General features: G+C 47.6%; 10 protein-coding genes and 4 long non-coding RNA genes across 31 annotated transcripts; 10 read left to right on the top strand and 4 right to left on the bottom strand.

Annotated features, from left to right (window-relative positions):
* Positions 1–230: 230 nt before the first annotated feature.
* LOC140001592 (uncharacterized) lies at positions 231–4,384 on the bottom strand. The gene is made up of 2 exons (XR_011806963.1): positions 3,986–4,384; positions 231–1,817 (listed from the first exon to the last, which is right to left on the bottom strand). It is a non-coding gene; the product is annotated as an uncharacterized lncRNA (long non-coding RNA).
* Positions 4,385–8,353: 3,969 nt separating this feature from the next.
* On the bottom strand, positions 8,354–10,565 carry LOC110353166 (uncharacterized). 2 transcript variants are annotated; one of them, XR_002403333.4, is made up of 2 exons: positions 10,426–10,565; positions 8,354–10,184 (listed from the first exon to the last, which is right to left on the bottom strand). It is a non-coding gene; the product is annotated as an uncharacterized lncRNA (long non-coding RNA). The 2 variants fall into 2 exon arrangements; XR_011806961.1 differs by lacking the exon at positions 10,426–10,565 and adding an exon at positions 10,304–10,424.
* Positions 10,180–14,386, top strand: HOXA11 (homeobox A11). The gene is made up of 2 exons (XM_005022069.6): positions 10,180–10,904; positions 12,364–14,386. The coding sequence occupies exons 1-2, from the start codon at positions 10,241–10,243 to the stop codon at positions 12,594–12,596; spliced, it is 897 nt and encodes a 298-aa protein (XP_005022126.3). The 5' UTR covers positions 10,180–10,240; the 3' UTR covers positions 12,597–14,386.
* A 598-nt stretch (positions 14,387–14,984) lies between these two features.
* On the top strand, positions 14,985–25,719 carry HOXA10 (homeobox A10). Of its 2 annotated transcripts, XM_072033524.1 has the most exons (5): positions 14,985–15,640; positions 15,833–15,940; positions 16,120–20,441; positions 20,988–22,808; positions 24,212–25,719. In XM_072033524.1, exons 4-5 carry the CDS (start codon positions 21,989–21,991, stop codon positions 24,484–24,486), a joined length of 1,095 nt encoding a protein of 364 aa, XP_071889625.1. In that variant the 5' UTR covers positions 14,985–15,640; positions 15,833–15,940; positions 16,120–20,441; positions 20,988–21,988; the 3' UTR covers positions 24,487–25,719. The 2 variants fall into 2 exon arrangements, with proteins under 2 accessions (XP_071889625.1, XP_071889624.1); XM_072033523.1 differs by lacking the exons at positions 14,985–15,640; positions 15,833–15,940 and having other exon boundaries at positions 15,947–20,441.
* Positions 25,720–30,600: 4,881 nt separating this feature from the next.
* Positions 30,601–34,011, top strand: HOXA9 (homeobox A9). The gene is made up of 2 exons (XM_027450974.3): positions 30,601–31,497; positions 32,602–34,011. The coding sequence occupies exons 1-2, from the start codon at positions 30,924–30,926 to the stop codon at positions 32,838–32,840; spliced, it is 813 nt and encodes a 270-aa protein (XP_027306775.2). The 5' UTR covers positions 30,601–30,923; the 3' UTR covers positions 32,841–34,011.
* Positions 34,012–39,674: 5,663 nt separating this feature from the next.
* On the top strand, positions 39,675–43,120 carry HOXA7 (homeobox A7). The gene is made up of 2 exons (XM_021274202.4): positions 39,675–40,194; positions 41,302–43,120. The coding sequence occupies exons 1-2, from the start codon at positions 39,819–39,821 to the stop codon at positions 41,583–41,585; spliced, it is 660 nt and encodes a 219-aa protein (XP_021129877.1). The 5' UTR covers positions 39,675–39,818; the 3' UTR covers positions 41,586–43,120.
* Positions 43,121–43,920: 800 nt separating this feature from the next.
* LOC106017878 (uncharacterized) lies at positions 43,921–62,242 on the bottom strand. Its single transcript, XR_011806962.1, has 3 exons — positions 61,948–62,242; positions 60,000–60,105; positions 43,921–44,364 (listed from the first exon to the last, which is right to left on the bottom strand). It is a non-coding gene; the product is annotated as an uncharacterized lncRNA (long non-coding RNA).
* HOXA3 (homeobox A3) lies at positions 44,231–88,563 on the top strand. Of its 15 annotated transcripts, none has more exons than XM_038175520.2 (6): positions 44,231–44,371; positions 55,995–56,098; positions 69,835–70,026; positions 73,613–73,696; positions 84,847–85,438; positions 86,882–88,563. In XM_038175520.2, the coding sequence occupies exons 5-6, from the start codon at positions 84,964–84,966 to the stop codon at positions 87,649–87,651; spliced, it is 1,245 nt and encodes a 414-aa protein (XP_038031448.1). In that variant the 5' UTR covers positions 44,231–44,371; positions 55,995–56,098; positions 69,835–70,026; positions 73,613–73,696; positions 84,847–84,963; the 3' UTR covers positions 87,652–88,563. The 15 variants fall into 15 exon arrangements, with proteins under 15 accessions (XP_038031448.1, XP_027306771.2, XP_038031453.1 ...); XM_038175521.2 differs by lacking the exon at positions 44,231–44,371 and adding an exon at positions 48,741–48,880; XM_027450970.3 differs by lacking the exon at positions 69,835–70,026.
* On the top strand, positions 48,296–50,526 carry HOXA6 (homeobox A6). The gene is made up of 2 exons (XM_005022081.6): positions 48,296–48,880; positions 50,231–50,526. Exons 1-2 carry the CDS (start codon positions 48,445–48,447, stop codon positions 50,488–50,490), a joined length of 696 nt encoding a protein of 231 aa, XP_005022138.1. The 5' UTR covers positions 48,296–48,444; the 3' UTR covers positions 50,491–50,526.
* HOXA5 (homeobox A5) lies at positions 52,325–55,148 on the top strand. The gene is made up of 2 exons (XM_005022080.5): positions 52,325–53,106; positions 54,079–55,148. Exons 1-2 carry the CDS (start codon positions 52,545–52,547, stop codon positions 54,327–54,329), a joined length of 813 nt encoding a protein of 270 aa, XP_005022137.1. The 5' UTR covers positions 52,325–52,544; the 3' UTR covers positions 54,330–55,148.
* On the top strand, positions 65,926–68,380 carry HOXA4 (homeobox A4). Its single transcript, XM_027450971.3, has 2 exons — positions 65,926–66,706; positions 67,206–68,380. The coding sequence occupies exons 1-2, from the start codon at positions 66,094–66,096 to the stop codon at positions 67,532–67,534; spliced, it is 942 nt and encodes a 313-aa protein (XP_027306772.2). The 5' UTR covers positions 65,926–66,093; the 3' UTR covers positions 67,535–68,380.
* A 218-nt stretch (positions 88,564–88,781) lies between the features above and the next one.
* Positions 88,782–95,195, top strand: HOXA2 (homeobox A2). Its single transcript, XM_027450968.3, has 2 exons — positions 88,782–93,382; positions 94,099–95,195. Exons 1-2 carry the CDS (start codon positions 93,001–93,003, stop codon positions 94,842–94,844), a joined length of 1,128 nt encoding a protein of 375 aa, XP_027306769.1. The 5' UTR covers positions 88,782–93,000; the 3' UTR covers positions 94,845–95,195.
* A 189-nt stretch (positions 95,196–95,384) lies between these two features.
* Positions 95,385–99,259, bottom strand: LOC110353167 (uncharacterized). 2 transcript variants are annotated; one of them, XR_005263837.2, is made up of 3 exons: positions 98,970–99,239; positions 95,892–96,364; positions 95,385–95,802 (listed from the first exon to the last, which is right to left on the bottom strand). It is a non-coding gene; the product is annotated as an uncharacterized lncRNA (long non-coding RNA). The 2 variants fall into 2 exon arrangements; XR_003495270.3 differs by lacking the exon at positions 95,892–96,364 and having other exon boundaries at positions 98,970–99,259.
* A 99-nt stretch (positions 99,260–99,358) lies between these two features.
* On the top strand, positions 99,359–102,334 carry HOXA1 (homeobox A1). Its single transcript, XM_027450969.3, has 2 exons — positions 99,359–99,990; positions 100,377–102,334. The coding sequence occupies exons 1-2, from the start codon at positions 99,378–99,380 to the stop codon at positions 100,730–100,732; spliced, it is 969 nt and encodes a 322-aa protein (XP_027306770.2). The 5' UTR covers positions 99,359–99,377; the 3' UTR covers positions 100,733–102,334.
* Positions 102,335–138,556: the final 36,222 nt, after the last annotated feature.

Raw genomic sequence — 138,556 nt, forward strand, 5'->3', positions numbered from 1 at the left:
TGCCTGCCTTGTTTTGTGGAGTTATACGTGCGAGGACTTTTATTTGGAGACATGAAGAAAAAAATGCCCTGGAAGCAGGATTCGGAAACAAAACAAACACAAAATTAAAAAACGAACCGTGAGCAAACAAAATAGTCTCTATATTTTCAGCTCCCCTAGAAATAAAAACGCTGCGTATAGTAGTGGATGTGTGGAGGGACGCAGGGGACAGAGGGAGCATGTTACTACTGTATATTTAACGTATTTATTGAAACATTAATGTCAGAGCAATATTTCATTCCCGGTGTAAAATGCAAAGCATAATTAAAGATTTAAAAAATCACTTCAGTTTCACTTCAAATAATTGTTGCAAGATTCAACGGCGTATACTTTAATTTCGAGTGTCTGGATATATTGGTTTATAATCACCTAATCCTCGGCGTCCTTGGTCCCTGCAATTTGCAATTCCCATGGACAAAAAGTGGGTTTACGTTTTGGATGCGGACGGAAGGGCAGAGCAAATGTTTTGTATTTTTTCCCACCAAGAGAATAATCCGGTATTTAATCTATCCGCGCCTCGAGCTCTTGGCAGTAGCAAAGGTGGTTTGCTATGGGAAATAAACCTTGACAGGAGCATATTTCCGAAAAAGAATGATAAGTCGAACTGCAAAGCTGTATCTTTTTTCGCCTTCTTTTTCTCAGAAAGACTTCCGCTTAAAAATGCTAGCTAGCTGAGAAGTCCTTCTGAAGCGAAGGGAAAAAAATATGGTGTTCAATACTGAAATACTCGGGGAAAAAAAATAATAAGAAAAAATGAAAAAATAAAAAATAAAAACGCCCCGCGTTTCCAGAGCAGCGACTTTATTTTGTATTCGTCAGAACGAAACGGGTAAGCATCTCGGCCTTTAGCCTATAAATTAAAGTTTAGGAAAAAAAAAAAAAAAAAAAAGAACTGGCTAATGCTTAAATAAAACCCCACTCCTCGTGCATTTCAGCATTCTCCGTGGGCAGGGTTAGCAATAAAATCAAGACAGCGTTTAATACAAAAAAAATATTGGCAGGCGCTAAAAGGCCGGTTGTTGCCATTCATAACTTTTAGATGCGTTTTAATGCACTTTAATGATGATTTGAAGAGATGGCCCTGCGCGTCCTCGGCCGGTAAAGGAGTCCAAGGAGAAGGGGGGGACTCGGGGGCGGCTGTCCCTCGTGGCCCGGCGGGGCCGTGGGGGCCGGGCCGGGCCGCGGGTGTTTTAACCACGCTGCCCCCTGCCTCACTGCCCCGGGCCCCCTCCCCCTTGAATGCAGTTGATTCATGAACTAGGCTACGAAATGCAAATGTTCATTAAGTCTTTCCTCCTCCCTCCGGCCTCCCTCTCGTCTCCCACCCACAGCCCCCCCCCAAAAAAAAAAAAAAAAAGATTTTTTTTTTCCAGTGAATAGCTTCAACATGGCGTGCTGAAAGGCAGAAGCTTTGCCCGTTCCTAGATCTGAATTGTGATTAAACATCCCCAAAGAGAGCATCTCCCTTCCTCCCGCCGCTCCCCCCTCCCTCCCCTCCCCGTAGCGCGGAGGAAAGCGCCCTCTTCTACGTAGGAAAGGTCAAGTCCTACAACGCACAACCCACGGTCATTACTGTACTGTGACCCGGGGTGTACTGGGGAGGAACGGCCGGGTGTCCCGTGATCAAAAACACTTGGACTTCTTTTTTTTTTTCTTCTTCTTCTTTTTTTTTTTTTTTTTCTTTCCCCTCCTTCTCGTGCGATGGGAATCCGAGGAATTAGACAGCGTTTTAGCCTCCTGCAATCACCTTGTTTGTGTGCAAATCGCCATCGGAATTCCTAGGGGACCGGGAGAGACAGAGAGAGAGGAAAAAAATAAACAGCAATAATAGCAGTCATAATAACAGCAATAATAATAATTAGCCTGTGATATTGCTGCATTTTGTAGACAGCCTGGAGCTGGTAGGAAGGACGATGTGCCCTAGTGGCTACATTTCTCTCCGTTCAAAGGCAGACAACCGAGAATTAGAGCAGAAAACAAATAAAAACCCAAATCAACAGCAACCCAAGTCAATGGGAGAAGAGAAGGAATGTTTTGTGGACCGGGTATGTTTAAGCTGTAGGGAAGGAAACCAAAAACTGTGCACTCCATCCTCATTGATCTGGAGGTCTCCAGCCCAGCGCGGGATCCTAGCTGTCAGTCTCCGTGGGGATATATTTTTGCACGGGCGAGAGACGTCTGGATGCTGGGGTAAGATTTGCGTGCTCTTCCTGGAAGCGGCTGAATGTTTGTCCTCTCCCCGTGCTCGGTGGTGAATTAAGCAAAGAAGCCAACAACAAACACCCACCCGCAAAGCCCCGTGCATGGCTGGGGCAAAGTCCTTCGGAAGGCCTTTGTGGAGGGTTTCCCAGGCCCCCGGTCCTCCCCGAGCCCACCCACCCACCCGGCTCCCTCTCTCCCACGCTGTATGAGCAGTGGGACCGCTGCTGCCGCGGGGACCTGGAAGAGAGAGGAGGAAGGCTGTCTGGGGTGATGCTATTTGGGACGAGGAGTCCGCTTAGAAAAGTAAGACTGCTTCTCCTAGCCTGGCTCAACCTTTCCCAGCGATGCTGTTTCCCAGCCCAGCATAGGTGGGAAGCAAAGAAGCCTCTTGGCAGGCAAGTGGGCCAGGAGAGGCTGGGGTGAGCGCCCAAGATGCGGGCAGACTTGCAGATAGAGCTGCTGCTTGCTTGGTTTTGTGCTTTGTGTTGTGCTGGTTCGCCTTGCAAAGTTGGGTCGGGCTGCATTGGAAATTTATCCCGGATTTTATTCCTGGCCGTCTGTGCGTGGTCGCCTCCGAAATGATTTTACTCTTTCGTGAGACGGGGAGGAGGGTCTGTGTGGAAGCGGGGGAAGGATGTGTTCCCTTGGAGAGGCTATTTAACCTGCCTGCTGTTGTGCGTGTGTGTATCCAGAGGGAAAAAATGCCAGCCGGGCGGTGTAACCTGCCAGTTTGAATTAATCCGAGCCGCGTCGTAATCGCCTCGATTCCGCATCCAGCAAAGTGCTTTTATTTATTCCTGACCGTATAAATCGGCCTCTACAGTCGGTTTGGGTTAGGAGTAATGGAAAAGCAGGGTGTTTTTAGGCACTCTGGTTTTAGGCTTCGACGTGCGTTCGGATAGACATAAAAAATGTTAGATTTTAATACAAAGAGATCTTGCTCCGTCTCCAGCTAGCGACTGGCTAAAGCTTAAATACACCCGGTTTTGCAAAATGCAAACCCCGTGCTCTCTGGGCACTCGAAGGGAAAACAAAAACGAAAGAGAAAGGAGGATTGAGCCGCACACTGCGCCGGATCGGCCTCGGGTGGCGGTGCCAAGCCTCCGCCGCCGCTGTCCGGGGACCGGTGGCGGTACCACCCGGAGCGGTGGCGGTATCTTAACGGGGAAGGCGAGCACCGCTGCCCCGAGCCTGTGCGCACCCCGGCACGGCCGAGAGCAGCCATGTTAGGCTTAGAGGGAGAGCTCTTTGGATGGGTATCTTTGCGGGACATATCACAAACTAGGCGACGAGCAGCTCTCCCAGGGCTCCGTGCATCGCGTTGCGAATCGCCTCGCATGTTTTCAGCTCGTGTTAGACAAATACATCCCTGTAAAGGTTACCCACGTACAGGTAACTTCGTTACAATGCACTTCGGAAAGTCTATCAAAATATGAAGTAGGGGCTTTGAAGTCGTTGATTTGACAGCCCCGGCACAGTGATACTTCCTGTACCCGCCCCCGGGAACTATCCTGATGGAGAAACCTCTTTACCTCGGTGGGTTTCACGATATGGGAAAAGGGCTCTCCTATAAAGTTAGCGGTGTGGTACAGTAAAATCCGATGTGTTTCGTGGCGAGTTGGGCAAAATAAAATAAAAATAAAAAATAAAAAGCCTTTATAAATCACTGTTAACATTCAGTGTGCGTTAGCGAGAACATTATATCCTATAAAATTCAATTAAGCTGAGAATCCCGGTCGATTACCTTGACTCGAATTTCTGTACCGAGTGCGGCAAACTCTGGAGCCTGGCATCACAGGAACACCCTAACTACAACAAGCTTGTCTCGGCGTTGGGGCAGTTCGCTTTCTGTAGCTTTCTGCCCTTAATGCAGAGGGCACGTCATATATCTCATAACCCGCCTGCGTTGTTTGCATCCTGAGCTTGGAGGCAGAAGAATCCCCGTTTGTCAGAGGCAACGCGATTGGAGCTCTTTTTTTTTTTTTTTTCCCTAACTGAATATATTTCCTGGATTAACAAATCTAAGGTCAAGTTCAAGGCATCAGTTGTAGCAATACTTTTAAATGTAAGTCGACATGGGAATGTTTGGGCGGGCTTTTCTTCTTTTTTTTCTTCTTCTTCTTTTTTTTTCATTTCTTTTTTTTTTTTTTTTTTTTTTTAATGTGTAAAGCGGCATTCCGGGCTGCGGGTGAACTTTGCGTGGGAACATCGCCCGAGATGTTGCCGGCCGCAGGGATAACCTCATTGTTTAATAGCACCGCACTTTCAAGGAATCGCTGGGGATGTTCCCTCCACCGCTCGGAGTAATCCCACATAAAATACTGGGACATGAAAGGTGACTGGAACCTGCTTCCTGCCACCGACGCTAATGACCTAGATCCCAGTGGGTCTGGGTGGGAATCGGTAGGAAGGGGCTGGTTTTCGGTATCGGGAGGCGATAACCAGGGAAATTGGCTCTCGCACCCGTTTTAGAGCCCGCCGCTGGGTCCAGACACCCCTCTCCCGCACCCTGGCTTTGTCAGAAGTCTCCTGCACCTGTATCTGGGTACATGGGAAAAAAAAAAGAAACGAATGAGTGCGCACTTTCACGTGTCGGGAAAGCCTCGCAGAGCATTCATGTGCAGAAAAAGAGACATTTATGGCAGCATCGCCAGTCGGTCAATTTCTGAAATATTTGACCGTCTACGATAATAATTCCTTACGCCCCCTTTACTGACAAATCTGCCTCTATTGTCTTCCAGCAGCAAGCTACGAGCAGTAAATACAAACTAAATTTTAGAAGGGCTTCAGCGAAGCAGAACGGGGGGGATCAGAGTGCTGGAGGGTTTTAGGACACACAGCGTTATGAGAAACCCTCCGCGCTTGTAAAGATGCTGAGAGTGTGTTAGAACAACAAATAGTTTGGCTGCTAAAGGGCAAGAAAATAGTGCTCGAGAAAGAGAAGCTATCTTGCTGGAATAAGCTTCCTGTTTTGAAAAACTCCCCCAATATTTTTGCTTGTTGCAACTACAGGAGTCGGAGTCTGACTGTAGATGGACCGGTCCATCGTTGCAAAGGGATGCAAATTACCGTGGGTTATCTCCAGACCAGGGTAGATTTCTTTCTTTCGGTCCGAAGCCATTTTATTCTAATGTTCAAACTAAATGGGAGGATTGGGGGCTGAAAAAAATCAACACCCACCTAAACCTTACCCACCTCTGCGACTAAAAAGCGAGGTGACAGAGTAAATAAAGGGTTTTGGTAATTGATATTAAAAAACAATCTAAAATTTTCTGCTCCTAGATGACCACAGCCTTTCGAGAGAAGTTCAAGTCTTTGAAATAACGCAATCAGATTAAATCCAACAAAAAAGTCAGAATAACCTTGCCTTGGATTCTGTTTAAATCTGCCCTTTCTCTTTACTCGTATTCTGCAGTTTCCTAGCAAAATAACAACCATATTGCTTCAGGTTTGGGACAATACATAGCCTGTTCCGTATCACAGCACAAGGGTTCCCCCTTGCCGTTATCAAAAATCACTTCAAATTATGAGGTAAATTAATATTTGAAAAATCGTAGATAGCTATTGTTCCACTTCCTTCTATTACGGTGCTGAAGGAAACGTATTTAGATTTTTTTTTCTAATAGATGGATTCGTATAGCTCCTTTCCATAACAGGAAAAATCATATTAAAAAAATATAAAAAGCGCACAGAAAAGAACAAACGTCGGTGAAGACCTTCAGAGCACGAAATATTTTAAATCCAAACAATCACCGTGCGTTTCTGAAGCTACATTCCTGGCAAATTTTGAGAAGAATTATCGCCTTATGGCCTTATTTTCATTGGAAAAAAAGGGGAGGGGACGTGCCTTTCGTAGGCAAAAACGCTGTGAAGTCCCTCGTATTACACTTTTCCTTTAATTCTTTGTACACTGTAATCGTCCCGTAAGTTTACAAAACGCTGTCCTAATTCCTGAGATACTTTCCCGTGGTTGACTCGCAGCAATCCTCGCCGTGCCTACGCGAAGGGAGAGTAAGAAAGTTAAAGCAGTGGTCGGGCAATATTTTAATTAGCTCTTCTTGACACAAATTCCTTTTAGCACACGTTTCCCCTGTTAATTACAGGCACTCACCCTATAGGCACGGTAAACGGTGGGCTGAAAATGTTTAAAACAAAATGCAGTACGAAAAAAAAAAAAAAAAAAGACAACAATTTGGATACTATAGAACTTGACCTTTTGGAGAACAGCGGTAGTAAGTTAAACAGTTCCCTTTGCACGCGATCTGTATATATAAAAGCTGGGCTATCGAGGCGTCCAAGCTCTGTTTATATTCCTCCAAAGGAGAGATGTAGCTTTTTCCTCGCTTTGTTTAGCTTAGCTAAATGGGTAAATGTGCTCACAGCCTCCCCACCTCTTGGCCACGTTCGTCCTGCGCAAAATGTGCTGCAGCGGAGCTGCAAAATTCATAGCGTTTTTAGCCACGTTACCCTCTCTAATCCGGCCGAAATACTCGGGAAGGCGTAACGAATGCATTTTGCTTCTCAAAACGAAATGCCTCCCTTTGTTGATGTTGTTTTCACTGAGGTTAGGAAGGGGAAGGCTCGATTTTCCCCCCTTCCTCAACGCGGAAGTCCCAATTACTGTATTAAAAGAGCAATTCAACATTAGACCAAATAATCAACATTGATAATTGTGCTGAACACAGCAACTTAACAGCAGGCTCCCTGCAATTACCCACACATTCCGGGGCTTTAAGCGTACATTATCTCTGTTTCACTTAACAGCAAATAAAGCAGAGAAGTCTGTGTGCCTTGGGTGTCTACTCGCTCCCAGACGCGCTGCGCCCCTCGCAGCCTTCCCCATCACCCTCCCTGATTTCTGGGGTCCCCTCGCGTTGCAAGCAGGATCGAGTAAATACGTTGCTTGGGGTGGTTGTCCTTTTTTTTTTTTCCCTTTTTTTTGGGGGGGGGGGAGGGTGCAGCCCGAGAGCAACACAAAAGCAGGCATCGGGGCTGCACGTGTGCAGGCTGTGCAAGCACACATATGCCCACACACTCTCCCACACACGCCTGGTCTCGCAGGAGGGTGGCCGGTCTGCTGGTGCCTCCTCGCCCCTCTTGCCTTAATTTCCCTTTGTTTCCCGGAGGCAGCCCCGACCTCTGGCACGGCCGAGCCCCGCACGGCTCGGCAGCCCCGGCCGCAGGGAGGTGCAGGAAAGAGCCGCATACAAACCTGTGCCAGCTTTTTGCTCCCCACTCCTAGCCCTAAAATTTATTTAGTGCAAGAGGGGGGCTGCAGTGAGTCCAAGTAGGTGGCGTCCCGCGATTAAGCGCCGGGCAGCTCTGTCATGTCTGCTCTGACACAAGCTGAAGTTGACTGCCAAAGTGCTATAAAACCGCAGGTCAGTCTAGAACTGTTTTCGGTTCTCCTAGACGCGCCGTGTTCAATTATAGCCTTAAAAGCCCTAATACAAGTGCAAGAATTTGTTTGCCATCACACAGAGGCGGGGCGAGGCTCTGCAATGGTGGCGCCTTTGTTATCTCAAAGTCACTGAAATCCTTATACATTCCTTTTTGTTTCGGGGAGGGGGGTGTCTGTGTGAGAGCAGGGTGTGGGGGGAGATTTCTTCGTGGACAGAGTCGGAGGGTGGGGGGACAGAGGAAAAATAAACAGCGCTCGGGTACCAAAAGAGGACTCCCACCCACCCCACCCCCCGACAAAAGCTGGGGGAGAAATGAGATGCGAGCAGAAGTATAGCGTTAAGGAAAAAGCCAACCAGAGATCTTGCACCCCCCCACAAGCCCAAGTTGTGTGGGGAGGGAGGGGGGAGAGAGAGAGAGAGAGAGAGAGAGGGAGGGAAAATCCCCAAACGCTTTTACAATCCCTAAACGACAATGCAGTCTTCTGCTGGCGGTTTTGACGACATGCAATCTCTTTCCATCCACTTTCTAGCAAATATGTCAAGCTTGAAGATTAATTCATTAATTTCAAGTTCAGCTCGCAGACATGCAGCAAGCATGAGAAGTTCTTGCAGCAAACCAAAATAAAGAGTTCATTACGGGGATACGTCCAGAGCATTTGATTTGTGAATGGTAACCCTTGTAAAATAAGAAAAAGGCATATAAACATTAATGCTAATAAATTAGTTTACTCCACTACAAAGTAATTACTTGATAATATTGAATTTACAGCTTGAATTCAAATGTAATAGTTAACTATAATGTAGGGAAAATACATAATGAGAATATTTTTTCTGTGCACAACATGATTAGATTTGTTATTGAGTCAGTTACGATAAGCTAAGCAATAAATAAACAAATCGATGTTGACATTTAAATACCGAAGATCTCCAGAATTTACTATAGAACTTTCTCCGGATATATAAATACTTCCACAGCACTGCAGAGGAAGAGGGGGGGGAAAATCCAAATATTATTTCCCTAGCATTTTAGCTTCCCTTCCATTAGCCTCCCAAGCCCACGGGGGGACAGATCTCGAAGCACGTCTAATTTCATAAGAGCACCGACTTCACAATAGCCTTCTGCCGTTCTGTTTTTCTATTTTGATTAAATCCAGCCGGAACCCAAATATTTCTTTTCTGAAATCGAGCATCAGACTAGCAAAAAAATATTTTTTTCCAACAGCCGAGGGATGTCCATGCCTGAAAAGGTGCTGTATTCTTTGGCGTATTTCTCTGTTTTCTTTGGCTCTGCTCATTCGGTGGGGTGTGCATTTTTATTGGCAGAGAAGTGCTTTTTAGTCTCTGCCCTGTACAATCCGCTTTCTATATCATCCCTTTCATGCAACAATAGTAAAAGTTTAACCACGTTTTTAAAATAGGTCTCCCTGGGTCTCAGCCTTTAGCGACGGTACGAGGCAAAAAGGAAAGTATCTCGGTACGGCGAGTTTGTTCCTAGGGGTTAATAGTATGTCAAATCATTTTAACTAGGCTTCTGGCAATTAAACCCCGAATATTTGTCAAAGCGGGGCAGCCCAACATCCCCTGGTTTCCCAAGTATTTAGCAGCAGCGCGGAGGCGAAGAGATCAGCAAACACTTTCGAGCTCAGCGGTCTGCAGTTTAAAGGGCTTGCTGGCGTCGCACGTAGGCGAGCGAGGGCTTGGGGGGGCGAGGGAAGGGAACCTGCGATCGGGGAGTGAAATCTCGGCAGCTACCTCTAGTAAAGCTGGGATGAAGCCGCGCGGGGTATTTGAGGTTAATATGTAAGTAAGGGAAGGAAGACACTAAGCGCTTCGGAAGTGAACATGAATGCAAGCATGTAATCTATTCACCATGAAAATCAGTACAGACTTGACCCTGGCACATTCTTCCTAGTAACGTTTCCAGCAAAACCCTGCGGGGCGAGGGCTTTTTTTTTTTTTTTTTTTTTTTTCCCTCTTTTTCCCTTGGGTCGGTGGGCAGGCAAAGCGAACCGAGGCGAGCTAAAAAAAGAAAAAAAAAAAGAAAAAAAAAAAAAAAAGCCACGGCCGCTCCTTGAGGAGCTTCCTGCTAGCCAGCAGCCTCCTCGAAGGGCTCTGCGCTGAATTCCTCCTGCTCGCTCCCTGCTTTTTCTTCTTTTTTTTCCAGCCCGGCGAGCAAACAAACAAACAGAGAGCTCTCACCTAGCCCTGCGGGCATGGCTAAGCCGCTCCGCCGGGGAACCGGGCGGCCGGGGGGGTGCCGTACCCTTCGGGGGGGCATCCCCCGGAGCGGGGGGCGATGCCCCGGAGGGGGGCTGTGCGTTACCCCGAGGCGGGGGGGGGGGTGGGGAGGGGGAGCCCGGCGCCGTGCCGATCTGTTGCATCCCCCGAGCCGGCTCCGAAGGGGCGAGGGCCCGGAGCCGCCGCTTGTCAATTTGGCGTGGCGTCACGTGACCGCACCTCCCTGCCGGGCTGGGGCGAGCTCTCCACGTCAGCCGACGTCTCCCAATTTTCCTCCTTCACGGATCCGCTTCAAAGGGGCAGCTGCGTTAGAGAATCATGTTAAGCTCAGCTAATGCGGAGAAGCCGAGGTAGCCCTAATGATGGATTTTGATGAGCGTGTTCCTTGTTCCTCTAACATGTATTTGCCAAGTTGTACTTACTACGTCTCGGGTCCTGATTTTTCCAGCCTCCCTTCTTTTTTGCCCCAGACCCCGTCTTCTCGCCCTATGACATACTCCTACTCTTCCAACCTGCCCCAGGTCCAACCTGTGAGAGAAGTTACCTTCAGGGAATATGCCATTGATCCCTCCAGTAAATGGCACCCCAGGAACAATCTGCCCCACTGCTACTCCGCAGAGGAGATCATGCACAGAGACTGCTTGCCTTCCACCACCACTGCTAGCATGGGCGAGATGTTCGGCAAAAACACAGCTAACGTCTACCACCCCAGCGCCAACGTCTCCTCCAATTTCTATAGCACGGTGGGCAGGAACGGGGTCCTGCCCCAGGCTTTCGACCAGTTTTTCGAGACGGCTTACGGCACCGCGGATAACCTGTCCTCAGCGGACTATTCGCTGGACAAGAGCGGCGACAAAGCGCCCGCGGCCGCCGGGGCGACGGCGGCAACTTCAAGTTCGGAGGGCGGCTGCGGCAGGGCGGCGGCGGCGGTGGCCGCGGAGAAGGAGAGGAGGAGGCGGCCGGAGAGCAGCAGCAGCCCCGAGTCATCTTCCGGCAACAATGAGGAGAAATCCGGCAGCTCCAGTACGTATAAAGGCAGCGCCCGAGCGCTTTAGGAAAGGGAGGTTGAAATCTAGCGCACCGCCGCTGTTAAATTTTTATATGCTGTTTTATAAGCATATAAGGTTTATGAAGGGCCTTTAGATTTCCCCCAACAAAACTTTGTTATAAAAGGCGAGATCACGTGTTTAGTGCTGAAATTGGCCGTGAAATACCCACCGGGCAATGGATGCCTTTAAAAAAAATTTCTTTCTCCTTCCTCTTTTCTTTTTAATAAGAAGAAAGAGGGGCTCTGCGGTCAGCTCTCGAAAATATAATAACGGACGTTCGGTGCCTGTAAATGCGGCGAAAAGGGGGGATCCCGACTCCTTTGATATCGATGTAATCCAGTGATTTTATAAAAGCCATGTGTTGCACCAGGAGTCTAGTTAGGAGCCGAATTCAAAGCCATCGCCGTTTTAACGATTGCGCTAGAATAGCGTTTAACAGATAAAGTAGCCGCCTGAACTGTAGCAATATATTAAAAGAAACAAATTAACCTAAAGCTGGCCTTTTTGTCTAAAGGAAGCCATTTTACTAAGGCGCTGTGGCAATTACGTGTTGCCTTCTGTCCAACAGTTTGTTACTTACAATTGTTATTCAATCTGTCAAAGTCTGATTTTTTTATGTGGGCTTTTTAAAAGGCAAAGCTAGTATACGGCTGGGGGAAAAAATACCTCGACAATGAACTGTACCAGAAAAGGAAGTTTTTAAAGGGATAGCGGCTGCGTTTCATGTAAAGAGCTCCTGAACCCTGAAACCTTTTATATTCCGCTTAATGAACTTTAAAACCGTGCTGGCTAATCGCGACGAGGAGACCTCGGCAGAGCCGAGACTGTGCTTCGCGGCGGCGGGCTGGGGGGAGCGGGCGGCGCTCAGCTGCAGCCCCGGGGCTCCGGGGCTGTGTCTGGGCTGGGGCCGGGCGGCAGGGCTCGGGCTCCGAGCTAGGAGCAGCGGGGAGCCGGCAGGGCTGGCGGCGGGGGCCCGGTGCCCCCGGGCCGCTGCTGGAGGCAGCCAGGTGGAGGCTGCTCCGGGGAGCCTCCGTGAGCCTGGCGCCCGCCGAGGCCGCCTACAAAGGCTCGCTCCCGGCTCTGCCGAGCAGCGGCCGCCGTCCCCTCGACCCTTTTGCCCCTTCCTCCCGCCGAGCGAGGCCGCAGCCCCGCTTCCCGGCGGGGGTCGCGCCCTGCCCGGTGCCGGGGGCCGCGGCGCTGCGGGAGCCGGCGAGTCCCGGAGGGTCCCGGAGGGTCCCGGACCCGGGCCCCCCCGCAGCCGCCCAGGCGGAGGACCGGCCGAGGGCGGCCTCGGAGCGGGCAAAACGCGTCTTTTCCATATGAACGTGTTTTGTCCCGGTGTCCCGGTCCCCCTAACCCCTCCCCGGCCCTCCTCGGCCCCCACCAGCGGCAGCGCCGAGTGACAAACCCTTCTGCCTTTTCTCGCTCCACAGGTGGACAACGTACACGTAAAAAGAGATGCCCATACACCAAATACCAGATTAGAGAGTTAGAAAGGGAATTCTTCTTCAGTGTCTACATAAACAAAGAGAAACGCCTGCAGCTCTCCCGAATGCTCAATCTGACCGACCGCCAAGTAAAAATATGGTTTCAAAACAGAAGAATGAAAGAAAAAAAAATTAACAGGGACCGATTACAATATTACTCAGCTAATCCACTACTTTAAAACTCATAGGGTTTTTCAAGACGAGATTAAATTCCGATTTCGCCCTTGACAAGGTCAAGCCACGGGGTTACACGGAGGAAGGAGGTGTGTATCTGACGGGACTAGAAGAATCCGAGGTTTTACATACATGTAAATCCGCTCTGGGACTTCCACGACGATTTCTTTTATATATATATAGATATATTTACATATCAACTGGAATCGGTTTGATTTTGACACACATGGCATCCATTTCTAACGTGCACGTCACCTCTGAGCGCCAAGCCCATACCTCTTACCTTCCCAGGCACCGCTCCCCATCCTGCTCCCGATTTCGGCAGCCGCGGGCGGGGACGGCGCCCCCGGCCCCCTACCCCAAACCCTCGGTGCCCAACATGTGCGGGGACACCGTCGGGCCCTGCTCCCGCAACCAGGACCGCTGCAGGAGGCAAACTTTCCGAAATAATCTCCTGCCCTTCCTGGCGGCGATTTTCTATCTCGCAGGCTACTCTCCACCATCGCCCGTGGGGTTGAGACGGGAATTGAAGGGGGGGAAGAGAAAATTAAAGGGGGGTGACAAGCCTACACCTTCACGAGGCCAACCATGAGCAGTTGTAATACGGATGTAGTGATGGGTATAATAGTGTTTCCTTTGGGGGGGTGGGAGCAAGGGGGGAGGGGGAAGAAAGAAAACTAAGTGAAAGAATTATTTACTAAAAAAAAAAAAAAAGAAGAAGAAGAAAAAAATCAGGTATAAATTTGCCATATATCGTAAAGAAACAATCACTGAAAAAAAAAAGAGCGCAAAGATTTAGCAAATTTTAACTAGCTCTCGTTTTATTTATGACAACTGACCACGCGTTGCCATCTTTCTGGAGACAAATCATATTTAAATGCTAAAAATAAAGTCACACGGCAAAAAAAGTGTGAATTTCAGCGTTTTAGAAGAAAAAAATACATAAAGGAAACTAACCTTCTGGCTTCTGGCTCACAAACTTTCTTCAGGAAATACCTGTGGAGAACGACAGTTTAGCAAATACCACACAACACTTAATTGAAACTTGGAGTTGTGCAATGCACTCACATTGGATCATTAAAATAGCTCAATCGCCTGTTCTTTTAAAGGTGGCTAGTGAGGAGTTTAATCAGAAGCCAAACAATGTAAATATGGTAATTTTGTTGTTGTCTACTCTAAATGTCACGAGCTCGACTTTGTCGCCCAGTCGACATATGCAAAGAATGGAGAGTTGTTTGGAGTTATTTTAAATATCTATAAATATATATATTTCCCTGCAGGAACCAAAGCGTGAAAAAAAATGCAATTTAAAAAAAAAAAAAAAAGAAGAAAGAAAAAGAAAAAAAGGAAAATATTTAAAATTCTATATCAGTTTACAAAGGATACGGTGTTCTATCGTTAAGGTAATTTGCTGTTGAGAATATCTGAATGTATATTTCATACAGGAACGGTGTTTTACAAGACTTGTAAATAATAAAAAAAGAACCCATGACCTATTTTGTTCGAATGCTTTTTTTTTTTTTCCTGATTTTTTTTTCCTTTGGGGCTAGAGGGTGTGGGATTTCTTTACATGTGCAACAAAGTGGTGATAAGAATGTTTTTTGATTAATAAATTTACTGAATGGATGTAATTTCTTTGACACGGTTCACAAAATGCAGTATCTTTATATGACATCACTGTTTTCAATATGTATCGACTATATGTATATACAGTTTTCTTTTAATATGCGAAAGTACTTGGTTGCATGTATACAGTGGAACAGCGCACAAGGAAAATAAAAAAATGGAAACTTTATATTTTTCATTCTGGTGTTACGTTACTGCAACGTTATTTTGCCTGATGGAGCTTTGGGACCCGAAACTCCTCCTGACCTTGGTCAGTCGTTTCGGGAGAGATGCTTATCCTTTTGTGAACCCTCGCTGCTAAATCTTCTGCCCTAGCGTAAACAAGGGAACCTGGGCTTGCTTGTTCGAGCACCGTGCCGGCTCAGGAATGGAAAATGAAGCATGGTCATAGCTGGCTACGTGCTAGGCCCTTTCCTTGTCCTGCCAGTGCCGGTAGGGCAAGGTCTTGTGTGGAGGGCTTGCTGTGACATTGTTGTTTGCTCCCCAGCACCCTCAGCCAGGAGGGCTGCTCTGGAAGTGGTCGCGGTGTTTGGGGAGCTTGGGGCATATTTCATGCGCCCAGCACCAAAGGGAAGGTCCGGGCCAGCCGATGGATGTGCTGAGGAGCGTGAGAGCCCTAAGAAAACTGTTGTCTTTGAAAAAAAAATTCCGCATGGCAGTGTGGTGGAAATGGCCTGTTTGAAATTGTCCTTGATCTCCAAGGCAAGGAGGGGGTGGGCTGAGGCGGGCGGGGGGAGGGAGAAAGTAAGGAGGGGGGGAAAACCAAAGCAAAACAATAGCTGAGATGGGAATGTGTTTGGGGAAGAGGGCTAGGATCTTTAATGTTGACCCTATTCCTAATCGCGAGAAGAAAGTACATTCCGTTTTCGCATTGTTTACTGGCTTTGAACTTCTGTATTGCTTGGACATCACCCATAACCTTGAGGTGAAGGACTTACTGACTTGGGGCCTCTGCTGACAACCGCCACCCAGCCAGGCGACGTCCCGTCGAAGGAAACGTTAGGAGAGAGAGGGGGGAAAAGGAGACTTTGTTTGTTTGTTTGTTTGTTTGTCCAGCGTGCTGGGGGAAAGGCGAGCTCAAAAGCGACGGATGGACAGACGGACGTGGACAGGCGGCGGGAGAGAGACAGAGGGACGGATGGAGAGCTGAAGGGCAATGAAAGTTTAGCGAGAGAGCTTCCTTTCCCGGTTAAAAATTAACTGGCATTCATGGCCAATCCCAGAGACAGTTAAACCATGGCGTTTCTCTGCTCGGGGTTTGATTTCCTAGCCCAATAAAATCGCATCCTCTGTGCCGCTGTGACAATGCGGCCATAAAAAGTGTCCGTGACTTGTCCGCTCGCACAGGCGGAATGCCCCGCTATAAAGGCCGGCGGTTCGGCGGCTGTTCCTGCTCCTGCGGATCAGAGGGAGGCGAGGGGAGGTGAGCGGCCGCTGCCCGGCGCCCCGCGCCGCCACCCGACGGCTTGCAGCCGGGGCCGCCCGCGGCGGCGGCGGCGGCGGCGGCGGCGTCGGGGCCGCTTTGCCACAAGATGGCGATCTTCAGATCAATGTCAAAGCCGCCCGGGGCGAGGGGAGCAGCCCTGCGAAATCTTGGCCTTTGTTCACTTTGCAGCCGCACGTTCAATTCTTTGCACTTTCCGGGCTCCGCGTTGCGAAAGTCAAGGGGAGGAAGAGGTGGAGAGGTAGAGCCGCTGGGCTGTGGGTTGGGAAATGCGCGAAGGTAAGTGCTCGCCGGGTGCCCTGCGAGGCGTGTGCTGTTGTCACCGGGGTGTCACCAGGGCGCCGGGGTGGCCCCTGCCCCGACCTGGCTCCGTCAGGCATCTTGGAGGAGAACCGCGGGCAGGGGGAGTGAGGCAAAAAAAAAACCTCAGGGCTTAAACCCGGGCAATAATATTTCAGGGACTTTCGAAGTCGCAGCTGACCTTTTTCTGTCTCTTCATAAAGTTTTGGCCAGCGGCGTGGAAAATCCAGGGGATCTGGAAATATTTTTCAGAGAAACTTGTAGATTTCTTCCAGTTATAAAAAATTGTAGCGGTGGAAATATTATGAAACTTGACATTTATGTGTGGAACAGTAGGTGTCTTCAATCAACTAGATCTATGGCAACCCAGACTGCAAATGACAGACAATTCTGACGATCTTATTGGACTTGAACTGTAGTTTGGTTAGGGTCGTTTGGTAACTTAAAAGGATAGCCTGCTTCCTCGCAGCTGGACACAGCCTGTGGTAAACAAGTTTTGACACATTTGTGCTAAAAACTACGCATGCGGTTGCACGTTAAGTCAATGCTCGTGCAGGACCAGATTTGGGTATCTATCTACCCATCTATCCATCCGAACTAGACCATGTGCTGTAAACAAACAACAGTCACACATTCTCATGTACTCAGGGTTGCTCGGGGTTGTAGCTTTGAAACTCTATCCTCGCTACGAGTATCCCTAACTCCAGGTTGCTTTTCTCGCCCATAAAAGTTTCACATGTTTTTGTTATGTCTCCATTTGAGAAGGGGGGAGGAGGAAAGGTGGTATTGTATGGAGATACTGGTTTGGCTACATATTTTAATCCGCTTGTTTCCTATGAGAGGGTATGCCGTATTTAATTATCAGAGGGAAAAAAAAAATAATCATTTTGTCCTTGCTCTCCAAGGAGTCTTCGTATGTAAACTAATGCAACTCGCCTGCAGTATTCTTAAAAGAGCGCCCTTTAAAATTGTGCTCCTGGGGAACTGTTGCAAGCGTAGTTAAAAGCACATGTTCAGTCGGCAGAGAGCATTTTTCAGATGATTATCGGAACCTATCGATTTCATCAAAGATGCTCCATTAAAAGCTCGGGCACGCTGATCTCTTTTGACCTCCCCTCGGAAACGCCAGGACGTAAGAAGTCACGTCTCGAGAAGGAGCAGGGCAATTGCCGAGGGTCCCTTTGCAACATTTTATTTTACACCAGTCGAGTTAAACTCAGCATATTTGATCAAATATTTATTTTTCCCCTTGTTGTTTCCCTGCCCCATTCAATACTCCACTGAATAAATCAAAGGGACCCCAGCAGCAGTTAAAGCGCCCTCTGGTTACGAATTGTTTACTGACGGCCGCGGTCATAGGATAATATTTTAAAAAAACAAGCTTGTTTCTTACAATAACTGTTTATTATTTCACATGATTTGGGTTTGCATGTTTTGGAGGGAAGAGGCGAGGCCAACTCAGTGTCTACACTGTGTTTAATTAATCGTGTACTCAACTTCAGTTCACATACCACATCCAAACCCCTGGGAGGCTTTTTCATAAGCTCTTTGGGTTTGTGTTTTGTTGTCTTTTTTTTTTTTTTTTTTTTTTTTTTTTTTTGTCACAATCTTTTCATTAAATGCTCTGAAATCGAAACTTCAAGCCAACGTGTGTGTCTGAGAGCCAAGCTATACCGCAACCAAAAAAATATATTTGTATTTGCATCCAGATATTAAAGAAAAGAGGGCTACAAAAAGGGGAGAGGGGATACAGTTTCAAACGTTTAATACAGCTGTGCGGCCCATCTCTCTCGACAAAAAGGGTACACTTAAAAGACAGATTTGTATATTTAAGATTTTACCGATAGAGATATAACCCGATACCGCTGTTGCTTCTGCACGGTGTTTGGGGCTCTCCAGACAATAGAAAGCACCGTTCTCCTTACCAGTGCCGGAGGAATGGCGAGGAGATAAAGCCTTCATTAATTGGTCGGGGTGTATTTTGTTCTGCCGCATACTAGAATTCGGAGCTCGTCAAAATTACTTGCAAAATATGTTCCTAATCCAAATGAGTAAACTGATACACAGACAGTCTGAAATATAGTTAGGAGAACAAGCCTCCGGATGGCTGGAATAAAATTAAATCTCAGCCTAATTTTTAACAGGATAATCCGCCACAACAAGCCAGTTCCCCTTCACCCCCCCTCCACCCCCCCCCAGCGTGAAAGAATTTCTAGTAAAGATAAAATTAGTGGGGCCGTCATTTGTCACCTAACTTGGCACGAACGCAGTTCCTAAACCTCCTGTTTGAAATCCGCCTTCTTTGGAGCAAATCCAGAAAAAGGAAAAAAAATGAAAGAAAGAAAAGAAGGAATCTGGCACACATGCATGTTCCTGACAACTGACAGTTCCAATATTAAATAACGATACCCTGATTGCATTAATTTTTCGAGATGTATAAAATGTAATCTGCAGCTATATTCTCAGATAGGCGGCGCATGCACTCCTGCAACAAACTGCAAGGCCATTTACATTTTCGCAAATTGCAGTTTGCCCCTGTCTACAAATAAAAGCATATTTTAATTAGCTTACAAAATGGGTCTCTGGATTAACAGTGCTGATCTTTTGGTTTATACGGGCTAATAATAAAAAGATAAATCACGGTTTAACATGATGCGTTTTGAAATTTCCAGTCAGAGTTTGCTTAGGCTGAGCTGTCGGTTTTTATTTATTCCCTTTTTGTTTTTAATTTTAGTCCAACCAATAAAACGGCTTAACGACGCTATTAATGCATCTATTATATTTTTCTTAGATCAATAAAGTTTTATTTTGATAGTGTTGTCTATGTACGCCGCGAATTTAGATTCTGCGCGAAATCACCTACTCGCTGCTTTTGATATTTATCAGAATTTTATTTGCTCGGTTTTATAGACCCTGGGATAGCTTTCCTTACGGGAGCAGAATTAAAAAGAAAGCATTTCTCGTCCCCTGGCGTCCACAATATTCTTTAAAATTTCTTTTAAATGGGGGGTAAGCTCCAAGGGACACATTGTTAAGCGCTGGAAATGCGGTAGCAACACCCAATGCATGCCAAATTAGTTCAGTTTAGGCAGAATTGACCATTATCTTTTATAGTTAAGAATCAAGTGAACGTTATTAGTTTTACTCCACTGGCTTTGATGATGCTGGTTACTATTTGCCTTGGCCTTGTTAGCGATTAAAGAAAGCGGGGAGAATGCAACGGCGAGCGGAGTTCATGATCCAGGCGGAGTGCCTTGACCATCAAGCCGGCACCAGGCGTTATTTTAAGCACAACGACCGGCGGCACCGACCGGCGGTTCCTGCCGGTCCTGTGCGTTCCCCTCGCTCATAGCGACCGAGGGCTGAACCCCAGCCCCTGCATCGCCAGACCTTTGGCTACGAAACCCGCGGGGGCCTGGCCGGGGAGCGAAGGGAAAGTTACTCTAAAACCTGGTTCTCTTCTTCCGAGCTGTCCCCGGCCTCTGCGCCTTTTGTCTGATTTTGCCTGCATTCGCCTTCCGAGGAGGAGAAGCAGCCGGCTCGTGTTTGTTGCGATGCATTTTGAGTCCTTTTTATTCAGGCTGACGAGGATCGTAACGTGCTTTTATAGGCCTTTCCCCCCTTTAATCCAATTTTTAAAAGGGAGCTGCTTATTTTAAAAACAGCTTTGGAAGGATTTCAAGTGTTACTCCTCGATTCCGTATGGCTTTTGGGTTTGCAATCCATTTCTATTTAATTTGGCAAATGCAAAATAAACATACCGCAAGAGCGGACTTCCCCGGAGTAATTTTTATACCTGCCTCGTGTAGAGAAATGTATTGGGAACGAGGAGTCGGGGCTCACGTTTCATTTTATTTAGATCTGCATTTATAACGCTAAGCCTATTGATAATGGCCTTCCTGTATACTGGCCAATAAAACGGTCCCTTATATGGTATTAATTTTGTTAGCAGCGATACGGCCCTCATAGGAATCTGATAAGGGTTTGTCCATCACACATTAACACATCGTGGGCTTAGCCGACTTTGGGAAACACAAACAGTATTCCAGGAGGAAATGCGGGGAAAAACTCGGAGGGTTTCTATAGGCTGTCGGACCGGCTCCTATCACCCCATCCGACAGCGCTCAGAAAGGAGCGGTGCCTTGGTGCTCACTCGAGAAGGCTGGAAAAATAAGACGCCTTTCCATCAAGGTTTTATGGGTCCTGCAAAGTTGTAACAACCTCTCCCTGCCCCAGCTGACGAAGGACGGAGCCCCGGGAGGGCCCCAGCAGCTTAACTCGCCTGCGGAAGCTGACAGGCACGTCCCGCTGCCTCCAGCACGGAGCGACTCGTCCGGGCCAATGTCAAAATGTGGCAAACAAGAATTTCCCCCTGGCAAGGCAAAGGCTCGCGGGGGCGACCACGTGAGGCGTGACAGAGCCGCGGGGCGGAGGGCAGAGCCTGCCCCGGGCCGCCTGCGGGGCGCTGCGAAAGCCAAGGGTAGGGGCCGGGGGCTGGGGACCGAGGAGCCGGGGGATCGAGGGGCTGGGGGACCGAGGGACCGGGGGCTGAGGACCGCAGAGCCAGGAGCCGGGGGCCGGTGCCCGGGCCCGGTGGCTCCGCCCGGGGCAACGCTGAGGCCCCGCGGGTGCTGGCGCTGCCCCCGCTCCCCCAGCCGGCCGGGAGCGGGGAGCCGGCCGCCTCCGCTTCCCCGGGCTGCCGAGGGGGAGAGGAGCGAGGCCGGCTCCTCCGGGGTGGGCAGCGAGCGCTGGAAAAGCCCTGAGAGCCCCAGGCTCCGCTTAGGCTGAAGGAGGCTTAATTCCTCGGGGCAGGCTGTTAGGCGACTTCCAAATGGCATAAGCGAGAGATGATGGAAGTGAAAGCAAGCGATCATTAAGCGATTCATTAGAAAATCTATCTGTCTCTCTGTCTGCGTGCCTGTCTGTCTGCTATCTGTCTGCTCCCTCTGCCACAATTACATATTGGCTGGACAGAGCTGTCTAGTATCTCAGGATTCATCTACTTATCCTTCTTTCTATTATTTAGTACGGTGCTTGTGACAGAGACGGTGCTTTTGAAGAGGCGAAAAGTGAATGACCCAAATGGAGGGAGGGAGGGAGAAATCAAAACGACGGCCCAAATATAAACACGTCAATAAACAGGGTGCGCAGCATCATGCGAGAATCCATTTGAACTGCTCGCGTCTGGATTCTTTCTGTGGCATATGTCTGGCTTTAGATTTTAAATGGCAATCAGACCTCGGGAAGAATCCAGCGTTAACTACAGCATTAGAAGCTGCAACCGCACAATTAATCCTCCCGGAGTGGCATTGCTCCCTCTGAGATCCCCGAGCGCAGCAGCGAGCGTTTTATCTCTAGGAAATTTAAGCCCAGCCTGGCGTCGTGGTGGTGATGCTGGGCTGGAAGCAGCCCCTTCCCCGGCACTTTAACGCAAGAGACACCAGGCCCCTTTACGGTTCCCAATGATCCGTGATAAACAATAACACGTCTTTTATTCCTTAAAAAACGAGACAATCAAATAAAACGAGCAGAGCCCGGCCATAAAACCCGCGGCTTTATTAATTTCGCGACACACGCGGGCTGCGCGGGGAGGTGAGCGCGCATCGCTTCCGGCAAGCCCAACCGCGGGGAGAGGAGCGCTAATAAAAACTTCATCTGGATGCAGCCTCAGCCTAGGTACAATAAACATCGGGGCGGCCGGGGCTGTTTTATCGCTGTGCGGGCCATAGCAGGGGAGCGCGGCTCGGGGTGGGTGCCCCCCAGCCCTGCTCCTGCCCCTTCCCCGGCGCGCAGCTCCCGCACGGGCGCAGGCGCTCGCCCATGTGCGCCGCGCGTGCGGGTGGAAATCCATCTCCCGCATTAATATACATCCATATCCCAAATTCAGAGGTCGACCTGAGAGCAGCTCGGTGCATACGAAACCAGACGGGGAGGGGTTGCTGGGGAGGCCCGGGCTTCCATTGGCTGCAAGCGTCCGCCGTGGTGCGGGGGTATCTCTAATCATATTCAGCATGTTTTGCACAAGAAATGTCAGCCAGAAAGGGCTATCTGCTCCCTTCGCCAAATTATTCCACAACAATGTCATGCTCAGAGAGCCCGGCCGCAAACTCTTTTTTGGTAGACTCCTTGATCAGCTCGGGCAGAGGGGAAGCGGCGGGAGCAGGAGGCGGAGGCGGAGGCGGAGGCGGCTACTATCCCAACAGTGGGATCTACCTGCCACAAGCGTCCGATCTGTCCTACGGGCTGCAAAGCTGCGGACTTTTCCCCGTTTTGAGCAAACGCAATGAAGGTACTTCTCAAAGCATGGTCCCCACCTCGCACCCCTACGTGTCAGGGATGGAAGTGTGGCTAGACCCCCCCCGGTCCTGTCGCATGGAAGAGCCGGAGAGCCAGCAGGCCACCTCGTGCTCCTTCGCTCAAAACATTAAGGAGGAGAGCTCCTACTGCCTCTATGACTCAGAGAAATGCCCCAAAGGCTCGGCCGCCACCGACCTCGCTCCCTTCCCGAGGCTGAGCGCCGAGGTCAGCCCCGCAAGCAACGGCACCGGGGTTCCCGTCCCGGGCTATTTCCGCCTCTCCCAGGCTTATGGCACCTCCAAGAGCTACGGCGCGGGGCCGCCCGGGGCTGCCCCCTTTCCTCCGCAGCCCCCCGGCCGCTTCCAGACGCCTCCATCTCTGCCTCCCGTCCCGGACGCGGGGAGGAAGGAGGACGAGGAGCGCTCCCCCAGCCCCTTGGCGTGCGGCTCCCAGCGGGAGGACGAGACCCAGGCTTCGTCTTCCACCGCCGAGGAGCTCTCCCCAGCCCCGTCGGAGAGCAGCAAAGCCTCTCCCGAGAAAGAGCCCGTAGGTAAGCAAATAACGGTGACGGTGGCGGTGAGGCTTAAGGAATGGTAGCGGTGGTAATGAGAAAGGAAAAGCGGCCGAGGAGCGTGGCAAGGCGAAAGGAGGATCCCAGCAGCCCTGCGGGGCTGCCAAGAAGCGCTGCTCACACTGACCTTGTGAACTTTGTAATATTCGGGCATGGGGTTGCCGTAAAAATTAATGTCCGTCCTATAGTTTAAAACCCTTAGAGCCTCCGCTCTGGGCAACTTTAGCCTGCATGCAGCTTAAACGTATAGCAAAGCGAGATCAATCTTTCCCCTGCGATGCGAAGGTGCCTACCAGATAACAGAGATGTTTGTAAAGCATCCAAAATAAGCAATAGGCAGTGCCAATAAATAAACCTATTAACGCGGTAAGTTATATTTTACGATCCAGAATGCTTTTCGGAATAACAGCCGCGCTGAAATGTGCCATCTATGAACTGCTATCAAATTAGACTGATGAATGCACCGCGAATATCCTTCAGCGTCTACACTAGATAACAGGCTTGTTATTTATTCATTTGCTTATTTATTTCCCTTTCTGGTCCCCATGGCAAAAAAATAACTCCCTTTCCCTGGGCTGCAGGCTTTTCAGGCGCTACCCTCTGGCTGCATTTCAGACGCCCTGTTATTCCTTCAGGCGCCCCGTTGGAAAATAATAGGATTAAAACAAAAAGCAAGGAAAAAAAAAAACTCCTAGAGAGTCGCCCCCACAACAACGAAACACTCCGAGCCACCGAGGGATCGGTTTTATCTCTTTCCCAGCCGCTTCCAGCGATAGGAATAAACACCCTGCAACGGGTGATTTTTTTTTCTCTTTTATTTTTATTGTATTATTCTCCCAAATCTTTGGAGAAGAGAGGGCCATGGCGAAGCTTCCTGGGACGGCAGGGGCAGGACGCAGGGAGGCTCCTGCTCTGCAGCTCACCTTGTTTTCAGCCTCCAGAGCACATTTACAAAGTTCAGATCTGCAGGTTTTGTTGTTTTTTTTTGAGGGGAAACAGGTGTCTCGGGAGGGTGAAAAAAAGACCCCAGGACATCCACTAAGTCGCCTTCCAGCAGCAATGGGGTCGGAGCGGGTAAAAGCCTATTTTGGGGGTTTGGAGACGAGCTGCCCAGCGGGCCACGCTCCCCGCCGAGCATCCCAGCAGAGGCAAGGCTGTTCCCGGCCAGCTCCAGGGCCTTTAGGAAACCGCTTTGAAGCTCTCGGAAGCGAGGTCCCACCCGGGGCTCCCCACATCTCAGCTATGCCCTGAGGCCGCAGCTGCAGGAGCGAGCCCCTGTGCGCACAACCGCACACACACACGCACACTTTTCCCCCTCTCTCTCCCCAGCTCGTTGCCTCCTACCCGCTGGTAACGTCCCTCTTTTACTTTCTCAAAACTAGGCAATTCAAAAGGAGAAAATGCAGCAAACTGGCTAACCGCAAAAAGTGGCCGAAAGAAACGGTGCCCCTATACCAAGCATCAAACTCTCGAGCTGGAAAAGGAGTTTCTGTTCAATATGTACCTGACTCGTGAGCGTCGCCTAGAGATCAGCCGCACAGTCCACCTCACAGACAGACAAGTTAAAATCTGGTTTCAGAACCGCAGAATGAAACTGAAGAAAATGAACAGAGAGAATAGGATTCGGGAGCTCACAGCCAACTTTAATTTCTCTTGATGAACCTATAAACACATCTTTATGGTTTAAAGAGCCAGTATCATTTTCCTAGGCTGTAGTCATCTGCACCTGTATGGATTAACGATTTTAGACGTTCTCAATATGTCCTTAACCTCTTAATAGCTACTTTGGGGTGCCGGGGGGGCGAAAGAAAGCCATGCTAATGCACAAAATGCCATGTGTGAACCTCCCTGGTTCCTGCAGGCTTCCCCGGGCCCGAATTCTTCTTTCAAGCTTTGAAACCCAGAAATATGATTTCAGGAGCTGCAAATATCTTTCCCCTTCATATCTCTCCGAAAAGTAAACGAGCTCGGTTAAAGGCGCATTCTTTTAAATTATAGGCGGTGTAACTTGGACTGTATGTAGCTTCAGAATGAATAATTTAAGCCTTGCCATATTTCTATATATTGGGAGCTCAGCTTTTCCCCCCTCTGTTTTCCTTTCCTTTTCTCCCCCCTCCCCCCCTTTTTCCTTCGAAAAGCAGGACTTACAATAATGAAATGCAGGCATCCTTTAAAAGGGCTTCATGGGAACTGGCGTTAAGAGCGATTTTTTTCCCCCTTTACCTTGAAAGTCAACATTACAGCTTTAAAATTGGCCAGGAAAATGAAATCTCTTCTCTTTAAAGGTATAAAAGAGTTCGTGTTGCTCATGGACTAAATTATGACACTTACCTCTGAATTTCTCTCTCTCTTTCTGGTTGTAGATATTTACTTAATGTAGTTTTGCTTAAATATGTGGAATTAGTGATTTCTTTTGGTCTATAAATAACGTTACCGTTGGTAACACAGGACAAGCACAGAACAATTGCCCCTTGAGAAAAAAATAGTCACTTTTTCCTCACTAATTTCACTGCAAAGTGTATATCCTGAACATCAGAAGGACTTTCTGAGCCAGAGTCTAAGATAGCGAGGGAGAATATGTTCGTCTTCCTTTATACTGTGAAGTTACATGCATCAAAGGGTCAAGCATATAGGTGAAAAAAAAATAATAAAAAAAGATTAAAAAAAAGAAAGAAGGGGAAAAACTATAAATGCAGATATGTATAAATGTCTATTATTATTAAAATGCCGATACTGTTTTAAGCAAATGCATTCTATCGTTATTATAAATGTTAGTTCTAGCTATATCTAGTTCTTACCTTAAATCGGAATAAATTAATATTGTAATGCTGCTGTGCGTGAAAAAGACGATGTTTATGTTCTCATAGAAGAATAAAAAAAGTGGAATGAATCCTTTTAATTTTACCTCTTTTTGTGACTGTTTATCCTCAGGTTCTACTTTATGTCTTCAAGAACTTTTACAACAGGAATAGTTGCCTAAACCCCCTGCAATTACTTTAGGAATCTATTTAAATATTACCTAGACGGTCGTAATTTGTCTGGGCCATATAGCGATGGTGCTCTAAGGTTTGTCGGCTTTTGTTCAGTTTTATGACTTGCTAGTATATCTGGATTGTTGCTGTCTTGAACGAGTGGTTTCAGTTGACTGAGGAGCTGCATAGACTGAGGAAGCAAATTACTATTTCTTGAGGGTCGGGAACGGATTTTTTTTTTTTTAATCAAGCACCTACGAGTGTGCGGAGATCTTTTAGCTCCAGAGGACGGTGACAAAACCTAGCTTTATCTCAGGGCTCAGAAGAAACCGTAAAGGTGAGCGCATGGGGAGGAGGGGGGGGGGACGGGGGACATGAGAGTCGCCTTCGTGCCACCGGGCCGCTTCCACCCCCCCTTAGACAAGGCTGTTCCCTACCTGGCTGCATGCGGGAGAGCTTACTTCACCCGGGCTGCTTTTTGCATCCTCCCTTCTTTTGCTGCATGCTTAGCTAGCAGAGTCTTGCACAAAGGAAAGGCAAAACGAGGGCTGGGAGAAGAGCGACAGCTAATGCTTTCTTCTCGGGTATGTGTATGCTGGGAGGAGGGGGGGGGGTAGACTTTGAACCCGGGCTTAGTGGGAGCCGTTAGCTTTTTATGATGTAACATTGTCGTGCACGGCCTTTTCTTCCCGTTTGCATCTGCATGGAGAGGAGAGAGCTGCCCGGAGGGGAGGTTATGATGATATTTCTCTCTCGTTTTCATTAACCCACCCGAGTCTGGCCGGGGGGCGCGGAGGGGGCGCCGGCGGGGTGTGCGGGCGGGCGGGCGGGTGAGAGGGATGCTGTAGTCACGTCTCTGGTTTTATTTTCGTAGCGGGATCCTTGCGTTAAAGACCACGGCTATGGGGAAAGTAATAATTAGCGCCTGAGAACTGCTCTGTGGTTTAGGTAGTTTCATGTTGTTGGGGCTCCACCTTTCTCTCTACAGCACGAAACTGCCTTAATTACTTCAGTTGATATCATCACCAGGTATGCTTGGTGCGAGGGTCCTTTGTGCCCGAAGAAATCTTAACGCTGAAGTTATCTGTAGGCGTCAAGTCCCAATGCCATTGTTCCCCATCTGCAACGGAGGCTCCTTTGATTCCTCAGATAAACACGGCAGCCGAGGGGGGAAGCTTGACAAGTTCTTCAAGGTTAGCTAGCTCCTAAGCGAGTCCCTGCCTGCTTGCGGGATTTTAATATGTCTCGTAGGCTGCATTCAAGGTCAGGTGCGTTTTTGCGTTCTGCTCGGCCCGGGTCGAGCTCGGGAGGGGGACAGGAGGGGGGGCTGCTTTTCTTTTGCTGTCCGGATTTATCAAAACTCAGCCAGCAGAAAGCTCTCGGCCGCCCGGGGGAGGGGAGAGCCCGGCTCTGCCTGCTCCGCTCCGCTCCGCACCGCTCCGCGCACCAACGCCGGCAAGGCCCACGCGTGCCAGGGGCTGCCGGCCCCTCCGGCGGCTCTCCCCCACGCAGCCCCCCCGGGCTGGCCGCTGGTTCCCTCGGGAACCCTGGCGGAAAGGCTCCGAAACCCTGCTCCGCCGTCGGGGCCGCTCCCCCGGGGCTCTCCGCGGGCTGGGCGCCCGGGGGCGGCGGCTGCCCCGCGGCCCACAAGGCCTCGGTTACGATCACGATTGCGGCGAGCCCGGGGCCGCTCTTCCGCGGCGGCGGAACGGGCAACAGCGACCTCTCCGGGCCCTCCGCCGCCGCCGCCGCCTTTTGTGTCCGCCTCCCGGCCGCTCCTCCGGGCCCGCTGCCTGCCGCCCGCCCGGGGGGCAGCCCCACCACCGGGGTGCCCGGGAGAGCGGAAAGGCTGATGCAGGAAAGGGCAGAAAAAGTCACGCGTCTGGGTCTTGTTGTCTTTTTTTTTTTTTTTTTCTTTCTTTTTTAACTAATAACTTTGATTATTTTTGCTGTTGGAAAAAAAAAAAAAAAAACTTTTTCGAAAGTCCGAACTGGGCTGCAGGCACTCGGAGTAGTTAGAGAGCGGATTTTAGCCAGACCTACCCTAGCTGGATCTTCGCAGGAGACGCCTCGGCTGGGTCAGCAGCAGATGTCTACGCTGCAGTCCAATATAAGTGTTTGTGTCTGCCTCTATACACACTGCGCGTCTGTCTTGGCTCTGTGTACATACGCGGGTGTATTTACAGGGCACATGTGTGTGCGTGCGTGCCTCTCCAGCCTTTACACACAGGTTCGCCTCTGTCCACTTGAATCGCATCACTCTGATTTTTTGGACCGCTTCCCCCAAACTCTGAATCATTTTTTCTGCCCGCCGTGCCAAAATACCTCTGCGCGCTGGTAGCACCGGCAGGAAAAGGCGATCCTGAACTTCCCGTTCAGCGGAGATCGCAAACGGCCGCGCAATCCTGCGCCGGGGCTCCGCGGTGCGCTGCTGCTGGAGCTGTGCGCACCGATGCCCCCAGCCTAAAAATCCCGGGGTCCTCCTTCCTCTCGGAGCTGGGGCTCACTGCTAACGGCGTGGGAGCTCCACTAGTTTGATCACGCCGGGATGGAGCTCAGGGAGCGTTTGGGTTCAGCCGCGAGAGGTACAGCAGGGCTTCGTTCCTGGAAAGTGCGATTTGGTATTGCGATTTGATGGGAAGGGCGATTTCTGGGCTGCTTGGGGTGTGCTGCGCCCAAGCGTGCAAAGTGGCCAAAATGCCGAAATAATTCGCAACGCAAAGGGTACGAAGCCCGTGGTACCCCCCACGAGCTGTGGTGGCTCGTATGCAAAATGTACTTTGGGGAAAACTGGGTCTAAAAGAATGAAAAAGGAGGCGAATGCTCCAGTGTTATTATCTGCAACATGACCGCGTGAAAAATGTCTGTAATTATTTGCCGTCTTTTAACTCTTGCTTTCTGTACTCCCTCTCCCGCCGCTTGGCTGCTGGCAGTGAACAAATTCAGAATTTTACAGGGAAATAAAAATACAGGCGCGTTCTTTAAGACGTTATTGTTATTGTTATTCATTTGCTATTAGTTTTGGTGAGGAACCAAAAAAATGAAACCCGCTGCAAGTTGAGAACCCAAATTCGAATATAAACATCCAGGACTCCTGCAGCTAAGATTATTTTTTTCTGAATGGAAAAAGGAAGTTCTACAATCACATTTCACCACAGCTGACTCCGTACTAATAAATACAAATGACGTCGAGTTCCGTCTTTCCAGGAAAGAAATACAATTATTTTTTTCTATTACGGCGTGTCTATACAATGGCCACAAAAAATAACAGAGGCGATCTTTATTTGCATTTTTTAAATGGTTAGAAAATAACGGGCTCCCTGTTTGCGGAGATCTTGTAACTGTTCTGTAATTTTCTAACTCTAATATGGGATAATAGTTTCATTATGGGCCTTTGTAATCCTGAATGGAGAGAGGGCGTTGTTAAAATAGGATCTCCGTAAGATTTCTGATTAAACCGTTGGGAAGACATGAAAAGAAAAAGCGAGAAAGAGAGAGGGGAGAGAGGGAGAGGGAGAGGGGAAGAGGCAGCCCACATAGCGATGTAAAACTAATTAGAACCACACTTTTGCACGCACAATATTTACACGTGATTTTAATTATTGCCTCAGCCTTCCCTGCGATTCGCGAGGCTCTAATAAATATATTTCGACTAAATCGAGAGGAGATTTTTCTCGTGCCCCCCAGCTGGATCTCGCAGGCTTCTTGGCCAGCCCCGGGGAGAAGCGGGCTGCGTGGCCGCCGGAGAGAAGCCCGGACCCGCGGGCACGTTTGCGAGCAGCTCAGCCCCTGCTTTAATTCCTAACACTGGACTTGGATCTGGCCGCGGCTTTACTTTCCCCCCGCTCGCCCTCCCCTCCTTCCGCGGGGGGACCGCAGCCCGGTGCCTAGGGGCTGGTGCTGCTCGCGTGTGCCCTGCAGCAAATAAATAACTATATTCGCACATAAATATTTTGGGGTCGGCAGAATGCGGTGCGAGCGAATGCAAGCGCCCCTTTTATAGCCGCCCCGGCAAGCAGGGTGCCTTTCGGCAGCGGGGAAGACAGGGCTTTTTCTCCCCTTTCCCCCCGCTGCTTCGCTGCATATTGAAGGATTAATCGTGGCGAGAAAGCCCGGCCAGCCCCGCGGCCCCTCTCCCCGAGGGGGTCCAAGGGCAGGACGGGGAGGACGAGGAGGGTGTTTCGGTCTTGAGGATGAGGAGGGGGCTTCGGTGATGAGGATGAGGAGTGGGTTCGGTCACTGCTGCCCTCGGTGAGCCCGGCGAGGGGGCGAGCCCACAGCCGGCCGCCCCGGTCCTCCTCCGGCCTCGGCAAGGGGATGCGTTGAATTTGACTTTTCTCTGCTTAGCCCGGGACTGAACGGAACGGGATTATTTACAGTGAGCTCCCAAACTAAACACAATGGTATAATTTAACCTTTCCGAGCACTCGTAAATTTTTACTGCTGTGAAACACAGCGATGCAAATGAGCGCGCTCATAGTTACTGACTTAATAACAACCCCGTGGCTCCCGAAACAATAACTCCTTATGAAATATAATAAATATATATTTAAATACAGTATACCGCAACTGCTATTTTCCTTTTTTTTATTGCTTCAATTATTGTATAATTTTATGTGAAGGTCTCCGATCGGGAGGGGTTTTGTTTTGTGATTTTTATTTTTTTTTCGCAGGGAACACGACCCACTGATGGGATGATTAATTGTGATATAAAATAGTCCGCTTAAACGAAAAAAAAAAAATAAAATAAAAGGGGGGGGGGGAGGGAGGAGGGAAAGAAAAAGGGGGAGAGGCCGTGAGGCGGAATCTGATCTTTTAATCTCAGTTGGCCGCAATTAAAACAAACTCCGCCGTATAACTCGCGTATCCCTTTGCATAAAAACATATGGCCTCGCTATAAAAATGATGGCTGGAGAACACTGCCCCGTTAATAGCCCGCGGACTGATTTATACTTTATTGTTCTGCTCCCCCCCGCCACGTGACCGGGGCAGCCAATGGGCGCCGGGGCTGCCCCCAACTTATTACTGACTCTACTTCTCCGCCGGCACCGAGTTGGTGCGGGGAAGCCCCGCAGCCCCGAATTGCGGCGGGTCCGGCGCCCCCGCCGCGCCGAGCCGCGCCATGTCGGCCCCCGGGACCCTCAGCAACTACTACGTGGACTCCTTCCTGGTGCCGGAGGGGGACGAGCTGGCGGCGCCCCGCTACGCCCCCCCGCCGCTGGGGCCGCCGCCGCCTCCTCCTCCTCCTCCTCCTCCTCCGAGGCCGGCGGCGCTGGGCGAGCACCCCGAGCTGGCCCCCTGCAGCTTCCAGCCCAAGGCGCCCGTCTTCGGCCCCCCCTGGAGCCCCGCGCACCCCGGCGGCGCCAGCGGCGTCCCCGCCGTCTACCACCCCTACGCGCACCACCAGGCGCCCGTGGCACCGCCCGACGGCAGGTACATGCGTTCGTGGCTTGAGCCTGTGCCGGGCTCCTTGTCCTTCCCCGGGTTACCTACCAGCAGGCATTACGGCATTAAACCTGAACCGCTGGCGGCCAGAAGGGGTGACTGTACCACGTTTGACACTCACACTTTGTCTCTGTCTGATTATGCTTGTGGTTCTCCTCCAGTTGATAGGGATAAGCAAAGCCACGAAGGCGCATTCTCTGAAAGCAATGGAGAAAGTGAGGCAAACGGAGAGAAACCCCAGATCGATCCAAGTAAGTGGCACCGCGAAGGGCAATGGACTTCATTCAGGGCGCCGCGCCGGCCGCGGGGAGGTGTCGAGGTGCCGGGGCTAATGACGTGCCGAGCACCGGCTGCTGCAGCTGGGAGCCACCCGAGAAAGGCAGCGCTGCCTTTCGTGGGCTCTGCTGGCATCCAGGACGGCTCCAGCTTCCCAATCTGCAAGGGGAACAAAAACCCCACCCTGCAACTTAAAAGGGAAAAAAAAAAAATAAAGCCCCCCCTCATCCCCAGCCCAGCACCCGAGCAAACTCCGCGGGACGGGCTCGCATCCTCCTGCTGCGCCGAGCTCACGGGCGTGAGCAAGGGACGGGAAGAGGGTGCCTGGGAAGCATTGGATGTGAATCTGATCTTTTTGTGACCTGGGGGGCGGGGGGGGGAAGGATTATCGCGGGGCTGGCAGCAGAAACCTCGCCGTTGACTCGGTGCCTTCCTCCCCCCCCCCTCCGTCTCCTCGGTGGAAAATGCTGGGCCGGGTGATCCCAGAGCTGCGGGAGCGGTAGCAGGGCACCTCGGAATTGCTACTGCTAACAACGCTATGCAAATAAAGCTCTGAAGCAGCCCAGGCTTTAATTGTGCCGGCCGCAGACTGGCTCGCCAGCTCCTTGCATCTTGCCAGTGATGACACGGGAGAAGGTCGAAAATTAAAAAGAGAAACAATTTCGACGACACGCTGCTCTGGCTGGGCACTCCCCGGGCTGGCCGTTTGAGGGGGGGGGGGAGTGTGTGGGGAGGACAGGAAGGAGGGAGGGAGCTAGCAGGGAGAGGAGGCGAAAGAGGATTTTAAAATTGCATCCTCCTAACAATAAAAAAGGGCGAGAGGAGGCGGGGGCGGCGGGGCTGTGCTGCGTGTGGTTCTGTGTGACCTCTCTCTGCTTTGAGCCCATTGTGCCCCACCGTCCCGCATGTCTGGGGCAACGAGGGCCACGTCGTAAACCCCCAAATCAGGACACCTAGGCGGGACCCTAAAAAAGTCAGGGCACCCCTCGGTGGTCCTGCGTGCTGTTCTCTCGCCAGCCCCCTCTCGCCCCCCCCCCCCCCCCCAGAAGCCTGAACTTCTCCCGCTGTTTCCCTTGCAGATAACCCCGCTGCAAACTGGCTCCACGCAAGGTCCACCAGGAAAAAGAGATGCCCTTACACCAAGCATCAGACGCTGGAACTGGAAAAGGAGTTTCTGTTCAATATGTATCTCACTAGGGACCGTAGATACGAGGTGGCCAGACTCCTCAATTTAACTGAGAGACAAGTGAAAATCTGGTTTCAGAACAGGAGGATGAAAATGAAGAAAATCAACAAAGACCGAGCGAAGGACGAATGATGGTGATACGCGGGTTACACTGAAAATACGTACAGTAAAACAAAAACAAAGTTAAAAACAACAACAACAAAAAATCCTCCCCTCGAGCCCTGCCATGCAATGCGTCTGGGTCCAGGCCTCATTTTTTTCCATGGCATATTCTGCTTATGATTGTACCTTGGTTGTCACTGTAGCATGGAGAGGCCAGTTTGCCAGGAGAGGTACAGTAAGACTTTTAATTTTCTAATAGGAAAGAAAAAGGGGGCATTAGCACGAAAAGGCTGTCTAGCTGGCTTGTATAAATCTACCTGTTTCTTCACTTATGAAAAAAGAAAAAAAAAAAAGAACAGAAAAAACTACCTTTTCATAATGCACAACTATTTACGGACTGTATAGTTTAGTCTACGTAGTTAATTTTATTCGCTCTTTGCGCGGCAGAGAGATCTCTGCTTTAATACTTGAACACTGTGTTTTATTGTGGTAATTATGTTTGTGACTCAATTTATGTGCTTGGGTGCTGTACCGGATGTAATTGTGTAAGCTAGAATTCAATTTGAACTCAGGTTGTTTATTATAAAAATTGCATAGAGTATAGCTCTGTAGTGTATTAAGTCTTTTCTGTATAATTAGACAGTTAACCTTTGATTGTAAAATATATATATTATATATATCCCAATTTAAACACAAAAAAAAAAAGTAGAAAAGAAGTTTGTCCGGGATGTCTGGGAATTACGGTTCTCAAAATATTTCGAAGCAAGTCGTTTTAGTATGCACAGTTGATATATATATAGTACTGTCTTTGTCAGTTGTATATATAATCTATATATTAAAAAATAAATAAACAGACTAGCTTAAATATTGTTTTTGCACCAGTGAGCAGTTATCAGATTTCGGAGCTATACGTATATGTGAAAAGGGTAACTACCTATGGTTTACGTTTTAATTTTAATCGAATAATTTGATGGTTATTGTAATGAAGGTTAATTTTATTGATAATAAATTATACGCTATAAAAACCTACATTTGGTTATTGTAAATTTGTATCGCTTAGAAAAAAATAAATCTGGGGAGTGATGTCGATGCAGAACGTACACTGTCTATTTTGAAATGGTTACCTCATGGCCTACTGACCAAATCGTTGTGTTGAAATGATATTTAACTTTTTGCCAAATAAAATATATTGATTCTTTTATATTTTGTGATGTTTTAAGATTATTAAGAAGGGGTTCTTCCATGTCCCACCGAAAATCACCAGCAGACGTGGCAAGGCTGCGGAGGCGAGGCGAGCGTTTTCGTTAAGCCTCAGCCAAGGCAAATTTACCGCCCTATAAACGCAGCTCGGGAAAATATGGGACTTATTTTGGTCCTAAACGGGCCGATGTGGGTCCTAAACGCCTTCCCTTCATGGAGAGGAGACATAACTCCACGCTCCCGGATACAATTTCGTAAGCTGGCGTTTAGCGATGTAAAAAGGAAGCGCTGGCAGATAGGAGCGGGGGCATAGGCTGAAGTTAACGCGTTTTTAATAAATTCCTCTGGCAGGGCGGGGGGGGGGCTCGGATCAAACCAAAATACCCAACTTCCTAGAGTGCGGACAGTAGTGTAAATCCGATTAGGCAGCGACATTTAAACCGAGATGGTTAATTAGTCTCCGAGAAAATGTCCAGAACTAAGTGTTCTTCAGTAAGCTTTGCGAAAGGCTCGCCTTGCCCGTGCGCTCATTTAAAATTCCCTTCTAGACATAATTGCCCATGCAAAATATGCTATTTAAAACGCCACCCATTTTTTTCCTTCCCTTGCCTTCACGTTTGGGATTTTTTTTTTCCTTTTAAATGTCCCGTGGCAAATAAAAACAACCCGTTGCATTTTACTAGCGCCTCAGATTATATATGTATGTATATAGATATAGGTACAGATAATTTTTTTCTGACAATTATGGTGGAATTTATGGTGTCAATATTACTCGGTGATTTAGCCGACAGAAAGAGTAGGGCTGGCAGCCGTCGAGAGCGGAGAAGGCAAAATAGGATTTTTTATATATATATATATTTTTAATTTTTTAACCAGAAGGAAGGTTTCTTCGGAGCGGAAGATTTCCACACACACCCCCATTGCACCCACCCCTCCCCCGCCGCCCCAAGCCAAACCAAGCTCAGCAACAAAAGAAAATAGCGAAGTCTGTGAGCTTGCTGAAATTTTCCCTTGTTTTGGGCAGACATCTTACTGCTCGGGGTGAATGTCCTCCATAATCTGATCCCCAGCGCGCTCCTGCGCCACGCCGCCCCGTGTTTGCAAATATGTCGAATAACAATAAAAGCCGCCTGGGTTTACGGACGTCCACTTACCTATGTATGTATTTAAAGCAAAATAAGACGGAACACACTTATGGTCTTGGCAGAAGTTGTTGTTAGGAAAATTCAGAGCCATACAGTGCAATAAAAGAAAATGACTGCTGTAACCGTTTATGGGGTGTAAAACGCTGCAGGGCTCAAGACAAAACTTAGGGAACCGGCAAGAAGTTTACAGATGTGCAGAACTGCGGGGGGAAAAAAATGCTTTCGGCTTCACCTTAAAAAAAAAAAAAAATAAAAGAAATCCGGGCTAAGATTTGATGAGTTCTAATTAGTGAAAGGGAGCTCGTTCTGGTGTGCACACACACAAAAAGCCCCTAATTGATCCCTGAGCCAGTATTTGGGGATGCTGGGACGCCCTCTGTTGTTGCAGACAGAGGCAACTTCAAAGAATCAGCATTAAGAGTGTGTAATAAATGACGGGTCTGCAAACTGTCTGGAATTCGGCTCTTAATGAGTTTACAACTGTCCAGCCACAATTAAGATTTTCCACAAAAGCCTTTTCATTTGTTTTGTCTGGCTGTTTTAGATAAAGCGGGCGAGCGGAAATAACAACCTTTTATTGGCCTTCCCCTGCTTAAATCCAGCCCGGGCGGCGGACATTTATCTTGCCGGGCGCTGGCGGGGCCGGGGCGCGGGGCCGGGCGGCGGCGGCGGGGCTGCGGCGGCGGCGGGGCGGCGGCAGGTGGCGCTCCGAGCCCGCGGAACGGGCCCGCCGCCCGCCATCAAGCGCTCGGCCGCCTCCCCGACAGCTCCTAAAATGTCGACTTTGCGGGAGCATAACTCGGGCTGAACACGCTCATTTCTTCCCCACTAAGGCCGATAATTGCTTTTCTTTTTCCTTTTTTTTTTTTTTTTTTCCCCCCACTTTTTTTTTTTTTCCCTCCCTTATTCCCCGCTTATTATGGCACGGGTGGGATGGCATCACTCGGTGCAGCAACAGCAAAGGTAAAAACTTGCTCTGCACCACGGCCGTATCCTGCGTTTTTTATTCTCAAAGCCCCCCAAGCGTCATCTACTAGTTCATAGAGCCGCATGGAGCCCTGTCACACAAGTGCCAGCTCACCTTCCCCTGTCCTCAAACCTTCGCCCTTCCCTGGCAAAGCTTTGAGCCTGCCAACAGTGTGTCCTGAAGGGCTGGTTGAAAAAGGAAATATTGGAAAACTGAGGGAAATCGAAGGTTTGGGGCACGACGGAAAGAAAATCACGGCTTCACGGTGCTTCTTGGGTCTGCCTGGATCAGCCCAGGAGGAGAGGGGACGAGGAGGGAGCCTTGCCCGCAGAGAGGGTCGCAAGGCGAAGGGGTTTCGAGAGAAACCCGCCCGGCGTGCCTGGAGACGCAGCCGTGCGGGGAGGCGGCAGCGCTGCAAAGCTTTAATTTGAAAATTATTTACCGGCGAATGAAAATTTTCAACAGCTGTCTTTGATCCAAATAAAAAAGCCCCGCTTGCGTCCTCAGCAATTTCAGCTCTGTGGGACCCGTTGTAATTATATTATACAGATGCTAGCAGTCATGCTCTACAAACTTGACGGGTCTCTCAAAGTCATTCCTAACTTCTGCTGCCCTGCTATTTTGATTTCCCCCGGTCGTTTTCGTAGTTTTTCTCCCTTTTGCTTTTGTTGGCTTTCGCGTCTCGAGAATGAGATTTAGTGGGAATTCTGGTGCATTTTCAGACGTTGGTTGCCAAAAAGAGAGGGGGAAAAAGTAATTGGAAAGAAAATAGAGGCAGGAGGGAGGGAAGCATAAAATGTGGTCTGAAGTATGAACGTTGTATTTTTCAAGTTAAAGTCAGACAAGTAAATAAATCGCTGCATAGTATCCCGTAAGAGAACTACTTTCTCTGCGTTTTATTTACATTTCCTTAAATCAAAGCCAATATCTTAACATCGAAATTCAGCATCGGAAAGGAATGCGAGCACTGTGCTATTTTTTCCCCACCCTATTTCAAAGATTTAATTCTTTCTAGGGATGAAGAGTAACTGCCACTCCCTGCTTTCTAATAAGAGCATTCCTATCAAATGTTTGTCTACAATGGCATTGTTAAACTTACTATGATTAATTATTTTTTTTCCTTGGGCAGTAAAATTATATTAAAATTAAAAAGTGTTTATGCATCGTCATACTAAGTAATAACTTGGCACAGCGTGCTCCATTATAATCGTGGATAAATTACGGCGAGAACAGATTCCAAAACAACAAAATCCTGTCTAGTAGGAACCACATCAAGATACTGCTTAACACACAAGCCATAACCGTGGAGTGCTCCCAGGTCGCTTATAACTTATGAGCACCGTTTTATCACTACCTTTTACTTCCCGGAAAAGCTCAGAATGCAAAGAGAGGTAGTCCAGCTCTCCCACGAAAAAATAAATACAATGAATCCCGCCTGGAGGATTATTTTTAAAGCGTGTGAGAATATTGCGGTGACGGAAACCTTGCAATCTGTGCTCGCTCGCTGTTTCCTCGACTGAACAAAAATAAATAAAAAAGTGCATTCAAATGAAAAGTACATTTTCAGACGCCGGGGATCCGGCGTTGTTTTGTAGGCGACAAAATGAGATATTTCGGGGGGCTATTTCAGAGGCAGCGTTATGGTGCTGTTTGACCAACACGCAGAGGGAGGGGGAAGTAAATAAGGCGGTGGGGACCGATGTCTGGGTCTCCTTTTAAGATTTATTCGGTGAAGGGTTTTTGAGATTTTTTTTTTGACGGCTTGGCAGGAAAAAAAAAAAAAAGGAAAAAAAAAAGGAAAAGAAAAAAAAAGCTGCAAGTGAAATATTAAAAAAAGGCGGCAGTACAAAACAGACACGCAAAGCTAAATACATGAAGGCGCATATTTTACAGAGACCCCGAAATACACTCGCCCGACTAATCTATTCGGTTCTATATTATCAATATTTAAGTCTAGACATTGGTTATATTTGCTGCTCCTTTCTTCTTGCATCTTGGTATGTTGTCACCAGAGGAGCAATTTATTGGTTTAATGTCATCTACTTCAGCCTCTTTGATCTTCTAAGTCGTCGTCTTGTTTGCTTCGCGTTCGTTTAACTTCTTGGGCCTTTATTCCTTTCCAGCAGCCTCTTCTGCCGGCGTGTTCCCCCCTTGCACTTCGCAACCGCAGGGATATCGTCTAATATTGGAATAAATGAACGAAGGAGCCTCTTCCTGCAGATTCCCCCTTGCGCCTGCGAATAACGACTGCGTTTTCACGTGCTTAACACTTGGCAAATATCTAGATAGAGCCGCCACATTTGCATACTCCGAAGCACCAATATCTCAGGGACCTCGCCGCAGAGAATTTACTCGCTTCTGTCAGTATCCTATATTCATGGGGCTGCAATAACCGCGCATAAAGAGTCCCAAAGGGTGCGTGCGTGCTGGAGGTGTGTGTGTGGGGGGAGAGGGGCTTCCACGTTTACAAAACGTAAAGTTTAGGGTCCGTGCGAAATATCACCAAGAACAATTTTAACTGGTGAGAAAGTCTTTGTACACGGGGCACCAAACTATAATTGAAAGGAGAATTTCCGGGGCAATTCCATTGTGCTCCTTCCAGTTTATGATGTGCAATACAGGCAGGCAGTAAAAGCTGTCTTTACCAGGACTCCCTGTCTGAGGGAAGGAAACTCATTTTACGATCCGTTTAAAGGAAGGGCACGGTGCAGCATCCTCAATGGAGAGCCATTCTCATTGTTGGGGAGCCGAGTGTTTAGAAAAGCAGCAGCAACGTTCCCCGCGGTCTGCGCGTAACGTTGCCGCCTCTCGCTGAGGACTGGAAGGTGCGTACGACGGAAAGGTAAAGGGGACATTTAGAAAAAAAAATAATAAAAAAGTGAGGCGATTTGCAGACGATTCCTTTAATTTAGGGAGTTTGCTTTTCCTTTTTTTTTTTTTTTTTAGGGATTTCCCCCCCCCTTTTTTTTTTTTTGGGTTTTTCTTTTAAGGCGTCCAGAAAGTTGCCTCCCCGCATACTTTCCCTTTCCTCGATTTTTTTGTTCTTTTACTTTTCTGCCGGGGGGGCGGGCTGTGCTGTTTCCCGAGGGGGACGGGAGGCTCGGGGTCCCTCGAGCAGTGCTCCCCTCTTTGCTCCCTCCGCTCCAGGACCGCCGGCGGCGGGCGTGGTGGGGCCGGGAGGACACCCCAACAGCCCCCCAGCATTTTAGGGACGAGAGAGCGCTAATAAGACTAAGCAATACCAACACCCAGCTCTTCGACTCCTTGAAAGCTTTTTTATTATTATTATTTTTAATCCCCCCTCCCCGTCTAACGAGGACCACATGGCTTAAGCCCTCCCCGCGGTGGTGGAGAGGGGCGGGGGGGGTGCTGAGCGCCCTCCCCCGCGCCGGGAGCGGCGGCGGGGCCGTCGGGGGCCGCCGGGGGCCGCCGGGGGGCCGGGGGCTGCGCCTCGACGGCGCGGGGCGGCGGCGGCCCCGTCCATGGCCGGGCACCGGCGGGCCGCGGCCGGCACCACCTGTGAGGCGGGCGGGGATTGGCGGGCGGCGTCATATGACCGGTCACGTGCTGGAGGCAGCTCAGTCCAAAAGAAAATGGGGTTTGGTGTAAATCTGGGGGGGTAATGTTATCATATATCACGCTACCTCGTAAAACCGACACTGAAGCCTGCCGGACAACAAATCACAGGTCAAAATTATGAGCTCTTCGTATTATGTGAATGCGCTTTTTAGCAAATATACGGCGGGGGCTTCTCTTTTCCAAAATGCAGAGCCTACTTCTTGCTCCTTTGCAAGCAACTCCCAGAGAAGCGGCTATGGACCAGGCGCGGGTGCCTTCGCCTCCTCCATGCCCGGCTTGTACAATGTGAACAGTACCATATATCAAAGCCCGTTCTCTTCCGGATACAGCCTGGGCTCTGATGCCTACAACCTGCATTGTTCCTCTTTTGATCAGAACATTCCCGTCCTCTGCAATGACCTAACCAAACCCAGCTGTGAGAAAGCGGAGGAAAGCAACCTGCACAACCAGGCTGAGGCTAATTTCCGGATATACCCCTGGATGAGGTCTTCAGGTAGGGGCAAGCGGAGAAAGAGGGCTGGAGTTGTGGCAGCCAGGCAAAGCGTGTCGCCAAAATTACTGTCAGCACAGCCTTTATGGTTTTAATTATAGCCGAGGCGCCATTGCGTAGAAAGCCCGTGGCATTGTATGTAAATGAGTATCATAAAACTTTTTATTGCCCAATTAATGGGTTCTAGCCTCGTAAATTTATTTAACTCCATTCGCTATGGAATTTTAGCATCGAGTTTATTTGCGCTGTTTGCTAGAGGAGCGTGGAGAGTTGGCTGCGTGCTCTCCGAGCCCCCTCGGGTGAGTGTCTCCCCTGCCCTCTGCCCATGTCGGGCAAGGAAATCTCCCGCTTGCTGGGGGAGGCAGAGGGGAGAGGGGCGCTCAGGAGCGGGGGACGGGCTGCTGAGGGCTTCGCCGGCCCACGCCGCTGAGCCACGCCGCCCTCGTCCCCCTGCCCTTTCCACGGAGATAAGAATCTATAGAAATGGACTAACAGGAAAACGGGGAGGGGGGGGGGGAGGAGGAGAGGCTGGGGGGAGGCTGGGGGCGAGAGTGTGTGAAAAACGAGAGCTCTCTTCTGGAGCTAAATGCGATGTATTGTTTACGGGCCGGGCGGGGTAGGGGGTGGGGGGTGGAGGGAGCCCCCGACATTAAAATAAAATAAATACAGCCCAGCCTTCCAGATTTTTATTTCCCCTTGCGAAACGCCGAAGTCTGGAAGGTTTTAGGGAAATACATCGCCTGGGGGAAAGTTCCTCCTCCCAAAAGCAATTTCCTCCCCCACCTCCTCTCCTGAATGCTTTCTCTCCACTTTTCCTATGTCTCAGGCAACTTAATTTTTGCCCTGCCTGAGCAGGACAAGTCGTGTAGCTGAAATGTCTTTGTTAGGGTAAAGTGTGTGTGTGGGGTGGAAGTGAGAGAAGGAAATTATTCACTCTCGCTTGGCCGGTTTTAATTTTTGGTGGGTTGGCTAGTTGGTTTGTTGTTGTTGCTGTTTTTTTTTTTTTTTTTTTTTTTTTTTTTTTTAAAAATAGTAGAAATAGGGGAGAAAAAAAGAAAACTTTCCTCTTCTCTTCCTGCCTAACTCCTGGACGTGTGTGCCTGCTTTCAGGTCCAGATAGGAAGCGAGGGCGCCAGACCTACACCCGCTACCAGACCCTGGAGCTGGAGAAGGAATTCCACTTCAATCGCTATCTGACTCGGCGGCGGAGGATAGAGATCGCCCATGCCCTCTGCCTGACAGAGAGGCAGATCAAAATCTGGTTCCAGAACCGGAGGATGAAGTGGAAGAAGGAGCATAAGGAAGAGAGCTCCAGCACTCCGGCTCCCAACGAGCCCACGTCAGCAGCACCGTCTGTTGAGAAAGTGGAAGAAGACGAAGAAGAGGAAGACTAGGGAGTCCCACTCGAGGAAGCAATCTCTTACTATAATGTATGCACGTGACAGTTATAAAAGCTCCCTTTAAAGAAAAAAAAAAAAAAAGAGAGAGACACTCACTGTTTTTATTTAAAAATAATAAATCAGTTCCCTTTAATAATCATCTTGCAAGCAAGCGTTTGCAAACATTAAAGCGTTTCTTGGGTTGGCTTTCCAGCCCTCTCTCCACTCTCCCGTCCTCCCCAAACCTACCCTGTGCCGAACTCTTCGGCAGTATCTCCTAAGCGCATCTTACAATCATTTTATTTTTCGTTCACCCAAGTTTGGGTGGGTTTGTCCAGGGGACATTTCAGTGGGAGAACTGCTGCTTGCACATAAAGTAAACGTGACCTTCCGAAGTAACTACCTGACTCAACAGTCCCAATCATATTCTAAGGGGAAAAGTGCATTAGGCTCACATTAAGAAAAACTACCTAATTTTGAATAAGTAGCTCTGCACTTCTTTTTTTTTTTCTTCTTCTTTTTTTTTTTTTTAATTTTATTATTGTTAGAAAAATATCATAACTAACAGCTACACTAACAAAATGTTAAACAGCAAGCGAGGGAATAAAAGATGTTCCACAAACCACTACAGTCTACAGCAATGATTTGTACTACCTATTTTCCAGACTACCTATATATCTTGCTCCGCCTACCTATCTTCGAAAGTATACTGTATTTTAGTAGTCAAAAGAAGATAACGTACTAATGTGAATCGCAAAATGCTTTTAGAAACGTAAGTGTAATTGTTCGAAAAGCACGCATCAATAGCTTTGGTATAGAATTTGGTACCGAAAAGGCTGAATATATTTAAATTTAAAATAATATATTTATTCCAAAGCAATTATAAATGAAAACCATATGCTGCAATATATCTTTGTTCTCGAATCTTTACTATTCCGAGTGAGGAAGCAAACACATGCCAATATTGTACAAAGCGGTTTATTATCTTCCGTTGGCTTCTACCTTAGGCTGCCTCAGCTAAAGGCCGTTTTCGTATTCTAGGCTGATCTTACTTAATATAGCTGAAAGTGTTCTTTGAAAAGTGAATTTAAATGACCATGTAACCACCTTTAAAAAAAAACAAAAACAAAAACTGTTTGTCCTGATTATCCGAATGTGTTAATATGTAATACCGTGAATTTTCCTACAATAGCAGATACTGTATATTTGAACAATTTTTTTTGTCATTTATATTTGTCTTGGAGCTCATTTGTAAGATCATGTCATAAATTGGGAAGTATGTAATTAATTGGGAAAGTTTGTAGCATGATGTATCGTTAAGAACTCTGTATAAATCCGTCTCGAAGGTTGGCTAAAGTTTATTCAAAAAATTGTATGTTACAATGTGTTTCGATGTGTTCGTTGTGAACATTTGGATATGCCGTGTAAGTATTGGAAGTGGAAAAAAAATGTCTGTGAACTCTCTTTGGAAGTGATACCGTGTTCAAGTATCTCCCACGATAAATGTGTTTTATGTTACACAGAAAATAAATATGCTTGTTGACAATGAATTGTGTTACTTTATTAGGGATACAGTTCGAAGGAAGCATAAAAAATAATTTACATGGACAAATAAAGAAATTAGACCGCATTATTATTTTTTTTTTCGTAATCGGTATGGAAAAAAAAATAAAATCTAAGGTGATGAATGGATAGGAATCAGTCAATTTCTCTATCTCGACTTCATGATTTTTTTCCCCAGCGCAGTTGATTAATAAAGCGGAAAGCCTTCTGTATGGGAGGGCTTCCTTCCACCGTGTTCCAGTGTCCTCTTGAAATCGCGATCCCAGTCCAGGCGGCCCGTGACCAAGCCGAAATCGTAGGCAGTGAAATAATATTTGGTAATGAACAAAAAGTGCGATGCGAAACTTCCAAGTGTAAATGTTCGGGTACGCGCCGGCGGCTTTCTAGATGTGGGGGATATGAGAATGGGATTAAAAAGGGGAAAAACAAGCCTGCTGTAAAAATAGATATATTTTTTCAATGTACCACATAACGCCAAGTTGATCAAATATTTTCAATCATTAAAAAAAGAAAAAAATGAAAATAAGAAAAAAATAAGCCCGATAAGTCCCTTTATTCGACCGGATAAATACAGGTAGAAGGAGAGTATCATTTGCGCAGAAGTTCCTTTTTTCTGCTGCGCTCAGTTCCTGGTCAACGTACTAATTGTAATTTTAATAAAATTAGTGCAAACTCCAGGTCTTTTAAAAAACTCCAGAGCTGCCTCTGTGGTAAGATGGCGCCTCTCTAAGACCTGCCTCTTCTTAGTGATGAGGAAAAGGCCATAAATCCGTTGTTGTTTATGAAAATTTACAACTTTGCAATACAACTTTATGAGTTGTTCGGTTTTTCCATTGGTCGTTGTCGGTCATGTGGATGGTAACCGTGAACATGAACTTTTTTATAATTTCCCTTGCGAGAATAGAGCCGCATTCTTTTGCTGAGCTCTGTCCTGCTTCGGATCTCTCTGGCTTTCAATCCCCATTTCATTTGTTCTTTGTAAGGCAATAGTGAACAAAGTGTGCGGAGGTTCGGCATAAGCAGCCGCCTAGAACACAGATCCGGGATGGCAATTTCCAGTTCCCCCGCTGGAAGGTGTGGCATATTGGATTCAAAGCACTGGCGTGGCAGATTTTCAACTTGCAACCTGGCTAATTTCCTGCTTCTTCTGGCACCAAAAGGAGGGCGATTCGTCTCCTGTGCAGCCAAAGCGACAGCTGTCAAAGTCGCAGGGGCTCCTGTGAGCCAGAACCTAAAAGGTGAGAAATGTATATGACACTACCGTAAGCAGGGAAACATGGTTTAATACGTTTAAATATTAGACATGTGCAATTAAACCAAATGGAAATGCTACCGGCCAAAAATAGATGTGGCCACAGCTCAGCTTATTTCGGTTTAACCAGTGCATGCAAAAATATGCCTAAATAAAATGTCTACTTGCTATTATTTAATAGGGAAGCCGTGGATTTTTCACGAAGTTTATTTCTGTTTGCATTTGCCTGGGGGTTGCTGTGACATTCAGCTTATTTTCAGGTTTACAATATCAATCCGAGGAGATATTTAATATTTTTTCCCCCGCAGGATGAAAAAAAAAATATAATTATATAGAAATATAAAAGCTGTAATTTGTCTTTCGCAGCATTAGCTTAAAGTTCATTTGCGGCAGCTGAATTGTAGATGTAATTTATTTGTGATTATTTCGAGGGGGGTTGGGGGAAGGAAAGAAAAATCACACCAATCAGCACAATGTCTCCTCAGGTTATTTCTAGAGCGGGGAATGTGGCTTTGATTTTCTTTATCAGCCCGGGCGCTGCCTGCAGCAGCCCCGCGCCCCGCGGCGGGGCCGTGGGAGCAGCGCCCCGGCAGCTTTGCGCGCCCCGGTTGCGCGGAGCGGGTTTGGCGGCGGTGAAACCGATTTCAGAGCCGTAGACGGAGATTTTCCCTTTCTCCCCTCGGCTCGGAAGAGGGGCTCGGGCGGGGAACGACCCCCGGGATGGAGCCCGGGTCCCCGCCGCCTCCCCGCTCCCTTCCTCTCGGTGCCAGCCATCACGGGTGAGCGGCTCGGAGCGCTGGAAATGTGCGCTGTTTGTGCAGCCGGGCTGCTAAAAGCATCGCATTTGCATTGCATTGCGGTATCCGCCGGAGTGGAGCTGCAGGGAGCGGCGGATTATTTATTGCGGGGCCGCGGGTGCTCAGTGCTGCCACGGCGTGGCCGAGCGGCGGAGGCGGGCGCGGAGCGGAGCGGCCCCCGCAGCCCCTGCGAAGGGCAGCGCTGGGAGCGCTCCTGCGGAAGCCCACGGGGGGGGAAAAATAATAATAATTTTAAAAAGACTGAAATTTAAATCATACTTAAAAAAAAAAAAAAAAAGAGAGAGAGAGATTAAAAAAAATCCGGCCTACCTCACCTCTATGGCAGCATCAAAGCTCGCCCCCGGGTATTCCGGCAGCTGCCCCCTCCCCTTCCCCTCCGCTTTTCCCTCGGTGTGTGTCAACTGCAAAATATCACGCTGGGCAGGACGAGCCCGAATCCCCCCAGCGAGCTCCCTAATACCCCTCCAGTCTAAACACCGGGTCGCGTTGCCCAAACTGTTTGGATTAGAAGCTATTAGTTAAAGGTTGTTTTTGGGGACGCTGCCGAGCATGAGAAGGATTTGTAAAGTGGATTTGTATACGAGGAGAAGGAGGCTTTGAAGCTTAAGAGGGTAACTGCCCCCGCACCTGCATCCGAGGGTGGCTGGAGCCGCTGGCGGGGATCTCGGCGCGGGGAGGAAGGCGAAACGCTTGGTGGAGGAGGCGCTGGCCGTGCGGGGAAGTCCGCAAACAAATAAAAGGCGGATGGGATAAGTGGCCGTGGCAAAGTGTGACTTTGTGGCGGTGGCAAAACGCGCCGGCTGGCTTTCCGGGAAGGAAAAGTACTGCGAAATGTGTCCGGGAGGGCCAGAGCTCGGGGGTAACGGGTCGGTGTAATTTGGGGTTTTCTGGGGGTAGGGGGAGGAGCGGAGAGGACGCATGAATGTGACCGAAGCGGAGATTGCAGTGCAGATTGCTTAGCTGTCACTGTAAGCACTCTAACACGACCCAGCCAGGCAAACGTGCACGTTTAATTCCTTACAATATTATGGGATCAACGAAGAAATGTTTTCGCTGCCCGCGGTCGGCCTTTGGGCGGTTTGATTTGGATGAGAGCAAGAACTTGAGAAACAGAAGGAAAGAGTCAAAGAAAAAAAAAAAAGACAGAGAGAGAAATAAATCAGTGCGTAAGCAATGCTATAAAATGTAAATATAACTAAGCCTTGAGCGATTTTTCTAGTTTGGTCTCCGTGCGATGGATTCAAACAAAAGGCCGTCTGGCCACAACTTTTTCAAGTAGGGGCGGTGGGCTTCGCTTGCCCCAAGTCTTGATTTTTCACGGTGCGTTTTCGTTCTGACCCACGTTGGCAAAAATCTGCTCGTTTTAAAACCTCTTTGTGCTTTCCGTGTTGTGTGCTTGTTTGCTGTCCTTCCCCTCATTTTATAACTCTGTTTGCCGAGAGCATAAAACTTTTTTTTTTTCTTTTTCTATTTTTTTTTTTTGAGAAGGCTGGCTTGCAGTAAATACACGTTGCTCGAATGACCTCCCAAAGCCTGTAGCTAGAGAGATGTAATTCTACCAGGTGTGTTTATGGATTAGCTGGGATGAAGAGGTTAAGGAAGTTGAAAAAAAAAAATCGGAGGCAATCAACATCTGAATGTGAAAGTCCAGCTGAGACTGCGAACAATACAAACTATTGTGGAGAGATGTTTTAACTCACTACTGTTTTATAGGTATCGTAATCCGCCCCCGGAAATGAGATAAATAGTCCTCCAACAACAACAAAATTCGCCTTTTAAAGCTACTTTAGGAAACGGGGCTCGCACGAATGCCACTTTCTGCCAGAGCACGTTTAAAATTAGGCTATTCAATCGGTTGTAATGGGAAAGGATTATGAGTAAACACAGCTTGCAATGAACAACCTCGTGCTATCCCCAGGAACTGCAGGGTTACGGCTGAATTAAAAGCATCTCAGCGAATTTCATCAGCACTGTTACTGTCCCTGCCCTGGGCCAAGAATTATATTTCCGCTATGGGGTAACTGCCATGTTGAAAAATGAACGTGGAAATGCTTGTTTCATGTATTTTTTCCCTCTTAAAGACACACATCCGCGCTTGATCCAATTATTTGGAGCAACAACGAAACCGATTGGCTTCTGCTGACTCATTAGCGGAGCTATATTAATTAGGAATAGTCCTACTGGCTCGTTTTTGAATTTGAATGTTTGATTCACTCAGCTCCACTTTGGCGGGGGGGGCTCAGGGAAGGCAGACACGTGGAAGTTTATTTGGGCTCCTTGCGGGGCTCCGAGGGCTCGCCCGGCCCTTCCCAGGGCCTTCCCGGGCACTTGGTGCAAACCAAAAATCCCCTTCCCCAGAAGGCCGCCGCCTCCTGCCTCAGCCAGAACCTCGGCGTTAATTACCGGAGCGTTCATTAAGACACGAGACCTCACCCACGCGGGAGGTGCAGCCCCCGACACAAAAGCTGGCGCTGGGGCTGGAAGCCTCAGCCGAGGGGCGGCCGCGGAAAATCGCCTCCAAGCCGGAGGGTCGCGGCCGTGGCATGGCGGTGGGATGAAGGGAGAAGCGGCGGCCACGGGGGCTCAAACACTGGCAAGACCCCCCCCCCCAAAAAAAAAAAAAAAAAAGGAAAAAAACTACCAGCGCTGCACGGTGCTGCGCGGAGCCCAGATCCCCCTTTTCACGTGCTCCAAACTTTCCCTCCGCAGCATCCATCACCTCCTCCCGAGGGCCAGGGGCCGGCTCTCCCACCCTGCGCTGCTCCCGGGGGGCGGGGGGGGGGGGTCGCCAACTTTTACCGGCCGCCCCCCTTCGCCCCCCACCCCCAATTAAACCGCCGGGGGCAGGGGGGTCGCGTCCCCATCCTCCGCTGTCACGGCGCGCTGCGGCTCGCTGTATTATTATCATCATTATTATTATTATTATTATTGCTGATCTTAGGGCATCTCCCCGGGAGAGGGGCGGCGCCGCCGGGGCCGGGGGCGCGGCCGGTCCCCGCGGGCCGGGGGCGGCGCGGCGGGGCCGGGGCTTGCCGGTAACTTCGCGGCGCGGTGGCGGCGGCCCCGGGGGAGCGGGCGCCGCTCGCTCTCCCATTGGCCGCCCCGCCGTCAGCTGCTCCTATTTTCTGCTGTCGCTTTTGGCGCTCGGCCATCCAGAAACAAACCACTTCGATGACTACTAATAGTTATAGCCAGATGTACTAATACACAACAAATCACGGGCCGGGCGAGGGGAGAGCAAATGAGTTCCTATTTCGTGAATCCCACTTTCCCTGGGAGCCTGCCCAGTGGCCAGGACTCTTTCCTCGGGCAGATCCCCCTTTACCCGGCGGGCTATGATGCTCTCAGGCATTTTCCGGCTTCGTACGGGGCAAGCAGCCTGCAGGACAAGACTTACACCTCACCTTGTTTCTACCAACAGTCCAACACCGTCCTTGCTTGCAATCGGGCTTCCTATGAGTACGGAGCCTCTTGTTTTTATTCGGACAAGGAAATAAGTAGCGCCTCTCCCTCCGGCAGTGGCAAGCAGAGGGGACACGGGGACTACCCGCACTTTTCTCCCGAGCAGCAGTACAAATCGAGCGGCGTGCAAGCCAAAATTGTAAATGACGAAGGCACCGACCGGAAGTACACGAGCCCTGTTTACCCCTGGATGCAGCGGATGAACTCCTGTGCTGGTAAGGCATTGAATGCAACGGGGAGGGGAGGTGCGGGGGGGGGACAGGAAAAGTTTCTTTCCCCCGGATTTTTGTTATTTTTCAAAAATTTTTTCCCCTTTGATAGAGTCCGGGCTGCTGGAGAGAAATGGCTTCTGCAGGGCAGCGTGTAACGTGAAACCCTCCCAGGTTATTTCAGCCCTGGCACACTGGCACCCTGAGAGCGGTGGCCAGAGCCCTGCTCGGGGGTCCGCTGGGGAAAGTTACTGCGGTACCCCTGGGAAGCAGGCAAAAAAAAAAATAAAAATAACAACAACACCACAAGAGAGGGAGCAGAGAGCTTTCGCCCCTCTCCTAAAGCCACCCCAAAGCTTCTGCTCGGCTCCTTCATTGTCAGAGAGCGATGTAAGGACTATGCCCTCTGCGCTGAGGATGCAATGCGTTTGTGGCACATTCCTCCTCGCCCCCCTCCCCCAGCTCGTTAGCGTGGAAGGATTGGATATTGGGAGCACGTTTCTGGGGCCGTGTGCGCACCGCCAGGGCACGGCGGATTTTCTCTGCCTTACAAGTGAACTTCACAGAACCGAACTGTTCCGTCTAGGAGTGGTGCTGGTGGAGAGGAGAAGGGGGGGGGGCTGCATCGGGCTGGCACTTATTTGGAATCATCCCATTAACACGTTTCCTTGCAGTGCTCGCTAATGGCTCCCCCGCTCTTCCCCTCCCGGGTTTACGCTTGTTGGACTGTGGCTTGCCTTTCTTTTTTGGAAAGTTAAACTTTCAGCAAGACCATTCTGATGCTGCTTTGCAGTCGAGGGCAATAAATTCCGGAGCAAATGGCAAAGGCTGTTCTATGATCTTTAGCTGATGTCTATCGTGAGACTTAAATTACAGACCCTCCGTAGCCATAGCCACGGCGATAGAGCGTGTTTGTGTAAACACCCGCATCTATGCACGCCCGCAGCCACCCGCACACATGCGTGCAGCTCCCCGGCCCGCACACGTGTGTCTGTGTGTGTGCGTGTGTGCGCACAGGCTGGCTGCATGCAGAGGGCAGCTCCTGCTCGGCGATTTATAAGGGTGTTACCTACCTCGCTTCCCCTAGGTCCACCTTACTGACTCGCTTTGTATCACGGTTACCCCAGAAGCACGACGCACGTCCGCTTTTACAGTTGTTCAGGCAGGAGAAAAGGAAAAAATAGGGATCCAAAAAAAAAAAAAAAAAAAAGCCTCCAGAAAATCAGAGCACCCCCTCCAGCCCCCCGCCCCCATGAGATTGTGCCTGCGAAAGGAGGCAGAATATACTAACCGCTCTTTCTGGTCTGAAATCACTGGGCCCTGTCCAATGCGATCGTTTTGTCTTTACTTCTACAGGTACAGTATATGGAACTCATGGGAGACGAGGGAGGCAAACTTACACCAGATACCAAACGCTAGAGTTAGAGAAGGAATTTCATTTTAACAGATACTTAACCAGAAGACGACGCATTGAGATTGCAAACGCTCTCTGCCTTACTGAACGCCAGATTAAAATATGGTTTCAAAACAGGCGGATGAAATGGAAAAAGGAAAACAAATTCATAAATTCCACACAACCCAGCAGCGAAGAAACAGAGGAAAAGTCAGGGGAGTAGAACCATGTTTAATAAACGCTACCAGGCCTTTCCTTAGCGCTTACTGTTACTATTATTATTTACCTTGTGTTCCTTCTGCTACTAAAATCCTATAGGTTTGTCACAGCCTATTAATTCCCAAAAGGCTTGGTGAAAAAGATGTACATTTGCAATCAACTGTGACTTTCTCTAAAATATGTAGAAGTCCTAGCTTTCGAGCTGCGGTCATGTATATACATAGCCACTTTTCCAAAGCGTAAATGGTGTTGCTTAAAGTATTAGAGACACGGCCCAGATTTTTAAATATTTGAGGTGAGCATGTCTGTGTGGGTGAGTGTCCCTGGCGTGCCTGTGTGAGAACAGATAAGCTAGTAATTTTTTTTTTTTTTTTGTGTGTGTGTGATTATGAATGTGCATATTGTAGAAATACGAGAGATTTTAGAAAATCTTGGTTTTATCTTTTTACTAGTTCTCGCTACGGCGGGCCGTCTCGTTATGCTATGTTTGGGATTTTATGGTCTGTAGGGGAGAAAAAAAGAAGTTTTACACACGTATAAGATATTTAAATAGTAAAAAAGAAGAAAAATACTGTAAAAAAATCGTTGTATAAAAAGTTGCGTATAAGCTTGCAGTTAAAGCGAAAAATGAATTGCAGGGAGGTTTCTAAATGCCGCTAAACTGACTCTAATCTGCACTACTGGTATTAAAGTAAGAGCACGGCGTTCAACTTTAGGACGAGCGAGGGAAGAGGTTTTGAAGCGGGCGAATTTCTGTGGTTCCCGTTGAGCTTACACCGAGATTTCGGTGAGCTCGGCTGTACACTGAAGGGGCTTTGAATTATGGACTACGTTTCTTGGGGATTTGTGGGCTTGGGTCGGTCTTTTTTTTTTTTTTTTTTCCTATTTTGAATTAAAAGAAAAGTGTCTGTCGGATTAACTCGGAGATATTCTCCCCAGCTTTTCTGGTATCTCGATTCACGTTCGCATTTCCTCGCACTGAGAAAAAAAAATAAATAAATAGATACTCTAAGGAAAAGTAGCTGCGATAACATGGTTCCATGTCGAGTTCTGTGTAAGTAATATAGGCGCAGTGAGAATTTTGATTAATATATACGTTATAGCTCTCTCTATTATATTGTGCGTGTGTGAGTGTGCGTGTGAAGCTGTGTACAAATCCACTTGTACACGCATCGAGGCTCTTTTGTTTGCAAGGAAGCGCAGTTTGGGCGACCGCTCTAAACATTTTAAAAGCCACATCTCGAGAATCCTAATGCAAAATGGCTACCACCGGCTTCGTATTTTTTCTGGGAGGCAGGAAAAGTCTCGGCGACCGTGCAGCCGCCTGGAATTTGCCCCCCTAGCTAGGAAAAACGCCGTGTCCTGCCCGCGTAGCTACCTGCCACCGCCGGCCGGCGGGACCCGCTCGCCTCTCGAAACCCGCTGCGGGGGAGAAAGGGGACGATCATAGGAACCCCGACAGGGACTCGCCCGCGGCCGGCATCCGACGATGGATCCCGCAGGATCTGTGCGTGCCGCAGCCCAGCCTCGCCCGGCCGGGGGGCACGGAGCCCCGCCGAGCTGCGGCCGGGGGGCGGCGGGGAAGCTCCGGGGGGCGCCGGGGAAGCGCCGGGGGGCGGCGGGGAAGCGCCGTCCGGCGGCCCCTTCCCTTCCCCGGCGGAGAGCTCCTCTCCGCGCCGCCGTCGGGGGCCGTCACCCCGGGCCGACCCCGCGGAGCCGCCGCCGTGCCCCGCGCCGCCAGCGGGTGGCGCTCGAGGCCGGCGGACGGGCGGGCGGCGGCGGCGGCGACGCGCGGCGGCGGCGCGCCCCGGGCCGCCCGCGCCCTCCCAGCTCCCCCACCAGTGCACGAGTTTACCTCTAGAGGTCATCAGGCAGGATTTACGACTGGACAACAAAAGCACGTGATTTGAAGCCGTACCCCATATTTGGGTGCCTACGTAGGAGGGAACCAAGTACATGTCCCAGTCATTTCCATAATTCATCATAAATTGTGCAAGGGTGCTATAGACGCACAAAACGACCAAGAGCCACAAATCAAGCACACATATCAAAAAACAAATGAGCTCTTATTTTGTAAACTCATTTTGCGGTCGCTATCCAAATGGCCCGGACTACCAGTTACATAATTATGGAGATCACAGCTCGGTGAGCGAGCAATACAGGGACTCCGCCAGCATGCACTCCGGCAGGTACGGATACGGCTACAATGGCATGGACCTCAGCGTCGGGCGCTCTGCTTCCACCCACTTTGGTGCCAATGAGAGACCCCGCAGTTACCCGGCCAACACCACCTCTGCCTCGACAGAGCCCAGGTACAACCAGCCCGCGACGTCTTCCCACTCGCCTCCCCCTGACCCTCTGCCCTGCACCGCCGTGGCCGGTTCGCCTGTCAGCGAGAGTCACCACGGGGTGAAAAACTCCCTCGCCAACTCCACCAGCACTTCGTCCAATTCCAGCAGCAACACGCACATCAGCAGGGACGGGGTTGGCACCTCGTCTGGGACTGAGGAAGACACTCCAGCAAGCAGCGAGCAGGCAAGTGCCCCGACCGACCAAAGCACAGCCCAGCCTTCACAGCCCCAGATCTACCCCTGGATGCGAAAACTGCACATAAGTCATGGTAAAGCAAATACCCTGTTCTTTCTTTATTTCTCTGGAGGAAAAGCAGCCTTTAATGTAAACCGGGTGTCTGCGCCGAGCAAGGTCGGGGAGAGGGGGAGAGGAGGGCGTGAGAAGCGTGCAGCCTCCGCGCACAACTCCGCTCGCAGGGAAGCCCGCTCCGTTGTCTGGGCAAGTCCCCCCCGAAAGCAAAGCGCACGGCCCCCCGAACACAGCCCGCCCGGCTCCCACCGCCGGCCCCAGGCTCGCAGGGAGCGGGGGAGCAGCAGACGCCTTCCCGGAGGGGGGACCGAGAGCGGGGGCTGCCCCTGGCTCTGCTCTTCCAGGGGGATCCTCCAGTGGGAACAGCGCTGCCGACCCCCTTTCTTTTGCCGAGCCGTGGTAAAAAGAGAATAGCCGAGGGCGAGGAGGGCACTTTACACTGCCGGGAAGCCGGGGGGGAGGGGGGCGAGCACCCCCCCGGACTCCGGGGGAACGGGCAGAGGGGCGCGGGGGAGCGGAGCAGCCCCCAGCCCTCGCTACCTGCCGTGCCCTGGCGGCCGGGGGAGCAGCCGGGGGCTCGCCGCCTCCCGGAGCCGTGCCCAGCTCGGCCGTGGGAAAGGGCTGCAAGCCTCAGCCTCGCTCGCCCAGCCCCGAAAGCCCGGCGAGCGTCGCGGGCATCCTCCACGCCAGCTTAGCTGGGGGAGGCGTTGGGGGGGAAGAGCACTAAGCGCTCGATGAAAGAGTAGTTTTCTCTTTTTGGGGGAAATCGAAAGCAAAATCCGAGCGAAAACTTCCCACGACCACCAAAGCCCCCCTCCCCCAAGCCTTTTCGGAAAGGGGCTGGAGGGGGAAACTTGTTGAGCATTTATCCAAACCAGAAACAAAACCGAGCAGGGCTGAGAATAACGGTCCTGGTGGCTCGTAGCTGCAATAAGACACGAAGGCTCCAAGTCGCTGCTGAGAATCTAAATCATGTACTTTTCTCTTCCAGACAACATAGGGGGACCAGAAGGGAAAAGGGCTCGGACTGCTTACACCCGATATCAGACCTTGGAGCTGGAAAAAGAATTTCACTTCAATAGATACCTGACCCGCAGAAGAAGGATTGAAATAGCACATGCTCTTTGCCTCTCAGAGAGACAAATAAAGATCTGGTTCCAAAACAGGAGAATGAAATGGAAAAAGGATAATAAGCTGAAAAGTATGAGCATGGCAGCTGCAGGAGGGGCATTCCGTCCCTAAGCATTTGATCAATTAAAAGTACTGAGCAGTATTAGCTGACCCTGCGTCTCATGTCAGTACTAAGTTGACTTTCTAAAACTTCCTTGTGTTACTTCTGTGAAGAAACCCTGTTCTTGTCGCCCTTATTCATCTTTTAATCATGAGCCTGTTTATTACCATTCTCTCGCGTGTATAAGTAGATCTGCTTTTATCGTACATTTCTTTGTCTTGAATGGCTTTGTCTTGAAAAAAATAATAGATGTTTTAACTTATTTATATGAAGCGAGATGTGTTACTTGAAGTAACTGTTAAAAAAAGCAAAACAAAAAAAGAAAAAAAAAAAAAAAAGGAAAAAAGAGAGAGAGAGAAAGAAACCCTCCCCCGGTTTAGTACAAATGTTATGTGTTGCACTCAACCTGCTTAACTGTGCATGTGTGGTCAAGTGTTAATGTCTGTATAGCTCCAAGCTGTTAAAAATATTTTTATTCAAACTACCTATATAATTCCTGTGTAATTAATGCTGTTGTAGAGGTGAAATGATGAAATCAACTGAACTTGTCCTACGTGTAGTGAATAGTGAATCTGTGACGAAAACTGTGATTCCAAGCAGTATGTCCTTGCTGTGCCTTTGTATATGACTCTTTGCACGAACTCTTAGAAGTGGCTCTTATTAAGCGCAGCTTCTGTGATGTATGTTTTTTTGTGAACAAAGTTACAAATATAGTCAAAGTCTGGCTGTTTGAGCAAACTGTGATCAGCTTTTTTTTTTTTTTTTTGTATTTGTTTTTAAAAAAACTGACTGGAAATCAACAAAAAAAATAAACTTTCTATTGTAAAGTTTTCGTGATCTGGTTTGTGCAAAGCAAGAAGTTGTGCTTCCTGATTTGCCTCTTAGAAATATTAACCCGTGCAGAGTTTGTAATAATATTTTACCTGGCTCACGCTGCACGTTGCAAGAGGTAGAGCTTCATTTGTCCGATACCAGTATTTTTAATTGAAAGTTTTACCATAAGTTCCTCCTTAATGGTTTCTGGCTAGGTGGAAAGCTGCATTGCAGGACCACAATCAACACCCTTTGTGGGTGAATCAACTGTTAGTTGTTTGCTGATGGTTGAAAAAACATGTGCTTTGTTAAAACACCCTGCTAACTCCAAGACGTGTTTGCATCGCTCTAGATTTTCTCCTGTGGTTTCATTAAGTATATTTGCAGGACAGCCACGTTAGAGCCCTCTGCGTCTATTAGTAACACTCGATAGCCACTTTCCCACTTTTCGCCCTTTACAGATTTTTTTGGTTTTCTTCGCTACGATTAGTTTTCTATAAACGCAATGTTACTTACCCCATCAGAGCTTGAATGGTTAACTCTTCTGAGCTTCTAAGAGCAACTAAAGATTTGCACATTTACTGACTGGTTACATTGATGCCTTCCCTTAAAAGTTATAAAACAGTAAACTTTATAAGCCCCAGTTCCGGCTATATGACATTTGGGTGCCAAATGAATAGGGTTTTGTCTATGAATTAGATCGTAAAATCATCCATAGCACAGACAGATAGGCTCACTGGCTATAAAAAGTCACGTGGTGCCATTAAAGTAAGTTTTATGGTTTTGGGGAGTTGACATCCAACATTATATACCACATAACATATAATCTCACTGACGCTGGACTTCATTTGACTCTTTTGCAGGCTACGTGTGCCTCCTGGCCATTCAAATTGTCAGTTTTAGGTACAGAAGTATCCAAACCACAAGTTCTCAGTACTGTATGAAAAATGGCTCCTTGCAAGTCAAGGTAAGTTTTGTGCACAAGTTCCTTAAAGTTTATTTGTACAGTTGGGAGCCGAGGCTCTCGCTCGCTCGCTCGCTCTCTCTCTCTTTCTCTTTCTCTTTCCCTTTCTGTCCGCCTCGAGCCTTTCAGGACTGTCCCACCGAGCCCGAGAGGCAGGAGCAACCACTAATGATACAGGTTGCGCTGCAAATTCCCCCATCCCTTCACTCGCAGCAGCTAGCGCTGTATTTTAACGATCAAATCAAAGTAAACCACAATAAGCGACTTTGGCAGAGATGGATTTTGGGGCCTAGCTTTAATCACTTTGACTACCGCAGAAGATAATTACTTCCTTTGCTCCAATAGACTCTCCAAGTTTGGAGAGGTTTTGTTTAGCAAGGACTAGTTACTGCAGGCGATTAAAAAAAGGGAAACAAAATAGATAGGGCTTGATATTATCTGGGCAGTGTCTTAAATAGGCATGATAGAGGTGGAGGCGTGCTGATATGGTAATAATCTTTGGATTGGCAAAATATGTTGCACATCAGAGCGAGTATTAAAATGGCACGGACTGCACTGGAGTGCTTAAGATTCCTATTTTCTGCGATGGGTCGTGCAGAAAGCTTTAGCTATGTGTATACGTCCATCCGCGAGTGTGTAGTGTCTTGTGAGTGAGCATATTTAGAACATTGCTGTAACTTTTTCCAGCTCCTACGTGTAAATATACAAATATAAATATATGTGAATCGTGCGCGTGTGCATGCCTGTACAAATCTACATATACGCCTGTATAAAGCTGGGCACATGCATCTGTTTATCCAATACCGGTGTATTTATGCATACAAAGGGTGTGTACGTGTGTATACATATATATGTTCCTGCGAGTATTTTTTTTTTTTTTTAAGCGAACCAATTGACTGTAACTTGTAGCATTAATACAAGAGACTACAGGTCATTAGAGTGCTGCAAATTATGAAATACGGGCTTGGTTTATTGAAGATTGTAAATATCCCCATAGCTCTGCTCTCTCCCTCTCTGCCTTATATTGCTGGCTGCCATTGTGGGGTAGGCCCCAGCTGCATGTTTACTTCCACATTCTTTTTATTTAAGTGGACTGTTCTCACTAGAGTGTGATTACTCAGCAATAAACTTTATGGCCGGATTTAACTTTAGTCTTTGAATTTCCAGGACTTGAATGAAAGGGTGAAAGGAGCTCTGTCTCTCTTTGGGTAGCTTTAAGGCCTGATCCTTACCCTTAGAGAGAGGGATCGTGGGGGTGTGGATGGACTATTCGGGGGCTGGGGAAGAGATCTGAGAATTAGCTCCAAAATACTTCTGTATGCAAACCAGTTGTGGGTATCTCCGCTCAGGTTCGGATCAGAAGGGATTCAACGCTATCGCCTCTGCAGGTTGCATTGTTTTCCTTGATGTGTCATAAACTCGAGTTTCAAGAAGAACTGGGCGGTTTGATGCGAGATGGGAGACAGGCTTTGTTGTATTTTGCTAGCGCTACCCCGCCTGAAAGCTGCAGTTTGGACGATATGTGGCACTGAGAGCAAAAAGAGAGGAAGGCAGAGGGGTACAGGAGGGTGAGGTTGGCGCGTACCTCTGCAAAGTCTGCACAGGGTCCACGACCGACATTGCCGACTGATCCCTTTCTTAAATCTGCCTCCCTTTCATGTTAAAGAAACGGTAGTATATAAGGTTGGCTCAGCTCAAAGATTTCCAAGTTTTACAAATATTTAATATTTGTAGTCAACCTCCTGTGTAAGATAAATGAAGTCCGAAGCCTTTGTGTCTGTGGATCTTTCTGTGAGCACTAAACAAACACATATGCATATGTTTTATATTCAAAAAATGGGAAAGGCTTTAAAAGCGCATATCCAAATACAGATTTGAAAATTATTTCCGTAATAAACAGCTGGGGATTTTATAGTACACTAGCTGTCACAGTTTCATCAATAGGAATACCAGAAAGTTTTTTATGATAGGCGTGTATTATATTATATTATGTGCCATAAAAAATTGATAGTTCGAGGCAAAGGCATGAAAGGACTTTAAAAGTTTGGGCTTCATTCATATACGTGTCCTTTTTTGAAGGAAAATCCTGTTCTTGTTACAGAGAATGATACAAGGCGCGAACCATTCACTATTACTCAATAGTCGACAACATTGCGTTATTTGAATTATCTGGTGAATACACAAACACACCCCCACACCCTTTCAACTAATATTTTTGGAACCTGGATATCACCCCGCGCTGTAATGGTCTAAAGCGAAAGATTTGCTCCTATTACTTTCACATTTTTGGATGTGCTTTCTAGAGTACATTCTCGTAATGCTGGGAACAGAAATTCAAGAACTATGGTGAAAGAAAAAATATCACGAAACCCATAAGCATATAAACCCGCACGTACTGCAAGAAGCACACTAAAAACAAGAGAAAGTTAGCTAGAAATGACAACTTCTCAATATTTTTGGCCCTGCCTCGTTCTAAGCAGAGCAGTCGAAGTCACTCAAAACCAGAAGCTCATTAAGATTTTATAATCCACTTTTTAAATTTTAAATTCAAACAACTCCAGACTGCCGAACTCTACAAAAATATTCCCAGGTCCTAATTGTTTTCTGAGTGAAAAATGTCATGGAGAATAATCGCCTGGAATCGAGAGAGAGGTCTTATCTGCGCACATTATTTTTCTGCTGTGTTTTGGGGATTAATGCGTGCGAGTTTGTTTTACTTTAGGCATGGCAAGTGGCGTTGAGCGCATTGAAATATAGTTTACTTAATCCTCTGAAAGAAATACTTGAGTGTAGTGTGTCATGTCTAAGCGTTAGGCCAATTAAAGATTAGGCAACTCTCTTAATGTGTGTAACTAGTGACTTTGTAAGTCGTAACTTTCTCTAAACCAGAAGTAGAACAATTCGCTTGAAAGTCATCCGTAAATTACAGTTCTGAAGCGCTTCCTAAGCCGCGCAAACGCCCTAATTGCAGAACATTACGGGGAAATTATTATTCTGCCATTTCCTTACGTTTAATAAGTGTGTATCTGTGGAAGGGTGACAATAGAAGGGTTTGCAATCTGCTCCATGGGAAATTGAATGGAACAGATCAGGAGGGGCGGATCAGGAGGTTTCGATTTCAAACCCTGGATACTGGAGCAATGCCTTTTCCCTCCCCGCAAATACAGATTTAACGCATTAAAGGCAGACATAAGTAAATCTCCTGACCAAGTCAAGGCATCGCCTTGCTTTCTTAGCTCTTTCTCTTGCCTGCCCTTAAAATATCCCCAATTTGTTGTTAAAGTTGCTACCCAGAGCGCAAAAAAAAAATAATAATACAGCTCCCACAGCCGCCTGATCATCTTCGAAAATATTATTCCTTTTAAATGAAAGCATCCCCACTAACGTCTCTCTGGAAGGCACATACTCATGGACCATCATAGTCACATGTTCGTGTAGCTACACGCACAAACAATATCAAATCTGACACGGAGAGTGTGTAAAATTTGCAAGGATTTCGCCTTATAGCACGCATAAGGAATCTTTCCTATAACCCCCCAAAAATGTCTTTTCAATAATAATATTTGCTATGAAGGTTATTGGGTAATTATTGCAATTTTGTGGAACAGTCCTTGCTTGAGGTGAAGTCTGTCTCTAGATAACAAATGGCAGCCCGTGCAGTTCACTGCCAGGTTAAGTAAATGCAGAAAAGATAAATCTGCACACCCTAGGAATCACCAGCAGAGCTCGCTTTAGACCAAGTTCACAGTCAACTCGTTTGCCTAGACAAGGCTTCGCAAACAATTAGAGTTGTTTCTTTATGTTTAAATCAAGGAGAAATGACTAAGACCCTAGCAGCAGAGAGCTGCAGCTTTTCCCCCAACGCCAGTCTCTACATCCTTCCAACCTCACGCCCAGAACTTACCCAGCATTTCACCTGCAATTGTAACCATATAGCGCCTTTGAGTAACAGGCTTTCCTCCAACGCTGCCGAAAGGGTGTGCAAACTGATTTAACAGCACTTTACAAAGCTGCCAGATTAAAGAAAAAAAAAAAAAAGCAATAATTAAAAATGCAAACGTATCCGATTTCTCAACAGCAAGAAGAAAAAAAAAAAAAAAAAAAAAAAGCCCTTAGAAAGCGGGGGGAAACGGCAGAACTATTGAAACAAACAGTGCGAGTCTCTTACTCCTAAAAGAAGCTGCATAGCTTTTGTATATCTTTGTGGTTAAGGGCGTTACAACTGCAGGTCAAAAAGTTGAGGGTCAAAAGTTTACGTTTTGCACCACTCTTAGTCATTCGCCCAGACAGAGTTTGATGTCAATGTTATAGCCGAGATCTTGACTATCAGCACAAAAGATAAAATAGCTTTGAGTTACGTGTGTATCACAGTATGGACTCCAGGTGAACCCTACTGGCTGAATGACCTCAATTACCGAGGAAAGGATAGAAAATTCCTCTTTTCAAGAGTAATACACGTTGTATTTCATCTTGAATTATCGGCCACATTTGTGTCTGAATATCTCGGGTTCAGGCGCGGCAGGTAAACACGCATGTTACCCCCACGCCAGCCGCTGGTGCTGCCTCCTCCGAGAGTCAGGTAGCAAAATGTTTCACCCTTGTTTATTATATAATAACCCGCTTTAAGAGGTTTAATGTTAAGCCTTCTCACTTTGCAAAATGGCAGGAAGATAAGATAGGAGCAAAGCTATTAACGTGTGTATCGATCCTAGCCGCGTCTTTGTTTTTGCTCTCGTTTCTGTAGCGACCACTAAACTGTGCTTAAACAGGACATGCTGCAGATAATACGGGCGGGTTATATGTTTAGTCCGAGGGAGCTCGCTTAAAACCGCGGAGCGATGGGGCCATGTTGTGCTACCGATGGAAAATATTGTGGAGAAGCTGGCGCCCAGCGCGGCTCCGTGATTTGGATGGACCTCAGAGCCTACTGGAATTACCCGAGGCAGCAGTTGCCAGTGAAATGGGGAGCAGGAAGGGATGTTTTCCCTCCTCTCCCCCGCCAAGAAAAAAAAAAAAAAAAAGTTTAGAGGAATTTCTTTGCGCAGAGTTATTTCCACATTGCTGGGATTTTTTGTTCCCAGTGCTGCCTCGGTGTTGAAGCTTTAGCTCCTCGGCTAGGCGGGTCTGGAGGGAGAAGTGGCCAATATTGCACAGGGAACTGCATTTTGGGGAGAGCACTGCAAGGCGCCGCCGGATTCAGGTTGCAATGATGAGGATGGAAGGGGGAAAGGAGATTCCAAAATATTGATAAACAGCTGTGAAAGGTGTGGAGGAGGGGACAATGCCATGAGGAATGCAGAAAAGGAGCGCACCTCGCCGCCATCCACGCCTTTCGACCCCAAAGGCAGGAGGCTACACCGTCCTCGATGCATTGGGCACGCGTGAATTATTTGCTACAGACCCAGCTGGATCGTGGCAGCCGGGCGATATTTCTTGGGAAGAAATTTGCGAGGTGTTAGATTTCAGATTAGCCAATGCTCTTATTGGAGATTTTGCCCGAAGTACCTGCCGAAGCGCAGAAAAGGTGTGCATGCAAGTATTTGCTCGGCGTGTAGACGTTGCTCGCATGTCCCTGCTGCTGCTAACTTGCAGCGAGCCCTGGCATTGCGCGTTTGGGGAGCCTTCCCTCACCGGAGATATTGTTTAACCTTTCACATCTAGAGTATTTATTTGGTGTAAGAGCGAAGCCTGATAACATGCTAAAAGCCATAGCCAAATATCTATTTTGTTAAAGAATAGCAGGCAGATTGTTTCCAAGAACAACAATGCGTCTTTGATACACCCAGAATGAAAGCTGTTGCTATAACTGGGTTACTCAAGAGAAGGTGACTGAAATTCATTTGCTTCCTTACCAAAACAATTAGCCTCTCGAATTCCATATTTTTCAATCCGGTCTAGAATAAAAATATCAATGGGAATAATGGGAATATTTTCAAGGAACCTGAAACTTCAGCCAATATTGAATCTTCTGAATCGGTGTCTAGATTATTCCTTAAAACAAAACAAAAAAAAAAGTTAATAAATTGGGACGAACTATTTCTCCCCTTTCACTCTCTGCATTCAGCACACTGCTCTCTGGTATGGAAGGTATGGTCAAAAGACCATTCATTTCAAATCCGGGCACAGATCACATTTTCTATGTGTTTATTTAACCATGCCAGGACAGAGCGAGCAAATCCCGCCAAACATCCAGTTGTTAAGAAGAGAGCCAGTGCCAGTGAAGTCCCCGCTTTCACAAAAGTATGAACTTGGGCAAAAATATGAACATTGCCCCAGTAGCGACCATATAGAGCGAGTGCTTGCAACCGCGGAAGGCAGTAGCTGCCTCGGGGCTTTATGATTCCCAGGAACAAAGGAGGGAATACAGTCGATACATTCCATAACGTTTACATTTTCCCGCGATTTTTTCTTAATTTTCCCTTAGAAGTAGTGACCTGGGCAAAGCACCCCGCTATCTAAAAGACACTGTTATAGACCTTTTAGAAAAACTAAGTCCAAGGCCGAGGTGAACTTCAGGTCACCGCGTCTAACAAATATGAAAATGTCGCCTGGTGAAGGGCACGCCTTGTTATTTAACAAAGACTGTCAATGTGTAAGATTAATAAGAAACAAAATGCACACGGTGTCACTTTTCGGTCACTTTGAAACTTGGGACAGCCTCGCATTCAAGAGGGGAAAGCTGGGGCTAAATATATTCAAAATGGTTCAAATCAAATTCAAACCAGGCTGCTAGTGCGATTCTTCCTCCTCCTACCACTCTCTCTGTGGAGGGTGCCCGGGCACGGCGAAAGGTTGACTTGAATTATTATTATTATTATTACTATTATTGCTGCTGTTATTGCTATTCTTGTTATTATTTTTTCTTTCCTTGTCATTACGGTTTAGCCGCGCACGTGGAGGGGAGCAGGGGTGCTCAGACGTTTCCCTAGAAAAAAGGGGGATCCCCCTCTCCCCCTCTTTGGGTATGCATGAGGTTGGCTCTTCTTGGTGCATGGCAATTAACTCTCTCCCTCTCAACTTCATTCCAGTGCAGTCCCCATCTCCTCCTCGGCCAGCCTCGGCCAGGAAACTCTGGCTCCTCTATTAACTGATTAAAGTCTCCTTCACCAGCGAAACCGAGCCTTCAATCCTCCTACAAAAATAAGGGACCTGGCCTATTTTTCCTCTCCTTTTCTTTCCTTGAGAGGTTAGGATGATGCTACAAGTTTGTTAAAGGGAAGTACCGGGGGAAAAAAAGGGTTTCTGAGATTGTTTATTACAGCCATAAATCTTGCAGTAAAATGTCGAAATGGCCGTGTGCAAGATAACACTTGGTGGTCTTGGCTGGGTTCTTGTTTATGATAACAAAACCACAAAGACATGGAACAGGCCTTTTGGAGGTCCTGCCTCAGCACATCTTCGCAGACTAATAGAACCACACGAAAAAACAGACTGCAGCCGCGCAGCTCAGGTCACCTTGCAGATTTACAGTCGTATACAAAATCGCATCCTTCTCCGTTTAACCGAGCGCCAGAGATACACAGTAGAAAGAGGTGCAGTGAAACAAGTATACTTTGAGATCTAATCACGGTAAATAATAGGAAGCAGAACGCGGTCAGCTCTCCGAATAGAGCGCTCAGCCTACAAATCAGGACACCAGTTTTCGTTGTGTTTTACCGTGGCTCGGGAGCACGGTATCTGCTGTAGTGTTCTAGCCATAGTGTCTCAGGACTTGTCCCTTATGCCGAGGATAATGGGTACGGTAATCCAGTGTAATTCATCTGGTGCTGGCCAGCAGGTATTTGTACGTGTGTGTCTGTGTGCGTGCATGCATCTCCTGGACGCCGGGAAACTGCTCTCTGCTCGCGGGGGTCGCTGACAATCTTTCATTTTTTACAGTAACGTAGGTGGGAGCTTTAGTCTTGTACAGTATGAGTCGCCGTGTTGCTTTCGCTTGCTTGTTTGTTTGTTTGCTTGTTTATTAATAAAACAATGTCGCCTTTCCCGTCAAATGGGTGCTGCTGCACAGTTGCGGCTCTCTCTGGGTGCGTGTGTGTAACCGCATTTCCTCTCCATGCAGAGTAAATAGAGAAACTTATCTATTACACCAGTTAAAGAGTTCCATAGATGTGCTGTTGGAAATGAGTAAGTAAATGTGTTTTAACTCTCTTTACAAATTAGACATTCGATAGGAGCAGGAAATGAGTGATTGTTTAGATAAGTACCCCAGTATACCCAAGTGCTGGAAATGTTCTAACATATTACAAGCTGCCTGCAATGTGCGTGTGTGCGTGTGTAGAAAATATAAATCGATACGCGGTGTGTCTAGTTAGATAGAATATATATTCAAATAGAATTTTATTGCATGTATCCATTATCTATAAAACTGCAAAAGGCAATAATCTGAATTTAAACCAGGCTAACTGTTAATGTAATATCTTTAGGAGGGCAAGATCTAAAACGTATCGTATTTACGCTTGATATATTAGATGTATTTTCCCATACCAGGGGATGAGATTACCCACTCAGCAATTATATTCGCGAGGGGTGCGGTAAATATTTATACGTGGTTTTATGCTTTCGTGAAAAGGTGAAAAAAAAAAATCCGAGAAGTTCGCTTCTAACTCCCAATCTACGAGAGTAGATGGCGTTCAATAAGTATTTTTTCCCCTTAGAATAAGAGTGTAATTAGTTTCACCATCAAATTTCAATTACCTAAGGTCAGGGCGGTTGCCTCTTCTCCCTCTGAGCTGAAAATATCGTTAACAGCCTCAGTTTTAGCACGGCAGAAGTGCCCGAGTGCCTTCCCCCCTCTCCCTCCTACACCAGGGTTTCTGAGTTACTTCTGCGAAGGCGCAGGCGATTTCTCGTGGAATTAGAAATCCAGAAATAAACCCAGCACCACGCATACCAAAGCGGCGGGCTTAAATTCGTAGTTTGGCAAACGCTGCTCTGCGGGAAGGGAGCAGCGAGCCGCCGGTAGGAAGTGTTAGGGACCTCCGTGTCCGCCTCCCTTTCCCCCTTCCTCTTCTCCTCCCCGTTATTCCCAGCCTCGCTGTATCCCTCCCTTGCCCCACAAGACACTTAGGGGCTGTCTTCGGCCTTCCCTCGCCGTCCACGCTAACTTTTGCATCTCATCCTCCAGCGACCGCGGCTGCAGAGGCGCAGGGGGCCGGGGGCTGCCGGCCCTCCGCGGTCCGAGGGCGGGGGGGGGGGGAGCAGAGGAGGTGGCCGCAGCCCGGCAGCCCCGACTCGAGGCTATTTGGAGATGGGCTCGCTTAAACCGATCGTGCAACGCCCCGTGTAACGCCTGCCTCCCTCCGGATCACGCAGCTGGGCTGCGCTCCGCTAAATAGGGGAAAAAAAAAAAAAAATCGAACTCAAAGTGTTGTGGGGAAAAAAAAAAAAAAAAAAAAAAAACACGAAACTGTCAGGTCTGGATTAGTTTTATCTCGCTTGACACCGCGACGGCCCGAGCCGGCGGGGATGGGATGGGATGGGATGGGATGGGATGGGATGGGATGGGATGGGGTGAGGAGCGGGCGCGGGGCGCGGGGGAGCCCCCGTCGGGGCCGGCCCGGGAGGAGGCGCGGAGGCGGCGGCGGCGCCGGGAGCGGCCCCCGCGGAGGGCCCGCGGGTGCGGAGCTGCCCCGAGCCCTGCGGCCGCTCGCCCTCCTTCCATTTCCTGATCCGGGGTCCGCGGCCCCGCGCGGTAATTGGCGCTGGCGGTCAGGTGGTGATGGTGTGTCGGGGTGTGTGTGTGTGTGTGTGCGCGCGTGTTGTGTGTGTGTGTGTTGTACGCGCTCCAGGGGTGGGAAGAGAGGAAGGGAGGGGAGTGCGGAGGGGAGGGGGGGGGGAGAAAGCTGGAGGCCCAAACTTTGGCAGCGGCGAGCACTTGACAGCGGCGGGAGGGGGAGAGGGAGGGAGGGGAGGGAGAGGGGGGGGAAGGGGAGGGGCCTCGTCGAGCCCAGAAAAACGACAACGCGAGAAAAATTAGTATTTTTGCACTTCACAAATTAATGACCATGAGTTCGTTTTTGATAAACTCCAACTACATCGAGCCCAAATTCCCTCCCTGCGAGGAGTACACGCAGCACGGCGGCAGCGCCGGCAGCTCCTCCGCCAGCTACCACCCGCACCCGCACCCGCACCCGCACCCGCACGCCCCGCCGCCGCCGCCGCCGCCGCCGCCGCCGCACCTGCACGCCGCCGCGCACCCGGGCCCGCCGCTGCCCGAGTACTTCCCCCGGCCGCGCAGGGAGCCCGGCTACCAGGCTCCCGCGGCGCCGCCCGGGCCGCCGGGGCCGCCTCCCGAGGCGCTGTACCCGGCGCAGGCACCCTCCTACCCCCAGGCGCCCTACAGCTACAGCAGCGCCGGCAGCGCCGCCCCGGGCCCCGAGCAGCCGCCCCCGGGCGCTTCGCCGCCGCCGCCGCCGCCCGCCAAGGGCCACCCCGGGCCGGCCCAGCCCCTGCTCCCCGGCCATGCCCTGCAGCGCCGCTGCGAAGCGGCCCCCGCCGCCGGGGCCGGCACCGGGGCCGGGTGCCCGCTGCTGCCCGACAAGAGCCTGGCCGGGCTGAAGGGGAAGGAGCCGGTGGTGTACCCCTGGATGAAGAAGATCCATGTGAGCACGGGTGAGTTGCCCCGGGCAAGGGGGAGGCTGGGATGAGCCTGCAGAGGAGGGAAAGGGGGGGAGGGTGCTGCCGGGGCCGGGACGGGTCGTTGCGTGTGTTTTTTTTTTTTTTTTTCCTCCTTCCCTCCTTCTCCCTCCGCGTTTCCTAATAAAAAAAAAAAAAAAAGTGAGAAACCTTTTGTATCCGGGGTCCTTTATCAAAAGATTTACGAGACGCCAAACTGTTAGGGCAGTAATTATAGCCCCCATAAATTTAATTGCCCTGCAGTGGCTCTGGGCCATGTGTCTTTGAAGCTTTTCTTCTAACCCAAATGCCCATCACCATTTTTTATTGCTCCTCGATTGTCCCCACTGTCGATAGGCTGCGAAACAATTTTTCTTGCCGTTATGTATCTTATTTGAACCTGGTGTCAAGTTATTATATAATGATTATGTTCCATCGCCCCCCCCCCCTTTTCTTTCCCCTCCGCGTGTGTGTGTGTCCGTGTGTGCACGTTCAGTCAATCCCAATTACAACGGAGGGGAACCCAAGAGGTCTCGCACTGCCTACACCAGACAGCAGGTCCTGGAGCTGGAGAAGGAGTTCCACTTCAACCGCTACCTGACCAGGAGGAGACGCATCGAGATCGCGCACACCCTCTGCCTCTCCGAGCGCCAGGTCAAGATCTGGTTCCAGAACCGGCGCATGAAGTGGAAGAAAGACCATAAACTGCCTAACACAAAGATGCGCTCCTCAAACCAGTCCACACTGAGCCAGCAGTCCAAAGCACAGACACAGGGCCACCCCCATCCGCTCGATGGGTCTACACCCAACGCAGCCGCGCTATAAATACGGTTATTATTATTATTTTTTTTAATATATATATATTTACCTATCTATTGGGGTTTTCCAGCTGCCCGTGCTGGTGGTTGGCCGCTTGGACCAAACAACTGTGTAAAATAAAACAGGAGCAGAAAAGGAAGACGAGACGTGCCCAAGAACGGGCACATGTTTAAACCAAAACCCGGACGATTGTCTACATTGTATATAGATAATGGTTCCATGCCCATCATTTTTTTTCTATTTATGGAAACACTCTCTTGCCCTCGGTGTAAGAGAGTGCTGGATGCTGTCACGGACGAATTCTCTGTACCTAAGACGGACTTTTTTTTTTTTTTTTTTTTGTAGAGAACACTTTAAAAAATAAAAAGACGGTTAAAACAAAGCCAAGACCTCGTGAGACACTTGTGTAAGGCATTGACTTGAATAGCGGTGTTTCGTGGCGTGGTCGTGGATTCTCGTGTGCGTGTGTGTGCGTGTGAGGGTACACATACACGTTTGCACACACGCCAACACAGGAAAGCGAGTGACCACGTTCACGGAGGTCAAAAACTTAAGAAAACTGTCCCCTCACGCTGTCTCAAGGGAAGTGTTTTATGTATCAAAGGTAACTTAACTGGTTTTAAGTGTAGCCCCCGCTGTAGCTGTGATATATTAGTTTTTCTCCACATTCCCTGTTGCATTTATTTAAACAAAAAAATGCTATAAAGGCTGTTGCTGTCTTCATATTTGGCACCGTCTCAATCGTTTGGGTCCATGTACAATTTTGTGGATTTTTGGTGTAATGTAAACAGTGCCAAACGCTGGTAATAAAGATTATCCTGTACAAAAGAATTAAACGCTTGAAACACACAAGTCCCCTCAGTGCTGTTTCCTACACCTTGTGCTTCGCTGGTGTTGGCACCAGGAACGGAAAACAACGGTTTAGCGCATTGTTTTAACTTGGATTAATATTGTCAATAAGGTAATGGTTGCTTTAAATATAGCGCAAAGCTTTCTGAATCCTAAGTGCCTGCCTGGAAAAAGAAAAGAAAAAAAAAAAAAGGCACAGTAGGACGAGGAAAGGTCTTGCTGTATTGTGTAGGTGAGTGGTCTTCTCTTTAGCAGACTTGTGGCAGAATTAGTCCGGCTCTCCATCGCTGGGCTTGAGACTGTTTTCGACCGCAGCACAGAGAAACTGAGCTTCTACTGGGAGCCAATAAGCTCCCCTGGCGGATTTTGCTGGAGGAGAAGTCACACATGCTCCCCATGATAACACTTTAAATCTCTAGCCAGTCGTGATTTATTCGTTCATTTTCGTCCGATTGTGATTTCTCAATTGGCTAGCACTTCGAAGGGAAATACATGGGCGGTAACCTGAAGTTTCTCTAGCTGTCTTTTCTGTTCCTCTTCCTTTTTTTTTTTTTTTTTTTTTTTTTTTTTTTTTTTAAGACCATTTCGAAACGTTTAGAGAAAGCCTTAGCAGTGACACGAAGCCAGGCACAGCCAACTCGAACCGTTTATCTAACCGAGATCCTCCAAACGATGGAGGCGAACCGGGGGCCAAGAGGTTGCAGCTCGGAGCCTCCCCTCGCTGCCTCCGCGGGCTTTCACAGCTCTTTCTGAGACCAGCACCGAGCTGGGGAGGGAAAAACATGGAAAGGAGCTCCAGCGCTAGTAAATCTTCCAGGGAAGCACCACCGAAGGCCAAGACTTAGTTGCTTAGCCAAACACATCCGAGAGGGATTTTTGGCCCCTTCACGTGGTGGAGGCTGGAGGAGTGGGTGCCTCGCCACCCCTCGGGTGCCTTGCACCAGGCCCTGGTTATGCTGAGCATCCCTGCCTGTCCGAGGAGCACGTAGCGCCCGGGTGAAAAATTTAACGTGTCATTGGCAGAGTATGTTCAGCATCAGAGATATGGCGGTTGTAAATACGCTGAGCAAACACCGCTGTCTCCCAACCCGACCAGCAAGCAGGCCTGAAAAGCGCGCTTGCACTCACGTATTGCTGTTTGCTAAACCCTAAATTGCCAGCTGCCTCCTTATAAAGGGGGAGAATATAGCTGTAAGTGAGGCAACTGCTATCTGCAAGCGTGTATTGTGCGTTGCTCGAGAGTCCCTCCATATACTTAGAGCCCACATTAGCACAAGCGAGCAAAATTCCAGCTGAAACGTATTAACTGGCAATGCAGGATTTCTTTGGTGTGCAGCCTATGCGTATAAACCTGTTTGCTCCCATTGAAAAGAGAAATGAAATCACGCTGCAAATAGCAATTTTAGCGAGAATCATTAATCACCTCCTACAATAAATACTTCTTTGTAATTCAACAGCGGTTCTGAAAGGCATTCTCTTGGAAAAGTCTGTGAAGACGCAAAGGATTTTCCTGGAAAAAAAAAAAAAAAAAAAGTGGTCATGTGTAAAGACACAGCATCTTGGCTGTCTGCTAAAAAAATGTACACGCTCTTGGTGGAGATTGAACAGCGGACTGCAAAATACCCCATGGCAGATTTTCGTCGTTTAAGGTAAATTTTCCTTTTTCCCCCCTTCCCCCTCCGCCTCCGCTGGGAGCAGCGCGGTGCTCCCGGGCTGGGAGCCTTCTGCTCCCGCTTCCACACCGCCCGTCTTACAATAACTTCGAAAATTACATCGTCCAGCTTAAATTCTCGCATTGTGCTCCCTTTGCTAGGGCAACCAGGAGTTCACCGAGAGGACAAATTTTCTATCCCATTAATTGTTTTTTTTAGAGAAGCAGACTGACCCTTCAAACCCTTGACCTTTAAAGACAGTATTCTTTTTAATCCGGCACTTGGACCTAAATGTCTCTTTCTCTCCCTCCCTCTCCCTCGCTCTCCCGGTGTCTCTCACACATGTATTTATCTGCTCTGGCCACAAAGGCGAGCGCGGCCCAAAACGCTGGAAGTGGAAGTTTGTCAATATCTCAAAGAAAGACAAAATCACCTCGGAGTCAATTTAATGGCCGCAGGGAACGCCACGCCGTTAACCCCGCTCCCCACCTCCCCTCCACCCAGCAAGAAAAATGGGAGTTTTCCAAGGTCTCCCTCCCCGTTTCTCCCGCAATCTCTTGCTATACCTGGTGTTTTATTACACGGGGAACTCAGCTGTGACAAGCGCCTTGTGGTATTTAATAACTAGACCCATTCTGTATCGGAGGGTTACCCAATCCTGCGATTTTATTTATATATATATATTATATTTTTTTTTCAGGGTGCTGGCCGTCCCATGGACTTGCTCCTTAGTGTTTATAACGGGGAAGGGATGGGGGGAGCCCTCACACAGGCAGAGATCTTGGCAGCCTCGCCATCAATAACCGCCCCCCCCAACCTTCCCAGTGTCTCCCCCCAGCCCCCTGGCCCCGCTTTGGGGCCCGATCCGGGCGGTCCGGGCCCCTTGGCCCCGCCAGAGCCTCTCCAGGGGAGGGTGGGACCTCCCGCGGGGGTGGCCCGGGGCCGTCCCCTCGGGCAAGCCCGGCCCACGCGTGTCCCGGCAGGGCCAAGGGCCGGGTCTCCCCGCGTGGGCAGGGGGAGCTCGGCGGCCGCCTTCCCCCGCCCCCCCCTCCGGCCCTGGGCAGCCTTCCTGGCTCCGCCCGGGGCAGCACGAAGGCAGGATTGACCCGTGCCTTGGAGGGCAGCCCGGGGGCGTGGGGGGGCCGGAGGGGGTACCGCCCCTGATGCTCCCCCGGGCAGCAGCATCCTGAGCCCCCCCCCACCCCCCCGCATTAGTACACCACGCCGCATACAATGAAGCTCTGGCTTCAACTCACTGATGTGTGTGCGTGTGTTTGCGGGGGGGGGGGGGGGTTGCAAGGCTGCCCCATCTCGCTACGGAGCAGGACAAACCCGTATTATTCATGTCCGAGAGCTCTCCCTAGAAACTGAGGAGCTGTCAAAGCCAGCAGAGATTAGGGGACCCAAGTACGAGGATCCCTGCGCTCGCAGATAAAGGTGTTGCGTCTGTTCTGGGGGAGATATTGAAATTTTAATCTTTAGGGTCACGTGACTCATTAAATAATTAATGCAGATAGTCAGGAATGGATCTGTGGCCGTCAGTCCTCACTAGGAGTGATTCTCTCACAAGTGAAACTCAACTCCTTATTACTGGAGTTTGTTTTTCTTTCTTTCTTTCCTTTTTTTTTTTTTTTTTTTTCCCTTAAAAAAAATCCCACCTGATTTATCTTGAAAGATTCTAAACTTCTTAAGCAAGCAGTAGGGTCTGTGTTGGTAAGTAGGTAGTGTGTATTTCTAGCTTGATGACTTTAATTGTTTGTGCTTGCTTTGTCTGCTGAGCATTTGCTTAACAAGTTTAATATTTAGAAATGTTAAATCTTTGTTTTAGCTGCCTTGTGGTCACATTACGGCTTTTGGTGATTAAGCGTTACCGAGGCAAACACATTTGATAATGTTCTAATTCACACTGTGGAAGGCTGGGTGCCACAGTGCAGGAGGACCTGCTTTGTTCAATTTTCCTGGCGTTAATAAATCACCGGCTCCTAATGCAGGGCCAAAAAAGCAATGGAAAGGCAGTGAGCATTGTAAAGGAAAAGTCATGGGCGAATTTCTCTATGACTCATTAGTCTGAACGATTTATGTACGAACTTAAAGTGCCGCAATGAATATTAGAGTTTGGGATAACAACAAATTAAAAAAAAAATGTCATAGCGTTTGTAAAGTGCTTTATTGCTACTTAGCAACTCTTTCAAGAAGAAGCATAGTTTAAAGGACTGTGGCAGTGTAAAATATGGTGGTGTGACTTAATAGCTCCAAAATAAATAACAGAAACTCGCTGGCACCGTTTTCAGATACACACTCCATATTTAACACGAGTGGGGCAATACAGTCACGGCGTGCTTGATCAATGTTTATTGCCGCTTGTAACATGACTATTGATTAGGGATCAAAACGGCTAAGGTATGAGCTGGAGCCTAAAATGCCAGGGGGGTTCCCTCTGCTCCGGAGCTGAGCGGAGAGCAAGGTAGAGCTAAGGACAACGCCAGGCAACAGCGCCCGTGCTCAGAGATCGCAGATTGAACTTTCCATTTTCTTTTGTGTTTGCCAGTAGATTTTAACAGTCAGCGCTCTGAAATTTATGAGACGGCAATAAACAGCTTAGTAGGCTATTATTGCATGATTTTATGTAGACTGGAGTTCAACACCAAATTTAAAATTATTAGAGTAATTACGGAACTACTAAATTACCAAAGCAAAGTATCTGCTCGAAAAGTTCTCCCAAGACAGACTTAATATTTCCAAAGCTCAGATGACATCCTTCCACAAGAACTGTATTATTTAATTATTAGCATTTACATTTACTGACAATTTTAAGATGCGTTAGATGGCTTTTATTAGCGAGAATGAATACAGGGGGTACGTTATTATATCTGACAAATTCGTATGTAAACGTGATTCAGTAAGTGGCATCCGAATAATCTGACTATTGTCTTTTTGGATTGTGCAATATTGTTTGTTTTAGGGGAAGAGAGACTGTCCAGTTTTCCACCCCCCTTCAATGGCTTTCAGTGTATTTTTTTTTTTTTTTAAGGAAAGTTTCGGGCCCAATGCTGTTTCAGTGAAGTCAACTGTTAGTCTCTTATTGCGCTGGTGGTGCCAGGATCGGGCCCTGGCTAACTGTTTGAATAAAAGCCCAACCACAATACTCCCCGCATTAGAACTGGAACTCTTTCCGCGTTTTATTCAACAGAGATGAACACCACTAGTTGTGTTTAATGTCTGTTCTTGATTAAATGATCCTAAACAAAGGTTTCCCAGAGGAAAATAAAGCAGACATTCATGTAACAAGAGTTTGGAATGACAATATTTCCAAACACTTGGAGACAGAAGGCATAGCTGTCTACGGGAAAGAGGAAAAAAAAAAAAAAAAAAAGAAAGAAGGGAAAAAAAAAAAAAAAAAAGCCTCCCTCTTTTATTTCTCAGATAGCAGCGCTCCTCGCCCCGCTTCGCCTCGGACCCGCGCCCGCTCCGGCCGTGCCCGCCCGGCGCCGGGGCTCTCCCGGCGAGCCCGGTGTCGCCTATGAGTGAGCGGCTACCTCCCCCTGCGCTCCCCGTTAAGGCGTTGTTTGTTGCTTGTTTTCAGAGAGCCCGGGCACCCAGGAAAGCCGGTCCGGGCGGGCGGCGGCAGCCGGGAGAGCCTCAGCCCCAGTCTTCGCGGTGGGACGAGGTAAGAGCCCCGGGGGTTGGGGGGCGAGGGAGACGCTGCCCCGTACCTGCGCGCAGGGAAAAGCCCCCCGGAGTCGGGCTTTGGTGTGATAAATATTTAACCCAGCCGGGATTTTTCTGGATTGGCTCTATTCATCTTCCGCGGCTGGTGAATGCGCGTGTCCGGGCAGACAAAGAAGCGTGCGGGACCTGAGTGATAGCCGGCCTTATAAAGGGGACAGGAAGGATGCAAGTCATTGGAAGAGGCAAAGAGGTTGAGAATGCCTTTGTCCCTTCTTAGCTCCTTCCCAAATCAAAGGGCGAGGGAGATAGCGGGAGGCATGGCTGTGCGGGATGGCTCGGCGCTGCTTGCTGCCTCCTGCTCGAGGAGCGGTGCCGCCAGCCCTGCGCGCTTGGCGACGGGAAAAGGTTGAGTTCAGGTGGCGACCCTAGAAAAACCTGCCTTTTGTCTGAGTGCACGCACCAGAATGGACCGCAGATAAGTTTCAGGTATTTGTCCGTCCCGGCCTGCCTCGCCCCGGCCGTGGGGTGGTGGCTGGTGCCTGCCTCCTGGATGCGGTTGTTCCGCTGGCAGGAGGAACGCGATGCTTCTCATAGCGAGCATTTGCTAGAGCCAGCCTCAGAGGAGGGAGGATTACAGAGAATTAGCTTAAATTCCTGCTAGATTTACCTGCTTATTTTTGGACGCTGATGTACAATTAGTATATTTTACTACCTTTTAAAAGCGGCCATAAATTACAGGACTACAAGGGCTCTTTGTGTTGGCTTAATGGGCTGCTTAAATCTTAACTACAAAAAGGCGCTGCAAATGTCTGTTCACGCTTACGTTAGGAAATTAAAAGGGAGAACACGCTACGAAGGAACCTTCCTCCGGTGGCATGCGTCCACGGTATTTCGTGCAGAGATATTTGGGATTCCTAAACTGACCCAGCGCTCCCAGCCTCAGCTGACTCCCAGCAGAACTTCTTCCACGAGGGCAGAGTCGATAGCTCTACTCTTTATCTGCTTCGAAGTGATCAAAGAGCAACTTTATCTCTATCAGACGCACAGATGTAGGTAAACAGTTCTGCATCCCAGCAGATTTCCAGTCTTTCGAGGAAGCAAGAAAATAAATGCTTGTGTCGTATGGTCATTCCTATGTCTTCTCCACATGGGAGTGACACCTTACCTCTTAACAACTGGCATAAACGTAAACATGAAAGAAGGCAAAAATCCTAAATCTAATTGTATTGAAGGTAACTTTAAATAGCATTAGTACTAAGAGTGGCTATTAGTGCCAGAGCTCGCACAAAGGCTTTCGCCTAATGAATGTACTTTATGAACCCAGATCTGTTTGTTGTTACTGAGCTTGGAATTTCAGCTCAGCTCGAAGCCATGTGTATAAAGTGCAGAAAAATCAGAAGCAGACCTACTGATAAACTCCACATTTATTTTTTTTTTTCTCTTAGAAACCTTGTTTCAGGTCTCCAAATCATCGAGGTAATAAAACACAATGTTGAATGTCCAGGAAGAGGAACAAAGCAATATAGGGGTTGGCGGGGGAAATCTAGCGTCTGCTACTTACAAGATCATTTGAATTCGTATTTGAAAACTCATAATCATAGTACTAGAGCAAAGAAAGCTTTTTCCAAATTCGGCGGAAGGGAATCATTTTCAGCTGCGACCCAGGACAGTGTAAAGTTAGGAAGACTCCCCCTTCAGCCCTCCCAAAGTACACCCTGTGTAAGGTATTCACACGTCAAGAAGTTACTTTTCTTAAGAATTAATTAGTTTCCCCGCTACATACACGAAGTTAATTGTTAAACAGTAGTTTTAGCATTAACTTGACCATTAATACTAATAAAGATGTTCATAGAAACAGGGGTTTGAAGCCAATAGCCATAGCTAGCGTTAAGGCATTTAAGCTGACTTATGATTGTGATTTATTGCTTTTGTAGTTTCTATTTGCTCAGGACTGCAACTTCTAAAGCCATCTTTCTGCTTTTGACGCAAAGCAGTCGATAACTTTTTACAACAGACCCAAGAAAGTCTTGCTCTGCTTTTTTCAACATCTGCTCCGTTCCCCATTAATTTCGGTTTCATTGTTGCAGAAGAACTTTTCTCTGTGTTTCTTTTATGAGATCTAAACGCACTGGATTTAAAAGAGCCACGAATTCATCTCATCCAGTGAATAACAGTCTTGGTTTGTGTTTAGTGTGAGGGCAATGGAGTTCAAGTCGTGATGATAGTTGCAGCCTTAGACATGTTGTGTGTGGATAATACTCTCTTTCGTTCAGAGGTATATAATTTTTATTCCAGTTCTTAGTGAGGGGTAATATATGTATTTCCTGTCAGGAGCTCACTTCAATATGAAAAATTGCAAATTCTTCCTCTGTTGTAATGTCACGCTGACTTTGCTGCACTGTCCACTCATATACACTGTTACTGATGGGTTTAAATTCCAGTGGCCCACTTTTGCAGTCCAAGTGAGGGTAGGAAGACACGCCTGTAAGTGTAAAAGTTACCTTTAAAAAGAAATCGCCTTCCATTCTGTTCAAGGAAGTGCAGGTGAAACACTAAGAGGGGATATGCAGTTAGCTGAAAATTTTCTTCGAGCTTATGGGGGGTGGTGGAAAGATTTAGGATAAGGTATATACATCATGAAGCAAAATGCTGGACTCACAGAACTCGGTCAGAAACACGTTAAAAGCGTGAACTATCTGATTTTCTTTGACTCTAGCCAGAAAAGTTATGTGAGTTTAGGGTTTCTTTTGTTTGTTTAGCTTATTGTGTCAATAGCAAAAGTTAAACAATCTTGCAGGAAAGATGTAGTGTGTTCACACACAGGCTCGCGTGGTAGGCTGGCTCTGGGACCGAATAGAGCTTTGCTCTTTTTTTTTTTTTTTTTTTCTTATATATATATATATTATTATTTTCCCCCCCTTAGGCAGAGAGCTCCCCCTTCCCATTTTTTTTTCATCGTTAGAAACCTATAATTTTGTGCATCACTCAAACTAGCTGTATAGGAAATGCGTAAGCACAGGTTTAACAGCAAGGTCCCAAAAGGTTTTGCAAAATTCAGAGGCACGCCAGTGAAGGAAGGTGTATTCTTCATAGTGTGTTACAAGGACAAAAATCAACTAGCCTCTTAGAAGAGACTCTTTTTTGCCTTTGTCAGGTAATTATAGGTCTTTTTAGTTTCTACAGGAGCCCTGATGTAGCGTGTGGGAGTTGAGCAAGCCCTGTACAATGGCAGGGTAAAGACGTCTGGGGGTGGGGGGAGGTTGGTGGTCGTCCCGTGTAGAAGGGGGCTGGAAATAATGGTATTAGGGTTTGGGCTTTCTTCGGGGGGTTGCAGAGGACACGCGACGTGGAGCAGAGTGGCGGGCCTGGGGAGCAAATGCCGGTTAATTAGGCTAAGTAGCAAAGTGCAGAGTAATCCCATGTTACGAGAAGGATTCCTCTTACTTTCCAATGGGCTTTGTATAAAGAAATATTGATGTGGGAGGAAAAAGACTCAAACCAATCTCCCCCCTTAGTCAGCTACATCTCTTGATTTTTTTTTTTTTCTTCTTCCCTCCCTTAAAACTCTTCTTCAACATACCGGGCTAAGGCTTTAAAAAGCCAAGGCTCGCTCTAAGAAACCCTGTTCCTTCAATGATTCCCTATTTCAAATAAAAGGATTTAAGTTGACGTATGACCACGTGAGCACATAATACAGCGCATTATTGTGGCATTTGGAGTGGAGACCCGGTCTGGCTCCGTCTGCGATTACGCTTTTCCAGTTTCTGTTCAGAGCAAGCACTGCTTTCTATTATTTTTTTTTTTTCCTGCCCCCATCACCGTCCCCGCAAGAGCTGGCCATTTCGCTGACAGCTTTCGTTCCTTATGGAAAGATTATTGTCGAGCCGAGAGGACGAAATGCTTCGTTAGAAAGGATGGATTTTATTTTAAGGTATTTCCGTTGATTGTTCATTTATGTGGTGAGTTATTGCTGTTCGAGGCAAAGGTCAGTAGAAAAGGCTGAAGCGAGTGCGTGTGTGTGCGTGCGTGTGTGTGCACCCGGAGCCAGGCTGCTTCCCCCTTTGTTTCAATTTGCTGCGGTAAATATTCAACTCTCCCCTCGCAGCGAGCGGAGCAGGGAGAGTTTGCTTCTTTATTTATTTTTCTCCATAGAGATCCCACACGGCTGTTGATGGCCAGCTGCCTCCGCTCCAGCCCCTCGATTGCCATGTTATCGTTATTTATGATCGGCTAGAGATGGGAAAGCCTCTTGTATTGTTTTCTTGCCGGGCTCCTTTTTTTTTTTTTTTTTTAATCAATTTTTAATTTTTAATTTTTAATTTTGATGTTTGTGTGTTTATTTCTGGATGTATTTGGGGAGGTCGGGGAGGACGGCGCGGGGGGGATGCTCCTCGGCTGGGGTCGCGCTCGAGTGTGCGGCGGTTGTTGTTTTATGTGTGTTTGTTCGGCCGCTGCCGCTCTGGAAATCGATGAGTATGCAATTGTGCTGCCATTTTATTTATGATGCTTTAGTGGTACTTTGTTTACCGGGAGCGGAGGGCTCAGCTCTGTGGCTTCCCCTTTCCAAATGAGCCAGGGGCTCCTCTTTATTTCTCCTCGGTGAGAAGGAGCTGAACCAAGAGCCAGCCATGGCTACTAACAATAAATCAGCCTTGGAAATGTGGTGTTGATTTTTTTTTCCCCTCTGAACGGGGATCTGGAAAGCGAGAATAACAGGGATAGCAGTGGAAATTATCTTCTAGGATAACATATACTAGTCCTAAATTCATATTCGTACTGTCTTTTACATAAATATATACATATCCGTATGTATAAATATTTGAGTATATGCATGTATGTATAAATAGGTCTATGTAATTACATTATAAGGAATGCACTTAAAATGACGAGTATTGAAGAATTACGTGGTTATCCAAGGAGGGCAAAGTGTTACAAAAAAAAAGACATTTCCCCGGTGGGTCCCGGCTTTGGGAAAGGTCACAGCGCCGAGGCTTTTTTCCTCCAATTTGGTCAGCGCCTATTTCTACTGTACCATTTTGTCCCCAGTTACCAGGTACTGGCAATTACTCGTCTTCTAAGGGGTCAGGGAGGGAGAGAGGTAGAAAAGAGAGGGATGAGAAACAAAACCCACTAAAAACAACCCAAAAAAAAAAAGGTATTTCCCCTTGAACCTATTCGTGGCCATTGTGCAGGGACCCCCAGGGCCGAGATGCTAGCGCTGATTTCTCGCTTTCTTGCTCCTTAAGCCGCTCTCAGGACAGAACTGACCCAAATATTCCCCTCTATTCCTCCCTATTTCCCCTTCAGACCATCCTGAAGCACGTTGTCCTTTATCAGACACAGCGTCTCTCTTACGCCAGGGAAGGAGAGCTGCTTTGCTCTTTTAGCATGTCTAAAAGCCGAGGTTGGCTTTGCCATGTTTTGAAATGGGCCAAAACGCGCCTCACAAATAAAATGTAAGCTTTAATTGCAGCTCGATTACTTGGCAGCGTTTCCTCTGATTTATGACCCAGTTCGGATGCATATTGACCCAGTTAAAACACTCATAAATAATACAGTCCTGCTCTGGAGCGAAAGAAAGCGAGGAGAGTTTTGTAGGAGTGGGGCATTTCGGCGGCTTGTGTAAATAACCTCAGTCCGCTGAGCAAATAGCGAATTGTCCATTGCGATTCTTTGCTGGTAGAGAACATAAACAATAATCGCGATTAACCACGTCTGCTTGGGCTGTCCGATAGCCCAGTCCTTCTGCTATCCCCTGCTAACTCCCTAACGCCTCGCAGAGACATCGCTTCCAGAATCTGTCCCGTTCTCCTGCAGCCTTGCCCTTTCATCCCTAAAAGCCTCCCCCATATCAACCTTGAATTATAGCGCTGGCCGCTCTTCGGAGCATCCCAGGATAAAGCGCTTTCCGGGCATTATTTTATTTGGAAACTAAGAATAACTCCACGAAGGCGGACAGTCCCGAAAACGAGACTTTTTGGAAGAAAACGCGGCTCGTTCCCGAGTCAGGAATCAGCCCCAAAGGCTCCCCGTCCCTCCCCGAGCAGAGCCCTATCGCTCCCTGCGGAATGTGGCAGAAAGAAAATATTCGGCCTCTGAGAGGGAAAGGCAGATAAAAGCAGCAGGAATCTGTGCGTTGGGACACTTATCCCTCCATCATAAGGCACATAAAAAAGAAATCATCTTCTCGTGTTTAAAATGACCTCTTTGGGGAGAGAGGGGGCGTGGGGAAACGGGACTAAGAGGCAAAGACTCTTTGCAGGCAGTGAGACGAAGGGAGGAAATACTTCAGTATTGCGAGGAACCACTTCGGTTCTTACAATTAAAGTCCCTTGCAAATCCCTCCAGTTTTAAAAAGCCCCCCTCCCCCTCCCCGTCCCCGCTTTTAAATACAGACATGCAGCCCGAATAGCCAGCTCCGACGGTTCAGTGCACTCCTAGGAAAAGATGGCACAAGCTTTCGGCAGCGCTCCCCAAACCGGCCCGGTCCCCGGCGTCCGCAGGTTTCTGCAGTCCTCGGTTCCCCCTTGGCCAAATCTCTCCTCTTTATCCCGGAGGGCTCCGTCGGGGCTCAGCGGTGCCTCTGGCTTTTTGGTCGGCAAACAGGGCGAATGGCGGCTCAGCAGTTTCAGAAGAAAGTGTGGGGTTGATTATTGACTAAAAAGACTTTTCTTCCGATGCAACATTCAAGGGGTTGTTTGAAGCAAAATGCATACGCGGGATTTTTGCCTCTCCTCTCCTCCTACGCTGCCCGCTTCCCCTTTCATGTGGTGCCTTCTCACTTATGCCATAAGGAGCAAGTGTTTTCTGTTTTAGTGCTCTGTTTACAGCTTTGGTGCATGAAGTCATAAATCTTGCATAGCCATAAATGACAAAAACCATTGGTATGCGTAAGAGGCCACCCCAGCCTTATAGTGCTTTTTATTTCTCGCTTCCCCCTCGCTTTGTTTGTGCTTTAAGATGACGCCGGGCTCCCTCGTGCTTTTAACGGACAAGTTTTATTTTTAATGCCTCCATTAACCAAGTAACGTCAAATTTACACCTAGGCACTCTGCGGAGCCCCCTCTTAGGGCGCGGAGCCCACAGTCCCTCATGCCTGGGGGGCAGCGGCTGCCACTTGCTTGAAGTTCCCGTGCGAGAGCCCGGCTTGCGCCCTCGCTCCCGGGTTTCTCTTGTAGGGAAAAAGGGGGGACACCGCCCCCCGCAGCTTGGGGTGCTGGAAGAAGAAAGGCGAATGCCTTTCCCGGAGCTGCCGAGGAGCGGGAGGCGAGAGAGGGCTCCCACGGCCCCCCCTCCCCCGGGAGGCTGCGGGCACCCCGGGCCGCCTGTGCAGCACATGTGGGTGGGTGGGAGCGCCTCTGCGCCCGTCCCGGGCAATGGGGAGATTTGGGGGGGCGAGGGGGGTGTCCGGGCGTCCATCTGTGTGTGTGCGCGCTCACGCATGCATGAGTTAATAATTAGTAACTCTAATGATTTCCAGCGTGGCTCTGGAAGCATTGCCCAGAGCGGGGCTCCTGGTGGGCTTTGCTTGGCTCCCCGGACCCGGCTCTCCGGGCCTCTCCCCTCCCGGGCTTCGTGGGGCTCCCGGCGGCGGGGCTATTGCACGGCCGCCCCCAAACCCCACTCGTAAGAGGGACAAAACAAACAACCCCGCCACAGCAACCCCGGAGGCTGGTGAGAGCGACCCTTTGTGAGCGCCGTTTGTCTTCATTAGCATAATTTTCCTGGACTTTGGTGACGCCCGGGTGCTGGGGGGGGCCGCACTCCTTCACTGCCACACTCCTCCGCTCCTTCCCCCAGCCCCCAGGCTTCCCCAGGCGGCCGCCTTTCTTTCTTCCTTCCTTTTTTTTTTTTTTAATTTGTCTTTTTTTTTTTTTTTTTTTTTCCCCTATTCCCCCCCCTTCTTTTTCTTTTCCTCTCTCTCCTTCCCATCCCCGTCAGGCGCGGGGAGCAGCCCTGGGAAACGTCCCCGTCCTCCGGTGCCCCTCGCAGGGGGAGCCCGGGGACGGGCTGGGACAGGGTGGGCAGCGTGGAGCGGGAGGGGGCCAGGGGAGGCGGGTGCCCGGAGCAGCCGTCCCCATCCCTTGCGGGGCAGGGCTCGCCCCTCCCGGCCGGGTGCGGAGGAGCTGAGCCGGTGCCCATCCCGCAGCCGCAGGGACTTGGCTGGGGCAGCTAGTCCTTGCTCTCCCTGGGCTGTGTCGCCGAGCTTCCAAAAAAAAAAAAAAAAAAAAAAAAAGAGAGAGAGAGAGAGAGAGAGAGAGCATGCTGGCTTCCGCCTCAGTCGTCAGAAGTTAAGGTAAGCAGGCCACAAATACGCTGCTATCAGTCGTGAATGGCGGAGTTTATGTCCCAGTGATTTATGACCGTAGACTTAAATGTCGGTTCAAGAAGAGTTCACAAGCTGGGGCTTCCTTCCAGGCAGTGACTGATACCCTTACACTTCGTGTTCAGGCAGCTCTCTCTCCTCTCCCCCCAACCCCCCCACCTTCTCTCAACTTTGTCTTTATCTTTCAGGAAATCTTTCGGGGGGGCTGCCTGTTTTTTTTTTTTTTCGTCCAGGAGTCAGAGTTTGGGGCTCGGCTGGGAGTTAGAGGGAAAAGATGTGGTGGTTTTAGGGACGGGCAAGGGGGAGGAAGGAGAGGGTAGGGGAGAGCTGAACTGAGGAGCGGGGGAGACGGGGGGGACATGCCTCCCCCAGGCAGCTTTCATCTGCTGTCTCCGGTCTGTCTGGCGGGGGGAGAGGTTGGTGAAGGGCAGAGAGGTGTATTGCGCAAATGGAGATGGAGCCGCTGAAACGGGCACTGGAAAATTTGGGGGCCCAGCTGTGTTGGCGAGAGCTGGCCTTTTGTCTTTGATGGGGGAGAGGAGAGCTCTTCCCATCCCAAGCACCAGTTTGGGTGGCAAACTTTCTCTCCCCCTCCTCTCCCGCTAGGGCGCTGTTATTATCGTGATCCCTGGCGCTATAAATCCCGCTAGTGCTCTTTTCGCGAGTAATGGCCGTGCGCTCCTCAGGTTACCCCGCTCCTTTATAACTTTGTAGGAAGTGATTAACTTTCGCAGCCAAAGGCGGGTGCCGATTTTCCTTTCCTGGCAGAGGGCCGAAGATTCACTAGCATTTTGCCTCCGAAGGGGAGCTGCCCATTGTTCGCGCTCGGGGCGAGCAGCTCTTCGCGGCGCTCAGCCCCCGGCGCGGTGCGGGGCTCGCCCCAACTTGGAGAGCCCAGGGAAGGGCGAAATATTTGATGTCGTGACCGTACAAGGCGAGTGCCTTTTGTAAAAAATCGCTGCTGGCTCCTCATTCTCTTCTGGCAGCGGTGCTCATTTTTTTTTTTTTTTTTTCGGAAGCAAAGGAATTGAGAAAAATCACAGCAGGCCCAGAAGATATCATTAGGAAAGGGAGGCGAGGAGCTGGAAATTGTGTGCGCGCCTCAGATCTCCATCGGCTTATTAGCTTAATAACATCCAGAGAGCTTGCTTAGTGCAATAATAGGGCAGCCGCCCTGCTGTAGGTGTGCTACCTTAATTTTGTTGTGTTATAACAAAGGGAATACTGTTTTCTAAGAACTTGTATAACTTGAAAGGCTTAGAATGAGATCGTTTGGTGTATGTGTTGTGTAAGACTTTTCGCCCCTAAGCATTTGTCGTCGTTAGATGTTTTTGGGGAAAATATCCAGCTGCTTAAGTGCAGGGGAAGTGGCAAAAGAAATGAGGGCTGATGTGACTCCCGAAAAGACGGAGTTGTTTGTCAGCAAGAGGATAGGGGGACAGTGAGCAACACATTTAATTTCTGGAACAATGTGTGTGCATGTGGAAAGAGCTGCTAGATCCGAAATTGCGCATAGGTCTCTGCTCTCATTAGTGCGGGCAATTCTTTAGCTGGTTATTTTCAGGCAGGTAAGTAGTAGAATTTAATTTGAAGAATAGCAGAGAGAACAGAAGGACTGGGGGGAAAAGAGAGGGAGGAGAAAGGGATTCGCCCGGGCAGGAGAAGCATTCTCTGGGTTTGTGTCCACCCTCTCCCCAGCCAAGTGACCCTCATACATCAAATTACATAGCAGTTTCCAAGACAGAACCTATTATCGCTAAGTTGGAAGGAAAGTTCAAGCCGTGGTCATGGAGATGAACGCTGGTTTTTCAGGTTCCTGTTTTTTTTTTTTTTTTTTTTTCCAATCCATCATGTTTTAACAGGTAGAATCTGGCTGATTCCACAAAAAGTTAGTGTCTTGAAAATAACAACAACAACAAAAATCACAAAAACCGAAACAACAACCTCCAAAGCGCCTAACTTGCCCCTGCTGGCCTTGCTGACGGGGCTTCGCATGGAGCTGGGTCCAGCTCAGTCTCCAGAGCCCCTCGCGGGTGGGAGCGGGCGTGGGGGCTGCGGGGGCAGGGCCGGGGGCTCCGGCCGTGCTCCGGGGCTGTGCGGGAGCCGCTGCGGGGTGGGTGCGGGGGCTCGCCCGGGCAGGAACCGCTGCTGCCAGGGTGCTTGACCTGGGCGGCTGGAGGTGGTGTGCGAGCACGGAGGGGAGAAGGCGCTGGCTTTGTTTATTTTCCTATCGAGCGTTTCATAGACAAGCCAAAATCCGTCACTCGGGATCGGCATGTGTAAATATTTCTGGCTAGAAAACCTTTCCACCCCTCTCCTGCCCCCTGCCACACGTAGACAGGAACAATTTCATGTATTTCTTTGACGTTGGATGGAGAGCCGTAACCTGGAGAGAAAGGCTAAAAATAAAATGACGCCGGTTACAGGAGAGGGTTTGATCCTGAAGCTGGAATGAAGGCATAGCCCAGCCCCTTTGCATTAGCGATTCCTCGATCACCCTTATCTCAGAGACCGGTATTAAAACAGCCTCATGGTGATAAACGATCAACCCGTTTGCCGTGTGGTGCCCCGCTCTGTTTCTTAGGAAGAAAGAAAGGAAAAAAACCTAGAAAGCCCCTATCCCGGTGCAGCAAAGCACATATTTGTAGCTGCCAGTAAATCCAGGCAGCTTTTATATCGAAATGCTCTGTGCCTGAGGCCAAGTCATGCTGCTAAATATTGCTGACCACTTTTTCTTTTATGGCTTTCATGTCACTTAGCTATTGAAAGTAAGATGGATTTGTACCATTTCTTCACCCTGCTCTGCTCTCCCCACACCCCAGGTCTGCCCGGAGAGGCCATTGGAGGAAGAGTGCCACGTGACAGAGGGGTGCCAATGTTATTCTCCAAGGGTGTCAAGACCCTGTCAGTTTGCGAAATAAATATTGGGAAACAACGAAATGCAAAAAGCGACCTACTACGACAGCTCTGCAATCTATGGTGCCTACCCCTACCAAGGAGCAAATGGTTTCACTTATAATGCGAGTCAGCAGCAATATCCTCCGTCTTCGTCACTTGTGGAAACTGAGTACCACCGCCCCGCGTGCTCCCTCCAGTCCCCTGGCAGCTCCGTGTCCCACCACAAGGCCAATGACATCAGTGAGAGTTGCATGAGGACCCTCCCCAGCCAACCTCTCCAGCCCCCCGGCCTCGCGGACCCGCAGGCCCCACCGCAGCCGCCTCCGGCGCAGCAGGCACAGCCTCCTCCACCTCCGTCCTCCGCCTCGCCATCTCAAAATGCCAGCAGCAACACTGCCCCGGCCAACCCCACCAAGAGCCCGGCTCTTAATTCGCCCACCATGTCCAAACAGATATTCCCGTGGATGAAAGAGTCTCGGCAAAACACAAAGCAGAAAAACAGCAGTTCCAGTTCAGGTATGAACCATGCTCCCCTGCTCCCTGGGTGCCCCTGGGCTAGCCACGTGTCCTGTGGGGAGGAGGGCAGCCCTGGCCACCTTCACTACGGGGAGGGAAGGGAGGGGTACTTTTTTCCTCTCTGAGCTGACCCCCTTGGGCTTTTGGAGAGGAGCTTCTGCTGCTTGCAGTGGGAGCTCAGTGAGTGATCACCCCCCTGGGAAACTTTCCCAGACTTGCAGGATGGATCCGAAGTGATCCAGTTTCCTTGCGGCTCAAGTACTTGTGCCCTCCTGTGTCTATCGCATTTCGTAGGTAATCCCCACTCCAGTAAATCATGTCAGTGCGGAGCAGCCCAGGCCTTAAGCCAGAGGCCCATCCCAAGTACTTTGTTGGCACAGTGCTGCTAGATTAATAAGACAGTGACCTATCTCTGCTGAAGTGTAACACAAATAAAATAGCTCATAATCATGTGCAGTCAGGATCAATGCCCTGCACGCAGTCAGAACCTCTTCCTATTTTAACAGGCTGATTGGCAAAGTTACAAGCCTGGTAAACAAAAATCTTCTGTAGTGCCATAAACTTAAGCCCATAAAATATTATTTGAGGGATGGAAGTGTATATTAACACTTTTATTACTCAAGGAAACCCAAATCGATAACACCAGTGCTAGCTCCAATGCCCAGGAGTTGTGTTTATATTAACCTCTTCCTCTTCTTCTCTTAAACATGCCTTGGAAATAGAGTCCAAAACTTTAGCGAATGTCTTCTCCAGTGCGCTTTTTAGAGCTCTGGTAACACTGCTGTTTACAGCCTTCCATATCATGTATTTATTTTATTAAAAAGCAATAACATTTAAATATGTCTGTACGCCTTTATGCAAGCATAGCCACCGTATGTTCTTATGTGCATTATACTTCCCAATTACTACCATATGTTTATGCTAGATGTCCTAGAAACAGTATACTGTCAGTTTTATATGTTATAACTTTATATGTGGATACCTGACCTGCAAACTTCTGTAGCTGATGTGTATACATCAGGGTTTTCAGAAAAAGAGGGCTGCAGATCTTCACAGTAGTGAAGAAGACAGGTAGTAGTTGAAGAGCTGCTTGAGCCTGGTATGTCAGCAAAGCCATAGATTCACCTTCTGAGTTTCTAAAACTTTCAGCTTTATTTCTCTGAACCTCTCTTATTCTTTTATGCAGTTTTCATGTTATGTTGCATGCTGTCATTCTTACAGGGAGCAAGGATAGCCATATAATGATGTTAATGAGGTGAAGAAAATCTACTGAGGCTTGTAGATTGGCATGACTGAGCTCATGCCAGGGCAAGTACTCATCACACATGTGGGCATCTCATGGCCAAGAGCTGGACCGTGCAGGTGCTGGTGTTGTAGGGTGCTGTCTGTGGTTGCTCTGTCCAGGTTCACCATCTGATTGTGTTCTTTGTGTGATTTGCATAGGTGAGAGTTGTGCTGGTGATAAAAGCCCTCCAGGGCAAGCCTCCTCTAAGCGAGCCCGTACAGCTTACACAAGTGCCCAGCTGGTAGAACTGGAAAAGGAGTTCCACTTCAATAGATACCTTTGCAGGCCACGAAGGGTAGAGATGGCCAATTTGCTCAATCTCACAGAAAGACAGATCAAAATCTGGTTTCAGAACCGCAGGATGAAATACAAAAAGGATCAAAAGGGCAAGGGCATGATGACCTCTTCAGGAGGACAGTCCCCAAGCAGAAGCCCTGTCCCTCCAGCCGCGGGGGGATATCTAAACTCTATGCATTCTTTAGTAAACAGTGTCCCCTACGAGCCCCAGTCGCCTCCGCCATTTAACAAGCCTCATCAAAACACCTATGGCATCCCTGCATCGTATACTGCTCCTATTAATAATTGCCCACCTCCTCAAAAGAGATACACGGGGACAGCAGCTGTGACACCTGAATACGATACTCATCCTCTTCAAGGCAACGGTTATGGGAATCCACATATACAGGGAAGCCCCGTCTACGTAGGGGGCAACTACGTGGAGACCATGACCAATTCTGGGCCTTCCATCTTTGGTCTAACTCATCTCCCTCATCCTCCCTCTGCCAACATGGACTACAGCGGGGCTGGGCCAATGGGCAACAATCACCACCACGGACCTTGCGATCCGCACCCGACATACACAGACCTTACCGCTCACCATCCTTCTCAGGGAAGAATTCAGGAAGCGCCCAAACTCACCCATCTGTAAGAGACAGGAGTCACTAAGTGGAACACGAAGCCCCCAACTTTTTAGAAGTACTCACCCCTTCCTCTCTCTTTCTCCTCCCTGCCATGTGCCCTCCCCTCTCTTTCTTCTTTCTTTTGTTCGTTTTAGTTTGTTTTGTTCCTTTGGTAAGAGCGTTTTCTAGTTTATGTGACGTAGCAATATTTGTTGCTTGAATTGCTCTATAGTTTCACTAGTGGATATTTATCTTCTTGAACTGTAGCCTTGTGTCTCACTTTGGGAGTATACATAGGCTTTATACTTTACCTTCTACACTTTTATCAAAACAGGGTATATGAACAAATTTTCTATAAAAGGAATTCTTAAATGTGAATTTGTTCGTACATGATTGATCCCACGGGGAAGCAATTTTTTTTATTGCACTTCTTTTAAATAGCGAGAAAGACATCAAAAGCGCTTGGACAGGGACTCCCTGGACAATTATTAATACGTGTAAGTCTTTCAATGTGTGTATGCTGGTGAACATTCAGATTTATTTATATTTTTTTTTGCAAACATTGAATAATCTAAGTGTTTAAAATTTTATTTATCCCCATTTGTTCATATTTATATATATATAAAAAATCTGTACCCTGAATATTCAGGAGGTATTTACCTGGCCATACATTAGATGGCATATCGGCACGCGTAGGAAATATCATTTGAAAGGAAACTATAACTCCTTTATTCAAAATGATGATAACGATGATGATGACGATGCAATAAAATCTGGGAAAAAAAAAAAAAAAAAGATCACAGTTTGAATAATTTATGCTTGTAACATCCAGCTAGGCGGAAAGCGTGTAAAGCTGAAAAGGCTAGATTTGTTTTGAAAGTTATACATTCCTTGCTGCTCACGTTCTGAAAAAAAATAAAGTTTTTATTCTGAATAATAAAGAGTTAAGAACATGTTATTTGCAGTGGAAGGGCAGGGAGAGCCCTTCATGACGTGGGGAGCCGGTAACTCGTCTGGAAGCTCACACGAGGACCGGCTCTCCCCCCCGAACGGCTCCGTAGCGCCTTTTCAGCGTTGTAGCGATAGAGAGAGGGATGGTGGATTTTTTCCTTTTTTTTTTTTTTTTCATTTTTTTCATTCCTTTTTTTTTTTTTTTTTTTCCCCATCGGGGTTTCACAGCCGCCAGCGGCTGCATCCTTCCCCCCCCCGCGCCCCTCCGCGGCCCAGCCGGGGGGACGGGGCATGGGTGCGCGCACGCGTGGGTGTGCACGCGCGTGTGCGCGGGGGCGAGCCCACGGGCGTGGAGGAACAGAGCCAGGCGCGGGCATGGAGGGACCGCTTAATGCCCGGGCTCCCTGCGGGGGGAAGGAAGGAGGGGAACCGGGCGGCGGCTGAGCCCCGCCGGCTCTGGGCAGCGGGGGTGCCTGAGCCCCCCCAGGCAAACCCCAAAGGCGGCTGGGAGGGGGGCTGCCGGGCGCAGCTGCCTCTGGACACCTCTCCTCCCCCCTGCCGTTTTTCTTCTTTTCCTAAAGCGAGCAGCTTCTCTCTTTTCTCTTTTTTTTTTTTTTTTTAATTTTTTTTCCTTTTTATTTTTTGATTTGATGCTGGGGTCCTTTCCCTTCTCCCCAGCCTCCTCCCCTCCCCGCTGCAGCCTGAAGCAGTGGGGGAGGGGAGCCCCGCTCTCCCTGCCCCCCCCCTCCCACTCCATCCTTGCCCCCCCGCGGGGGTGTGCGTGTGTGCGTGCGTGTGTTAGGGGGTGTGTGTGGGGTGCACACCGGGCTGCGGGAGGGCCACTGGCCCCAAACGGGCACCCCCGGGGTCTCCGGGCCGAATCGGTCCAAGGGGGATGGCAGGGACTGGAAACGTGGGTTTAAATCCCATCTTTCTTCCTTTTCAGGCCAAATGTCCGTAATTTTTAGATCGAAACTTGAAAGATAAATCAAAAGGGACCTTAATAGACTAGGTAAAATATACCCGTGCACGTTTATAAAGACATATTCCTACGCTGTGTAGATAACAACGCACGCTGTTTACCATCTGTATCTTCCAGAGCACAGAAAAAATGTCGCCATTTTGGTCTCATGCTGAAATATTATTAATCTTTGGGCTTTATCTTGTTCCCAGAGCCATCCTTGCCTGATGCTGAAACATTGTCATGCATCCACGAAGCTATATAGAGCTTTTCTGCATAAATAGATAAAGCATGCTCAGTCAAAGAAAGGGATTGTAAATATATTTATGCCGTGCGGTTTATTACATAGAGAGATATGTAACCATGGAAGGGAGGCTTATTTAGTCTGATATTTTTCATTGAAACATGGTTATTACCCAATACAGACCAACGACTGATGATTATTTTGTAGGAGAAAATGTTTTTTTTTGCCACGTTACAAGACATGGCTCCTTTCAAATAAGCGCACATACATAAAATTCAACACCCCCCCTCCCCGCCCCGATAAGCTGCGTTAGATAAAACAAAAGGTAACGGTACAGCCGGTGAATTCCTAACGTGTGGCTACTTTAGCAGCAATAATAACATTTCTGAAAATGTTCAAGAGAAGGAATTTGGCGTTTTTTCCCCCTCCCACTCCGAAGAAAGAAAAATACAGGCGATTTTGCCCCTTCTTTCCAGAAACCGTTCCTTACCCCATCTTCAGAGGCTTTACGTTACCAGTAAGAATTTGTATTTTTGCATTTAAGATTCTCCCGATTAAAAGATCCCTCTGGAGGCAGAAGTAATTGATTTGCCCAAGAATTTCGCGTCCCCTCTCCAAAGGTTTTGTTCCAGGTGGTTTTTGTATTAGAATGACCACAAGAAACAAATGTGCAGAATAGAGACACCCACGCAGGTTTTTACTCACAAAGCCTGGTTAAAGTCCAAACCTCTCTCTTTATTATTTGCCATCCTGCTGTTAATCCCAATATTTTCCAGAAAAAAAAAATAAAATAAAGAAAATAAAAATAAAAGAAAAGCCCGACCCCAAGGTAGGCGCAGAGAAGCAAAATAAAACCGGGCTTTCCCACAAGCAGAGCAGTCCTCTGCCAGCATATTTTAAAAGCAGCTTTTTTCCTTGTTTACTCGCGTTTCTTGCTCTGCCTCTTTTCTCGGCCACATTTGATCTTGGAAAGAGCAAGAAGCTTTAAATGTGTTCTTAAGGGCCAGTAGCTGTCAAACCTTTTGGCGGCCAAGATTGATCGCGCGCAGACACCACCAGAGCTTTGTTTGGACTAAAAGCAAGAAAATTAAACCCCTCGCATTTTCCAACAGCATCGATATTTGTAAGGCATCCCTTTTGAGGGATTAAATGACAAGTCTCGTTCTATATTTTATTTAAACAAGCAACCACCAAAAAGCCCATTTAAAGCCTCCCAGCCCCTCCCCTCCCCCTCTCTCCAATGCCTTCGCAGATATGCTACATCTTGTGGGTGCATTAACTTAAAACCGATTTTTAAAATGCACTTCGTGCAGTCTGGACGGAGACTGATCCGCTGAATGCTTGGGGGTCTTCTTTTCTTTTTTTTCCTTCTTCTGCTTCTTCTTCTTTATTTTATTATAATTATTATTATTTTTAAATACGAAGACGCTTGCCGACCCCTTTTTGGCAACTCCGAAAATAAAGAGAGACGGCAACGCATCGCGCAGGCGATGGTCCCCGGCTGCTCGAGGACACGGAGACCGGCTCGGATGTTCCTTCCCCCGGCCCCCCCGGCCTCCCCCGGCCCCCCGGGCCCCCGGCCCGGCCCGGCTCCGCGGGAAGGCGAGCTCCGGCCCGGCTCTGACCGTAGGACTCATCGGGCTGGCTCCCATGGCCATCATTGTCATCGCTCTCCTCGGTCTGGTTGGAAAATTGTGCCCAAACCTTCCAAATTCGGGGCTCGACCTGGCAGAGGCAAATGGAAACGACGGCAGAGAGCCAAGCTTCGGAGGCGAGAGCCGTGCCTCAAGTTATCGCCCCCGCAGCATTTCTGCTCTGCCTGGCCCCGTGAAAACAAACCCGCTACCAGCCCATATATTTCCTGGTAATCGAAAATACTCACCAGACCCAGCCTACTACGGTTATTAAGCAAATTATGCCAGCAGACGGGAGTATCGTTTGCAAGCTAAGGCACAGGATTTTGGTCTTTTTTTTTTTTTTTTTTTTTTTTTTTTTTTTTTAAAGAGGCAACAGCCAGACGCTTTCGCAGCCTCGCGATTTGGCTCGCCCAGAGAGGTATTCCTAGGGTATGTTTTATGGTCCAATCCCGGGAAGCCAACTGGAGAGGGAAGTCACGAAGCGCAAGGGCTGCTGCCTATGTGACTCTTCCCCTAGAAGCAAGGTTGCTGAGGAAGATCCAGTTAAACAATGGCTCGGCACCGGCGGCCAATTGTTCTCCGTACTGTACGCCCGATAGCCACAAAAAAAAAAAAAAAAAAAAAAAAAAAAAAAAGGAAGATAAAAGAAAAAAAAAAAGAAAAAAAAGAAAAAAGACACAAACAAAAAAAAAATAAAAGAAGGAAAGAAAAGAAAAAGGAGCCAATGGAGGCTGAGTCGGGAGCGATAAAGTAGTTTTGGAGGAAGTGCTATTCCCTAGGAAAAAATCAAGACTCTCTGCTACAGACTCCTGCCTGGGTGCAACTTCTTATGTGGGGGCCTGGCGGTGTCAAAACTTTGAAGATTAATGGATTACTTTGTTAATGACTCAAGGCGTCAGATTGAGGTGCTTAAATGATTTGTGAGGTGCAAAGCGTTTTCCTGACAGTCCCAAACAATGAGAGAGGAGTGTGCGGGTGGAGGCGAGGGAGGCAGCAGGCTGCAGGACAAGCAGCCGCACACCCGCACACACACTCGCCCGCTCGCACACACACACACACACACACACACACACACACACACGCTGGCACACACACACCAACACTCGCACACACACTCGCAGCCTCCCCTCCAAACACAGAGACGCACCCGCACCTCCCTCCCCACCCCCGATCATTTCGGATTAGGACGCCAAGGGGATAGATACTAGAGATATCATTTCCCTCTTTAAAAAAAGTGTAAATAAAGCCTTTCTGGCCCCCAATGAGGCGTTCCTTCCCGACTTTTTTGGATCAATCAAACAGACAGTGGCTTCTTTTGATTAAAGCCCAAATTGTCATTGGGCAGAGGCAATCATGTGACAGCCAATTCGGTCCAATTTCAACCTTGTCTCCATGAATTCAATAGTTTAATAGTAGCACGGTCCCCATACGGCTGTAATCAGTGAATTAGAAAAAAAACACCCCACCAGCGATCTTCTATGATATATTTTTTTCTTCTCTCTCTCCTTTTTCCTGGGCCTTCCCCCCCCCGAGCCCCCTGAATCCGAGGGAACTTTTTCTCCGCGGGGGCTGCGAGTTGAAGGCCATGAATTTCGAATTCGAGCGAGAGATTGGTTTTATCAATAGTCAGCCATCGCTTGCTGAGTGCCTGACATCTTTTCCCCCTGTCGGTGATACATTTCAAAGTTCATCAATCAAGAACTCGACGCTTTCACACTCGACACTGATTCCTCCTCCTTTTGAGCAGACCATCCCCAGCCTGAACCCAAGCAGCCACCCTCGCCACAGCGGCGGCGGCCGCCCCAAGGCGAGCCCCCGCGGCCGCAGCGGCAGCCCGGGCCCCGCCGGCGCCCCGCCGCCCCCGGAGTACCCCTGGATGAAAGAGAAAAAGGCGTCCAAGCGATCCGCCCTGCCGCCCGCCTCGGCCTCCGCCTCAGCCGCTGGACCTGCCTGCCTCAGCCACAAAGGTCAGTCCCAAGACTTTGGCCGTCGGGCCGCTTTGGGGGGCTCCCCGCAGCCCCCCGGGCCGGCCCGAAGGGGGACGGGGGGCTCGGGGCGGCCGGGGCCGTCGGGGCTGGGCTCAAACCCCAAACTTTTCCCCCAAGTTGCCCCGCCGCGGGATGATTTATTTGAGTTGGAGCTGACCTCTCTTGTCTCGCTGTCCTAGACTCGGGGTATTTGACAGTAATGAAGAGTGATAGATTGCTCCCGCTCAGCTCGGCGGCTGATGCATTAATTATAAATTGCGCTATGGCTAATATAAAGTTTGCTCTGGCCTGGGGAGGTTGGCGAGCTGCAGGCGACGAGCTGGAGGCGGCCGAGGGGCACGCAGCAGCGGCCGCTCAGCAGGGCGACACAATGGGCTTGCAGCACCCGAGGGCGGCCATTTTGTTGCAGTTGCTGGTTTATGCTATGTGGACATATAGATAGAGCCGCTTCCAACGCGGGGAGAGAGGGAGAGAGCGCTCCCCCCCCTTCCTCACACCCCCCCGGGATGCGATGGGCTCGGATGCTGAAATTCAATCCGTGCATTTATCCGTTTTGTGTGTGTGCGTGTGTGCTTTTTTTTTTTTTTTTTTTTTTTTTTTTTTTGGCTTTTCGCTTTCCTGGTGCTGGTGCTTTTGGGGTGTGCGTGTGGTGGTGGTGGTGGTGTTTTTCTTTTTCTTTTTCTTTTTTTTAACAGACCCCCTTGAAATCCCCGATAGTGGTAACGGTGGATCTAGGCGGCTGAGGACGGCTTACACCAACACCCAGCTTTTGGAGCTAGAGAAAGAATTTCATTTCAACAAGTATCTCTGTAGACCGAGGAGGGTTGAGATTGCAGCCTTGCTGGATTTGACTGAGAGACAAGTCAAAGTCTGGTTCCAGAACAGAAGGATGAAGCACAAGAGACAGACCCAGTGCAAGGAGAACCAAAACAGTGAGGGGAAATTTAAGAGTTTAGAGGACCCGGAGAAGGCGGCGGAGGACGAGGAGGAGGAGAAAGCCCTCTTCGAGCAAGCCCTCAGCAACGTCTCAGGCGCTCTTTTGGAAAGGGAAGGCTACGCTTTCCAGCAGAATGCACTGTCGCAGCAGCAGGCGCAGAATGCGCACAATGGCGAGTCCCAAAGTTTCCCCGTTTCGCCTTTAACGAGCAATGAGAAAAATCTGAAACATTTTCAACATCAGTCACCCACTGTTCAAAACTGCCTCTCAACAATGGCCCAGAACTGTGCAGCTGGCCTAAACAATGACAGTCCTGAGGCCCTAGATGTCCCTTCTTTACAGGACTTTAACGTTTTCTCCACAGATTCCTGCCTACAGCTTTCAGATGCAGTTTCCCCCAGTTTGCCAGGATCTCTGGACAGTCCCGTAGATATTTCAGCTGACAGTTTTGACTTTTTTACAGACACACTCACCACAATAGACTTGCAGCATCTGAATTACTGAGAAATTAAAGACGTCCTCTCCAAGGGTCCTGCCTTCTCCTCCTTATTCTCCCTCTTTATTTTTATTTTTTCAGTGAATTAATTTTATTTCCCCATCCCACCCCTTTTCCCGGTCAGTATTTTCTGTTTATTACCTCCCTTTTGCTGTGCCATTTTACTGTTTCCTACGAAGTTTTAGTTGTGTTCATTTTTAACCTAGCCACATTCTAGGTCCTTCTATGAAAGCAATATATGAGGTCTGTAAGAAAGTGATCATATAGGAATTGTATCGTCACTTTCTTTTTATTTTTGTATTGCATTAGGATGCGTTGTCATAAGTATTTTTGGTAGAATAAATTCTTGTTTGCTACAAGGAGCTTTCTCTTTTTTTCTTTCCCCTTTTGCCTCTCTCTTGCTCTCTCTCTCCTTCCAGCACTGATAACACTACGGGTTTTTCTCCCACTCCCTTCCACTGTTAATTTACTAATAACCAAAATCCAACATTCTGACTGCGATCTCTCCCCTTTTGGCAATTTAGGACATTTAGTAGAGAGGAAAAAAAAAACGTTCAAATTCTTTATTGCAAGGGTTTCTCACAAGGAAAAAAAAAAAAAAAAGGAAACTAAAACCGTTCACAGATTTGACGGAGATTTCTTTCTTTTAATGTATAAACGCAGCATCTTATCTCCGTGCCGATACCAAGCTTGGGGATTCTGAACTGTAACAAAAGCATAAGCGAGCACTTTCTCTGTTATAGACCAAACGTGAGGATTCAGGAGGCTGTCTCCTGCAGAAACTAGCCTGTTACATACAAGAAAAGCTTTTTTTTTTTTTTTTTTTTTTTTGAGGGGACACACACATATTTTTCTAGAATGCAGCGCTTAGCCAGTAAGCTGATTCAGGGATCTTAAAAGATACGAGAGCTCACAGAGGGTGCGCTTGGTGAGTCCTCACGTGCTGAGCGGTCCAAGAAATCAGCCCTAAAAGGAGAGGAAAAAGAAGAAGTTAGCGTTTGCAAAATCAAAAGGCACAAAAGCGAGGAAAAAAAGCGTCTAGGGCGGAATCGCACCCTCCGCTCGGTCCTCTTGAGGGAAGATTTTTCCCGTTTAAACCCTTCCTTGCGGGGCGAAGGGGTGCTCCCGAAAAGGGTCGGGTGTGACTCCCAAGCTGAGATTTCCTCGGGGATCCCCCCAACCCTGGGGCAGCAAAGCCAGGCTTGGGGAAAATCTCTGGCAAAGTGCGTGCGGCCCCGGTCAGCGGTGGCGGGGGGCTCGGGAGGGGACCGAGCCCCGTCCGGGGGCGGTGGGCGAGCAACAGATGCGAGCGGGGCTCCTCCACGAAGGGCCGAGGGCGTTGGGACATCCCGGAGAGAGTGGGGGCATCCCGGAGAGAATGGCTGGAGCGGGGGCCGGGGAAGGCACCGTCCGTGCGAGGAGTGCTGCTGCCTTCCCAGCTCGGCAACACGCTGTGGAGCTGGGATGCGTGGGTTATAGCTGGAAGGGCTGAACGCAATTCTTCCGAAAGTCATAAATCAAACTCTTTCTATGAATGAGAATGTCATCAAAGAGATCAATTGCAGGAACACATGCACAAATAAAAATCCTCTTACGTATTTGCCGGGGCTGGGGATCCCCGTCTAAAACCATTAAGTGAGAAGGCGTTTAGTCATAATTCATTTTTATTGCTCTTTTAAAACAACAGTTGGCTGAGCTGCGGCCGCGGCGAAACCTCGGCCCTGCTTCTGGTCCTTCTCTCCGCTCCAGCCCAGCCCTGCAGAAGGCGAGCCGCAGCTTAACTCCCGTGGCACGGGGCTGCATCGGCCGGGTCAGGGCCGCTTTTGTGCCCAGATGCCTGGATGCTGAAAATACTCAAAAGAAAAAAAAAATAGGACAAAAAAAAAAAAAAAAGTATGGGGGAGAAAAAAATACGCTACAAGGCTCAAACCTTTAGCTCGCTATATTTAAATAAATGGGGGGATGCGGAGATCAGGACTCGCCTGAGAGTCTCCCATGAGCCCTGCGGCCACAGCGGGGGCACTGGGGGCGGAGGCGAACTCCCACGAAAAAGCCTAAATCGCCGGAATCGCCCCGTTGGCCCCAGTCTCGGACAGGAAACGCCAGTTCCCGGCCCGGCCCGGAGAGGAGTAGCGGAGGGCAGAGCGGGACCGGGGGCCGGGGGCGGCAGCTCTCCTCGCCGAGGATGGGGGATTGACCCCTCTCCTGCTGCCCCACGCACAGTGCCGGCAGCAAAAACCCAAGGCATCGCGAGAGAGACAATGCAACAAAAGAGATGGGGGCTCTTCCCAAAAATGGCACGGAAAAGGGAGGAAAAAAAAAAAAAAAAGGATTTCAGATTTCAGGATGCTGGAGCCTGTAAGAGAGGTGCTGTAATTTGTCGGATTTTACAGGTAAAAATAATCAGTTTGGAGTAAAATATACATTTTTCTTGGCCGGCTGTTGTAAAAAAAAAAAAAAAAAAAAAAAAAGCTGAAAAGATGCCAGCTCTTTTATTGGTAAACAGTCCCAGCGGCCTGCCTTTTTTCCTCTGCCTTATGCAGTTATTTATCACAACAGGTTTACAGGAATGAAATAAATATGTTTATGCCCCTTTCCATAGCCCAAAATGATGCAGTATAATGCCATAAACGCCTCTGGAGTGTTGTTTCTGTTGTCCTCCCCCCGACCCCCCCGGAGTTTAAGAAAAAGAACCTTTCCAGAGGGCCCTTAACCATTCATGCCCGTGCAGTAAATGAGAACAAATAGAAATAGTAGGAGCATCCGGATAGACGCGTGGTGGAGGGAGCAGCCCTTCGGTGTCTGCTGGCCATAGGGAGGCCTTGGAGATGGCACGGGATAAAGGCTGACCTAACAGCAGTAGGAGAGCTTGCACCTAGGAGAGGATGTTGTGGTTCAGATGGGAGGGAGGAGCTTGCGGGTGAGTGTGTGTGTGTGTGTTGGTGAGCAGGGAGAAGTGGCAGGGTTAGAAGAAGCCCTTTGGATTTCCAAACGAGCAGCAGCCGACCACGAGAGCACAGCGATGGAGGAGCCGGCTGGGAATGCACCTGCAGGAGCACGGGAGGCGGCTCCTCCTGGGGCGGGCGGCTGGAAAAACCACGTCCCATCCGTCCGTCCCCGAGGTTATCGTTAGGACTGTTGGTGCCATCCCCTCTCCCTGCAGACGGATGGGTGCCCTGGGGCGGACGGATGCCCGGTCTTCACCTCCCCTTTCCTTTTCCGCATACGTAACCCGAATACGGGGTCGCAACCCACATCCCACCGCCCTCCCTCTTTTTCGGACCTTTTTTTTTTTAAATTTTCTTTTTCTGGGGGGGGGTTGGTGGTGGGGAGGGGCAAGCTGCAGTCGATGCTCAGCGCGGTTCCCAAGGGTCCTGGGGCCGCCTCTGCCACCGGCCATCTGTCACCTCCCGCCGCTGCCGGCCCGGGTGCTGGCGGAGCGCGGGGACAAAGGGGCCGGGGCGGCGGGCCCCGCACCTCCCGCAGCTCCCCTGCCCCGGCCCCGGGCCGCCTCCCCGGGCCGCCGGGCTGCGACCTGCGGCACCCCGGGCAGCTTTCCCCCCGCCCGGCCCGGGGCGGGCGGCAGCGGCGCAGCGGGGCCCCAGCAGATGGGCTGCGGAGCCCGGCGGGTCCCCGCCCCGTCCCCGTCCCCCCCTTGTCCCCGGCTCCCCCTCCCCTGCCCCAGTCCCGGGCTGGCGCGGGGGAGCCCGGCGGAGGTGTGGGGGGAGCGGGGATGCGGGCCGGGGGGAGGCCGGTGTGCCCGGGAGAGCACAATGGCCGTCAGTCCCAAAAGCGCCTCATTTCCATGCTAATGCCCGCGGCCGCCTGGTGATGCGGCTGGACAAGCCCCTTTAACTCTTGGCGTCGCGTCGCGCTGGGCTCTGCGGCGAGGCAGGACCCAGGTCCTTTGGCCCCATCTCCATCCTCCGGACGACCCCCGTCCCCGTCCCTATCCCCAGTAGCAGTCCCCATTCCCGGTTCCATCCCCATCCGCGTCCCCTGGGCTGGTGCTCTCCGCGCTGCCCCCTCCACCTCCCCCCGCACCCCCCGGGGGGCCCAAACCGGGGGGCGAGGGGCGTCGGAGATGCCCGGCACCGGCCTGACAGCTCCGGGGCCGCCGCAGAGGCACTCACCCTGGAGGGGCCGGGCTCCGCGGGCCGGGCTCCGCCGCCGGGCTCTCTCCAGCCTTCCCCTCTCAGCGGGCGGGCGTCCCCCGGTGGGCAGCAGCCCGGCCCCCCCGCCCCCCGGGGGGCCGCCGCCGCCCTGCCCCGCGGTGCCGCGCCGCGCCGCGCCGTGCCGTGCCGCGCCGTCGGAGCGCTCGGCGTTTAAATGCCCCCGACGCGGCGATCTATCAGCGGCAGGAGCCGGGAAAGTCCCGCAGGCGCCGCAGCCATTGGCTGCCGCCCCCCACGTGCCTCCCCGCTCGCGGTACCTTCGTGTCATTTTCCTCCCGGCCCCATGGAGGATGTGGGAAAGTTGGCGCGGCCCCGCTGGCCGCTGAAGACCCGGTGGCGGCGTGACAGCAGCGGGACGCGGCGAGGATGAGCTCCTTCCTCGAGTACCCCGTCCTCGGCGGCGAGGCGGGGGCCTGCGCCGCCCGCGCCTACCACCCCGAGCACGGGATTACAACTTTCCAGCCCTGCGCCGTCAGCGCCGGCAGCTGCAGCGGGGAGGACCGCTTCCTCGTGGGCCGCGGCGTGCCCATCAGCCCCCACCGCCACCACCACCCCCCGGGCCAGCCCGCCGCCTACCAGCACCACGGCGGCCTGGGGGTGTCCTACGCGCACCCCGGCTGCGCCCCGACGTACGGCTCGCAGGGCTTCGGCGCCGCCTACGGCCCCTACCCGCTGGGGCAGGACGCGGAGCTGGCCGCCGGCTTCCCCCCCTGCGCCCCCGCCGTCTACTCGGGCAGCCTCTCCTCCTCCGCCGCCGCGCAGCACCCGCACCAGGGCTACGCGGGGGCGCCCGCCCAGTTCGTGCCCCCCGCCTACGGGCAGGAGCAGCAGAGCCTGCCCCTGGGCACCTATAACCATGCCCTGTCCCCCCTCCACGCCGGCCACCAGCAGGAAAACTCCCGCTCCCCCTCCGCCGAGACCTCGCCGCCGGCGCAGACCTTCGACTGGATGAAAGTTAAAAGAAACCCACCCAAAACAGGTCAGTGGCCCGGCGTGGAGGGGAAGGGGGGAGGTCGGGGCAGCTCCCTGCCGTCGGGGCGCCGGGGGTGGCTCGCAGGTGCCCCGCGCCCCCGGGAGCCCCGGAGCCGTCTGCCCGCAGCGCTGGGAGCCAGCGCCGGCCCCTGCCGCCCCCCCGCTCCCCTCCCTTGGTCGTACGTCTTGTAATTCATAACCCACTTATCAAGTTTCCTCTGACACCAGAGGCTGACTCCAGTTTAGCACCTCGCACTCCATCACTCACCCTGCCGGGGCTTCCCTCTTATCCTGCGAAGTCCCCGCTCCCTATCGCTTAGCCGGTGTGGACATATTGATTACGTCGCCTATAAATCATTTGCGCTCACTTAACGCCGCGTGTCCCCTTTGCAGGCAAGGCCGGCGAGTACGGCTTCGTGGGGCAGCCCAACACCGTCCGGACCAACTTCACCACCAAGCAGCTCACCGAGCTGGAGAAGGAGTTTCACTTCAACAAGTACCTGACCAGGGCCAGGAGGGTGGAAATCGCCGCCTCCCTCCAGCTCAACGAGACGCAGGTGAAGATCTGGTTCCAGAACCGGCGGATGAAGCAGAAGAAGAGGGAGAAAGAGGGGCTGCTGCCCATCTCCCCCGCCACCCCCACGGGCTGCGAGGAGAAGGCGGAGGAGTCCTCGGACAAGTCCTGCTCGTCGCCCTGCAGCGCCTCGCCAGCCTCATCCTCCTCGGACACGCTGCCTGCCTCCAACTGACACCGCCGTGCCCCGACGGGGCGGCTCGCCCCGATCTCCCACGGCTGCCCAGATCTCCCACGGGTTCCCCCGATCTCCCACGGGTGCCCCGATCTCCCATGGGTTCCCCCATCTCCCACGGGTGCCCCCCATCTCCCACGGGTGCCCGCGGCTCCCACGGGCGCACCCCCCCTCCGCCGGGCCCCGGGGTGCCGGCTCGCACCTCGCCTCCCAAAGGTCCTTTTTCGGTCCCCCCCCGTCCCGTTTCGCTGGAGGAGCCCCTTACCCGCTCAAGGACGGGTCTCTGACCTTCCCTGAGCGACAGGCAGGTTACATAGGGTACACGACCTCACGAAGAGCTGCACTATTGCGAGTGTTTACACGACTTACAGGACTTTCATCCCTTAATTTAATGTATTCTTTGTTCGTGTCTATGAGTTGGTTGCTTGTAAATACTTTGTCCGAGAGATTTATCTTTTTACAGATTTTTCTAGAAATGACGTTTAGATGATCAGGTTGAGCAGGGTGAGTGCATTCGCAGAACCGGATCCACTTTTGTATCGGCCAAAAGCCGACGACCGCATCAAGCAAACGCGTGAAGCTCGAGCAGATACCTCAAAGAGTAGCGCTGTTCCTCTCCGTGTGACAAGCAAGGCTTCAATTGCACTAGGTTTTGTAACCCTTACCCGGTGTGCTTGCCCCCCCCGCCCTAAAGCTGTGCCGGGTTATACCCGCCCGAAGGGTACACCCGTCCGAGAGAGACCTCACCTCTTCCCGTTTTCGGATTATTTAGACTCGATGTCTTTTCAACCTTCTCGTGAATGTGACGAATGGCCAAATGAATGTATCATTTCTGTGGTTGGTGTCTGGACCGTTGCATGACGCCCCGTGCTTTGATGTAGCCCGGGTACACTGAGGTCTATCAGTTGTCGCGTGTCAGCGACACCTCCTGATTTTCTGTACAATCATCGGAGCTCTGGGATTTACCCGCTGCTGGAACCCAGGGCAGGATTTACGGGTCCTTATAATGTCTGTAATAAATATATTCCGCTTTCAGGTATACCTCGTGTGTCTGCCTCTGCGTGACATCACCGAGGAGCCCCAGCCTGGGCCCAGCACTTTGGTTTCCCCAATTTTCCTCTGCTGGGGCCTTTTGTAGGGTCGGAGGGGGAGGAAGTGTCTCCCAGCGTTCCTCCTCCCGGGCTGCCCGGGCTGACTCATAACACAAACCTTCTTCCTTTTCTATCCTCAAATAATATTATTTTTAGGGGATATAAGGCCCTCCTCTCCCTCCACTGTAACTGGGAGGAATTTATGACCCCGATCTATTTCTGAAGCACAAACACGAGAGCTTCCTGGGTCAAGTGCTAACCTTTTCACCTCGGGATGGATGTTGACACTTACATAAACAGAGCACGCTTCAAAAGCAGAAACTGTCTTCAGCCAGTCTTTCCTCACATCGCAGGCCCCTCGCCAAGGGCTGCACATTTCATTAGCCCGGGCACTGAGCTGGGCCAGCTTCTCCCTCCTTCCCCCCCCCCCGGCTGCCATCCTGATGGACTGCCAAGGTAGGGAGATGGCTCCCAGGTGCTTGGCAGCCTGCTTCTGGCAACTCCCAGCCCATTTCCCAACCACCAACTTTTTATTTCGGGGAAAAAAAAAAAACCAAAAAACTAATAAAATAAAAAAAATAAAAAGCAAGTTCTCGCAGGTAAATAGCTTGAGGTTTCCAAGAGGTGTCAGATGAACGCGGGGTCGGGGAGGGGGGAGCGTGAGTGTGGGGAAAGTGGGTGCCGGGAGAGAGCAGAGACCTGCTGGGCTGCACGGGGGAGGGTGTCTCAAGTCACCGCTGCCCCTCGCATTTCGGGGCAAACACTCGTGACTTCTCCTTCACCCGGCACATCTGCAGGGGAGCGCTCCCGGGCTTCTCCCGGGGCCGGGGTCGGTGCCCGTGCAGGCTGTGCCGTGCGGGACCCGCGGAGAGGCAAGGAAAATTTTCTTCACTTTGGTGTCAAAAGAGACAAGCCCCGATTTGCAAGGCGAGGCGGCCATATCAAGAGCCGAGCTAGCTGCGAGGGAGCGGGGCTGTCTCCAAAGGCGCCCGCCACTGCCTCTATTTCTTTCATTTCCCCGCCTGCCATATACTTTACCTTTTGTTTATTAGTGTAAAGCCACAAAGCAAAACAGATGGCCTTCTTCCAGAGACTTGGATGTGTTAAAGTGGCATTTGCATGCCAATGAGGGCATTTCAATATCGAAATCTGGATCTAAACATTGCTGGAATCCGGATCTGCAACTCGGCTCCCCCGGTGTTGACTTAATGTGCTAGAAAGAGCGGCCATAAATTATAGCCTAAATGCGGGAGACGAGACACTTGTCAGTGCGTCAATCTGCGCTGGGCTGCGGCGAAGAATCTCCTCTCCTTCCAAGCCGAAACCTCACTTTATCCTTTTTTTTTTTTTCTCTCTTTTTTTTTTTTTCCTCTTTTTTTTTTTTTTTTTTTCTCCACAGCTCCGAATAATTTCAAGCGACGACACCCCCAAACCTCCCGATCCCGCCTCGTTTTCTTATTTTATGGTTATTATTTCGATGCATTCAACCTCCCAGGGCAGGTGGTGTGGGCGAGAGGACTGAGAACCTCCTGCCCACCCCACGTGCGGGGTTTCTAACAGAGAAATAGCACTGGCAAGCGGAGCGTGCTTTGGCCTGACGGAGTCACTCAACTGCCCTTCAGGTTGTAGGGATCCTTTTGTTTTTACACCATTTTTTTCTATTTTTCTCTCTACAGTCTCAGGGGAAAAATGAAAAAAAAAAAAAAGCAAACCAAAAAAAAAAAACCCAAACCACCCACCAAACAACCAAGCCGCGTTCAAATGTCAAACGGAGTTTAGCATCTTCCTATCATACTTAAGGCCAATTCTGCTGTTCACCTTTAAAGTTTACTTTTGGAGGCTATTGAGATGCTTTGGTGTTTTCCTCTGGGGCAATCAGATTGAAACCGATCAATATTTACTCAGTCTGAAAGGGCTGTTGAAAAGGCAGCTAACAACAAACTGCTTAGCTGCTCTCCCCTCTTTAATCTCAGGTTCACCGAAAGTTCAAGCAGAAATGAATTCAGTGATGGGTCACTTTAAAATAAGTCCCAGTGCTTAATCTCGCAGCCTCGGCAAAGGCAACAATTACAGAGCCATCCCTCTCTCCCCGTCCCTCTCGCAGTCACCCCGGCAGCGGCAACTTTCCTCCCCTTTTAGCCCAGCGCTATTTTTTGGCTCTCAGCCGCTCTTTTGCCGAGGCAGCGGCCGCTCCCGCACCGCTCGGGGCTGCCCCGCACCTTCCCACGCGGGGACCGTGCGTTTCCCAGAGGGGTGACACGGGGGGTGCTGGGGTAAGGGAAGGGATGCTCGGGGCTTTATCCTCGCAGAGATAAGGGTCAGCTGGGGCGGCCGGAGGAGCCGGGGGGCTGCCTGCCCCCCTTCAGTCCTCCCTGGGCAAAGAGGAGAGAGAAACCCGGGCGCAGCGCTGCTAATTGCAGGGACCCTTCGGAGGCCAAAGTTCACGCAATCGCTGCATAAATGCATGCTTAACGGGGATTTATTAGTACCTTTCTAATGGCAGCTCACGCTGGAGGGGCCAGCGGGTTTTCACCAGCAAATTGCTGCTCGGGACCCCCTGACACCCCAAGGCGTTGCCCGGGGACCCCTCCGGCCGAGCATCTCCGGGCCGGGCACTGCGCCCGCTCCTAAGATCGCGCTCGGCCCGGGGGACCCTTTTTTTTTTTTTTTTTTTTTTTGGGGGGGGAATAATAATCGTTTCGGCATATTTTCCTCGTAAGCTTGGGAACAACGTTCTTTGCTTGTTTTCCCTCTGCAGTTCTGCGCCAGCTTAGTAAACTACGAGAAATAAAAAAGGAAATACAGAAATTATTCAATGAATAGTATATAAATAACATCATAGTATCGAAAATGACTCAAAATATTTCTTTCTTTGCATCTTTCTTTCTTTCCCCTTTCTCCCTTTCTCCCTTTCCAAGGCAAACATTCCTTTTCTCCCCCAGGCACACTACTTGGCCGGCTTGCACTGTTAACATTATTCTTTTATGGTTTATGTGTCATAAAATATTACAGGTCACAGTTACTCCTGTTTCAGGCTCAGAAAGACCATTGAAATCAATGGGGGCTCTGGGAAAAAAAAAAAAGTCTACCCTTGTGCCTAAGAATCTGAGGGCAAACTTTGTTGATTTTGATCATGTGAGGAGCCCTATTTGCCATATAACTTCAAAAGGATTACACATTTCAGTAATACGAGCAGAAATTGGCCCGGAAAAATGCTTCCGCGCTGTTTTTTATAGGGCAGTGACATATTTTAAGCATTTGTTCCACACGGAGAATGTTTCAGCCATTACTTTTATAATTATTTTGGCTTTCCGATTTACTTTCCTTGAAAGTTTATATCTCGTAAATTTAAATCAGGACTATTGATTCTTATAAAAGTGTGACCGGATAACGACTAGCCTCAGCAGAGATGATGAAAACAAAAACCAGTTCGTGCCTTCTGCGGGTGTTCTGTTTATAAATACAAACTCAAAGCTGCAAAGTTTTCTCTCCGTTCACGACTGTAAAAGCGGGGGAAAAAAAATCAAATAAAAACAAATTCAAGCCCAAACGAGCCCAGAGAGGCGCTACCGTTTGGGGATAGCGAGAGGACACGGAGCCAATCTCAGCCACGAACTTTCCCCTAAGCTCACGTCGGTTTAGGATGCGGTGCATCCCAAAACAGGGGGATGGGGAGCATACGGGGGCTCACGGAGCGTTTCGCGACTGCTGTGGGAAGAGGCTGGGCGGCCGGGGAGCGACAGCACTGCCCCGGCTTCCCCGTTACTGGCATCCCAGGCGCTCGGCTTGGCGCAGAAGTATTTCTGTGTTTGCTAATCCCAGCCTATTCTGGTTTTAGCTCGGCAGGCCACTGGCCGCCAGAGGAAAACCGAGTAATACGGTATCGATTATTAAAAAAATAAAAAAGAAATAAATCCCAGGAAATATCTACTTTGATTGAACGCTCCGCTAACGCCTTTTGGAGGGATCGATTGCATTCACAGCTGTCCTCGGGTTTGATCTTCGGGAAGTGACTAATAGAAGGAAAATTCGTTGTGCGCACCGTGACAGGAACCGAGGGAGCCGGCCGAGGGGCGGCGGGGCCGGGATCCCCGGTGCCTGCACCGTCTTCACCGGGACAAGGCGCACAGCCGGGCCGGGAGGGACCGGGGGGGTCCCGGGGGTCCCCGCCCCGGTGGCTGCCTGAGCCCGAAGTGGCACCGCAGAACCGAGAGAAGGGCATCGCGCTTCTGGGCTCCTTTGTGTATTAATGCAGCTATCAGCAAATCCCCGATAACCTCCCTCTCCCTCTGTCAACACCCCTCAGCTCCGGCCCGGGCTCGGGGAAGAGGGATGGGACCTGCCACCAAGGGTCCTGCAGCAAGAGGTGCCCCTTTTGGGGTTTCTCGGTGACAGATGTTGACGTTTCTAGGGAGCTCGGTAAACACAGGGTTGGACTGGACTTTTTCATAGCCCATGTGGTTTTCATCATTCCCCGTCAGGCTCAGACCAAAGGCAGGAGCTTCCCTCTTCACACTCCTCATCCCCTCTCATCTTCAGCAGTCACTCAGCTCCGGTGACACGGAATAAAGAGCAGAGAAAACACAGGAGACCAGGTTCGCTAAGCAGTGAGAGGAGGTGGGGGTGAGGATGGGGCTAGCGATGGGAACGGGGGGGAGTGGGAATCTGTGCCGTGGCACGCAGGGAGCCTTCAGGTGCAGAGCACATCTGTGCGAGTCTGACTGCATCTGGGGACAAACCAGGGTGAGCACGGCAGAGGAGGGAGGTAAGAGCCTCAGAGCACAACCACTTGCCCAGACTTCTCACTGGCTTCCTAAGAAGGTGAAGGTCAAAAGGGGCTCCATCATGACGGTAGGGACTTTTATAGTTTTAACTGAAATTCCTTTGTACCAATAAAACATTATTTTTTTGACTTTTGCATCAAGTCTACTACCTAAACAAACTCCCACGTAAAACATCAGTTACACTGGAAATGCCATGCAAGCCTCAATTCACATTCTTAACTTAGTTGTAAAATATTCCCTCCAGCACCCAGCAAAGACGGGGACTTTAACCAGTCTGTTTTGCAAGAAATAAAATCCCTGCAGCATTGCTCTGTAACATCAGTGGATTCAACATTTGTGCATAGTTCTGGGGACAGATGGATCATAAAACAAAATGTGTTGGTTGGGGTAGTGTTGTGTTCCTCATGCTGTGTTGGGGAAAAAATAGTTTAAAAAAAATAACGCTGTCTCGAAACTGAAAGGTGATCCCATCTGAGCTGAGCCATTGAAGAGCCATGCATATTTCACTGTGCAGAAATATTATGTTGGAGGAACCCTCCTTCCAGCAAACAGTATTAGCATGAACAATATCTTTAGACATGGAGGTGGGTATTGCAGACAAGTAAGACTCCGTGGGGCTTTGCAATTTATTACATTTCCTTCCTCCTCCCCCATATATTTTATTTTTGCATTTCCAGCAGTGCTAGGAGGCAAAGCAATGATCATGGAAACAGAGTGATGCAAAAAGGGTTGGAGAAGGCCCATCCCCTGGTCAGAAAAAGATGAGGATGAGGATGAAGATAAACATTCCAGCTCACATATATATGAACACACGTGTTCCCAAAGAACATAGATTAATTTAACAAGCTATCATCCTAGCTTCTTTAAAATCAGCTCACAAAATGAAATATTTAGATGTTAGCAGAGGATTGTCCCTGATCCTATGATTACAGTGATGTTATGTGGGACCTACTGTGGCCCATTGCCCAGGGAGTTTTGGCTCACCTGAGCCCCACTGGTCTGCAAATCAAAAGATTAGGCAAAGAGAATATGAAAATCCCTCAGTAAAGATACCTTTTCTCTCTTCAGATTAGATCTTTCTCACCCCAGGGTTTTGAATGCCATGATAAAGCACATAAGGAGCATAAAGAAAAACACTGAAAATTTTGCTGAGACCTCTCCAATGATCTCAAATTAGACAAGAAACTCTAGAAATCCAAACAGTCTCCATGTAATCCCCCTTTAAAACACAGTGGTGTGTTTTGAGACTGGTTGACCATATAGGTTGCCTCCCACTTTCACCAAGGCTGAGACAGAACAAGACATGACCATTCCAGTGAGCTCTGGATCAGTACCTACTGCAAGCTCCATATTCAACAATTGGATCAGTACCTACTGCAAGCTCCATATTCAACAATGTGCAAAAATTTATCCTCTGCTTTTCACTGAGAAGGCAGCAGGGCAGGCTGTAGACTGCAAGCAATGGAAACCCAACAAGCAATCTTCTGGTCAGACCCTCAAGTTTTTGTTTTTTTTTTTTTTTTTTTTTTTTGCATTGCACTTGTGATCTGGCACTGCTTGGAAGATAAAGCATTTAAAATAATTTGTGCTACCAGAAAAGACATTTTTGCTCACCCTACAGAGTGCATGTGATTCAAAACAAATGCAAATCATTGAGGTTTAAATGAAAATCTGATCTGCAACCTTAGCTACGATCTTATTCAAAACCCAGGAATGGAGAAGGCTCTTTGGTAACCAGTCTTAACCAGGGTTAAATGCGGAATGTATAATGGAACCCTCTTCTGCAGACCTTATTCATTACAATCAGTGTAGTTTTGCCTTAGAAAATACTGCAGACAGGGTTTTTTTGAGCCACTAACCATTTTTCAATGTGACATTTTGCAATTTAAAATAATAAGTGAAAATTAGTTACCACAAATGCAGCATTTAAAGCAACAGTGAGCCCATGTTAACATTGATTTCTCTCTGTGTGTCTCCTTCTCTCTTTCTTTATAAAACTTATGCACTCTGTCGATACAATACTACCCCCTTTGATAATAAATCTGTTGTTTCAAGCTAGGATGCTACCATTTCCTTTTCCATGTAATTTATAGCTATATTGATTCTAAAGCTCCGGTTCTCTATTTCCCTCCTGTTGTATTAAAAATGAGTTCTAATTGCAAGGCAAATGATCTTTGGTCAAAGCACCTCACAGAGTATTTTAACTGTGGCTAAGGAGATTTAATTTGATTAATAGAGAAATGAAAACCTCGAACATCTTAAATGATAATTTTCAGCTTAGTGGAAAAGAGAGGCAGAGAAAGAAGGGAGGTTAATGGAGCCAGGGAAAGCTTTAATAGATCAGCACGAGCAGATGTTCTTTTGCTTTTCTGTCAACAATTCTGGTTTGTTGTGCATATAGAAAAACAAGCTTTTCAACTCTCACCACGATTTCAGCCTGTTGCCAGCTTTGCTTGCCTGCAGGATATCTGCTTATCTAGCAAGGGAGCAGGATCAGGCCTCCTCCCCTTTGGTCTAGAAGCAAAACAACCTTTCACATGAGCTGTGAGGTTTGTCACACTCCCCCTCCTCTGCACACACTTTTTCAGCCCTTAGATCTTTATTTCATAAAATTCCTTTCCTCTTAGAAACTGAAAAAAAAAAACCTGACCAGGAGATGAATGGAAAAGCTGAGAAATATTAACTGCATTCAGGTGTGCGTTTGCTGAGGGGAGACGAAAGGAGCTCGGCCCCTTCCTCGAGGGCAGTGCGTGCATTCATCCCCGTGGCCCTGCTGTCGATGTGCAGCTGCATGAGGTCCTCTGCACCCTTGGTGTCTGCACCCGGTATGCAGCCTCAGAGGGAGAAGAAAGCTACTAAGCAATAGGGGAAATTAAAGCAGCCATTCTTCTCTGTGAAGCATCTTTGGTAGCTACTTTGCGTGCTGGAGGGTCCACATTGAATGAACAGTGATATATGGGTGCATGGGTGTGTCTTTCAGGATTTAGGATTTGGGTTTTATCCTTGGAGCAGATATTTTGTTTAGTGCATTTCCCTATCAGTCCAGAGTAGCAGCACTAAAGGTGATGGAGTCCAGTTTGAGCCTCAAAATCAGGTTTGTTTGTCTCTAAACATCCTCCAAGGCAAGGAATAAGCATCAGCCTTTGAAACAAAACAAAACAAAACAAAACCAAAAACAATCTGCATTTAAGAGAAGATTAAATAATCTAAGATTTATCATCCACTTCTCAGTGGGTAGGACTTCTTTATTGGAGTAAAACATTTAAAGTAGAAAATGCCTGCAGGCATCAAGTAGAAAATTCCCTTTCATCACAAGAGGTTAGCTCCTGCTCTATTTGTGCTGTATAAAAGGCCCAGAAGTTCCAATGGGGACTGTCAGAAAAGGGACAGTGGAAGTAGCCCCAGAGTCACTGTCTGTGAGGTAAACTATATCTGATCTCAAAGAGAAGAGGGTGGGAGGAAGGAATGAAGCTTGTCAGCAGCCCTGTCTTGAAACATACCTGCCCGAGGTGGGTTTGTCCCACGGCAGGCACGGCAGTCTGCTCCAAAGATCCTGTCAACTAGATGTCAAGACATTCCTTCAGCCAGCATGTGTGAAGACCCCTTTGGTTGTGAGGAGGAATATGTGCGCTTAGCCAGAATGTCACTCCTGAGAATACTGCTTTTTCTTGTCCAGTTTGGACGCACTCAAAGGGTGAAGAGTTGCAAAAGTTCTTACTGAGAGAGAGGGGGGAAAGGAATTTTTCCTTGTATACAGCTTACACTTGTATTTAAAAGAAATTGGGGGAGGTAGAGAGGAGGGGAAGATTCATCTATATGTTTTCCAGATGCTTATCCACATCTGTGAGACCAGCTCTTCAGGATCTCTTCATCAGTGCTCCAAGTATTTGCAGGATCCAAGTATTTTCAGGACTTCATTAGCTTACTTTCTCCAGACTGTGCTCGTAGTGCAGCACTTCCATTGCTTTTATCCATGTTAGGATTAGAGTGGCCAAAAGGCAAAGCTGATGTGGGTCAAGAAGGGGGACAACTTTGCAGGTTGAGGAGATATCACCTCCTTTCCTGGTCACACTGAAATTGCTGAGATGCATGGTCAGGTATTCTAAGCTGTATCTCATGGGACAATACAACAGCCTTGCTGTTCCTTATTGCATCTTATCATTCTTTTAGTTTTTTCCTTCCAGATTTCTGTACTGGTTACTCTAGCTTGGCTCCCATTACCCATAGTTTTGTGCTTTTGTGTGTAACTTAAAAACTGCTTTTCTTTAAAAATCACATGGATGAAAATGAATGACTTGAAGTTTTTATCCATTTTTTTTATAAAAGCAAACATTTTTTCTTTCTTTCCTCATTCGTTTGTTCATTCCTTCCTACCTTCCTTCTGCCCTGCCATTCTTCCTTCTGCCTTCCCTCCCTTCCTCCCCTTCAGACAATTTGAAACTATTACCCGAGTCAGTCAGGTGTGCATGCACCTCCATTTCCTCTCTGGAAGGCCCCAAAAGATTTACATGGGTGTGTATGGGAAGGAAAGGATGCTGTGTACTTCCCCAGATTTCTATTGGCCTTTTCTGTGCATGGTTTTAAAGCAATGCTTTGATCTGATCAACGATAACTCTGCTGAGGCCAAGGATGGTGTTTTACTCTCATTTGATATTTGTTTGTGGTTTGCTGTTGGTTTCATGACTTCCCTTCATTCCTTCATGCTGGAATTCACAGACTCAGACTCCTGCTGCAGGGGAAACATAGAAAACATTTTTTTTTCCCTTGCCACAATGTGTTTTCTAATAGTTGCCTCCTTTTCTTCTGTCCTTTCTTCGGCTTTAATATCTTTCATAAGTGTTACCATCTGCTTGGGTGCCTGGTATTACATGTTGTGAACAGGGCCAACAGTTTTGGAGGGGCTGGGATGGTGTTGTTTACTGCTGCGCATAATGAAGATTGTTGTCTTTGCCTGGGGCAGGTGGGCTGGGTTCTGCATAGAAATGCAGAACATGTGCTGGTTTCCAGCTACCTACTTTTCTCTTTTTTCAACCTAGAATGAGGTTGAGCTAGCGACGCTTGCTTAGTATGCAGCGACTCCTTCTCCTGCCATTTTCTGGCCCTTAACATGCTTAACCTTAGAGAGAAAGACACAACATATTGTGATGCTACTAACTGGCCGAAAAGCACTATCAATTTTAGAAGTGATAGGTGCATGTCAGAATCAGCATAATTAACTGGAATGACAATCCTGTTAAATGTGCTCATGCCATTGCACCGGCAATAAAGCATGTGTAAATTTACAATTAAGGCCTGTCTTTCTTCTATACCTCGGAGAGTAGTGACAAACATTAAGAAGTTGTATAGCATCAGGAACTGAAGGGAGGTATTTATCACAATAAAAACATCAGGTGATGCATTTCCTAGATTATCGTACCTTTTTATGCAAATACTCTTTTTTTTTGCTGGAAATTTCAGGCTGAGTAATAATTATATTTCTGATCTGAAAGGTGATATTTCACTCTCTGGATTTTTTGTTTTCATTTGCAAGATGGATGATGACCATACTGTTTACCCACTTTGCGAAATGCTGTTTGAAATAGCCCTCGATCCACATTATGCATCGGGCTGTACTTTCTTTACGCTGGTTGCACTGAACTTTGTGTAGCCAAAGAGAAATTTTCAGGGATGCTGTGAAATGTTTTCCTACATTGTACAGAGATGCTCCCGCTACGGCGGCTGCTGGAAAGCATCAGCACAAGCAAGATAAAGGTGATTTAAAGTGCGTCTGTGAGTCAGGCGGTGAACTGACAGCCATCTTTAACCAGCCTGCCCCTGGGATGACCCTGAGCTCAGCTGGTTGTGAGATAGTTGGGTCTATTATGGGACAAAGGATCATATGTCTGACAGGATGCAGAGAACACATTATAGGATCACAGCTGAGTAACAGTGCAAGACATAATGTACATTTATTTGATGAACAACACAAGCAAATCTTGCCAAGAAAATTTAATTTCAACTATTTTGTTTATTCCAAGTCAATCTCTTTCTGCCGCCTATTTCAAGAAATTCATATTTGCTAGCTTTTTCTCTTCTAGGAACGAAACAGATGATCATGCTAGCAAAATTTATAAAGCTTGCAGAATGTACACTGATAAATTCATATAATGGACTTGCACATTTCTATTGTATTTCCTGCTTCCCATGTGGGCTCAATCTGCATCTATTCGACATTAGATTTCTAACATCTTCGCCTAAAACCACATATAATTTGGTCAAGCGAGGCTGGGAATGTCAGAATGAATGGAATAGCAGGAGAGAAAGAAAGCTATGGGCTTGAAACTGCATATGGTCTTGTATGTGTGTAACTGCTCATGTGAGCAGTGCCAGGAGAACACAATTTGATGTGACAGGTTTCTCAAGAAGGAGGAGAAAAATCTGAGTAGCTTTCCACACTGAACTTCCTTCACATCTACTCTTAAGAATAAGATATTGTAGCAAGGAATCTGATATCCACCATTTCAGTACAGGGTAAACAGCTGGTGGAGACACAGGCAGTGGTAATCTATAACCTTGCACATTAAAAACAAGACTAGCTCCAGCCTCCCCTCTGTAGAGCTCATCGTATGCCATGAAAGAGAGAAACTACCATGTTGAGGATGTGGAATTGGAGGCTGGGGAGGGAAGAGGCTTGCCTGAGCCACTTGGCTGGTCAGTCCCCAGCCTCCACGCCCTGACTCTGCTGCTGCCCACGTCCCATCTCTGACACAGAGGTGTGGGAGGCTGGGTGTTGTGATGCTTCAGAGGCAGCACTCAGCACCCAGGGGAAGTGCAGTGCTGCACGGTCTCTGCCAAAACAAGCCAAATGGCTAGTAATGCCTGAGGTGGTTAAGCTGCTGGTTGTGGTACAGGAGGGAGGTGGGAGCATCATGTCTGTCAGAGGACAAGTCTCTGCGAGGAAGGCACAACCACGGCTGCTGGAGCCGCAGATGGTGTGGAGCCCCAGTTCCTCTGCTGCCCCAGGGTCTGGCTCTGCCGGGCAGGAGGCAAAGGCTTCAATCAGCAGAAGGAAAATTGAGCATTAACCCCCCACCTTCCCCACTGCCCCCCGGCCGACGTGTTGGGGTGAGGAGAGTGGTGCGATGATGTACCACACTGCAGGCAAGGCCGGGAGCGGCTCTTCACCTCCAACAGCTTCAGAGGGGATGGGGGGTTAATCTGCTTCCCAGGCCCCCATGTCGGTAGCCACACGTCCTATTGCTCTGGGCAAGCTTGAACCTGGCTCAGAGTCCTGTACAAACAGCTCACTCTTCACAGAGCTGCTGCACGGGGTGACCTCTCCTAATACATGGCTGGTTTATATTTGGGCTGATTGCTTCCAAAGGGGGAATGACACAAAGTGATTCAGCGTGACCTCATTAGCTCAGCTCACACTGGTAAATGGATGACCACCATTAGGAAGGCTCTGTTGTGGCAGTGCTTCCATCGTATTACCTGTGGATAGTATCATAATCTTGCTATAACCTGCTGCAGAGATTTATGCACTATGCTAACTTGTGCACTACAGCTGCTTTCTGTCTTATAAATATTGACTTCTGTGCCAAAAACAACAACTTGGTACAACAGGAATTAATCTTCTGCTTGACTGATGCATCTTTACAGACCAGTTTGTCTTTAGCAAATAGAGCTCAAGAGAGTTCTATGATTTAGAAAAATACTTTATAAGTTGATCTAAAATATAGGCTGTGATAAGCAGAGGCATCATTAAAGTGACATGAGGGCTATATTTTACCTTCTAGATTTTCCTAACTGTACCATCTGTTTGTCATCTTGTGTGAAATTTTAAAGAAATTGACAGACTCTGCATCCTGAATCTTTTCTGTATTTCAGTTTCTCTGATAATTTATCACACTATCAAAATGCTTTTAATTCATTCAATATTAAAAAAATATTAAAAATATTAATATTAAAATATTAAAATATTAAAAAAATATTATTTTTTTAATAATTAAAAAGTATATTTAGAGGAACCTTGTTTATCAAAACACTTGCAGATGTTATACCTTTTGTCCTCAGCTATAGCACTACAATGCGAGGGAAGCAAAGTGCATCCCCCATCTGGTGCTAGTCACTAAGATGAATTCACAGTATTGAAGTATTCTGGAGTTGTCAGCAAATAACAATTTATGGAATCAAGGTACTAAAAAGATTAAAAGATAGAGCATTATCTCATCCAAGTTTCTTCTAAGAATACTTTTGTACTATAGTTATTAAACAAAGATATTTGTCTATGCAAAGGAACCATTTAAGATATTAGGGGCAAATACAAGTTTCCCATATTTTAACAATGGCCCTTTATTGAAGTTTGAGTTTTCAGGGCTTCAGTTACAGACATTTTTGTAAGTCTGTTCTTACTGTGCCTAAGAGTGAGAGAAGGTGAGTACTCCCTGCTGTGGTGGAATTTTTGACTTGACTATACTTGTACTGATCAGGAAAAGTCAGGAAAGTGTTGTGGTTTAGGACAAGATCAGCTCAGCTATGTTACCACATATTATGGTCTTATATTCTACAGGCTAGATCTGACCGACTTACAGACAAATTTTTATTTGGGTGGAGACTTCAGTGCTGCTTCTTCAATGACTTTCAGGAAGCCTACTTCCATGTACCCCTGAATAGGCAGGCTGCTGGCAAAACTTCTGCTCCAGAGGTGAAATTCATGCCTCTGAAATGGAGTCAGTCAGTGAGTTGTCTCCAAGTCTCCTAGGCAGCTGTTTCCTAGGCAGTTGTTTGGTTTGTAAGTACAGGGCTTACATTTCCCAGGAAAAAAAAAATACTGTAGGCATATAATATGAACAAATTAGTTGTTCTTTAGAGAGCTTACTTGTTACATAGTGAAATTGAGTTTTAAATTTGATAAGCCATTAGCTTTGATTTTTTATAGTTAATTTCCATACTTTCTCAATGTGAGGAACTCAAGCAAGTATGGCTTGTTTGCACTGTCTGAGCTTTATTGCAATCCCAGAAATTAAATGTTAAAATTTCATGATGTTTTATCCATAGAGAATATATACATCCATGCACTTAAAATTTGGTGCAGAGTGTCTTCAAACAAGAATTGCTTTTATCTTTTCAGGGGGGACAGCTAGGTAAGGTAAACCAAGACTGAGTTTTAAGCTTCATCCCTTTATAGGTCCTAGCAATGCAAATATTCTCATAGGGGAAAAGAGTATTTATTTTTTGGTCAATCCCCTAGAAAAACAACTGAACTGATTAAAATCATTTTCAATCAATAGGAATTGTAATCAGTAGGAATCTTCATCAATAGGACCTTGGATATGTTAACTGAGAATTCAATTTCTCTTGTGATTATAAGCTCTACAGCTATTTAATTACTACAGGTGCAATGCTTTTATTAGAAATAGGTTCATTCATAGTGAAATGCACATAATTCAGGCATTTTTTAATATATAGTTCTAAGTAGTAGCAATGATTGTTTTACCAAAAAAAAAAAAAAAAGGAAGTTACATGGTTGGAATCGTTAAGTGGGTTGGAGCTAGATACAGATCTTCTGTAAGTGCCTGATAAACTGTACAACTAATTATAAATATGCCAAAGCACAGATGTGATCTTCAGTAAATACATGTTCATGCCAGTATATTAATGGATTTATATGAAGGAAATAAAAACATTTTGAACTCTAGGAATGATGAATATATGGAAAGTAGCATGAGCTGTAGTTTAGATGTGCTAATTCCCAGACTACAGACTGCAAGGTAGGAAACCTTATGATAGTTTAAGTCTTATTTTAAATTTAAACCTATGAAGGAAAGGATATTTGGTTCTTTGTTCAGTACCTTCCACAAATGGGATGGCTAATCGATAACCACAGTAGTAATTCCAGTTGTTCTTTTGTAACAGAAAGCCAAGCCAGATGCTGGCACTTTGGTAGCATTCCTGATCTGTGGCTCAATGAGCATCAGTGGGAGCTGTGGCTGATGGCCCAGGACTGGCCACATTGCAGTGGCCAAGTCTGTACAGGGGAACCCTCACCTCATCTACAAACACTGCCCACTCTCAGTGTGTCTGTCTGTGCTCCTGCAGGGTTGGTTACCCTGACGCTTTTTTTCAGGAAGCTATGATTTCATTACATACAGGTCAGAATAGTCCCTTTGTTTCTGAGGAAGGAAAGATTCTGTGGAGAGAGTTTCTCCCTTACACAGGTTTAATCTTGAGACCTTAATCAAACAAACAGATCACAGTCAGTAAAGTATACACAATGTTTTGGGTTTTCATAGCTCTATTGAGCCATAGTCCACCAACTCTTCAATTCCTGACAGTACTGGGAAATAATTTTTGGTGTGCTACCCAATCTTACAGACTTGCTTAGGCTGTGACACTAGCAATTCCTTCCTACATATATACAGTGAAGCACAGGCATTACTCTGGATTTCTACCTACGGAAAGCTATCCTGTTGCTTCAGACTCTGAAAGCAGTCTGAAGCATGAAAGCTTTCATGCTTGATCTCAGGATATAAAAAGACTTTTTTTTTTTTTTTTTTTCCTGCTGAAGACAAGAAAATTTCTTTGATCCAATTTTAACTCACAAAAGAGTGAGGTAATTTGCCTTTTTACAGACTACAACTTAAAAACAAGCAAGTAAGCAAGCAAACAAACAAAATAAAAAAACATAGAAAAGGATATCTAATCTTGGTGTCTGAATGTTCTTCCAGGAATGCCAACAGACCCTAGTGTACTCTTGGCTGTAGTAACTAAATAAGTTTGAACCTATTTCATCTGATGGGCCTCCTAGGCCTAGCAGATATTGATATGGATACACAGATCCTATTTGAAATTCAACTACTTATCCTTCATAAATCATCACGATGCTTTTATTTATTTTTGTAGCTGCAAAGTGCTAAGCATGTTTTGTTGGCCTGATTTTGTATGATGACAGATAAAAGCCTATAAAATAGCAGACGATCTGAAATAATACCAGCAGGAATATGTAATGAAAGCAAAGTAATAGTGTTTACAAAATCAAGGCTTATCATGCTGTGTAAAGCAAGGCTCTTATTTCAGCTGCATTCAGATCCGAGATCTCCTCACTGGTTTTGTCTTAATAACAAGCACACAGCTCATACTGGCAAATAGAGCAATCCCTATTGAGAATAATATGCCTGTTGTTGTCATAATGGATCTCCACTGACACATTTAACAGCTTGAAGGTATACACTTCAGCCACTATAACTTACATTAATTAATCTTTATTACATCATTACTGCCTTATAAAAAAAAAAAAAAGCAGAACCCCTGCAAGAATTTGTCATTGATATGAATACGCCAGACTTTAGTAAAGTTAAAGTTAAACTTTATTTTTAAACAGAGATGCTCTAAGAACCTTGTGCAAACAGCGAGGCAATAAAGCCAGTCAACTGAAACTCCGTTCTTCATCACAGTAAAGCATAACGGTAGCATATTCTTATCTGATGATGAGTTATGGATGTCTGTGTTTAGAATTCAGAGGATTACTAAGGAGATTATCTGATCTGTCAATCACACTGATATCTTGATGGGTTGGAATACCGCTGCAAATTTAGCATAGTGTCTTTGCTCTAATGTTCATTCTGGATGTCATGGTTAACCAACATCTTAATTACATATAATAAATAATTTTTCCAATGGCTTATTATTGTAATGCAAGTCTCAGTAGTGCCATGTAAAGAGAGTCCCTAGCTGGGAATCACTCAGAGCTGCAGGGTTCCACTGAAGCACTACTACAATAAAGAAGTCAGTAAGCCTCACCCATAATGAGCTGAATGAATTTGTTTCTCACCTGCTTTGGAAAATAAGCACACTCAGGCCTTACCAGCGGACTCAAATGACCATACAGAAATTCCAGGTACAGTGAACATAAGCCATGGCATCACGGCCAAGCACTTGGATGCAGAACTAAGTTGAAATAATCAACACATATACACAGCTGCTGCTATACTGATTGTTATGGTGATGAGAAGATGCCTCAGTGTAGTCAGCTGAAAATAACTTCTCTGATTAACTTAGTGACCAGCGTCTTGGTGTCTAGTAGGACATGGAGTTTTTGTGTTGCCCTGTTGGCCTCCATTGGCAAGTTTACCTCTCTTTTTTACCTCACCCTCCCTGCTTTCCTAAGAATTTTTTTTTATTATTATTTTTTTTTTTCCATCCCTCTGTCTGTTTGCTTGTTTCACAGGAGAAAGGGCTTTTTGGTGAGGAGAGAAGGCTTCCCAGGGAGAGACAGACACGCTACCTGAGAATTCTTGGTATGGAATAAACAGAATTTTGCATGAACAGCTATGTAAGATGTCTTGGAGATACAGAGCAGGGATATAACAATACAAGGCACCAGAGAAAGGATTTATAGATACTCCCCAAAGCCCAGTAGAAACATCTGATAAGAGGGAACAAGCAGTTTCAGCACAGCACTTCTTCATTTGCATGCTTCAGATTTCTTCGGCTTGTTATCAGTGCTGTTTAGGCAACCCCAGGTCTAGAACTGCTGAAAGACCTAACGTGACTCAAACATGAAAGCTTTCTGAGGTGGCAGCTGCCAGGGCTGACTGCTCTGCATCACAAACTCAAGTGGAATTGCAGCAGGATGGTGATAGTGGGCTGGCATTGCCCCCTTGTAACTCTGCAGAGGAAGGGAACATGACTTAAATAACAGTATCCTTTAAAATATGGCGTTGTTGAGGGAAGCTGGTTTCACCAAAAATTGTTATTATAGGATACAGCCATAGAGGCCAAGGATGAGTTTCAAAGGCTGAGTGCTCACTCTTACAGCAATGCAAACTCCTCTGTGCTGTACACTGCACATTCATCTAAAATGTAGTTACCTAAAATCTAGATATCTCAAAATCAGCACCACTAATTCTCTGCCTGGGCACTGAAAACAAGCACAACAGTTACATTGGGTAGTATATATGACACGTTCCTCTTGAATGCAGATGAGCACAAAGCAATAACGATCGTACACGTTTCCTGTGACTTTCTGCCACAGCTGAATACAGAGAGTACAAAAAGGACCCATAACCCATAGCTAGGCTAGCTGATGAGAGAGAAAATATTTCTGAGGAAGATCTGAGAAGGACTCAAAGGATTAACAAATATGAATTCCAGTAGTTACATTTCTAAATTCATGGTCAGGCTCTATTTATAGCCATTTTACATGGCAGCCCTTGTGTTCCTGTCTCTAGATACCACTAGTATGAAGTATGTAGATATCTGTACAAAGTGTATTGCTTGAGTATTTGCTTCAGGATTGCTCACATGCTTATCCCAATGGGAAATGGAAATGACCTGAAATGATCAGCTACAGAAAAGCTGCATGGACACACGAGAATAGTCATAGCCGGGCAATGGAAAAGTTGGTAAGTCATTAGCTAGATAAGATTTTGGAGAAAATATGGCCAAAATGTGACAAGTTATTTGCAGTTAGCATTAAATTAATTTTTTGGTGCATAGTTCTAGTCTATCTTAATGTGTTTCTAATTAAACTTTTGCCATCTGTGCCTGGTATTTGTAACAGGTCCTCTGCAACTGAGACAGAAAGTGATGATCTGCAAATACAAACTGTGCCCTGTAGCGGCTGTGACTTAAATGTGAGGAATAGAAGGGAGAACTACAAAGTTTGTTTCAGCTCATTGATGCATCCCCGGAACAGGAGAATGGCTGGTGGAAGCTGCATGATTCCCATGGGTCACTACTGTGGGGTGGGCTGCCTTGCTTGACCATTAGCACGTCTTGGGCCAGATCTTTTCCTACCATAGGGTCATTGAGGTCTACATATCCAAAAATACTCCTGGACTGGAGGATAGAACGTCCCCTGCGCTTCTTACTTTGGACTCGATAAAAACAAATGAACAAAGTGACCTTGCATAAACATTATCCAAAATGATGTGCATGCCATGTTGTTCCCAGTTCAAAGAAACAGCTCTCTGCTTTAAAAATAAAATGGTAGAAATTGGTAATTTAACGGCATGTCGCAAGCAGTTTTCAGCTTTCCCTGCTGTGAATCAAGTCCATGTCTGCCTGTCTTAATCAGGATTTTATTTAAATAAGTTTCATTGTACCACAAGAAACAAAATTGGCAACTCATTCTCTTGCAGTGAGCTGCATGATTTGTGGGGCCAGCTCAGAGCCTCTCAGCTGTGCTGGCGGAATGGAATTTCACAGCCCCAAAGTGGGAGGACTGGGCTTGTCCTGCTGCTGGATGGGGAAGGACGAAGGAAGGGCTGGAATCAAGGCCAGTCCTGGAGAGCCCAGCTTGCTCTTCCTGCACCACTGGGGTGGGACATCTGCTACATCCCCTCACTCATCTTTCCAGGGCTCTGCTGTAGATAAAGCAAAGCTATTTTGCTGTTCCTACCAGTCATCTGCCTGAGGTAATGGCTGACTTTGCCAGCGGCAGTGCCAGCTGTGGTTATTAGTTTGTCACATTGAACACGATGTGAAGGCAGACCAAACAGAGGAGCCACTGTCGATGGCAGTGGGAGAGAGGTTTCGATTGGCAATGTGCCTTTGAAACCATCTTTCCCCAGTGAAAGGCTGGCTGTTCTTGTTTACTGCTTTATGCAGGTATTATTTCTACCTCCTGCTGTGAAATGTGTGTCTTGCCTTTGAACTCGAAGATCACAATAAATTCTCCACTTCGTCAGAGTTTGACTCACATTGAGCAGGGTGAAAGGGAAAGAGGCAGCATTAGTTTGACCCTGGATGTAATTTAGATTTATCGAGAAGTGTTAGACCATGGGTCTGTCATGCCCTTGCCTTGCCAAACAGCCTTCCTATTGCAGGAACACCAGCCCTACCTCCTCTGCTTTTCCTTGCCTGTAGGACTTTCTCTTCCTAGACAGAAGACTCTACTGCCTGCTACTCACCATAAACAGTGTGGATTGAATGAAACAAAGATTTTGAATTCAAGAAGTTCCATAATTTACCCAAACTCAAGGAATGTGGGATCATGCAGGTTTTTTTTTTTCTTTTTCTTTATTTGGTGGTTCTTCCTATTGCAACTTGCTGTTTTCTGATGCCAGGAAAACCTGCCCTAGTCCTAAATCGGTTGAAGTGACTTTGCTACAATAGGACTGCCCCAGCTTAACCAAAAAGATGGCTAAATCTTAAATCTGTACACAAATTCTCAAATAAATACAGAAACTGCAGTAACTCTGGGGCAAGGCATGCCTGTTTTACCAGAGAGGAGACACACAGCTTCCTTGGGGCCAATGTAGCCTGCATATACAGGAGCAACCTTCTGGTGGCTTCTGTGGGATTAGTTGTGGAAGAAGAGTGCTTCAGTTGAATCTTTGGCCTCCAACTATTCCATCAGCCCTGACTGGAGTGGTTTAGGGCAAGAAAGAATGACCCAAGATGGATATTGCATACGGCTCCTTCCTAAAAGCTCTGGTATCACTTGATATTCAGCACAGGCAAGGTGTGCTTACCGTGGTCCTTTCCCTGTGAACACTTCTCCAGCTTACAAGGCATCCCATGATGAATATTTGAAACACTTAGTTACGTTCTTAAATGCTTAGTTTAAAGCAGTAATTGTAGCTAATCACTGAAGGAAATAATTAGACACTTCTAGATATCAGATGACCATAACACAGTAATACCTGTCCTGTCACATTTTATTGTCTAGTGACATGATGAAGGTTTTTGAAGATAATTGAATGGCAGGCATTCACTAGTACAGCCTGTGATTAAAGGAGCAAATAGCCTAACAAGCATGGTCAGGTACCGTGTGCATTTCAGCTGCTCATTTTGCTGAAGGCCAAAAATTTATGCTACACCCAGTGGCTACTGACTCTCTTCAGACCAGATACATGCAATAAAACTGGAATGTTAATGGGGCTGACTGCAAGACCTTAAAGAGACTGTGTCCTTGCAGGTACTGACTATGCCTTATTCAAAATCATTTCACTCTTGAATTTTAATTTAAACCAGAGTAGTTGAAATGCTTATGGGAAGAAATTAATAAAAGAGGCAACATGTTTTGACACATACTGGACATCCTCATTTCAAAGTGAAATCTAGCTCTCATTTTTTTCCTGCAAGTGAGATGACATGGCAAATGTTTTAAAGTATATGCCTGTGGTCTATGAGAGAGGCATGGCACTAATAAATGTGCAAGAATGCCAGTGTTGTGGAATTATTGACAGGTCTGATACAAAATTCAGTTTTTCCAATACCACTCCAACTAAATAGAATGAATGGGTTATTAGACTCTCAGGGTCTGTGGCTGCAGGCATATCACTCACTAAACACCTTACCAGCTATGCAGCTAAGGAGGAAAGACCAATATTATGATTAAAAGTACTAACTTGCCAGTACTTTTTCTGCAGCAGGTAGGTGTCTTGCTACTTGCAGTATTAGTGCCTCACTAAGTAAATACTGTTTTGATTGGTCCTGACCCTTAATAACTAGAGTAGGGATCCTTGAAACTTGGGAACAGCTCAAGACATAACTCCTCAGGAAACCATTTAAATGTCAGCTGTCTAGGCTCAGTTTCCCAAAGGTATTTACAGTCTAACTCTTCTGTAGCTAAATTCCCACCAAGGCCAGAGGGAACCCAAGTACGCCTATCGGATTTGGGCTTCCAGATATCATTCTGAATTTGACCTCTAGCATCCGTAAAGTCTCCTGTTGAGTGGCATAAAATGTTTCCTGCTCTCTGGAGATTAAGCACATTGGCTATCTACACTAATCCCCATCTGTCAAAAAAAAAAAAAAAAAAAAAAGAGAGAGAGAGAGAGAAAGAGAAAGCGTGTGAGAGCGAGCTGAGATCAGTAGCTGGAAAGCAAGTGTCTCTCCAGCATAACACTCACTCCCTGGACCTTCAAGCCAAGCTGTGCTTGGAGGTTTGCCACATCTTCTGTTTTCTCATGGACTGGATGTTGACAGCAGTTGAAATCCTCATATTGCCCAGACTCTCCTGACATGAGAACTGTACAGTGATTACAGATTAAGGGTGTTGGTTACATCTGTTTCAGGGCCGCTCCACTCTCTCTGCTAACAAGCTGAACTGCCCCAGGCCAGTTCCCTGTTGTTTGTGGCTCTCCTACCTTTTCTCACACTTGCTCATGAGGCAAAGCACTGATATTTGTTCTGCGTGGAGCCTGGCAGCTGAGCATGTCCTTAGCAGCTCATGTCACCAGCAGGATCAGCTGGATTAGTGTACTAGGCTCTTGCAATGGATCCTCAGTGTTTAGCAATAATGGCTGGGGGGACAGATATAATGGTGGTGAGTTCTGAATAAGATTAAATGCACAGAGGCTTAGGACTGTATGATCTACACTAGTCCGTGTTTGAAAGTTTTTGCCTGATGCCATGATTCTTAGGCTCCCCTGAACATGATGGGTTTATGTTTTCACTGAAATGCCACAGAATTCTTGTACACATCCCCCTTTTAAAATTGAAATGAGTAATCTGGGATCAAAAGTCTGTATCTCTACCCCCATCAGAGGTGGACACGGAGCAAAAAATAGAACAGCAAGTGAATAAAGTTTAGAAAATAAAAGCAGAAATAATGGGAGGAACTCTGGAGAGAAAATAATATATGGAAGGTAATGAAAAGCATCTTGGCTTATTCTTATGTGAACCATTTATCTTTTTAAATACAATTTTTATTTTTATTTTTGTTTTTGTTTTTGTTTTTATTTATTTTTATTTTTATTTTTATTATTTTTATTTTTATTTTTATTTTTATTTTTATTTTTATTTTTATTTTTATTTTTATTTTTGTTTTTATTTTTATTTTTATTTTTATTTTTATTTATTTTAACTTTCAGGAAAGTCTAACTTGCACACAGTGCAAAGGAGAGGTGAGCCTGGGGAGGAGGATCAGAAACTGCCAATATTGGCACTCCACAGTCAGGTTTTGTTTTCTTCCTTCCTGGACTGTTGTGTTTGGATAGCACCTCCTGCAGCGAGGGGCAAGTGTGCTGGTCAGGGAGGGGCTCACATGCCTCCTGTGGCCTCAGCTTCTCAGAATACATTGTCCTTGCAGGCCATTTGTCATCTAGCCTTACATTTGGGATGAAATAAACGAGCCATTTCAGTGAACTTTTCCCATCTTTTCAGCTCTCACTTTATTCGAGCCATCACAGTCAGGCAATATTAAGTTCTACGTTCAGGAATAAAGCCTGCAGAAGTCTGCAGTCTGGCGGCAGTGCCAGGATATTTAGCTGGGGTTTAATTTTGGGAACCCACTAGGTCCCAGCTTATTTTAGCCTTGTTCTCTCCTGCATGGGATTAGAGTGCCTCTGCTGTCAAAATTACTAATAGACCCCTCAGGCAGAAACTGTTTCTTCTGTAGTGATATGTACTGAGCTACTTCACATCTGGAGTGCTGCAGGGCCGCTCTTTTGGCTACCTCTCACTTTACTGGGGAGAGAGATGGAAAAATTACTGTCTTTGCTGGTACACCTTCAACATACTTTAGTTCAGTTTACATTAAATACCCAGGAGTGAGGACAGAATGACAGCTACTGTACTGTGTGAGCTGCCCAAAGGTAGACTCCGTTAATACAGAAGTTAGACAGTGTGACAGATAGATGGGAGATAAGCAAAAGGCTATTATCCCAAGGTAAAGTTATTTCAACATACTGCCAATAACCCCTCCGTATAATTTGGATGAGAGGTGGGAGAGGCATGACTTCAGCTGAGATCCTTTGACTGCCATCTACACCTTTCAGTGAAGCTCTGACACTTTATCAAAGGGGGGGGGGGGGGGGGGGGGGGGGAAGAAAGATCAGTCTTTATATTCTGGGCAGATGTCCAATAAGAAACTCCACCAGAAGATTAAAGTCTTTAACATGAAAGAGAGACCTAGTGCAATGTGTAATATCTAACAGTTCTAAAAATAAGCTTGTTTGTCAAGTCTGCAACAATCAGGCTGATTGCTAGCTTTGACAGTATGACATACAGCTTGCAATATGGTGCAGGGTAAAAATGTTATTCAAATATCTTCACAGTCAAGCTGGCCTTTGCATTTAGTGGGGAGGGACTGCACAGCAGTCCTGGCAGGGTGTACCTACCTCCTCTCCCCAGCTGTGACACCCCATGTCCTGATGAGATGGGGAGGGGCTGGAAAGACACCTTCTGACGGGTATTCAACAAATATCCCTGCCTGATTTTAAAAGTGTGCGTAGAAGTTTCTAATGGTCTTGCCATAGTACAGGATTCCCTTGCATGTCTGTGGGAACATCACACAGAGACCAAATTGTTCAGAGTGCTGCTGGGCTAATGGGAAGGATAAACCCAGGGAGGTGATGGTCCTTCAGCAAGCAGTGGCAGAGCTGTGTCTACGTCCTGCTGCTGACCTCAAACACTGGGAAGAGATAATAGGTCAGAGAAAGGGCTGTGCAGAGAGGGCGAGTGCTTGTGTGCTGATTGATTTCACAGAGTCTTCGCTTCTGAGTTCCTCCGGGAGCAGGAAAGGAGCATTATGCCTGTTCCAAAGACAGGGGTGGGATTTGGGGAGGAAGAAAACCGAGGTAGAAAAGCTTTGTAACTTGACCGTAGCCACAGAGTGAGCTGATGTTCAAAGTAGGATTCACATATGGAATTGTTCTCTTCCTACTTCTAGGCGTGGTGTAGAAGCACTAAATATAAGTTTAGGACACTGGACAACCTGTCAGTCCATGGTGAGGAGGCTGCCCTATGTTTATGCCCAGAAATTTGATCAGTGGCCCTGAAGGGACTTCAGCTTGTTCTGTGGAGGGAGCTGCTGTCTTTGGGCTGCAAATGGTCCCTCTGTGGCAGAGCTCTGCTCCTGGGCTGACACAGTGCTTCTCCGAGCAAGGCATCAATACACAGGCACCCCTTCCAAAAACACTGAGCCCCAGCCAGAGCTGGACTGAGACCAAAAACGAACCGTATACCCTCATAAAGAAGCCCCCAAACAGTAAGCATTTGTTCTGTCTGAGAGGTATGATTGGCCTGGTTTGCTCTTGAAAGGAGAAAGGCTTTAAAAACTCCCTTCAGCTTTCATCTCTTCCAATCTGAGGATGAAATGGGGCAGTCAGTGGTTTCCATATGTCCGAGATCTGCAGTGAAGGCTCTGTGTATGGAACTCTGACACCCTGTCCCCTCTCTGTCCTGGCTAACCTTCCTGCGTACTCCATGAGCTTCACACTTGCAAACAATTCCTTCCATTTCCAGGTGTCTTTCTGATCCCTTCTGTTGCATAGGATTTTTTTTTTTTTTCTGCTTAGCTTTTCTTTCCAGGAAGCCCAACATTAAAATCTGAATGTGAACATAATGTTAACTTTGCTAACCAAAAAAAAAAAAAAAAAAAACAAACAGCTTTAGGCCAAAAGAACAGCCATGTGAATTGCAAAGCTAACTAACGTTCTTCACCACCTCATTAACATCCAGAACAGCTAAATGCAGATGCTCACATGACCAGAACTGCAGGCATTTACAACCCTTCACATTAATAAAATTCTGGAATACTTTACTAAAAATTGCAGCTCCACCCACTCCACAAGACACCTCTGGGGGTTGCGAGCCTGAGGAAAGAAAGCATCAGGCCACAGAACTACTTCTAGGTCTGGCAGGCATCCTCTGATCACAAATAGTGGCTTTGATTCCTGTAGCTTTTTTTCTTCTTTTAATTGAAGAACTTATGACTGTATACCTTCTTCCTGGGGCTAAGTAGTACTGGTTTATACCCATTACTGTGAATCACTATCTGGAGTAAATATCTTCTCATGCTCTGTTCCTGTGAAAATAAAACGCAAGCTTTTTTGTACAGGGCAGATCCTGTTATTATGGAAATTCATTGGGCTTAGAAAAATATAAAGGTTTTAGGGAAATACAGCCCATAGGGAGCTGGCTTAGTGTCTCACTGTTTGTCTCCAGGGCTAGATTGGATGGGGAACACCCAATTTCATTTAGAGATGAGACAGCAGAGTTCATTCATGTACTCCTTAGCTCTTCCTTTGTCAATCCATAAGGCTGTTGCTTGTGTTGTTGAGAGCATATCCACCTCTGATAGAACTGCAGGGAATTGTACTATATTTGCTATAAGGAGAGGGGTTGGATATACTGGGTCCATTACACAGTTTGAAATAGTTTAGAAAGTGTATGTAATGAGAAATGACCTTGTGGTAGTATTTTGAGTGAGGACTGGGAAAATGTTCCCATATACAAGCATGTCCAAAATGTTTCTGGTTTCTGGGAAAGCCACATCCAATTCATCTTTATAAGGTAGGGAATTAGATAAATAGCTATAATTTATCTGCTCACTCACCCGTAAGTGTGAATTGCAATTCCTTGCCTCCTTGACCCTAAAAAGATATGTCTGGGTTTAATGACTCTAATTCAGACGGTATTTTACCCACAGACAGTTGGCAACAGCAGTGTTACTTGCATGACAGGGTAAGGGTTCATTACCCTGGGAGAGCAAATCCAAACCCATACCTAGGAACAGGTCCAATGCCAGTATAGCCATGCTCCAGCAACCTGCTTCAGAGCATCCAACAACTTGAGCACTGCCGATTAAATCTTCCATCAGGGATGTGTTTTGGGATCACAGCTGTTACTCTAGGCTCACCAGGAGGACTGGCATGTAAAGCTTTCAGGAGGGAAAGAAAGACCCTGTTCTCTTCCAGTTTCAACACTGCTGTGTGATGTGTGGGAGGCAGCAAAGCATGTCCTGAAACCAGCTAAGCTAGAAGAACAGGCAAACATTATGTGAGCAGAGTTTCCACTTTCAGCTAAGCAAAGGCACTAATATTTCCTCAACGCATAATTTCTGACATTTAAAAATGCCTGGCTTGATTAAGACAAAAACCCAAACTGTAAAACCTGGCCTTATTACAGTTGGTATGAATTTCATCATTGATTTCAGTGAAGCTAGAATTTTACCTTGGGCATACAGACCTGCAAATTAGCTATAAAAATTTACCTATTTAAACTTACTCCAAAATGCTCTTGTAGACAGGTTTATGATATGAGGTGTAAGATCATATTGCCAGTTTAAGTTGAGTCATATGCTGAAAGCCCTTTCAAATTTAAGGCATGATACTTGGGAATAGGATGACAGCCCATACCATTTTACTCTTTAGTAGCACATAATAGAGCAAGTGCCACCTGTTACAAAAGCTGTCAGCACTCTGTTCAGTGGAAGGGTGATTGAACAATGAAAAACACTTGTCTGATCCAGTCAGGATTTATGATGACATGCTTCTGCATATATTTTGGTTTTAACTGTAAGAAAACATATACACATGAATGCGTCTACCTACATCATTGACCTTTGCCCCTGACCTGGGAAATTTAATTTGCTATTTATGTATATTTTCTTGCAAATGTTTTATTCCATATATACTTGCAATGTTTCTTCCTCCATAACATTTCCCTTGATCGCCCCTTTCATACACCATATCACTGAGCTTCCCCAAAACTACATGAAATAAAATACGCTCCATCTCACAAGGACGAAGTCATAATTATATATATATACATATATATATACAAATATATATATATATTTTCAGTTCTTCCTCTCCTCCCCTGTTTAAGGTTAAAAGAAGCAGTTCTCATCCAGGCTGTGTGTGCAGGAGATGAGGTAGGGAATGGAGGCCATTCCTTCCCTAAAAAAAGTGTCTAGGAAGGTCATCTTTATTTAGACAGTCCCACTTGCCACCATAAGAAGGATGCATATGGCTAGCTTCCATTTTTCCATGTTGCCTTGGCTTAAGGAGAGTATTTTTTCTCTCTCATTTATAAATAAATTTCATAAGTTCCCTGGAGGCTTTGGGTGAATTGTGCCAGATGAACCTTATTTGTTAGGATACTTAGCACAATTACCATATAACACCTGTTTTGTTATGACAACATTTCCCACATGTACAATCAATCCACTGTAGTCACCCAAAGCCTGAGGACTTACTTCTTACTTAAAGTCTGTTTCTGTTTGTTTAAATAAGCATTTAGAGCAAAGCAAAGTGGAAATCCTAGTACTTGATCAGGTTCTGACAAGCAGCTCAAAGAACTGTACTGAAAACTAAGGAGGAGACTGCAGAGGTACGTTCCTCCCCATTGCAGGCATACCTGGAGAAATGAGGATGGTTAAATTGAAGGTGACAGGAGAGGCTATTGCTTAAGCCACGATCTTGCAAAGACTTTCAAGCAGGTGAGCTTTTAGGGCTAACCAGAATCCTGGTGTCCTCAGTGCAGCTCTCCGAGCTACTTGCCAGAGCCTGATCTGTACGCCCAGCTGTGTCTGTATCATCAGGCAGCTGTGCTGTGGGCTGTATGTGAGCACTAGCTGCCTGTTTGCCCTCTCTAACCACGTCAGAGCCTCCTGTAGCTTTGCTCTGACGCATACAAGCCATTTCCCTCAGGGGTTGAGCGTAGGGTGGAGAAGGTGCTGGTGGGCGAGTCACGTCCTGCCTGCACACACAGGCCTGATGCAGCTGGTACAGTCCCAAAGGGCCAGGAGGCCTTTGACACATGGCTGTGATCAGCGGTCCCACCTTCTTGGGCACTTCTACTGAAGATGTGGAAGACACAAGGGAAGTTACCCTCACAGTTCAGCCTGTTGCTCCCTGTGATGTGTGTGTGGGAGGCAGCCCGTGCTTAGTAAAGTGAACCGATGGAGTAGCTCCACTGTGTAAAATCCCATTAGTACTGCAGATACAGGTAGGATCACACAGTTGTAGGAAAGCTCAGGCTGAAAGGAACCACAGGTGGGTTCCAGTCCCACCTCCTGCTCACGGCAGGGTTAGCTATGAGAACAGATAAGGTGGCTCAGGGCTTTATCTATCTGGGCCATGAAAACTTCCCACGATGGAGGGCAACTTCTTCCAGTGTTCAACCATCCCCATGTTCGAAAAGTTTTTCTTCACACTCAACCTGAAACTCTCATCTCAACCTATACCCATTGCCCATTTTCCAGCTGCAATGCCCATCTGTGAAGATCCTGCCTCCATCTTCTCAATAACCTGTTTAGGTACCAGAGAGCTGCTGCCATGTCCTCTCAAAGCCACAAACAAGCCTGGGTCTCAGACACTCCTCAGTGGGCAAATGCTTCAGCCCTGACCATCTCAGTGGTCCTCTGCTGAGCTCACTCTTGCTTATCCATGTCTTTCTTATATTACAGGGTCCTTCATATGTCTGGGAAGAAGATAAAAAAAGACAATGCCAGCTACAATAACACTCCCTACAATGGGTTTTGTTTTGTACCTAATCACAGACACAACGAAGTTTTGCTTCACTTTCAGCTCTGCAAAAATGCCACAAAGAGGACTTCATTGGATGTGCTTAGAGCAGATTGCATTGATTTGTTATTATCTTTTGGATTTTGGTAACAGTGGATTTTTTAAAGAGATATATAGTATTAGGAGCTCCATAAATGTAGTCTCAATGCATATAAAATCCGTAGAGTACTGTTACTATTTTGAAACATTTTCTTTTATAATCAGTCAGATTTATGAAATGTAGATACACAAAATCTTCTGTTTGGTATTTTTTTTTTCATAATCAGAAAACTTCAAAGTTATTTCCAAGATGAAGACATTTTTCCATAAGTTTGCTGAATCACTCTGGAAAACTATCAAAATGCCAGATTTCTGCACACAGTTATTTTTCAATTATGAAAAAAAGATGCTTACATGGAAATAGGTGTCAGTGAGAAAGTTGATGAAGCTGAGGCAGTTGTTATATTAAGGTTGAGTTTTCCCAGAGATGGATTCTTATTTGATAGAAACTGGCATGCCAACGTGCCACGAACTTCAGCTGACAATCTGAATAAACTCTCCCAACTTAAAAAATATAAATGAGTTTAAAAACCAATTAAAAAAAAAATCACAGAGAAGAACACGTCAAGAATAATTCCATTAAAAAATGAAGTAGGTACAGCCTTCTGCTTAGGGTATCCATGTTGTATGGATTGCTGGATACTAAAATGATTTACTGAATAAAAATTTGCTTGCTCTAGTCTAATACTCTTCAGGCGTTTGGTGCCAGACACTGAGCAGGGCTAGGCAGAGCTGTGTTGATCCTTGGTCTGTCACAGGTCTGTCACTGATTTTTTACTTCCTCACAACAAACAACATGCGAGCCATCATCAGTCACACAGTTCTCCTTTATGTAGCAGAGGTTACTGTACTTCTCTGATTTTCAAATGAAACCATGCATAACTGTATTTACATATATCTTGTGAAATACACACTGTGGGGTGTAAAGCATCGCTGTGCTTAACTTCTGTAAAAATATCCATTTAAGACACCCCAACTGACATTTGTCACTAAGAAAAATGCATTTGAAATGTCTACGCTCTGACTTGTTTTTGCACAAGAAATCACATACCGCAGATGCACATTTTGTTTTGAACTACAAACTTCAGACTTTTTTCCTCCCTGCAAGGCATACTGAGCTACCACTGCTGAGTGGTGCGGAGGATTTAGCAGGCACAGTTAGCAAAGAACCCCCTGGAAATCCCATCAGTGTGTCAAGACTGATGTTATTGATGTATATAGGGAGACTTCTCATTCCAACCCCTGCTGCTTCTTTAGAAACCCAGAGGATTGTTAACATGGTTAGAGAGAGTTCATGAACTCTGCTCTGTATGAATGCAAAGTATCTGGAACATTGATATGGAAGTGGAGACTCTCTTGCCTTTGTTTCTATTCATGTTCCTTTACATAATATTTTAATGATTAAGAACCAGATTTCGCCCTCTGATATGCCTGCTGACTCCTCTGAAGTCAGCCAGCTGTTACCAAATGCAGAATTTAAACCTGAATTTTGTAAAAATAAGGTGATAAAAAATCCCAGGCCTCCCAACTTGTAGAACTTTTAAATAAAACCGGTCCTTTCAGCTCCTGCCATTTAATATTGATTCTACCAAAAAGAAAAAGAGAAAAAGGAAGCTTGAAAGACACAACACAATCCTGTGGATCTGGCTTTTGTGATGGAGGCACAAGCAGAGGCTAAGTTCCTTATTAGTTTTTCCATCAGGCAAGCGAAGGTGGAGTATGATCCAAGTGAAGGATCTCTTCCAGAATCTTTAGGGTCACAAATGGCTTAGAATGTGGCAGATATAAGGCCACATCACCCCAGCAGCCAGAGGTTCACACAGAATCACACAGAATCTCTAGGTTGGAAGAGACCTCAAGATCATCGAGTCCAACCTCTGACCTAACACTAACAGTCCCCACTAAACCATATCCCTAAGTTCTACATCTAAACGTCTTTTGAAGACTTCCAGGGATGGTGACTCAACCACCTCCCTGGGCAGCCTGTTCCAATGTCTAACAACCCTTTCAGTAAAGAAATTCTTCCTAACATCTAACCTAAAACTCCCCTGGCGCAACTTTAGCCCATTCCCCCTCGTCCTGTCACCAGGCACATGGGAGAACAGGCCAACCCCCATCTCGCTAGAGCCTCCTTTAATATACTTATACAGAGTGATAAGGTCACCCCTGAGCCTCCTTTTCTCTAGGCTGAACAAGCCCAGCTCCTTCAGCCGCTCCTCATAGGACTTGCTCTCCAGGCCCCTCACCAGCTTCGTCGCCCTTCTCTGGACCCGCTCAAGCACCTCGATGTCCTTCTTGTAGCGAGGGGCCCAGAACTGAACACAGTACTCGAGGTGCGGCCTCACCAGAGCCGAGTACAGGGGGACGATCACCTCCCTAGCCCTGCTGGTCACAGTGTTTCTGATACAAGCCAGGATGCCGTTGGCCTTCTTGGCCACCTGAGCACACTGCTGGCTCATATTCAGCCGACTGTCCACCATCACTCCCAGGTCCTTCTCTGCCTGGCAGCTCTCCAGCCATTCCTCTCCCAGCCTGTAGCTCTTCTTGGGGTTATTGCGCCCCAGGTGCAGGACCCGGCACTTGGCCTTGTTAAACTTCATACAGTTGACCTCAGCCCATCGGTGCAGCCTATCCAGATCCTTGCAGCCTATCCAGATCCTATCCAGATCCCTGGTTCAACCAAGGGAGCTGAGCTGTGAAGTTGGGAAGTATTTTGCAGCATCAGAATGTCTCTGTGAGTTTGTTCATCGAGCCACTGGTGTTGTGTTAACCACTGAGGTGACTACGAGGTATGACTTGAAGCAGGGAGATGCAACAGTTGTTCTCTAATTAACCACATCTAAACCTGGGACAAAAACACTCTTTTTGCTGGACTACGTCTAGCTCCCTCCCTGCTCCCAGAGTGCCATCAGCAGCATCTGCCACCTACCCTCGCTCCCTCTCCAGAGGTGCAGTACAGCTTGGTGCACTGGGTCCAATCCCTCACTTGTAGTGTGCTCCCACTTCTTCCGTCAGGCCCCAGTAATGGTCTGGGAACTCCTGCAAGGGAGGCATGTCAATGTTATAACTGCACAGACACTTCCTGAACTGCCTATTTACAAGGCACTGCTAAAATTCCCCTCTCCTTCTCCCCTCTTCCCCCCCCCCCCCTCCTTTTTTTTTTTTTTTTTTAATATAGTTTTCTCTTTTTGACAGCCTGGACTCTTTTCTATTCAGTGGGCCAAATCCTGGGGAGTATACCATTGATTTAGCTTGCATACAAAAGGTCATATTACACTGTGCTATGAATTTAAATTTCTTGATACTCTAAAGTTACAGGATGAGCTATGAAAAGCACAATAGCTGCTAAATAACTCAAAACACCTTACAGTTATAAGTAATAAAATGTTTACAGCTAGCATGTAATTAAGAGAACTGCTTGATGTAGCTGCAGGCTGGTAGATCATTTAAGGAGAGTACATACATACTGCAGCAGCGATCTAGTTTATATCGAGAGTTAGTTCAGAATAATAGCTGGGGTAATCACTTAATTTCACAGCTACCATACTGAACAAGTTTTAAAAGACACTGAGGTGAGGCTCAGATGTGGAGCAAAGAGGAACCTTTGAATGTCCTCAGCTTCCTAACAGTAATCATCTCTGGCACTTGAGACAAATGTCTGCAGCTACAAGGCAGGAATTTCTATGGCATTGTTACTCCTTAAACAGTGATAGGTACATGCCTCCAAGCCTCTCTATTGATCTTTGGGTCACATTCTTTGTATGGCTGGACTCTCCTGGCCCATGCTGGCACAGGTAGCCAGAAGAGAGCCCTTTGGCTGCAGGCGGCTTTCATTTAATGCACTAGTGAATACCGCCGGTGGGCCAGACACTAAGTAAATGCCTGTCTCTAAAGTAACTTCTTAGTTTGCTGGCTTGCTTCATGTATTTACATCCAGGGAAGGTTAGCTAAAAGGTTATAGTCTCAGACTGTAATCAAATGCAGTGATTTCAGATGTGATAGTTGATGAAATTGTTAGGTGATGTAGCATGATGCCACGTTACCTCTGTAGTAAAAAAAAAATTAAAATAATAATTGTATTGAAAACTGTTTGTAGACACAGTAATTTGCTCAAGCCAAATGCTATAACAACAACATTCCTACTGTCACTGTCACCACCAAAGCCGCAAGCCCATGACTCATATTTTGCAGTTGAAGTCTGACTAAATGCACTGCCTTTCTGCACATGGGGAATGTGCAGGCAGATGAATGCTGAGCAATATTGTCATTTTTGATTAGCTCTGCCTAATGATAAGCCATAACACTTTTCTATTTCTATTCTGTTTTCAGTAGACATTTATCCAGTGACACACTCTCTTGCTGTGTAAACTTACCTGTCTCCAACAGAAATAAAACACATTTCAACTAGCTACATTTTGCCACTAGACATAACATTGCTCTTCTTATACTGTCAATGATCCTGTCATTTTTTTTTTTTTTCCTGGAGTGTTGTGTGATATTGTGCTTCTGGGTCCTGCTATAACAAGTGAAGTCAGGAATTCCCTTCTCAGAGTGAAGCCTTCATTGCTGATGGCTGTATTGACATGGAGATGATGGCTGAGGGTAATGTGTATTGAAGGCAAAGCAGTCTGCTGAGATCGGTGATAGTCATTCCTGAAATGCTTAATATAATCTTAAATCTTCCACTGTTTTTTCAAACATGCACAAGCTTGGTTGGAAAGCGTCATAATTTCAAGAGTTCAGGCCTGAATTTGGCTTGGTTTTATATATCTTTCAGACATGAGAGTACACATGCTGACTCCCGAAGTTCTTCGTTGTGTCCAGGTCCTCTTACTTGGCAAAATAAGTAGAAAAGGCATCTCAGTCATCTTTATGTTTGACTGTGTGAGATTTCTGTTCTTAGAAATCCATTCCAAGCGCATGTGAGTCTGCAGCAAGGTCCAAACACAGCTCTGACTGATGGAAAAGATTCATCAGTCTCCAAGAAGGGAGAATCTACTCTCTCATCTGGGCACCCAGCTCTCCCTGGATGGTAAGAAGGATGTGGATACATCATGTATACACCAGAGGAACATGACACAGAGACCCTGATTATGAAGAAGGCTGTCAGGTCAGAGAGACACTGGAAAACAACCCTTGCCCTCTGCTCCTTCTTTGTCCTAAAGCAGAAAGTCTACTGAGATCGTGACTTGTGACTGAGCATTGTTACTATCAGTTATGATTAACTTAAAAAATGTGAGACCTTCATTTACATGACTATAATACACCTGGCTGAGGTGCAATTTTAGGTGTGGATTAGTGTCATTCTGAGGTGATATGTTTGGTCTCTGTGTATTCTCTCCACTCCTCAGACAGGGAGCAGCTCTTGCATTTGCTCATCCATTTGGAATATAAATGACCGTTTCCGTCTCTGATGCATAAACCAGAATAGACAACAGGTTATTCATCAGCTGTTTTAGAGCAATTATTAAACATAACAATGGGTGTTCACCCACATACTCCTTCTTGTTGCCTGGGTAGGAATCATCCCTTCAATATAGCTGAGGTTGAACCTCCCAGAAAACCATTTTTCGCTAGCCCGTAGCTATTCTGTGATCAGCAAATAGAGGTTAAAAAGGTTGTTTTATCATTGAAATTATGATTATTATATTACAAAATTAAGTTGCATGAAGAGAAGTCCAGTGGGTTGGAAGTTTGAAACATAACTTTCATACAAGTTTTCATTTCAGTTTCTCATCAGTAATTCTCAGAAGATGGCTTCATTTCATTGCCAAGAGCTGTGTCTTTGTGAAGGGCATTTTCTTCAAAATAACAAATGTTTTGGGTGATTTATGCTTATTTGTAAACATAACATCTTAGTATGCACTCTACATTATTATGGATGTCTGTCACTCATGTTTCATTCCAGTGGAATTACTGGTGAAACTATGACTAATAAAATTGGTTGTGAACCAAAATTCAATAACAGCAAAGTTAATTACATGTTTGCAAGAGTATAAACTTACAGTTTGATCAATATGCAAATTCTGACCTTCAATGGTCTTTTCAGCCTTCTTTTAAGCTTTTAGTCTTGCAAAGATTAACTTAACTGCCTAGAACTTCCATTTATGAAGTTACCAGAATATGAGAATAAGGAATTTCAAACTGTAAGCTTACAAATTTTCAGATTTGTTTAAAAATACAAACATTATAGATGCTGTAAGTATTCATCTATCTGAGCAGCAGCACCAAACTGATACGTATGTATTCTGATAAGAATAGCTAATTAGCTATTTTTGATTTCTTTTCAAAAGAATTATGCAGTTATCTATATTAACACAGCATGCTTGAAACACATTGCTTGAGACTCCCATCCGAACCGAAAAGGAGTTGTGTATAAGGGATGACTGTAGAATCAAAGCATTTATGAAGTTATTTGTCTCCCTGGGTCTGCCAGAGTAGCCTTTATGTATCAATGATCCTCTTTCCCTGACTGAGTGACGACTTTTTAATCCGGCTTTCCTGAAGTGGATCTGAAGACGCCAGTGTACTTGATTTTTTACTGCTTCTCCTGGAAAATCTATGTCTCTTGCAGATTAAACAGGCCTATCATTCTCTATATTTAATATTGCTGTGGGTACTAATAATCCTGACAGAAGCTTTATTCAGGACAATCAAGAAAACCTGTTTTTGGATATATAACATTCTGGTTTAGCTCTAATCTGACCTTGGGGTGACATGTTGTTTGAATGAATAATTTGCGGAATACTGCCAGCCGCACCACAAACATTCACTGAGAAGTACATTGTTTCTGTCTAGACATTCATCATTTTAGAGAAATTTGTATGTTCGCTTGGCTGGTTTTGTGTGTTACGTTTATGTCCTCAGAGCCAGTACGGAATTACAGCGACTGGGATAGAAAATGAAGGAAGTCCTAGCTCAGACATGAATATATTCCACTGTGTAATATGAGGCTCTATTTTTCTGGAGGAGTTGTGGTTACGAAGAAAACCACAAACCCAAAGTAATTGAATGCTTTCTAGCATGTTTGGATTGAATGGCTTCTGCATGAGGACATACATACTCCTATTCATCTCTCAAAAAGCTCTTAGACACTGAAGTAAGTTGCTTGATGGACACAGAAAGGACTGACTTACTTTAAAATAACTTTCAGAATTTCACTCAATGTTTTTCAATGATTATCCCCTAAGGAAGATTACATCTCTGATTGAATGATAAAGCTTCATCTGGGAGGTGAGAATTCACATGGCTCATCTAACTGTAGCTCTGCTTGTAGAGCCTTCCTCTGTGTCCAACTGTTCCACTCTTCTGACACCTATCAACAAGTCCCATCTGTTCTCCATTGTGGTCAGCTTTGTTAGTGCTAGAACAGAGGAACTCCTAGCCCCCTTGGTTTAGATGGCCACGGGTAACTAATTTATCTCCTGATATAAACCAATATCCTCTGATATCATCAGTGTGACCTGGGAGCTTCTACATGCTTCATACAACTAATTCCTCAACTTCAGTCTTAACAATGCAACAGAATCGCTGAAGAGAATAATAATAATAAAAAAACAATGCTGTAATTTGCCTTAGTATCAGCAGTCACTTTAGGACTGACTAAAGTGGGAATAATGTTGCATAGGAACAGTGTTTTTAATGTAAAAAATTAGAACATTATTC

The sequence above is a fragment of the Anas platyrhynchos genome, chromosome 2 (genome assembly GCF_047663525.1).
Source record: "Anas platyrhynchos isolate ZD024472 breed Pekin duck chromosome 2, IASCAAS_PekinDuck_T2T, whole genome shotgun sequence".
NCBI lineage: Eukaryota > Metazoa > Chordata > Aves > Anseriformes > Anatidae > Anas > Anas platyrhynchos.

Bases quoted from the DNA above. Each gene is read 5' to 3' on its own strand.
- HOXA10 (XM_072033524.1), top strand. From the start codon at position 21,989: ATGTCAGCCAGAAAGGGCTATCTGCTCCCTTCGCCAAATTATTCCACA. The intron at 22,809-24,211 runs GTAAGCAAATAA...TCTCAAAACTAG, and splicing joins TCCCGAGAAAGAGCCCGTAG to GCAATTCAAAAGGAGAAAAT.
- HOXA9 (XM_027450974.3), top strand. From the start codon at position 30,924: ATGTCGGCCCCCGGGACCCTCAGCAACTACTACGTGGACTCCTTCCTG. The intron at 31,498-32,601 runs GTAAGTGGCACC...TTTCCCTTGCAG, and splicing joins GAAACCCCAGATCGATCCAA to ATAACCCCGCTGCAAACTGG.
- HOXA6 (XM_005022081.6), top strand. From the start codon at position 48,445: ATGAGTTCCTATTTCGTGAATCCCACTTTCCCTGGGAGCCTGCCCAGT. The intron at 48,881-50,230 runs GTAAGGCATTGA...TTACTTCTACAG, and splicing joins GCGGATGAACTCCTGTGCTG to GTACAGTATATGGAACTCAT.
- HOXA7 (XM_021274202.4), top strand. From the start codon at position 39,819: ATGAGCTCTTCGTATTATGTGAATGCGCTTTTTAGCAAATATACGGCG. The intron at 40,195-41,301 runs GTAGGGGCAAGC...GCCTGCTTTCAG, and splicing joins CCCCTGGATGAGGTCTTCAG to GTCCAGATAGGAAGCGAGGG.
- HOXA1 (XM_027450969.3), top strand. From the start codon at position 99,378: ATGAGCTCCTTCCTCGAGTACCCCGTCCTCGGCGGCGAGGCGGGGGCC. The intron at 99,991-100,376 runs GTCAGTGGCCCG...TCCCCTTTGCAG, and splicing joins AAGAAACCCACCCAAAACAG to GCAAGGCCGGCGAGTACGGC.
- HOXA4 (XM_027450971.3), top strand. From the start codon at position 66,094: ATGACCATGAGTTCGTTTTTGATAAACTCCAACTACATCGAGCCCAAA. The intron at 66,707-67,205 runs GTGAGTTGCCCC...GTGCACGTTCAG, and splicing joins GAAGATCCATGTGAGCACGG to TCAATCCCAATTACAACGGA.
- HOXA2 (XM_027450968.3), top strand. From the start codon at position 93,001: ATGAATTTCGAATTCGAGCGAGAGATTGGTTTTATCAATAGTCAGCCA. The intron at 93,383-94,098 runs GTCAGTCCCAAG...TTTTTTTAACAG, and splicing joins TGCCTGCCTCAGCCACAAAG to ACCCCCTTGAAATCCCCGAT.
- HOXA11 (XM_005022069.6), top strand. From the start codon at position 10,241: ATGATGGATTTTGATGAGCGTGTTCCTTGTTCCTCTAACATGTATTTG. The intron at 10,905-12,363 runs GTACGTATAAAG...CTCGCTCCACAG, and splicing joins GGAGAAATCCGGCAGCTCCA to GTGGACAACGTACACGTAAA.
- HOXA3 (XM_038175520.2), top strand. From the start codon at position 84,964: ATGCAAAAAGCGACCTACTACGACAGCTCTGCAATCTATGGTGCCTAC. The intron at 85,439-86,881 runs GTATGAACCATG...TGATTTGCATAG, and splicing joins AAACAGCAGTTCCAGTTCAG to GTGAGAGTTGTGCTGGTGAT.
- HOXA5 (XM_005022080.5), top strand. From the start codon at position 52,545: ATGAGCTCTTATTTTGTAAACTCATTTTGCGGTCGCTATCCAAATGGC. The intron at 53,107-54,078 runs GTAAAGCAAATA...TTTCTCTTCCAG, and splicing joins AAAACTGCACATAAGTCATG to ACAACATAGGGGGACCAGAA.